This window comes from Saccoglossus kowalevskii, chromosome 12 (assembly GCF_978046115.1).
Source record: "Saccoglossus kowalevskii chromosome 12, keSacKowa6.1, whole genome shotgun sequence".
NCBI classification, from domain to species: Eukaryota; Metazoa; Hemichordata; class Enteropneusta; family Harrimaniidae; genus Saccoglossus; species Saccoglossus kowalevskii.
The window spans coordinates 4,524,608-4,649,848 of NC_140652.1; the positions used below are offsets into that span (position 1 = coordinate 4,524,608).

Below are 125,241 nucleotides of genomic sequence, written 5' to 3' on the forward strand. Positions count from 1 at the left end.
GAAGTGGTAAATAAGTCGTATGCGACAGATAGATTCAGATATTCTTACAGTCCCGACAATTCTTGAACTCGAAACCCTTTGTACCAGTATTCATTAATGATAAATATGTTAAAAAGTGGCAACAGAATTGAAATTTCATGGGAAAACTACATTATTGGACCCTTTAGCATATTGGCACTTCCGTCCGAATGGCACTCTTATCAAGATTAAATGTCACTTACTGTGCAGGTAGGCTGGTTGGTGATCTGGTTCGTTCAAAACAAAAAAAACAATAACAACATATTTGAAGGCGTTACCATAAGTGAGTTCATGAGTGACCAGTCTGTAAGACACACAAACAAGCTGGTTGTCTGATTTGATTTTGACTATTGTTTGCACGAGGTTATATCTTGTGCAAAGCTAGGACTAAACATTATGTTTCCGGGAGTTAACAGTATCAGTAGAACAGATGTATTGTTCAACTTTCTAGAGTTTGATCAAAAAGTAAAATAAAACCAGTTTCTGGCGAAAAGTTACCCAATTTCTCGGCAATGAGAAAAGATATCAAAACAAAACAATAGTAGTAGGATTTGTAGGAGATACATTTGATGCGAACTTATTCATAAATATTTTTTTTTCTAGGGCTTCAACACAAGTATCAGAACGCTGCTTCAACCAAATTTTCTGATCGCATGACAAAATGTCAACATTGATTGTTTTAAATGTGTTTATCCTTGATATGAAATATGGAAAAGTAACATTTCCAGGGACATTCGGGACTTATGATAATTATATAACATGTGTTTAGGCATATGCTTTGTTTATTGCTAAGTACAATTTTATTATTATTATTATCCACTTTTTAGCAATATGCGAAGTCTACATGGAGCGTCCAGAGACCAAGAACACGTACTGTTTAATGAACATGAAAATGAAACGGAAAGCTGCATCCACGTACTGTGGCGATAGAGGCGGACACTTACTTACCATAAACGGCGAGAAAGAACAGAGTTTCCTAATGGAACATTTCACAAACATTGAAGCGCCATATTGGATTAGTCTAAATGATTTAGATGTTAGTATATTTATTATGTAATCCATTAAAATACACTAACACACCTAGGTATATTGCATCTTTAAATAAGTAAATAAAACACAACAAACGAATATGATATGTAGAAATCCACACAGATGTATTCATATTTTTGAATCACGTATATCGTGATTGTCCTTATATTTCATAAAAAGTATATGGAAATTGTTGCATAAGAGCTAGATTTAAATCAGAATGTATCAACCAATCAGAACAGGCATGCTTTATTTTCCGTATATATGACACTCTACTTTCGTGCAATAATATTTCTTTTCTTCCCATAGGAGGAAGGTCAATTCGTGTGGCATGGATCTATAAAGTTGGGCAAATATAAAAACTGGAAAGCTAAACCAAAGAAGGATACAAGTACAAACTGTGTACGAATAAATATCGGCGGTAAATGGAAGAATTATGGTTGCAAAAATAAGTTAAATTTTATTTGTGAAAACGAAGCCTCCTAATTTAGGTCAGCTCTGCAAATCCGCTACAGGAAACCAATGAACCTACAAACAGGCGACCTTACTCTCCATCCACAATGATATATTGGTGATGTCTTTTAAAATCATAGTTTCTAAAAACAGGCCTTGCCTTGTGTATATTAGGCGGAAAATATACGTTGTGAGTGGAAATGTTAAATCTTTATTTTGCGTAAATTTCAAAATAATTTCTTTTTATTTGTGTGTGTTTTGTTACGTCATATCAGAATAGCTTGAGCGTATACTAAGCAATCTTTTACTGCTGTCTTGTTTACAGTGAATAGGTTAACGCATGCATCTATATAAATAATATTGATGTAAAGATATATATTTAATCTTCAAGTAAAGGTGATGGTTAATTCATTGTCACTCGTCCTTCGAGAGTAAACATTTAGGTTGTGGACGTCTACCGCGTGAAGGACATAGAACAGAAATATTCGTAAAACAGACACAGACTTAAAAACACTACACTAGTATTTTTACACAAACGTTTTATTGCATTTAAGAAGAAGGTGGACATTTTTTTGAACGTTTTCATTACAACCTTTTTTGCCCAGACTATATCTTATTTTGTAAACAACTGAAAATATTCATTGCTGAATTATATGAGTGATTTTTTTGCATGTTTGTTCGCATAGTGAAGTAAATTCGAAAGTTAGGTTATTGCAGTCGCTTGCTTTGCTTGGAATCCGAAACAACGGAATGAAATTCAGTATCTTATTGTAACAATGGAAAATAGCCCTATTTATTAACAGTCAGTAATTACGGATGGGTAATTAAGTAATTACTAATTGTATTGACATATTGACTGCCTTCTTTGTGTGTGATAAGAATCTCGGGAATGCGGAGAAGTGACAGCGCGGATATGATCTAATCTGGTTCGAAAGGGATCCCGCTTTGCATTGTGGAGTTTATAACAAAGTAAAGTATCGTTTTCGGTTTTACGATCACGTACATGATTAACAACGCAACGAGTCATTGAGTTGCTAGTAGTTACGGCATTAAAGATATTGGAATTGCGCTTTTAATGTTTAAACGTAGATTATATTTCGTTTTGTCAATTACCATTCATTGTTACGTATTCTTTTGACTTTCGTAATTGTTTTTGTAGTATTTAATTATGGCACAACAGTGTATATGTAAATCTCGTATTTGAATGTTGTTGTTTGTCTCTGAGATATACTTTTAGCCTAGTGGTTGACAATTGCTCGGCTGTTTCTATGGTTTCCACTTTCTCATTGTATCATGTGTTGAATGTTTTTAATTAAGTGCATCATGCAATTAAATCCCACTACTTAGTATTTATCTATTAAGATATCGATGTGTTATTTGCCTATTTATTCAAGTAAATAAGTATTGTAAGTTTCCATAACAAGTGTCACGCCAAATAGAGACCGTTATTTAATCTCACAATCATAAAACTGTGTATTCAGCGCTCGAGTCTGAAAAATAATCCGTATTAATCAACACAACTGTATATTTTTGTTTTCACATTTTCGGATATATTTATAGATTACCCGAGTTTATATAAAAGCACGTGGCTTAACAAGTAACTAAATTAAATACTCATTTTTAATGACAGCCCTGTATATATATATGATATTGTATTCAAGTTATATTAATTAAATAAATTATTAAGTGTGATAATTTTGTGTTGGTCTTTCATTCCCCCCCCCCGGAAATATCAGCCGAAAAGAATGTATCATATTCTAACCACAATTCTGAATATACATGGTTCATAGTGTCATATTTATAAATAATAAAGTACTATTATTGCGTATTATAAATCACCACTATTAGGAAAATAGGTTTTTTATCTATTCGCAAGTAAATACATTTTAGATTTTTTTTAATTATGATGGTGATTTCTAACCACATTAATAAATCCTCGGATTCGGAGAAAGGTCTAGATGCGACATTAGCCTCGTATACTATAATCGATATATCGATCATAATGTCGTGCACATGACTAGTATTATTGGTTTCTTGGTTAATATTAGGAGTAAAAACCGTGACATGACAGAGAACAATGCAATTACTGCATCAACTAAGTACAACACACAACGAACAATGCATTTTGTCAGGAAGTCAGATGATGTTTAACGTTATACGTAATTAGATGACAAAGATGGAACAACAAATTAGGAGTTAGGAAATTATTCACTTGGGACAATGAATATGACAATGATTTTAAAAATAGTATTGGTGCATCTCCACTACATTTTCTTTTCAAAAACAAGTTACTCGAGTTTATTCCCTGCGGTCTTAGTATAATCATTTTAGTGGGAGTCGGGTAATGGCACATATTATAGAAAAACTGATGCAATTACTTGTTGTTGCTTATTTTAAATAAATGGTTATGCAGACTGCTGACCACGTAGGTCTTCTCATTATGAAATGTGTTTGCTCACAATGAACAGCGATACGGCTTGTAACACAACATCCCCAAGACACAATATCTTCATATTGATTGGATATTTGAAAAATACATCTCTTATATACGACCAAGAACACGCTTCTCACGTTGGCAGTTTCCGTGTCATAATGCTATTGTACCTTAAGTTGTATTATCACATACGTGTTACAGTCGTTACAAACTTTTGTGTTATTATTTTTTATTTTGAGTTCAAAATTCATATACATAACTATTAAAATATTAATATTACATTCGCCAAATAATTTAGAATACAATCTTCTTTAATATAATGAATAAAATGTGTTAATGTGTCAATTCTAACAGAGCAATCAGACAATCCCCTTCTATTGCCAGATATCATTTGCATATCACAGTTCATTGCTTTATAAAATCTGTATGCTGTGTTTCGGGTTTGACATTATTATTCTAAAAATAATGTTATTGGCTACACGTGTATCGTTATACAACTGTTTAAATCGCAACCATAGAAGTGCCCCATACACACTGCCACACCGTCTAATACAAATAAAAAAATTGTCGTAAATTTAGCATTTAGAAAATGTACTTACATATCTGCCCTGCCAAACAGACTTGTAGATGTCATTATAATAAGATGTAAGTTGACGACGATGCACTTACTTGTCAACAATAGTCATAAATACATACAAATCGACTTTCTATAATTGAAAATTATGTCGTGCTCATTTGTGTATTGCTGGCAAACAGATTTACTTAAATCATTTACGTATAGTGGAAATGAACAACAAACCACCGTGTATTGCACCATTAGTTACTCTAAAGCAATCTGACTCAACATTACTAAGTTTGGCATGAAATGTTTTTTTCATTTATACAACAAGACTAGGAACCTTAACAATAAACAATGTTTACTTGCGTTAAAGTAATTTACAAAATAACTTCGAGCAGTTGCTATATGTATCTAACACCAACACAGACATGTTAAGACAAAGAACCCTAATCAAAACGTGATATAACTCAATCAAATTATTAAAAAACATAAAAACAAAAAATCTTATGGACGTGTTGTAATGTGTATTATGTTACATATCGAAAATAAACGATCTCTGTTCAAATGATACAATGGCAAATAGTGATGTATAGAGTTAAGTGAAAATATAGTTTATGTGTGCATATATATGTACACAGACAGTGAAAGACTTCACGCTTTTCAGATTCGACTGGCCTTAAAAAAGAAAAGTTGAACTGAGATAGGGAATATGTCCTGTTTACACCAGATGTTTTATTTTTACCTTAGCAGTGCACTTGCCGCATATCTGTATATTTTTACGTCAAATACAGAAACTCTGCAAAAAACCAAGCTGCCACTTGTAATTCATTTGTTTATACCCCCCCCCCCATTAAAAACAATGGAATGTCTCTACATATACTCAATTGCCTACAGGATATCTGTATCAGTAAACTGCATTTCGTATGAATCTAGTATATTATAGCATTAATCTATATATAGCAATTTGTTGAAAATCATATAATTGAATTTCCATTTCCCGAATTGATAACGTTTGCCCGTTCATCGTTTGTGCGCTTGCGCATATTGCGTGACCTGGGGTCACAAAACCAAAAGATAGGACACATTTCAAACGTTCCAAAAGCGCAGAGTCGCAGTACATCGAACACCAAAGTTTCCAACTCACAACGTAAATATTCCCCTGAAATGAGACTGCCATCATATTTCAACTAACTCGTAGCAGCCTGTGAAATTTGCGCACTATTCTGCCTAAGCAATAATAACGAACATGCAAATTATATTTGGCTATAGCGTAATAATTTTATATTTTTGCCGGTATTTAGAGAGTTGAAAAACTACGTCACAGTCATATTCACTCGCGAAACACACACATACCATCTGTATTTCAGACCATTTTTCGTCTGTTTTCAACTGGAAAAACACGTTTTCTCAGCTGTCTTAAATAGTTTGCACCCATCCACAGTCATTCCGCTATCATTGAAAAACTGTTTCAAATATGCATGTCTACCGATGTTCATTTAGCTATTATATATGTGTCCTACCCTCGTTCGTTGCTAGATACGCATTTACGCATGCGCAAATAAATTACATTGTAATTCGGGTATTGGGAATTAAATATAGCTTTATAATGAAATAATGCCAGCATCTCCACACACGTTTCAATTCATTGGTTTGTATATGTCGTCCTTTTCTTACACTGCTTTACAGAATAGCTATATTTTACAACTACATTACCATGTTTAATGCCTTTTTCTGTAAACAATCCGATTTAATATCAGTGTTTATATTTTAAAGTAAAAAAACATTAGCTAGCATGTGTCTATATATAGCATTTATTTCAGAAAGCCCTATTTAATCATGGATTTGTGCCACATGTAAATATGTTTTAGTTACAATATAGTGATACAGATGCTACACTGAGAGGTGGGTGAGGTTGACAGAACTGCCCTTCGCAAACGAGGTTTCACTAGAAAGTATTTGTGACCGATTGGTGAGTTACAAATTCATATTCAATTCATCACTTATGATATTCGACACTCTAAATTCACAATATACATTACAACACCACTCTCCCCTGTACAAACCTTTGATTTGTCTCCCATTCTCTGTTGTAAATTTTCATTTATCTCAAACTGGTTTATTCCGTTCTATTCTTTTCTGTTGCTTACAATTTAATTAGTTTTTTTTATTCCCTCTTTGTGTCCCCGTTTCTATTACGTTATAATTATTCAAATTGGTAGTATGTTCTCTGGCAGTGATCCCCGTCAGTGTAGAATACGAATTGTGACAGACATTATTATACGTCATATTTCCAGGTTGGAACCATTCCCTACTGCCCTCTAAATACGGTGAAAGCACATGTTTGAAAGACATAATAAATAAATAAATAAATAAATAAATAAATAAATAAATAAATAAATAAATAAATAAATAAATAAATAAATAAATAAATAAATAAATAAATAAATAAATAAATAAATAAATAAATAAATAAATAAATAAATAAATAAATAAATAAATAAATAAATAAATAAATAAATAAATAAATAAATAAATAAATAAATAAATAAATAAATAAATAAATAAATAAATTGTAATCATTCTGAACTGATCAGTCGGATGTGATCATAAGAAAGCTAAAATCAATATGTTTATATTCGTAACAACACTCTAATTGGTAAATAGCTTTGCTACCGCACAAAATGTGATCGACATGAAAACATACACGCTTTTGAGTAGACTTAATATACTGGGCGTGTAGACAATTTATTCAGTTGTGTATGTATGCTTCAATGGAACTTGGCATGTTGATGCAACATTACTAACAATGTAAAGACTGCCAGTGAACGTAGACTTCTCGAGTCGTTGCCACTTGTTTCACCACTTTGGCCACTGGTATTGCTTTTTAGTGGGTTATCTAATCTACTGGAGAATCGATTTGACGGAGCATGACGCCTAAATGTGTTTGATTCCCAGTACTAAATCCGTAGTTTCTAACAACAACTGTGACCTTTTATTGTATTTGAAGTAAGTGTAAGTAAGCAGAGTCCTGAATAATTCAAACAAAAATATTTTTCACCCTCCTGCATCGAAAAATGTTATCAGTGAGTCGGGGAATAGGAGATATTTAAAAATCGTATTTTTGATCTTGAAATGAGAGTGACTGTCATGTATTTTCGTGCATACATTACCCTGTTGTACAACAGGGCCAAAATACATTGTCTTGTGAAACAAAATACGTTTAAAGGCCTGGTTTACCTGGAGTTATCGTAGCAGGTTTGAACAAAACCTGCAAGATCGACACGGGGATGAATTTGCTTCACATTTAAATACAATAGCGTGATTCTCCACTCGCATTAATTATTTGGCTGATATAATAGTAATTTTAACATTCTTTTAAAATGTGTAATCTATTTAGAATGATAGTTGAGACGAATATACATTTTTAATTATTAACGTGCGAATAAGCCATTTAAAAAGTAAATTGCTTAAACCAATAAGACGATATTTTGTATTAAGGCTGCTTACATTAAAAATGTTTAGAGGCTGGAGAGATGGGTGTTTATTCCTAATTTTTTGGGGATACCCTCCAAAACCAGATGTAAAATTTTAAAGTCCCCCTTACATGTTTAGAATAAATTCAGGCCCCAAACACACACAGCTATCTTACAGTCGAAACGAAATATATGAGTTTATTACAACATGACAAAATGGATGACAAATGTTTTGTTCCCATGGCAACAAGATAACAGACTAACCAACACTGATTTTAACATTTTGACTACAGGCCAGTTCTTTAAATGTAATAAAAAAGAGAAAAATCTCTTACAACAGCCATGAAATGTGATTATTGGTAGACAGTCATGCCTCTGACAACATCACATACTGCCAACAATTTAAACATTAAAATATTTAATGTGTGAAAGAATAATTGACAGCATGAAATCATCGGTGGAGAGTGTACTAGGAACTTTATAAGATGGTTTGTCACAGAACATAAAAAGATATCAATCAATCAATTGCTCAAACTGTAGATGTCAGAAGGGCAGAAATAACGCATCTAGAACTGCAGAAAAGTGTTGAAAAAATCAGTGACACTGAAACCAAACTATATGTTAGAAGAGTGTAGCTTTTCACAAGTAACCACCAACTGTATTCATGGGCCCATAATGAGTGTTCGTTAATAGACAAAAACCTGCTGCAAGTATCAGAGATGAAAAACAGGCTTAATAGCCATGTGCAATGAACTCGATACAACCCAGTTATTGGCAAAGGGATTCTCCAGGCAACAACAACTACAATTACAATTAAAAATTAACAAAAATGTGTGCATTACAAAATAAAATTGACTGTTCACATACTATTTCCAAGTTTCAATGTTGTTGAATAATGTTGCGGCATAATGCTTGCAAACGAGTCTACTCCCCGACAATTTTGTTGCGGCTTTCTTTTCATGTTTACACTGAGATTTTTGAAATTGAATGTCAGACCTTCGAACAAGAATAAGTCCTATTTTTGGCAGTTGTTTCGGTTGTGTGGACCAGGCAGATTTTAGATCTGCTCTATTTCTAGTCAAACAAAATCAAAGTAATGATCCCGATGTGTTGTGTATGGGAGCATGTCTTTATAAATAAATAGACCTCCCAACTAAACTGTCAAAACCGCTTACCTTTTGGCTGATGAATATCAATCGAAAATCGCCATATTCCCGAGTGTGTGACACGTTTTCGGTGCGCAAAATAGTTACATACATTTTGTATAAAATTTATATAGTGAAAGTCAAGAGAAGGCGGAGTTTTAATAGTAGCAAGCTACATTACATGCCTTACACAGTAAACAATACGATTTCATTGCCACGTGTTGTGAACGTCACTAAATAGACAGTATAAAGGAAGAATGCTATTTACACAAATATAATATTTTTATTTATATTATTTTGTCACACAAAACAAAACCAATTTACTGTTATGAAAAAAGGCCAAAGATGAATAGAGCATTAATTGTTTTTGACACTTGCAATATGTTTCTTCTGATTAATATATTCGCATCAATATGGTGGGTGACAACATTCATAATGCATGTCACAAAGTATATAACTTTTGTTTTACTTTTCTTGCAGTATTCAACAATTCCCTTTCAGAGAATGAGAAAACATCCGCAATTACTCGCTTTTTTCTTAGTATTAATGCATGGTCTCAAAGAAGCTCTTTGCGCTGATATACTCTTCTTTGGAGAGCATACGTCTAAAAGCACCACCCGAAATTTAGCCTATGTAGGTGAAGCTCTAATCAAGCATGGTCACTCAGTTGATATACTAACAGTCTCGACAGACACGTATAATGACGAGTATAAAGACTTCGGTGTACCGACCTTAGAACCATTAATTATAAATTATGTCGAAACAGACATTCTCTCCCTATTGTATAACAATAATATTACCTATCGCGGTGTTCTGAAAGTGCTACACGAATCATATGCAACAAAATGTAATGAAGTACTCCAACAAAAGGAACATATTCGAGACACACTAAAGTCTTACGACATTGCAGTGACAGACTCTTTATGTTACTGTTGCCCGATATTACTGCAGTATTTGCGTATCCCGTATGTACTGTTGCACACCTGGATCGATGTGGGATACTCAGCCGATGTCACTGCACCTTTATCGTACTACCCTGCTCACGATACAAACATGATGCTTACAGATGAGATGACGTTTTTAGGCAGACTTCAAAACACTTTGTCATCAATGATACTGTCAATCGAAATAAATAATATGGCTTTCTCCAGACTGTACCCAAAACACAGCAGTATTACAGGAAAACTTCTCTTCGAACAATCAACCATGCACCTTGTAGTGACAGACTTCGCAATGGACTATGTTCACCCCACAGTACCTAACATCGTTCCAATTGGATTACTGACACCAAGACCACCTAACAGATTGTCTCCAGTAAGTACGACTGCATCATTCATATATAATAGTTCTGATCTGAATTTCTGAAATACACGAAAACAAAATTGATCAGTATGTCTTGTCAACATAGGCTTGTTAGTTGATTGTTTTGGCTGTAAACAAACAAATCCTAAACATTAACCAAAAGTATAGCATTTTGTCATTTGATGTTTGTATATGTGAACACATTTCTATGTCTGAAAATGTTTGTATCGTAAACAAAAATTGCTTATGTTTACGTGTAATAAAATTACAGGAATATTTGAAATATTGTTTTATAAATAGTTCGATTTCTACTCCCACGCCATATATATGACAAAAACATTGAGAAATATAAATAACACTCCAAATTATTTAGTTGTCAATTTAGGACCAGCAAATATACATACTATAACATTTAATTACATCAATGCATGATAAAACCCGGCAACGCTAAGCAGAGCTTACATTTGATAACAATATATCTGCTTTTCATGTTTTGACATTGTAGTCGATTGTGAGTATAATTATACATGCAAGTATATAACATTATTTGATGTTGGTCTGGGTAGAAACTCCGCGACTTAGAATTCTTTTGTCAAGTCTGCTACATTTAATTTATGTATTCGTATATATGTTTACTGTGCACAGGTCACTTCAATAAAATATTTGAAATGTGAATCATCTTATTAAAAAAAATATATTACTTGAATTCAAAATACATAACAATGCCTTATAATTGGATTTTAATTATATTTCAGGACTTGGAAGAATTCATTCATAATTCAGGCGATCATGGCGTCATAGTGGCGTCTCTTGGTACAGTTATAACATTTGTTCCAAACAAAACACTTGACATAATACTATCGACAATTGCCAGATTTCCCCTCAAAACAGTATTCAGTTACAGTGGATCAATCCCTCCAGTTGTCAGTGATAACATTAAGATTGTTAGATGGTTTAACCAAAATGATATTTTAGGTAAGTTGTGTATTTTGGTCACATTCATCAGAATAGTGAAGGAGAGATTTTATTATATAAATATTCGTTTTATTGATGTATTATTTGGTGAACCTACAATATGCTGCATAATATCAATATTATTTGTAGTCGTCTACTAGTGAGTGACAATATAACATGTCTATCCAACGTATGCTAAGCTGGCCATAATTGCTGTAAGCACAATATGTTGACTGTCTCTCGTTCAATAATGTATAAACAAGCCGTCTACGATTTATGGGAACTTAATATCACACCTACCAGTGACGTACAATAAACCGAGTGTCAAATTAAGTGTCAAATTGATGTATAATTATGAATTTTTCTTCACTAGCTCACCCGAAAACGCGTTTATTTTTAACTCATGGCGGAACAAGCAGTTATCGTGAAGCTATATATCATGGAGTCCCAATGGTATGCATTCCACTACTGTATGATCAATTCGATACGGCTGCTAAAATCAAATCTAAAAGAGTTGGTACATATGTTAAAATGCAGTCACTAAATAATGAGAACTTGTACGAAGCTATGGTAGATGTTTTATCAAATAAGAAGTAGGTAATATACATTCCATTGAACAAAATCATGTGCGATATCGTTGATAAACAAATTTTCACAAATTGCTTTGTGGTATAGTATTGTATGTAATGCGATTAAGTAGCTAACATATAACTTTTTATAATCATTTTGTGCAGATACAGTAACAAAATCAAGAAATTATCGGCAAAAGTCATGTGCGGTCAAATGGGATATATCTCCATTGATAAAAAAAATTGCCGTATATACATTTTTTTCGTTTCAACTATTTGTTGCAGATACAGTAACAAAATCAAGAAATTATCGGCAATTGTCAAAGATGTTCCAATGAATGCAACAGAAACTGCGGTCTTCTGGATTGAACACGTAATCAAACATGGTACCACTCACTTGACTGTTCAAGGAAAACACCTTTCAGTTGTGGAGTATTACTTGCTTGACGTAGTTGTTGTGGTTATTGTAACCATTTGTAGTGCTATCTGGTTATCACTCCGATTTATTACACTATTCACACGTGCTATCAGACGAGTTTGTTGTATACTTTGATTGAGTTGTGTATAAATATCCACAATGAATTAGATGTATATATATATTAAATGTTTTCATGAATGGAGGGCCAGCAATAGTCTGATTAGAATTAATTTAGTTCATGACTGGAACTTAATCAAAGTTACATGTCTGTGAATTCAATTGCAGTAGATGATATATAATGTTATATAGATATGAGGATTCTAACATAAGCACGCAAATCGTTTATGTGAACCCTTTTATGACACGCCGCATTCTAATTGGCTTTATAATGAAATATTGTCAGCATCTATACACACCTTCAATTCATTAGTTTGTATATTTCGTTTTTTCTTGCACTGTTTTACAGATTAGCTATATTTTACAACTACATTACCATGTTCAATGTCTTTTACTGTAAACAATCCGATTTAATATCAGTGTTTATATTTTAAAGTAAAAAAACATTCGCTAGCATGTGTCTATATATAGCATTTATTTCAGAAAGCCCTATTTAATCATGGATTTGTGCCACATGTAAATATGTTTTAGTTACAATATAGTGATACAGATGCTACACTGAGAGGTGGGTGAGGTTGGCAGAACTGTCCTTCGCAAACGAGGTTTCACTAGAAAGTATTTGTGACCGATTGGTGAGTTACAAATTCATATTCAATTGATCACTTATGATATTCGACACTCTAAATTCACAATATACATTACAAAACCACTCTTTCCTGTACAAACCTTTGATTTGTCTCCCATTCTCTGTTGTAAATTTTCATTTATCTCAAACTGGTTTACTCCGTTCTATTCTTTTCTGTTGCTTACAATTTAATTAGTTTTTTTATTCCCTTTTTCTGTCCCCGTGTCTATTATGTTATAATTATTCAAATTGCTAGTATGTTCTCTGGCAGTGATCCCCGTCAGTGTAGAATACGAATTGTGACAGACATTATTATACGTCATATTTCCAGGTTGGAACCATTCCCTACTGCCCTCTAAATACGGTGAAAGCACATGTTTGAAAGACATAATAAATAAATAAATAAATAAATAAATAAATAAATAAATAAATAAATAAATAAATAAATAAATAAATAAATAAATAAATAAATAAATAAATAAATAAATAAATAAATAAATAAATAAATAAATAAATAAATAAATAAATAAATAAATAAATAAATAAATAAATAAATAAATAAATAAATAAATATATAAATAAATAAATTGTAATCATTCTGAACTGATCAGTCGGAAATGATCATAAGAAAGCTAAAATCAATATGTTTATATTCATAACAACACTCTAATTGGTAGATAGCTTTGCTACCGCACAAAATGTGATCGACATCAAAACATACTCGCTTTTGATAATATACTGGGCGTGTAGACAATTTATTCAGTTGTGTATGTATGCTTCAATGGAACTTGGCATGTTGATGCAACATTACTAACAATGTAAAGAGTGCCAGTGAGCGTAGACTTCTCGTTGCCACTTGTTTCACCACTTTGGCCACTGGTATTGCTTTTTAGTGGGTTATCTAATCTACTGGAGAATCGATTTGACGGAGCATGACGCCTAAATGTGTTTGATTCCCAGTACTAAATCCGTATTTTCAAACAACAACTGTGACCTTTTATTGTATTTGAAGTAAGTGTAAGTAAGCAGAGTCCTGAATAATTCAAACAAAAATATTTTTCACCCTCCCTCATCGAAAAATGTTATCAGTGAGTCGGGGAATAGGAGATATTTAAAAATCGCATTTTTGATCTTGAAATGTGAGTGACTGTCATGTATTTTCGTGCATACAATACCCTGTTGTACAACAGGACCAAAATACATTGTCTTGTGAAACAAAATACGTTTAAAAGCCTGGTTTACCTGGAGTTATCGTAACAGGTTTGAACAAAACCTGCAAGATCGACACGGGGATGAGTTTGTTTCACATTTAAATACAATAGCGTGATTCTCCACTCGTATTAATTATTTGGCTGATATAATAGTAATTTTAACATTCTTTTAAAATTTGTAATCTATTTAGAATGATAGTTGAGACGAATATACATTTTTAAATATTAACGTGCGAATAAGCCATTTAAAAAGCAAATTGCTTAGGGCAATAAGACGATATTTTGTATTAAGGCTGCTTACATTAAAAATGTTTAGGGGCTGGAAAGATGGGTGTTTATTCCTAATTCTTTTGGGATACCCTCCAAAACCAGATGTAAAATTTTAAAGTCCCCCTTACATGTTTAGAATAAATTCAGGCCCTAACACAAACAGCTATCTTACAGTCGAAACGAAATATATGAGTTTATTACAACATGACAAAATGGATGACAAATGTTTTGTTCCCATGGCAACAAGATAACAGACTAACCAACACTGATTTTAACATTTTGACTACAGGCCAGTTCTTTAAATGTAATAAAAAAAAGAAAAATCCCTTACAACAGCCATGAAATGTGATTATTGGTAGACAGTCATGCCTCTGACAACATCACATACTGCCAACAATTTAAACATTAAAATATTTAATGTGTGAAAGAATAATTGACAGCATGAAAACATCGGTGGAGAGTGTACTAGGAACTTTATAACAGAACATAAAAAGATATCAATCTTTACCAACAATTGCTCAAACTGTAGATGTCAGAAGGGCAGAAATGACGCATCTAGAACTGCAGAAAAGTGTTGAAAAAATCAGTGAAACTGAAACCAAACTATTTGTTAGAAGAGAGTGCCTTTTTCACAAGTAACCACCAACTGTATTCATGGGCCCATAATGAGTGTTCGTTAATAGACAAAAACCTGCTGCAAGTATCAGAGATGAAAAACAGGCTTAATAGCACCATGTGCAATGAACTCGATACAACCCAGTTATTGGCAAAGGGATTCTCCAGGCATGTAGCAACAACTACAATTACAATTACAAATTACCAAAAATGTGTGCATTACAAAATCAAATTGACTGTTCACATACTATTTCCAAGTTTCAATGTTGTTGAATAATGTTGCGGCATAATGCTTGCAAACGAGTCTACTGTCATGAATTTGTTTTTGCGTATCTGTTGACCGACTTAATTAACTGACTATTAGCGAATCGCTGTGTTATGTCTGTCATCGTTTAGGCCTATTTGAAGTTTTGGACGGAACTTAGCTCAGTGATTTGGAACTAATTACGAGATATCCGTCGCGATTCTGACAGTTGGTATCCATAGTTATTAATGTAGTGAACGATTAATCAAAAGATATGACGTATTCAGTACTTAGTGTGATTGGCTTTATGATTGAAGGTTACGCCCTAGAGTCTTTTTACTGCTTTGTAATTGGTTAGAGTTTTGAAAATGAATAAAGAGAGTTTGAGTTGGTCTTGGGGAGCACAGCACGATAGACGCAGTGGAGAGTCTAGAACAGTCCTGGAGAGTCGCGAGCAGCCCTGGAGAGCCTTGGGGCGAGCCTTGACGCAGTCGTAGGCCAGTCCTGGAGAGCCTTGGGGCGAGTGTTGACGCAGTCTAAGAGAGTCTTGGTTCAGCCTTGCAATAATCTTGGGGACTTTTCCCCAGGGCGCTGTGTCTTATAGAGTGCTCGATTGACCGACTAAGACGAGAGCTGAAACGTATTTCGTTGTGTGTGTCTTATTTGACTGTAAAGTATAAGTGACATTCCCGATCCCGTACCTCAAGGGGACGAGATAGAGAGACGAGACGAGTTTCCCCCCTGACAAGTGTGGAGAACCCAGAGAGAAAGAATTACCCCCGTGATACTACTCCCCGACAATTTTGTGGCGGCTTTCTTTTCATGTTTACACTGAGATTTTTGAAATTGAATGTCAGACCTTCGAACAAGAATAAGTCCTATTTTTGGCAGTTGTTTCGGTTGTGCGGACCAGGGAGACGTTAGATCTGCTCTATTTCTAGTCAAACAAAATCAAGGTAATGATCCCGATGTGTTGTGTATGTGAGCGTGTCTTTATAAATAAATACACCTCCCCACTAGACTGTCAAAACCGCTTACCTTTTGGCTGATGAATATCAATCGAAAATCGCCATATTCCCGAGTGTGTGACACGTTTTCGGTGCGCAAAATAGTTACATACATTTTTTATGAATATAAATTTATATAGTGAAAGTCAAGAGAAGGCGGAGTTTTAATAGTAGCCAGCTACGTTACATGCCTTATACAGTAAACAATACGATTTCATTGCCACGTGTTGTGAACGTCACTATATAGACAGTATAAAGGAAGAATGCTATTTACACAAATATAATATTTTTATTTATATTATTTTGTCACACAAAACAAAACCAATTTACTGTTATGAAAAAAGGCCAAAGATGAATAGAGCATTAATTGTTTTTGACACTTGCAATATGTTTCTTCTGATTAATATATTCGCATCAACATGGTGGGTGACAACATTCATAATGCATGTCACAAAGTATATAACTTTTGTTTTACTTTTCTTGCAGTATTCAACAATTCCCTTTCAGAGAATGAGAAAACATCCGCAATTACTCGCTTTTTTCTTAGTATTAATGCATAGTTTCAAAGAAGCTCTTTGCGCTGATATACTCTTCTATGGAGAGCATACGTCTAAAAGCACCACCCGAAATTTAGCCTATGTAGGTGAAGCTCCAATCAAGCATGGTCACTCAATTGATGTACTAACAGTCTCGACAGACACGTATAATGACGAGTATAAAGACTTCGGTGTACCGACCTTAGAACCATTAATTATAAATTATGTCGAAACAGACATTCTCTCCCTATTGTATAACAATAATATTACCTATCGCGGTGTTCTGAAAGTGCTACACGAATCATATGCAACAAAATGTAATGAAGTACTCCAACAAAAGGAACATATTCGAGACACACTAAAGTCTTACGACATTGCAGTGTCAGACTCTTTATGTTACTGTTGCCCGATATTACTGCAGTATTTGCGTATCCCGTATGTACTGTTGCACACCTGGATCGACGTGGGATACTCAGCCGATGTCACTGCACCTTTATCGTACTACCCTGCTCACGATACAAACATGATGCTTACAGATGAGATGACGTTTTTAGGCAGACTTCAAAACACTTTGTCATCAATGATACTGTCAATCGAAATAAATAATATGGCTTTCTCGAGACTGTACTCAAAACTCAACAGTATTACAGGAAAACTTCTCTTCGAACAATCAACCATGCACCTTGTAGTGACAGACTTCGCAATGGACTATGTTCACCCCACAGTACCTAACATCGTTCCAATTGGACTACTGACACCAAGACCACCTAACAGATTGTCTCCAGTAAGTACGACTGCATCATTCATATATAATAGTTCTGATCTGAATTTCTGAAATACACAAAAACAAAATTGATCAGTATGTCCTGTCAACATAGGCTTGATAGTTGATTGTTTTGGCTGTAAACAAACAAATCCTAAACATTAACCAAAAGTATAGCATTTTGTCATTTGATGTTTGTATATGTGAACACATTTCTATGTCTGAAAATGTTTGTATCGTAAACAAAAAATGCTTATGTTTACGTGTAATAAAATTACAGGAATATTTGAAATATTGTTTTATAAATAGTTCGATTTCTACTCCCACGCCATATATATGACAAAAACATTGAGAAATATAAATAACACTCCAAATTATTTAGTTGTCAATTTAGGACCAGAACATATACATACTACAACAATTAATTACATCAATGCATGATAAAACCCAGCTTACATTTGATAAAAAATATATCTGTTTTTCATGTTTTGACATTGTAGTCGATTGTGAGTATAATTATACATGCAAGTATATAACATTATTTGATGTTGGTCTGGGTAGAAACTCCGCGACTTAGAATTCTTTTGTCAAGTCTGCTACATTTAATTTATGTATTCGTATATATGTTTACTGTGCACAGGTCACTTCAATAAAATAATTGAAATGTGAATCATCTTATTAAAAAATATATTATTCGAATTCAAAATACATAACAATGTCTTATAATTGGATTTTAATTATATTTCAGGACTTGGAAGAATTCATTCATAATTCAGGCGATCGTGGCGTCATAGTGGCGTCTCTCGGTACAGTTATAACATTTGTTCCAAACAAAACACTTGACATAATACTATCGACAATTGCCAGATTTCCCCTCAAAACAGTATTCAGTTACAGTGGATCAATCCCTCCAGTTGTCAGTGATAACATTAAGATTGTTAGATGGTTTAACCAAAATGATATTTTAGGTAAGTTGTGTATTTTGGTCACATTCATCAGAATAGTGAAGGGGAGATTTTATTATATAAATATTCGTTTTATTGATGTATTATTTGGTGAACCTACAATATGCGGCATAATATCAATATTATTTGTAGTCGTCTACTAGTGAGTGACAATATAACATGTCTATCCAACGTATGCTAAGCTGGCCATAATTGCTGTAAGCACAATATGTTGACTGTCTCTCGTTCAATAATGTATAAACAAGCCGTCTACGATTTATGGGAACTTAATATTACACCTACAAGTGATGTACAATAAACCGAGTGTCAATTTAAGTGTCAAATTGATTTATAATTATGATTTTTCTTCACCAGCTCACCTGAAAACGCGTTTATTTTTAACTCATAGCGGAACAAGCAGTTATCGTGAAGCTATATATCATGGAGTCCCAATGGTATGCATTCCACTGCTGTATGATCAATTTGATACGGCTGCTAAAATCAAATCTAAAAGAGTTGGTACATATGTTAAAATGAAGTCACTGAATAATGAGAACTTGTACGAAGCTATGGTAGATGTTTTATCAAATAAGAAGTAGGTAATATACATTCCATTGAACAAAATCATGTGCGATATCGTTGATAAACAAATTTTCACAAATTGCTTTGTGGTATAGTATTGTATGTAATGCGATTAAGTAGCTAACATATAACTTTTTTATAATCATTTTGTGCAGATACAGTAACAAAATCAAGAAATTATCGGCAAACGTCATGTGCGGTCAAATGGGATATATCTCCATTGATAAAAAAATTGCCGTATATACATTTTTTTCGTTTCTATTATTTGTTGCAGATACAGTAACAAAATCAAGAAGTTATCGGCAATTGTCAAAGATGTCCAAATGAATGCAACAGGAACTTCGGTCTTCTGGATTGAACACGTAACCAAACATGGTGTCAATCACTTGATTGTTCAAGGAAAACACCTTTCAGTTGTAGAGTATTACCTACTTGACGTAGTTCTTGTGATTATTGTAACCATTTGCAGTGCATTCTGGTTATCACGTCGATTTATTACATTATTCTCGCGTGCTATCAGACAATAGGCGAGTATGTTGTGCACTTTCATTGAGTTGCGTATAAATATCCACAATGAATTAGATGTAGACGGGATGGCGCAGCAATAGTCTGTTTAGAACTAATTTAGTCCATGCCTCGAACTAAATTAAAGTTATGTCTGTTGATCGTACCACGTATTGGCAAGTCAATACATTAATAAGCAAACATAGGTGTGGGAGCTCAGCAATATCAAATGTGACGACTGGGCTATACGCTTGGATAATGCGGACATTCCCGACCATTGCCGTCAATACACAATGTTCGTTTCTTAAGTAGCCTTACTAGATGTGATGTTTCCTCTGACGTATTTAAGCCTAGTAATGTATTCCGTAGTTTGCTAACAGTATACGAAATCGTTTACTGGTGAATAACATTAAGGCAATGTGAACGTTCTTACTATGTACACGGTGAGTTGGTAATTAAGATTAATGGGTTAAAATTATTATTAAAGATTTTCAAAAAAATGTATTGCTAATTATTTTCAAGTGACTGGGCAGGTAGACAACTGTCAAAGCTTATGAAATAGCGAAAATAAAACTGAGAGAAAATAATGCACGAATCATTAATGTCGCAATTTTAGTTAGTATAGTAATTTGCCCCTGATTCACTTTTAATAATCAAGCAATAAATGTGATGTTTTACTGCTATTGTCTCAATATAATAAATTAATAAAATATTTCTAATTTTAACAACGTTCTTTAGTGCATGATCAAGTTGAGCACGATCCACTTCATCATTATTTACAGTAGACCCTTAATCTGAATATAGTCATAGAATACGAACACATGTACGTGTATTTTATTCATTATTCGTTTAGGCTTTCCGAATGCACTTTATATGGTGCGAAATATTGACTCATTTTGAATGAAATCTATAATTTGTTTCTTTACTTGATTCCCCAAATAATTTTTAACCGATTTCAGTTGTTATTTACAAAGGTATGGCCATTTTCTGAATAATGCATGTAACTCAGTGACAACACTGCGTCCTTCATGTCTAGAATAGAAACATGGCATAAAATAAAGATACATAATCTATACAGAAACGTTACATGACGATAGAAAGAGTTCCGCTGTCCAATAAGAACACAACTATATTAGACACATTGGGCTGGAAGAAATAGAAACAATATCATCGCGAGAATGAGTTCCAGTCTTCCAAACAAGTATCAAACCTGTCAGGGCTTTGACTTCGCAAGAAATCGAAAATATAATTTTATTCAAAAAGAAAAAAATATTTAACAATGATTAATGGAAGAGTTAAAAAATATTCATGTGTGTCAACAAAATTGATGAAATCTTCACAAAATCAAAATTAAAGGTTACATTTCTGAGAATTCAATTGTGATGTCTGTGCTTCAGATACAATGGCAAATAGTGCAGTACATTAGCTCTGTGGAAATCAAGCTGCTATTTGGGATTTATTGGTTTATACTTGTCTGGTATAACCAATTTATTAATAGTTAACTCACCATTATGTTACATCCAGTATCTGTAAATCATTTATATTCATTCTTTAAAACGTATTCGCTATGCCTATCTCACACCTGGTAAACCCAACACCCCCCATTTCAGACAATGGACTACATCTATGTATGCTCAATTATCTATATGATATCTCTATGAGTAAGTTGCACTTCTTGTTGATCATTAAATGACTATACAGTTCATCATGTATACCTCTGACCTCCTTTTTCTGTTCATGAAGAACATACTTGCCAATAAATACTCTACCCTGTAACTTTCGAGCAACCACTGTCAGTTTTATTTTTGTGTCTGCCTATAAACATACATTTCTTCAGCCTAATATTCATTATTACCACCGGATTGCGGTAGTGCATTAGAAACTGGTTCAACACTACTAGCTTGCATGACAGCTAATCCAATCTGTTCTTTTAATGTCCATAACTGACACACTGGATTACTTAAAGTGACTCAGTTTCATGAACAGCCTTTTATTTTAATTGTTGCTATTAGACTACTTACCGCTCTACAAGTTCACATGCTAATGAAATGAAACATCTTCCGCTGAATTGGAACAAAAACTTGCGGTATTGAAACAGTGTGTTATGAACTACATTTCGAAAAAATAAAATAATGTGGAGTACTGACCTGTATTGGACAATCTGGATCTTTCTATTTCATTTCATTTCTGTTAATTCTTTTCTATTTCATTATTTTCCACTCAACTGCCTTTCGTGACATTCCATCAGCATTCTAGTGGAACGAGTAGCTCTAAGTTCAACCATCGAATCTAGTACCAAGGGACTTCAAACTAGTGGACAACCTGATCCATTAGTTGTTGTCACTTCAGTGCTGCCTGGTCTGTTCTAACATGAAAGTGAGTACCCCAAAAATACTTCAAAATTTCCTAACATCTGGCTACAACGATATACTAAAATTACAGTTATATTAAAACTCCGTCTCCATAGTAACTCATTGTGCGTAATATGAACTTATTACACTACTACACTTAATCGTCCAGACAGTCAATAACCCTGGCGACACCATACTAAATAACTGCATTTACAGTATACTGTATTCGTATGAGTCGAGTATATTATAGCATAAATCTATAAATAAAGCAATTTATTGAAAATCCCACAATTAAATTCCCTGTTCCCGAATTGATAACGTTTGCCCATTCATCGTGTGTGTGCTTACGCATATTGCGTGAACAAATCGGACGGTAGGACAGCTTGAAAGAGAGCTCAAAGTAAGCAAAGATATAGCTAAATATTTTTCCAAAATGTTGTCTGTGAGTTGGGACAAAGAAGATATTTTTAAAACTCTCTTTTCTGTCTTAAAAAGTAAGTGACTATCATGCATGTCCGTACGTATATCTATATATTGCTAACCCATATAAGTACCATGTTGTACCACATGGGGCAAGGTAGGTTGTCTTATGAAATAAAGGCGTTCAAAAGCCTGGTTGACCTGGAGTCACCGTAACAGGTGTGTATAAAACGAGCAACATCGATACGGGGATGAAATTGTTTCACATTTAAATACAGCAACATGATTCTCTACTCGTATTTATTATTTTGCTGATATACTTTTAATTCTAAGTTTTTGCTTTTGTTTTATGATAGTTCAGACGAATATACATCTTCGATTATTAACAAGTGCGAATAAGTCATTTAAAACATTGTTCAGGGCACTGGCATGATATTTTGTAATAATGCTTGCAAACAGGTCTACTCCCCGACGATTTTGAGGCGGCTTTCCTTTCATGTTTACACTAAGAAGTTCTTCAACAATAAGAACATTAACATGAATTTATTCGTCTGATTGTTGAGTAAATCGAGAATCGTACTTACGAATCCGAATAAGACTGTAAAACGAGCGGCCACACACATTGCCATTTTCCCAAATTTTCGCATCTCAAAAACACGGAAATCAGCATATTTTACGGCACTGTCTCGGCAACACCTTTAAACCTATCATAAAACCAAAACAAGATCTGAATAGACCAACATTTTGCTTTTTCAAAATTTTTGTGAAATTTCCAAAGACGTACATTTTAGTTCTTGGGCAGCCTGAAAACGATTAGATGTTTCAAGCTTCATTAAAAAAAAAAATTTTTGGCCCAACTTTGTAACGCTATGAGTGCCGCTCTGGTATTTTTTTTTGGCTTGAAACTTGTACCATATATAGATCATTATAATAACTATCAAATGCATTGTTGCAAAATTTGGTATATTGTTTGGTTGTCCCTTAAAGTAGGCCACTTTTTGTGTTTGGCGAAAATTGTGAACTTTAGCCATGCTCAAAGTACGCTACATGACGAAGTAAAATATATTTCTAATTCAACTTATTATCAAAGGTGAATCTATGTATTGTCTATCAAATGAATGCTTGCAGAGTTTCAGGTCATGACGTTCAGTCATGTGGTTGTCCCTGAAAGTAGGCCATTTTTTGCATTTGACAAAAATGGTGAATTTTATCTTTGTTCAACGTACGCTACGTAACGAAGTGAACAATAATTCTAATTCAACTCTCGGTCAAATGTACATCTATGTATTGTCTGTCAAGTAAATGCCTGTAGAGTTTCGGGTCATGACGTTCAGTCACTTGGTTGTCCCTGAAGCGGCTTTCCCAACACATTTGCAATTGTCTTTTATTTTTTTAACTGCGGGGTCGTAGCAACAATGACTTAGGTTAAATATATTAAAAAAAACCTACCAACTTTTCAAATGTTTTTCATATTTCTTAGGCTGTTTTAGAACATGTTGCGGTCAGCTCATATGGCACTCAACTAATATGCGGGACTTTCACTTGTATATTATTTACATTTTCTGCTTTATAACTTCACGGTTAGATATGACAACAGTTCAGTTCAAAGATACACAAAAATCGCCCAACTTTGCACTAACTTTGCACGCCGTTTCAAAAACTCGTTGTACAATGAAAATATGGGCAAATTTTAAAACTTTCTATAAACTTAAAATATCAAAATAATCATTACGAGTTTCTACTATAAATGTGTGACATTACAATAAATATACAACTTTATTCCTATTAGCGGCCATTTGATGTTTGGGAATGTTTCATAATTGCATTCGTTTGCGTTTGTTGCTTTCGTAAGTTGACCTATGAATTCCACGTTCTTCGCAGTCTGGTCGATAATAAACGGCCATTTACGACATATTTATTCACTTTTTCGAACTTTTAACGATGGGTCTCGATAATATAACAACATAGGTCACATTTTTATGTATTTTTTTTTAACTCTTCAATCACTTTTCACAACTTTGTAGTTTTTTATCATTTTATACTTTGATAGTGGTATAATCTGCTAATATAAGCGGCTTTCCCCATCACATTTGCAATTGTTTTCTATATTTCTAACTGCGGGGTCGTTGTAACAATGACTTAGGTTAAATATATAAAAAAAACTTTCCAACTTTTCAAATGCTTTTCATATCTTTTAGGCTGTTTTAGAACAGCTCAGTTGCGGTCAGCTCATATGACACTCAACTAATATTAAGGACTTTCATTTGTATTTTATTCACTTTTCCTGCTTTATAACTTCATGGTTAGATGTGACAACAATTCAGTTCAAATATACATGTACACACAAATCTACTAACTTTGCACTCACTTTGCACAACTTTGCACGCCGTTTTAATTGTTTACATCCATTATAACCTACCACAAAAAATCGTTGTACAATGGAAATATGGGCAAATGTTAAAGCTTTCTATCAATTTAACATATCAAAATAATCATTACGATTTTCTACTATACATGTATGATATATACAAAAAATGCTTTACGTCTTTTGCATGTTTGTAACTCAAGCAAAAAAAAAAATATTTCACCAGCTGGTTGGCTCAGGTCCCATGCAATTACTATCCCGCTCAATTCATCTTAGCTATTGTGAGAGGTCGATCACCTGACCACTCGGCTATTAGAACCATTTGAACTTTATTCGAATTGGCGGCCATTTAATGTTTGGAAATATTTCAAAATTGCATTCGTTTGCATTTGTGGCTTTCGTAAGTTGACTTATGACCGCCACGTTCTTCTGCTGTCTGGTCGATAATAAACGGCAATTTTGCCTTGAAGTAATAAAGTTTCGCCGCGATGAGTTAAATATATGTTGTCACTTGTGGGCACCGTTAGCTGCAGTTCTGTGGCTCGCTTGGTTTCGCTGTCGGTTATTTCTTTCGTCGTGGTGTTAACGCGAACCAGATAGCTAAAGTTCCATCCAACATTTGTATGCGAGTTACCCTATTTTACTGATTGATACTGATTTCAGGTCGGGCCGTAATAGCCGGTATTTTCACCTCCAGTATCTACCTTTCTACTGTCTATGGGTCCCGAAACTATTTCATCAATTATTTTGAGGGCGATGGTCCGAGATTGGTCGTTTCACGAAGAAAACCGCGTGAAATGGGAAAACTGTGACGCCTCATGACGTCACAATAATTTATTCAAGATGGCGGCAAACACGGGGATTTCACTGTATTTTTCTGCCGGACCCATCGACAGTAGAAACATAGAAACTTGAGGTGAAAATAATGAAAAAACGGCTGTTACGGCCCAACCTGATGTCGCGCGCAGTTATCTAACATGAACAAATTTTTACTTTCTTTATGATGTGTTCTATATTAGTTTGTAATTTCAGACATTATTTTGATAACCACGAGTTGGACCCTGAGAAACTATATCGGTTTCTGTAGAAACCGTGACGCTATATCCAAGCGTTTGCTACATTGTTTTCCATTGCGTTCTCGCGGTACCTGTCTGCTTACCGCCCAAAAATTCCCACCAAAGTTCTGCCTCGTGTTAGTCGCGTGTCACTCCTAATATGAAATGACAGTGTTACGTTTCGTTTGTATGCGCCAATCATTAGCGTTGTTTTATTTCGGAACGTTTTGGCATGATATATATTTTAAAGTACAAACACGTGTTTGTTATTTCTCCGATTAGCTGTCACCAAGACAAATGCCGCTCTAACGTTGACAATTATGTTAACCAGGCAAAGCGCTGTCGTGAGAAGTCCGATTCAGGCCGTCGCTGTAATTCCTCCTATGGTAGCTTCGCAACTTGATGCTGGTTATGCACACCCTCCTTTCTATGCTCTCTACGATGTCAACTCCTCATGGAACTATTATTTAGCGATCCATATTTTATATCAAGAAGTATTTGCCGTACAACGTATTGATGTTCATGTTGAATACAAATAAAACAAGTTTCAATTATACCTCACGTCTGTTCAACTCGAAAAAACACAACGCGATCGATGTCCGTTTCAATAACAATTCCGCATGTTTAGTCAGTTCGTTTTATATGACGAAAAGAACACCTCAACGCCTAGTTTTGCGATATAAACTTACCCACCACACCTGATTTCAGGTCGGTAAAATAGGGTAACTCGCACAGGATGGAACTATAGCTCCATGGTTTCGCGTTAACACCACGACGAACGAAATAACCGACTCGGACAGCAAAACCAAGTGAGCTACAGAACTGCAGCTCGGGCCACCGTATGTTTCCAAAGGTAGCATTACATAAATAAAATTATCGTTCAACCAGTTATGATACTGTATAATTTATGAATACAATTTCAACGAATACGGACAAATTTCAAACATTCATAATAAAAATGTATTGTATACCGTATACTGTGTATTTTATGTTTCAATTGTGTATTCATGACTGAAATTAGCTGCGGTTCCGTAGCTCTTTATTGCGACCTACAATCGAATTTCGCCCTATCAATTTCATTTGGACGTCTTTTTAATTTTGTTGTTGTACGTCGAACATAGATGTGCCGGCCAGAGTCAGTCACGTAAATAATGCCTGGTCGGCAACATAGGGCTATGATTCCACAGCTAGACTGAAATAATATCGGATAACTATCAATTGTATGTCCTTTTAATACACCAGCTTCATGCATAATTTTTGAATTATTCAATAAATATAAGTTTGTGTTTATATAAAGTGCACTGACGGTCAGAATTTATTACACAACTATGCCCAGTCACGTGATCAATATACGTTCACCAAAGTTACCCTGAACTCGGTCAAAGGTCAATCGTGTTGACTTAGTTTATTCATGACCAAGACATTGCTGATACACGAACTTATACAAGTTGTTGAATTAAAAAAGGTAGGTCAGAGAGCTCCAAATAACGCACATCATGAAAATATATTGGGCAGGACTCCAGAAGACGTACCTACACTTTATGCAATTTTTTTAATTATGCTAATTTATTCATGACGTAGCAGTTTCTGTGCTCATGAATATTCATTAATTTGTGGGTCAATACATTTTAAAAGGGGCGATATATTATTTTTGGGGGAAGAGTTAGAAAGGGGGATCAGTAATCATTAGGGGGTCAATACAAAAGAAGGGACCCATTTGGAGAGCAGCCATGCTCCTCGTGTCTGTTGTTGCACGTGACCTACAGCTGTCAACTGTGTTCGTTCTTCGTCGACTTCGACTGGCTTCCATGTGAGGTAGTATTCTTGTGTTCTGTTTTTCTGACTTGAGTTTTTGAATCCGCTGTTTATGTTTTCAACTGAGCTATGTGGGTAGTCATGCAAATTGAATAATTTGTTGTCATATTTAGCTCTATTGCCAAATAGTGTTTGCGAGAAAAAGATGGGCAGGCAAGGGAATTGAACCTGGCTCCTCCTGATCACTATGTAGAGAACTGACCCACAAGACCACGATGGATTGACTGGTTGTCTTTGCAATTGATAAGAGTATATAGTGTGTATATATATAGAAATACAACATATTTCTATTATTGAGTTACAATTGTCCAAAAAATTGGCAATTTTGTGTTTTTACTTGTGTAAACTATATACATGGCATAACCCGTTAGAGTACATTTTGCCAATTGGGTGTTTGCCATTTGCGTTGCCTATACCTGACCCGACCCTAACCCTAATGCCAAGACACGTTCCTGTTAATAATTCCGTTGCCCATACCTGACCCGACCCTAACCTTAATGCCAAGACATGTTCCTGTTAATAATTCCGTTGCCCATACCTGACCCGACCCTAACCCTAATGCCAAGACACGTTCCTGTTTATATTTGCGCAATAATGATACTCTGTTGTGCACTGTCTGCGGGTAAGTTGCATTGATGTCAACTGATTAAACAAGTCGCGTTTAAGTAATTTCCACTATTAACAAGTGGTTAAATTGTGACAATAAATGTGTGGACAAATATTTGAGATTAATTTTGATGTAGACAACTCGTTTAATTATTTTACACCATTACAAGTTGTTAAATTGAGACAATAAATTTCTCAACAAATATTTAATACTTATTTTGGTGTGAACAACTCGCGTTTGATTAATTCCCACAAATACAAGTTGTTAAATTGAGAGAATAAATGTGTGGACAAATATTTTAGACTTATTTTGGTGTAGACAGCTCTCATTTAATAATTTTACACCATTACAAGTTGTTAAATTGAGAGAATAAATGTGTGGACAAATATTTTAGACTTATTTTGGTGTAGACAGCTCTCGTTTAATTATTTTACACCATTACAAGTTGTTAAATTGAGAGAATAAATGTGCAGACAAATATTTTGGTATAGACAACTCTCATTTGATTAATTCCAACAATTACAAGTTCTTAAATTGACAGAATGAATGTATGGACAAATATTGACCATTATATTTGTGAGTAAATACCTGTTGTTTAAGTAATTTCCACCTCTACAAGGTTGTTAAATTGAGAGAATAAATGTGTGGATAAATATTTGATACATATTTGGGTGTAAGAACTCGTGTTTGACCAACTAACACCATTGCAAGTTGTTAAAATAATGAAATAAATATACTGGTATCATTGGATATTTGATTTAATTGTGAAACTTTCTAACAAAATGTTAACAGCTGGCTTCGAACCCTCAATCAACAATTCCGCAGACACAGTATAAATTCCACAACACCACAGAAGATATTCGTCTGTTGCCTGAATTGTTTTCGCAATATAGGGAACGCCATCGACACTTTAACAAAACTTACCTTGACTTGGGTCTTGTGACTCTTGTGACTGGAAACTGTTGAACAAATTGCTCGTCGTCCAGTTTAAGACGTAAGTAAGTTATTTTATTATTTATTCATTCAGTTTTGTACGGTGGAGTTTTGTGAGGTTTATTATTTATTCGCGACGTTCTTTGCTTACTTGTTTACGGTTTGAGAGATTTCAGTTTATTTGATTTACGTTTTTACGGTAGCTCTGAGCGGGACTCGAACCCACTGTCTTTTCAAGCTAATTTTGTTTTATTTTGATGGCACGCTTGTGTACCACGCCACGACGTTGGTCGTTAAGTGGTGTTCATTTTTCTAACTACTCCAGTGTTCCGATGAGTTGAACGGAAAAGCCAAAACGATTGCTCGTTTCTGATTGCTTCGGTTCTGGTGAGTGTGTATATCGTGTAATTCGAACCCATGTCGTTTGTAATGGGCGTTTTTTTTATTTCCCATGTTGGCTACGCCGTAATATGCAACCACTTCCCCGTTTTATTGTGATTTTGAGAGTGTTTAATGATGTCTTCCTCGCCCGTCACGCCATGACCCAGTTTCAACCACACGGCCATTTTGCAACAAGTGCGTGACCCTCGGCGTCACCCGACTGACTATATGATCGTTCTGTTCAACTGTTAAGCTAGGATTTATTACCGTTATTATCATTATATTGTCACATGATTTATTTTACCTTATGTGTAATGTCTTAAGTATCTTTATTGTAATTTGTATATACCAATTCGTATATACCGAGGAAACGACCCCGATTGAAGGTCATGTATTTTGTGACGTCACCAATTCGTGTGTAGGTACGGCTTCTAGATCCGTGCCCTGCGATGTGTACTGCGTGCACCAGGCATGGATGATGGACAACAACTGTATGTTATATGCATTAGCTATGTGTTGCCAAGGACAGTGTGACACGATGCCTGTCTCTGCCATAATTCTGTCACACTACTATTACTAACTGATTATACCAGATTGTGTGAATATAATGTCTAATGATTACGATTTCTATTCATTGTCTGTCATGAATTCCAAGAATCGTAACGTGTTACATGGAACATCTGGTGGCCATTTTGAGATGTGTATAGAGTTGCTGCAGTTTATGCAGCTCTCTTGGTCGTGGTATACCTTGCGAGCTGCAGTTCCCTTCCCTAAAGAAATGCACAGATTTTTAAATATGCCAGTTATGTATCATTAAAATTGTGATTGTAATAAAATTACCTCGACTTGCAGGAAAAAATAGACAAATATGTTCTCACAAATATATCTGTTACTGATTACAGCAAGCTTTAAGCAAATTTGCCCGTGTAAATGAGACTATTTCACGTTAAAACTGTGCCGAAGTGAAACCTCCGATTGAACGCCGCCATTTTGAAGCCGACCTCTATCACGTGACTTGGCTCTTTTAGTGACGAGTGTAATCACGTGACTACAGCAGACGGCCATCGGCGCCTGTCTGGGACAGCGCTTCATGTGACGAAACAACGGCAGACGGCTTTTTATAATTTTAATTTCATTTCACCATTAAGTGACTCATCTTTTTTTGAAAAAATCAAATCAAATAAAGTACATTATTAAAAATATTTTTTTCAAGCAGTTTTATTTATATATTGTGAAAAATCTAAAAATAATCTTGTAACTTGCCAAAGAGTGTTACAAGTGACAGGAGCAGACAGCAGACAGCATGGCATTCACAAAGGACAAAATTGTTGAGTCTTTTGACCAGAATCTGAAAGATATTTTTAAATTTGACCTAAAAGCTCAACAAGTAGAAGGTACTACTTGTATTTTAAATAATATACTGACATTGGCCATATTACCAACAGGGTATGGCAAAAGTATGATGTATATTTTACCACCAATGCTCCTCAATATTATGCGGAAAGAGACAACAAGCCAACGGAGTAATGGGTTTCAGCTTTAGAACATTCACTAATGCATTGTCAACAGTTTCTGAGGTTTTAAGTCTAGATGCAATGGATTGCCTGCGATACCCTTTAACTTTCTTCTGGAACTCATCTCCACAATGAATGCAAGAACCTGCCATTCTCAATTTTCAGTTAAAATGTCAACTGCGCATGATTCGTCATTGTCACGTCATCAGGTCACATGACAGAGGTCATCTTGAAATCCGTCGTTCAATCGATTAAATTACGTTCGGTCTAATTATACACAGAAATATATACTTTTCAAGAAGAAATAGTCCTTCATTTTCGGTCAGTAGATACCTAAGATGTTTGTGTTTGCAAGGATAACTTTTATTCGTTTTAAATTTCATTGAAATCGTTCGATAACATCAAAAATAGCGTGCGCCCCGGGATCCCGGGGCGGCGAACTGTGCGGTTCTCAATGGACGCGATCTGCAGCTATATGGCCGCAACGTAATATCAAAATAGCTTAAGCGGCCAATAAGAGCTGCTAAACTGCAGCAATGTATAGAGGTGTGTATGCGTTGGTCTATATGTTTAGTCTAAATTCACCTTTTCGTTTTAGTTGCCGTTAAAAATCATACGAACACCTGACAGCCAGTTTATTTTAAAACTGTGACTAAAAACTATGTATACCCATGGAAATAAGAGTGACGAAAACGCCAAACAAACATGTGCCTGCTCTGTAGACTGTAAACTACTTTGCGGCACAAAGGTCACAGGAGGCCTTTACGTTTCTATGTCAATATATTAACGGGCAGTAGTCGTGCCACATATGCCCGAGATATATGGGTCTAATATAAACAAAGATGGCGACTTTGACTGTAGAGCAATAATCTTCGTACATAGATGTCTAGGACACTGCACAGACCTGATAGTTTTCAGGGTAATATCAGTACATATTAATTACCTAATTAATTAATTTTCAGCTTTTGATATTTCAAGTTGTAAGCATTACATTCTAATGAAACTTGGTACATAGATACTCAAGGACCATGCAGAGACCTGATTAGTTTCAGGGTAAATAATTGTGCATATTAATTACCTAATTTGCATAATTAATTAATTAATTTTCAGCTTTTCCACTGATATCTCAAGTACTAATCATCACATTTCAATGAATCTAGAACTATGCAGGGACCCAATTAGTTTTCGGTAAATATTTATGTATATTAATTACCTAATTTGCTTAATTATCAATGTTCAACTTTCACACTGATATCTCAAGTACTGATCATCACATTTCAATAAAACTTTCTACATGGATGCTGTAGGACAATAGACAGACCTGATTAACTGTGGGTTAAAATCTGTAGATATTAATTACTTAATTTGCATAATTAATCAATTCTAAGTTATCACACTGATATCTAAAGTACTAATTATTCTATTTCAATGAAACTTAGTACAAAGATGCTCTAGGAAAATGTACAAACCTGATTAGTTTGGGGTTAAAATCTGTTCATATTAATTTCTAATTAGCATAATAATTCATAATTTTTTGGTTCTAATCGCATTTCAATAAAACTTGGTACATAGATGGACTGTTACTTTGCGCAGACCTCATTAGTTTTACGCTCAAATCTGTTCATAATGTGTGTCAGCATCCTTTATTTCATATTTTTGTCATATTACCTCAAACCCTGTAAATGGAAGTGTGCATGGAATCATGGGAAGAAACGGTGTGCATTGTGATAACTGTCATAAAGGTGATCAACAGGTCATACTTATTTTCAACTCTGGAAGGACAGTAGGTTCTAACAGGTGTGCTTGTAATTTACATAACAAAGGGTGTTTACAACTTTGGAAGGATAATTGGAATCTACCAGGTGTGCTGTTATTTGAATAACAAAGGATGTTTATGATCTACTGAGTTGCCGACATGATGCACCTGCTAGCAAGACTACATTCTGATTGGCCCATGTGGAAACCAAGGTGGTGTCACTGCCTATAAATTGGACAGACTGAGGACAGTTTGGGGTTGATCATTTCAACTTGGTGTCCGTCACTTCAACTTGCTTTCCTGTGTGTTCTGCTACGATACGATATTACAGGCTACAACCATCATTCTGTGAGACTTGTATGAACTGCTCTGCGATCTCCTGCTTCCAGTGGTGCCCTCCAGAATACCAGCGTTCCTCTGCAAGCAAGACTCCTGTATTTCTCCGTTGTTGTGTTGCAGAAGCCATTGACTGTCGTCCAATAATATGGAACTGTGAGTTATCACCAAGGCACACTTCCCCAAGCAATCCCCTATTTTAGTGACTTTATTCATTGTATCTTTCTGTGCTTTATTTCTTGTAATTATTTTGAGAGGTGTTAAAGCCAGGAGCTTTAACTTGATATTTTGGTGTATGTGTATTTCATTTCCAGTACTATTGTCTTGTCTACCCCATACTAGCAGTGAAAGAACCCCTGTCCAGTGTGAGTTCTGTGGGTGGCCCTCTCAATTGCGATAAGCAGGCCTTACACTGTGACAATGTGTCTCCAATACTCTCAGCACATGGGAGTTCTTTCTAAGCTTTTTTTCATTTTTAAGTTTATCATTATGCAAATGGGTACACTTGTCGCAATTTCAGTATGTAAATTGTATGAGAACAATGACTACACATTTCCCAATGTACTCATTTACACATTGCATAATGAATGTTCTAGGACATCTATAGCGTTTTCTATTTGGAAATTGGGGCATGTTCAACAGCAACCAAAGACATACACCACCAATCAATATAGTTTAAACTACCTAATATAGTTATTCAGTATGTAGGTTCAGTGTTCACATCTCAAAACACAGGTTTTCAATTTATTGGATATTAATAATTTATGCACACAATATTATTTCTAATTGTAAATTTGTATATTTCTATTTCAGATCCTGAACTAAAATTAATTAACCATGGCTGCTGCTGCTGCCTCCGACGTATTAATTACTGAGGATATTCTAACTGAGATTAGAGAAGAATTTTTGTGTTGTGCTATTTGTTTAGAGCGATATTCAGAACCAAAGATACTACCATGCCATCATACATTCTGCAAGAAATGCCTTGTACAACTCACTGAGAAGCAAGCACAGATGTTATTGATTTGCCCAACATGTAGCAAACCAATAAAAGAACCCATCAGCAACCTTCAGTCTAACTTTTTCATGAACTCACTTCTCGACAAAGTGTCCTCGAAGGTGGAGACTGTAACACCCACGGTGTGTGATCTCTGTGAAGAAAATGAAGTCTCTTTCACTTGCATTGAATGCAAAGAGTATCTCTGTAAATTCTGCTCTAAAGCCCATCAAAGGTCGAAATCAACAGCGTCTCATCATGTGTTACCAATTGATGAATATAAAACAGCTAAAGAGAAGCTGTTTTCTTTACAACCAGTAGAGTACTGCAGTGACCATAAAGAAAACCAGTTGAAATTCTACTGTGATACTTGCAAGACACCTATTTGTATGGAGTGTACAATCATAGATCATAGAGTTCCTGAACACCAACACAGATATATTAAAGATGCGGCACAAGAGTATGCTGAAGAATTGAAAGAGATGATCGAGAGGTTAAAAGTGAAAGCAGACGAAGTTGAGACAAGTAAAATATCAGCAAAGACAGCTTCTGAGAAGTTAAACACATGTTTTGCAGAAGAAGAAGCAAAAATAAACACGAAAACTGATGAAATCCTTGCTGATCTGAGGAAAAAGATGGACAAAACTGAGGTTGAAAAGTTGCGACTGATCGATGAGTTGAAGATGGAGTGCTCGGCTAGAGTGAAACATATGGAAATTAAGGTTGATGATCTGGAGATGAAACTTGGGAACATAGTCAGCACTTTGAGTTACTTAGACACACTGATGCATCATGGGAGTCCTGGTCAGCTCTTAAATGTTAAAACAAATTATCAAATCCAAATAGATGGACTGATGAATGTGGTAGCTGAGCCTCAAATTGTCCCTGATATTGTTATATTTAAACCTGATTCAGTGCATACTACGATAGGAATGTTGACAGCAAATCCATTTCATCAAAACTGTAGCATTGAGAATATCCCGCAACAACTGATCAAAGGTGACACTGCTAATTTAGTTGTAACAACAAGAGATTACCAAAGACAAAAAGTCGTTTCAAGCCAGGTGGTTGAAGCTAGCGTTACAAAGCCAGATGGTTCATGTGAAGATATCAAAGTACAGGATAACAATGATGGAACACACACAGTGATAGTACATGGAGAAATAGATGGGAAATATAAAGTGTCAGTAACAATAGACAATCAACCAATACCAGGAACACCTACAGAGTTCCACGTTATAAAGGGATTAGTGAATACCATTGGTAAAGAAGGCAGTGAGGTTGGGTGTTATTCACTTCCTCGTAACATAGCAATACATAAGAATGGCGATATTGTTACAGCTGATAAGGGCCATGCCAGACTAGTTGTCACAGACAGGTATGGAGGCTATAAGAATACTATAAACATTGAACAATATAATCCACGCAGTGTTTGCATATTTAATGACAAATACTTAGTTACAGACTTTATTAAAAAACAAGTTGTTATTAGTGATATGAATGGTAAAGTAATTAAAGTATTCAGTGAAAACATGAAGAATCCTGCGTACATTGCTGTCAGATCTATTGATGACATGATATTTGTATCTGACTGGGATTTAAAACCTCATCAAAATACAGATAAAGATGGTCACTGGATAAGAACATACACATCAGATGGATATCATGTCAAATCATTTGGAGGATATGGAACTAATCCAGGACAATTTAAAGGAATATATTCTATGGCGTTTGACAATCAAGGAATGTTGTTTGTATCTGACTATGGCAATAACCGCATACAAGTCTTCAATACAGATAATAAGTATATGTATTCATTCAATTGTCAAGGTCAAGGTGATGGTCAGATTTACAAACCACGTGGCATAGCTACTGATAAAAATGGATATGTGTATGTATGTAATAATAATAATAAGGTTCAGAAGTTTGATAGGAGTGGTCATTTCATCTGTCGTATTGATAAGGACACTGATGGATTGAATGTACCACACGATATAGCAGTCACTGATGACATGCCTTATAGAGTGGTTGTAGTGGATAAAAATAACAAATGTCTTCGGATCTTTGCACAATAATTGCATGTTGAAATAGTGAATTTAGCGGTAATGGTAGACGATGAGGTCCATCTACGAATATATATATATTAGATATACCGGTGTGTGTATATATATATATATATATACAAATAATGATCTGAATCCTGTTAACTAATCTGAAGTGATTTTGTATTTTCGTACTGTGTAAAGAGTGTTATTGTTATCTTTCATTATCATTTGCTGTTACTGTTGAACAATGATTTGTTGATTAACGTAACAAGGATTATCAAGATGTAGTTGAAAAAATGGTTAAACTAAGGAATAAATGCATGTACAGACAGCAATGGATATATTTACATGGCTAATAACAATTACTATTCAAGATCTGGCATTACAACAGTGAAGTAATCCGATGTTATTTAGGATAAATTTCTGTTCATGCCAAAATTTATGTTGCCCCCTTTAATTTTGATCAGTAGTTATTCAGCACCCAAATGTTAGCTTCTTTTTTTTACCCATAAAATTTTAATGTTATTTTTATCATCTAATTTTGTTAGATATATGAGGAAATGTCTGATGTAATCCCAGTCAATAAATATTCATTTGCTAAAAACTTGTATTCCAATTTCAAACTTAATAATTTTCAACCAAATCTTGATATTATTGAACCTAATTTCTTGCCCGCCATATCTTGTATATAAGATAAGATAAGATAATTCTTTATTACAACCTTATAGAATGAATTGCATATCTATTTTGGTTTATGAAATGCAATAAAGGTGTTAAAATAAACATAACAAGTTAGATATCTAAAATCTACTACAATACAGTTACATGAAATAATGTAAAAAAAAATATTAATGACCCATTAGTTGGTTTTCTCTAATGGTATTTGCTGTTTTTATAAATTTGATAAGCTCTGTTAGTAAATATTTGTTGTTTGTATTCAATATATGAATGAATTTTTCTTTGTTTGTACAGTGTTGAAAATTGTTAATTTTCTTTGAAAAATGTGAATATAACAACTCTCTTTCATCTGTGTAAAGTTCACATTTTGTGATGTAATGAATTTCATCCTCAAGTAGGTTGCATTTACTACATTTTCTGTCTTCTGTTTTTATTTTTGGTCTTTTGTGCCTTCCCATCTCGATGTTTAGTTTATGGGCACTTAGTCTCAATTTTGCTAATAGACCAATGTTTTCTTTATTATGCAGGATTTTAATGTATGGTTCAGTATTTATATTTTTCTTCAGTAATGTATAAGTTCTTAGTTTTGAATCTGGTCTTTGATTATCTTGGTTCCATTTATAATTGTAATATTCATTCACTTTTTGTTTAAACTGGTCTTTTTTAATTGTTTCTAAATTCTTAATATCATACAGCAGTTTTATTTTATGCAGATTCATTAACCATGTGTCATTATATTTGTTTTGTTGTTGATCTTTTATTGCATCATATACTAGACTGATTGGGCCATTCTTAATATTTTGGTAGTATATGATTGCATTCAGTTGTATTTTTGCTAGTAATGGTAGTCGTCCAATTTCCATTCTACTACCAATGTTACTTGTTCTGTTATTAACATTTAATAATCGTCTACAGAACATTAAATGGTGTTTTTCTGTACACGTTTTGTCCCAGTACTCTGGTCTGCTATTGATTCCCCAAATTTCTGAAGCATAAGTTAAAATTGGTGTCTGGATGCCCTCAAATAATTTCAATTGTAAAAGCATGTTTAACTTGTTTGATGTTAATACTGGTTTGGTTGCTGCATCAGCTTTTTTTGCTTTATCTACCAATCTTTCCATGGTCATGTTCATTGCCCCATTTGTATTAAATGTTACCCCTAGATATGTGAATTGGTTTGTTTTTTCAATCGTGTTTAGCCCATATGAGAATTCTGTATTTTTTGATTTATGACCATTTTTTGTGAAAATCATAATTTTTGTTTTTCTCATATTCAACTGTAGACCCCATTGTTTTGTATATTCATAAAGTGTGTCTAATGACCTTTGTAAGTCTTCTTTGTTAATAGCTGTTAGAACAATATCATCAGCGAATAGAAGTGAAGAGATGTTTTGACTACTTAGGTTTGGACTATTCATTGTACAGTTATCAATGTTGGCTACCAAGTCGTTTATAAAAATGTTAAATAATGTTGGGCTTAATGGACACCCTTGTTTGACACCTTCTTGCATTTTAAAGCTCTCGGTCACTTTGTCATCTAATTTAATTTTGAATTGCATATTCATATACATATGTTTTAGGACTCGATATGCACCACCACATATGTTGTTTTGTAATAATTTTATGAATAGTCCCTCTCTCCAAACTTTATCAAAACATTTTTTTAAGTCTATAAAGCAAGTGTAAAGCTTTTTGTGTTTTGATTGGTATTTTTTGCTTAGTGTATGTAATGTCAGTATATGATCAGTTGTTCTGTGATTGCGTCTAAAGCCGGCTTGGTTTTTATGGATTATGTTGCTGGTTTCAAGCTGTTGTGTTATACGTTTATTTAAAATTATTGCAAATAATTTTCCAATTGTGTTACTTGTTGATATGCCTCTGTAATTGGCCGGATCATATTTGTCTTCCTTTTTATGTACTGGTGTGATTATATTTGTGTTCCAACAATCTGGATATTCTCCCCTTTGTAAAATGATATTAAAAATCTTTTGTAATGCTTCTGCTATTAATGGATGACTATGCTTTAGCATTTCAGATGGGATGCCATCAATTCCAACTGATTTTCTTGTTTTTATCTTTTTCAAAGCTTCATTGATTTCTTTAAGTGATATTTCAGCATTCAACATATTATTTAGGAAATTCTTATTTTCTAATTGCCTTAATAGTTTCTGTATTTCTGATTGTCTCTTTTCTGAAGTACTATTATTTTGACTGATATTCTGGAAATGGTTTATCCAATCATTGTATGGTATTTCAGACACAATGCTGTCTTGTTTTCTCTTTGTGTATTGTCTTATTACCTCCCAAAATTTCACTGTATTTTCTTCATTATCTAGGTTGTCTAATTTTTGTTTCATCATTTGCCATCTATCCTTTTGAAGTGTTTTGACATATTTTCTGAATAGTTTTCTTTCTTCATGATATACTTTTCTCAAGTTTTCATCGTAAGGTCTCTGTTGTATGTGCTTAGCAAGAGTTTCTAGTTGTTTCTTCATTTTCATGCAGTTTGAGTCAGTGCATTTTACTTTACTTTTCTTAATGTTTTTTCTGTGTTTTGTCTTTTTTATGTTACATTTTTTGGCAATGTTTTCTAATAAATTTTGAAATTTTTGGGTTATCTCATTTACATGTTTTTTTGTAAAATCAGTTTCTGTAAATGACTTTATTAATTGTTCACCTTCTTTTGTTTTTAAAAATATCTTGTAAATATCTGTTGCTGACTTCGTCCATTTATAGCTTCCTGGGTGATTTTGCAGGTTTTTGTTTATGTTAAACTCTGTTTCTGTAAATGTTGGCATTTGTATTGTTGTTGATACTGGACAGTGGTCACTTCCTGGTACTAATGTTTTGACTTTAAAGTTCAAAATATATTTACTTAATCTATTGTCAGCTAGAAAGTAATCAACAGTGCTGGCACCTCCATTGTCTGCATGACAAGTAAAGTGACCAAGTATGTCACCATTATATCTACCATTCAATATATGTAGTTGATTACTTTTACATAGTTGTATAAGGTGATCTCCAAATGTCATATGACATTTACATGTATATGACAGGGAAAATGTGAAATTTGTGACATTATTGCATACTTGCTGTTACGGCACGCCTGATTGGCTGAAAATGAGTATGCACACTTGATTTACCCAGATCTCTGTGCGAATCCCCCTTGATTCTGGCTGCTGGCCATTTTCGTTCATGAAATCGTCGGATATCATCAGAAAACGCGGGATTTGTGCAGTTTTGAATAAAACCAAGTTAGCGATTATGAACAATGGTTATTAACGTAACACCTGATCCCCTCTAAAATTTTTGTTTCGCATTTTAAGGTAAGAAATCGACATTTGAAACCGACAGGGTGTCGATTTACTAGGTGCCGTGTTTCACAACTTGTTTATTTATATACGTATAGCGGATGATTTTTTTTGAAAATTAGTATTTATTGATTTTCAGCCCCCAAGTGACTGTGCTAGATACACACTCACCAGAACCGAAGCAATCAGAAACCAGCAATCGTTTTGGCTTTTCCGTTCAACTCATCGGAACACTGGAGTAACACCAGTTAACGACCGACGTCGTGGTGTGGTACACAAGCGTGCCATCAAAATAAAACAAATATTTGTCGACACATTTATTCTCTCAACCTTGTAGAGGTGGAAATTAATTAAACAACAGGTATTTACTCACAAATATAATGGTCAATATTTGTCCATACATTCATTCTGTCAATTTAAGAACTTGTAATTGTTGGAATTAATCAAATGAGAGTTGTCTACACCAAAATAAGTTTCAAATACTTGTCCATACATTTATTCTCTCAATTTAACAACTTGTAATGGTGTAAAATAATTAAACGAGAGCTGTCTACACCAAAATAAGTCTAAAATATTTGTCCGCACATTTATTCTCTCAATTTAACAATTTGTAATTGTGGGAATTAATCAAACGAGAGATGTCTACACCAAAATAAATCCAAAATATTTGTCCGCACACTTATTCTCTCAATTTAACAACTTGTAATTGTGGGAATTAATCAAACGAGAGCTGTCTACACCAAAATAAGTCTAAAATATTTGTCCGCACATTTATTCTCTCAATTTAACAACTTGTAATTGTGGGAATTAATCAAACGAGAGCTGTCTACACCAAAATAAGTCTAAAATATTTGTCCACACACTTATTCTCTCAATTTAACAACTTGTAATGGTGTAAAATAATCAAACGAGAGCTGTCTACACCAAAATAAGTCTAAAATATTTGTCCACACACTTATTCTCTCAATTTAACAACTTGTAATGGTGTAAAATAATTAAACGAGAGCTGTCTACACCAAAATAAGTCTCAAATATTTGTCCGCACATTTATTCTCTCAATTTAACAACTTGTAATTGTGGGAATTAATCAAACGAGCTGTCTACACCGAAATAAGTCTAAAATATTTGTCCGCACATTTATTCTTTCAATTTAACAACCTGTAATTGTGGGAATTAATCAAACGCGAGTTGTTTACACCAAACTAAGTATTAAATATTTGTTGAGAAATTTATTCTCTCAATTTAACAACTTGTAATGGTGTAAAATAATTAAACAAGAGTTGTCTACACCAAAATTAATCTCAAATATTTGTCCACTTGTTAATAGTGGAAATTACTTAAACGTGACTTGTTTAATCAGTTGACATCAATGCAACTTACCCGCAGATAGTGCACAACAGAGTATCATTATTGAGCAATTATAAACAGGAACGTGTCTTGGCATTAGGGTTAGGGTCGGGTCAGGTATGGGCAACGGAATTATTAACAGGAATGTGTCTCGGCATTAAGGTTAGGGTCGGGTCAGGTATGGGCAACGCAAATGGCAAACACCCAATTGGCAAGATGTACACTAACGGGTTATGGCATGCATATAGTTGACACAAGTAAAAACACAAAATTGGCAATTTTTTGGACAATTGTAACTCAATAGAAATATGTTGTATTTCTATATACCGGTATATACACACTATATAGTCTTATCAAATGCAAACACATCCAGTCAATCCATTGTGGTCTTGTGGGTCAGTTGTCTACACAGTGATCAGGAGTTATTGAAGAATTATTGAAGAAATTTACAGAGGATGTCTAACTTCTAGGCTATTAGGGAATAGGTTGATTCATCACAAAAAAACAAATTATTACTTCAATGGTATTGAACTATTCATGGGCAAGCCTTCAATAAATGCATGTCTTTATGCAAATCAAGTGCAGTCTGGTAGTGGGGTAGCGAGAGCCTGAATTTCACATTTTGTCTGGTTTCTTATGGTATAATTCAGTAATTGCATGGACTGTCATGTGTTTACAAATCAGATAAATGGCATTTGTCTACCCCCCTGCATAGCCGTATACATTTTCATAGAGTAGAGTGAGGGTATTTGCAAGTGATAAGTCACTCATACTCATGTAGGAAGTATCATTCCATATGTAACTGATACGACTGTCTGAAACCGACCATGATCAACGTGCATTGTAAGCATTTAGTTATCTGTGACTGCTTGCACATATTCATCTAGTTAATGTAGGTCTGTGTTCATTTCAAAACGTCTTTTTCAGGACGGTTAGAGTGCAATACAGTGAGCGTCTGTCTCCAGATGTGCTTTGACACGCGTTTTCCATGTTCAGAGAGTACCTGTACTTATAATTACTGTGTGCCAAGAAATTTAAAAACTTTAAGACAGCCTTTATGCAAAAATAAACATGAAACACAGATTAGTCTTGCAGATTTTAATCAGTCACAATCAGAATATAAAGAAAACTATGGCAGTCAATTTTTTATAATGTATACATCTATACAATTATGTACATATCAATAAACAACAAATGATACATGAAAAGATGTCAATGTTTGTTCTATTGTAAGAGTAAATGTGACAGGTTAGATGCACAAATATACATACGATAAGTATAAACACACTATTATTAAAATATGTTATTTTTCTTTTAATTTTCATTATTTTCCAGATATTTTATCAAGAAATGATCATGTAGGCAAGAATATTTCAGAAAAATTAATTATGCGCAACATAAGATTGGTGAATATCAGATAAGAGTAAATATTATCTGAATGGAAAATATCTCATTAAATATTTGAAAAATTCGAACAATATTTGGCTTTTTCTTGCAAATAAAAATTTATACCGAGACTGAAATGTAGAGTATGTGAGTAATATAAAAGTACAAAAAACTATACATCTAAATTTGATGTTAAGGCAACTTCAAATAGTTTCAGTCCTTCCCTCCCTTACTAAGAGAATACTTTGATGATCTTGGTTTTCCAGAAAGTTGTCTAGGTCTCTCCCTGGAAGTAGTTCTTTCAAATCTGTCTGCTCTTTCACGGGATGAGGACCTGTCAGTCAGGAAAGATGACGGTGGAGTGGTGGTTTTCTTGCTGCGTGGTGATCGCTCAGACATTGAAGACTTGGATGATCTATCACTACTGGATAGGGAGCTGCTTCCAGATGATACAGCAAATGCTGGAAGTAAAATACAAGAGTAAAGGACATTTAAGATGATACTGCTACTTTTTGGTATCAGTCTTTGCAATTAATCAAATTCCCTAAATTCAACATACATGTATTTGTGATGACTAAGAATAGAAGAGAAAAGGCGCTTTTTACAGATCAAGTTCTTAGGATACTGTATTACCATACATGTATTAGGGCATACACTTACAGAAATTACAGTGCTGTGTCTATGGTCACAATAAGTAATCTTTGAATGTTTCAGTATACAGCCAATGTGATTTTTTGGTTTGCATGCACTTCTAATAGAGCAAATATGAATGATACACACTAATTAATCTATTCAGTGAAGTGTCCTTTCTGTAATTTGTCATATGCATAAGGGAGTGTGTCTCATGAGATTATATTTCACTGAATGCTGCTAGGAGTACAACAAGTATAATTTTTTTTCGATAAACATATTGGTTACTACACTTTCTTCTACTAAAACTGTTTTAATTCAGTCAAATATTACCCCGTATCTTGAGAAATGAACTTGCTAGTAACACCAAAATTGAACTTGGTTGACATTTCATAGTGAATGATTAGATTCCTAAATTCAAAGATGTTTGAGTTATTATAACCACAAGAAAGAGACTGTTTTAAGTGAAATTTAATAAATATCATGAAAAATATACAAAGAACATGTACTATAATCAAATTTGGCCGATATTCCAAAGTAGGTAATATGAAAGAAATTGTATAAAAACTATAATACGTTATTCTAAACACAATAAAAGTTTTACAATGGAGTCAAAAACAACAATGGGACAAACATTTCCCCCTCACATACCATGCTTTTCATCACCAATGATACAGACATGGTAAAAACGTTAATCTTTCTTGTTTATTTTGTGCCATTTTTTCAGGTTTACAGTATTTTGGCAGAAACAAGAAACCCATTTTGAACTAATGCTGACCAGAAACAAACCATTTATTTTAGTTTATTTTTTGTCAAATTATGATTTAAGAATTAAGGACCAGACTACATTAGATAATGAATATACCAACCTGGTTCATAGGATTCCAACTGTTGCATTTCCAGCATGCTTCTCTCTGCAGCCAAGTGTTCCAACTGTTCCGTATAATACCCATTGAAATTCAATCGATAAATAATGTTCATCATATTGTGTTCAGATTCAGTGTGGCTGTAGACACTCAGTTTGTCCAATAAATCAATCAAATACTTGGAGAAATTGGTGTCAAATCCCTCTACTGTTCCACTGAAGTTTTCGTTGGTCAAGACTACATCTATGTGATCAGACACGACCTGGTGGTTAATTATAAAGACATTTTAGATTCTGACGCTGAAACCTAATACCCCTTTTATCAAATCCCTCCTTTAGTTTCCTACTTTTTGATGTGCCAGGGAACAAGCATAGCTATGTCACACCATTGTCTAACTATGTCACGCCATTGATGTGCCAGGGAACAAGCATAACTTTGTCACGCCATCGATGTGCCAGGGAACAAGCATAACTTTGTCATACCATTGATGTGCCAGGAAACAAGCATAACTTTGTCATGCCATTGATGTGCCAGGGAACAAGCATAACTATGTCACTTCATTGATGTGCCAGGAAACAAGCACAACTATGTCACACCATTGCATAACTCTATCACGCCATTGACATGCCAGGGAACAAGCATAGCTATGTCACTCCATTGACATGCCAGGGAACAAGCATAGCTATGTCACTCCATTGATGTGCCAGGGAACAAGCATAACTATGTCACTCCATTGATATGCCAGGGAACAAGCATAGCTATGTCACTCTATTGACATGCCAGGGAACAAGCATAGCTATGTCACTCCATTGACATGCCAGGGAACAAGCATAACTATGTCACTCCATTGATATGCCAGAGAACAAGTATAACAAGAAGCATTACAAAATATCTGTATGTTAGTGCCTCATATCATGTCATCCCTGTCATCATATTATCATTGTCATTGTCTGCACAAATCCCTGTTCCTATAATTGTTTAGGACAAGACACTTGGTGGTAATTTCCAATTACTCGGCATGATTCAGGTTTAAAGTGCCACTGTATCACACACATACAGATATAAGAATGAAATGCAATGAGTTTTGGATTTAAATTTTCAAACTCCACAAACCATTGAAATAATGCCGACTAGTAAATTGAACATACCTTTGCAGTAGCAAGTCTATCTGAAGTATCAAGAACTTCTTCACGTTTACTTCTACCCGTAAATCGGTTATATTCTGCATCAACGTTCATACTCTCAGTAACTCTCTACAGGAAGAAGAGAATTTATGTACAAATTCTAAATATGTGATGGATGAAGTACAAAAGGACAAAGATTTAGTAACTCTTTCAAGTCAAGCCATGAAATGGATATCGAAATCACTCTGAAAAAGCATTACGGTCTTGTTATATATACATGTATATACCGATATATATACATGTATATGTATGCATGTGTAACCCAAATCTGGGTCAGAAGCGACAGAATGCTTATTTATTTATATGCATTTTGAACATTAAAATGGCCACCATTTGGCAATGTTGAATCAGATCATGAAACAAAAAGATATGTATCCAAAGAGATTTGATATGTGTGAAATTGAAATGTGGTCAACTGAGGCCATGTCTGAGAGGTCTGGACAAACAGACTAATGGACGCAACCACAGAGGTGAGTCCATAAGTCCTTGTTTTTGAACTGTTTTTTAAACTTAAACTAAAATGATCTAATGTTTGGTATTTAAGAACTCGTACAGTTTTGAGGTTATTTTCTGAAAGCATGTTTTTTCCCTCATTACATTAAAATGAAATGCAAAATAGGAAGCAATCATCTCATCAGCCATATTGATTAATTGGAACTGTCAAAGGTTATATTATCACTATAGCAACAGTCATACAGCAAAATTCTAGTTTTTAGTAAGAAAGATGATAAAAAAGATTGACTGTACATATGTATTTAAATCATGAATGAATAATCTCATTGTTTTCAGACTTCAAAATTTAGTTTTTTTGTGTGAAAAATTCTACTTGAATTCACAATACAGTACAGTTCTCGCGGAAGCTTTGGCTTCACTTCAGCGTCGCATCATTATGGCATTGTTATGGCTTCAGCATCGCATCAATGTCGCGACATTAAAAAGTTAGGCGGTTATCGCTTCGCTTCATTGTGGCCTCATTATGGCGACAATGTGGCATTAGCATCGTTTCATCAAACAAAGAAGTACAGAACTCATTTCGCCCAACCTCTCGCCCGCTTCCGCTTTTCAATCGCTCGCTCGCTTGTTGAATTTCCGCTTTATTTTCGACTGTGCAAAATTTCCGACTACTAACAATTTTCTGGTTTTCATAGATCACGGTTACTAGTTTAGTAATCGTGCATAGATGTTGAACAACCGTCAAAAGTTCAAATACTTTTTGTTTTAACTATCTATAATTATATGCACGCAATCTGACCCTTTGACCTAGATTTGGCTGGGATTGACTATTTTATTTTAAACAATATTCTGACGTGACGCACTGCTACAAAATGTATTTCAACAGAAGTACGACATGGTTGTCCGGGTTTCTTTTCCTGACTGTGTTGAGTTTACGATTTGTATAATTATTGTTATTTCCCCCAAGGAGAACACAAGCCGAAGGACCATGAAGCTAAATAGAAGTCCCACGCATGGACTAAGTGAAAGAAAATATTTCTAAGGCTAAAATAAAACCTAATATCTCTTTGTGGATTTGTCAATTTTGCATATATTTGGTATGACAGTTCGTTCGTAAATATCTGGAAAAATCTCGTCTTTCGTTAATAATTTCATTTGTTTGAAATGTCTACCAACTGTGTCCCAATAATTTGTTTGGAATATCGATCCCCGTTGGTTTTTCCAAACGGTCCCGATGTCCATCATTCAACACAATCAGCATTTATTTATCGTAATTCATGGGGATCATGTCCCGTAATTTGCGGGCTGTATAACCAAATAATTAAACAAGTACTATTCATTATATTTTTTTTTTACCTCGCGAAACTACAACACAGCGTAGAGTTGTCACGGTGAGACAGTCGCCTTGAAATCGATGGAACTTCAATTATCCATTTCTCGCCTTGAAATAAAATTAAAAAAATCGAAGAGCATCGGGGGATATATTATTAATCAGTCTTGCCAATCGCTAGCTTTATTTTATTCAAATTCATTTGTTGGTAACTTCCGCGCTAAAAATGGTTGAAAATGTGGCTGTGGTTCTCTCGCAAAGTCCCGTTGATAATACGAACAAATATGGTTCTGTGACCCAGATCGTGCTTCGATCAGGTGACTCTCAGCCAATCAATGATGTTGTAACAAAGCATATTTGACGCTAATTTAATGGTCGTCGTACCATCCAATCTCCGGTGTCGATTCACTGTGCTGTGACAGGCTTCACAATCATTCACTGAAAAAACATCGGTATATTTTGACAAACGGCTGGGGTTTGACCTCAGTTCAAAAAAAAGACAAGCAGCCTCTCGGCTGAGATAGCTCCGCTGTTAGCAATGCACATTTCAATTAAAGAACAGAAGATATCATTAGAAAATGAACAATATGCATAGTATCAATGCAATGGGACTTGCTGTTTTCAACAAGAATTGAAAAATATCATTTTTCACCATAAATGATTGTGGTTTTTAACAAGAAGAAAATATCACTTTTTACCAAAAATGACAAAAATTTTAACCAAAATTAGAGAATTAAAGATATCATTACAAAATGAATAAATCTCAGAGAGGTCCACATGTAGTACCTATATATGTAATATCAAAGCAATTGGACTTGCGGTTATTAACAAGAAGTCGAAAATATCACTTTTTACCAAAAATTACAAAAATATTCACCAAAATTAGAGAATTGACGCTATCATTACAAAATGAATAAATCTGAGAGAGGTCCACATGTAGTACCTATATATGTAATATCAAAGAAATTGGACTTGCAGTTTTTAACAAGAAGTTGAAAATATCACTTTTTACCAAAAATTACAAAAATATTCACCAAAATTAGAGAATTGAAGATATCATTATGAAATGAACAAATCTGAGAGAGGTCCACATGTAGTACCTATATATGTAATATCAAAGCAATTGGACTTGCGGTTTTCAACAAGAAGTCGAAAATATCACTTTTTACCAAAAATGACAAAAATATTCACCAAAATTAGAGAATTGAAGATATGATCATGAAATGAACAAATCTGAAAGAGGTCTACCCAAGGTACATATACACCAAGTATCAAAGCATTCAGGCTTGTAGTTTTCAAGAAGAAGTCGAAAAAGTAAAACATTGACACAGACGACGGACAATCACTCATATGATAAGCTCCGCTCGACAAAGTCGACAGCTGAGCTAAAAAAAGAAAAACTGGGTTGAGATACAAATCAGTTTTGCAAGTTGGGAAATAAGGTTAACCAGATTGGGGTCGATGATATTCAGTATCTAAGGACTTCCGTGTGTATAATGAATTTCAAATTGTTCATCGACTGGCCACCAAATATTTACGGCTACAACTAAATGAACACTTTTTTACTGAAGCCCAATAAATTATTTCTGCATGTCAAAAGCTATTATATTTTTTACAAGGCCTGTGGTCACTGATCGTGACTTAATTTTGAAAATTGGATGTAAAATTTTACCAGACCGACGCCACCACAACCATCCAATCATGGTTGGAAATATACGCACTTGTTTTGGAACTTTGTATCAAGATGGCAGGCGACAACGCCGATGCACCAGGCGGCGTACGCGTGTTTTGCATGTATTAGTAGTCCGGGCATGGGATCGGACTCGGCTAAAACTAAACGAAACACAGAAAAATACCACCAAAATGAGGAATCTGAATCTGTTCTCTTACCAGCAAATAAAATGAACGATAATAAGGTAATTTTATAACAAGGACAGTTTCATTTCGTATAGCAAATTGTGTTGTATCCGAACGACGATTGCATCGTGTGATTTAAATTTATCACAATTTTCCTTGCAGTCAATATGACACTCGTCACCTTGCAGATTACAATGTAATTCACAAAGTTTTTAACAAGATATCTTTTTAAAATGTCATTTTACTCTTGGTCATATTATTTTATTCCCCTTACCGCTTTGAATTTCAAATCGATTACATATCGAACTTCTGTACATGTGTTTTTCTCTACTACCTTTCCATGTGAAAATAATGAGGTCATACTCATGTCACAATACTTTGAAGCTGATGCCATGTTGATGCCATGAGACTGCAAAGCCGAGGCCACGATGATGCCACAAAATAAGCAAGGCGAACACAGCTTCAATTTTCAATGACGCGAAGCTGATGCCACAATGATGCAATGCTGAGGCGACAATGATGCCACAAAAGCCAAAGCTTCCGTGAGAACTGTACTGTATGTACTCATTCAACCTAAAATCAAAGTTGCAATATTTTGATACAAACACCAGTAAGTACATGTAATCAGTGTTAGCAACTGATGATTTTCTTACCTGTATGAAGTTTGAAAATGTAACACAGACCATGAGAAGCTTACTGAGGATTTTCAACAGATCCATGTTAGTCAGCATACAGTCTCGTAAACATGTGTCTAGAAAGTCACTGTGGTGGGCAATCACATCATCTATGTTGGATATCTACAACAAAACAATATGTGTCTAGAAAGTCACTGTGGTGGGCAATCACGTCATCTATGTTGGATATCTACAACAAAACAATACGTGTCTAGAAAGTCACTGTGGTGGGCAATCACATCATCTATGTTGGATATCTACAACAAAACAATATGTGTCTAGAAAGTCACTGTGGTGGGCAATCACGTCATCTATGTTGAATATCTACAACAAAACAATACGTGTCTAGAAAGTCACTGTGGTGGGCAATCACATCATCTATGTTGGATATCTACAACAAAACAATATGTGTCTAGAAATTCACTGTGGTGGGCAATCACATCATCTATGTTGGATATCTACAACAAAACAATACGTGTCTAGAAAGTCACTGTGGTGGGCAATCATGTCATCTATGTTGGATATCTACAACAAAACAATATGTGTCTAGAAAGTCACTGTGGTGGGCAATCACATCATCTATGTTGGATATCTACAACAAAACAATACGTGTCTAGAAAGTCACTGTGGTGGGCAATCATGTCATCTATGTTGGATATCTACAACAAAACAATATGTGTCTAGAAAGTCACTGTGGTGGGCAATCACATCATCTATGTTGGATATCTACAACAAAACAATATGTGTCTAGAAAGTCACTGTGGTGGGCAATCATGTCATCTATGTTGGATATCTACAACAAAACAATATGTGTCTAGAAAGTCACTGTGGTGGGCAATCACATCATCTATGTTGGATATCTACAACAAAACAATATGTGTCTAGAAAGTCACTGTGGTGGGCAATCACATCATCTATGTTGGATATCTACAACAAAACAATACGTGTCTAGAAAGTCACTGTGGTGGGCAATCACGTCATCTATGTTGGATATCTACAACAAAACAATATGTGTCTAGAAAGTCACTGTGGTGGGCAATCACGTCATCTATGTTGGATATCTACAACAAAACAATATGTGTCTAGAAAATCACTGTGGTGGGCATTCATGTCATCTATGTTGGATATCTACAACAAAACAATATGTGTCTAGAAAGTCACTGTGGTGGGCAATCATGTCATCTATGTTGGATATCTACAACAAAACAATATGTGTCTAGAAATTCACTGTGGTGGGCAATCACATCATCTATGTTGGATATCTACAACAAAACAATATGTGTCTAGAAAGTCACTGTGGTGGGCAATCACATCATCTATGTTGGATATCTACAACAAAACAATATGTGTCTAGAAAGTCACTGTGGTGGGCAATCACGTCATCTATGTTGGATATCTACAACAAAACAATATGTGTCTAGAAAGTCACTGTGGTGGGCAATCACGTCATCTATGTTGGATATCTACAACAAAACAATATGTGTCTAGAAAGTCACTGTGGTGGGCAATCATGTCATCTATGTTGGATATCTACAACAAAACAATATGTGTCTAGAAAGTCACTGTGGTGGGCAATCCCATCATCTATGTTGGATATCTACAACAAAACAATATGTGTCTAGAAAGTCACTGTGGTGGGCAATCACGTCATCTATGTTGGATATCTACAACAAAACAATATGTGTCTAGAAAGTCACTGTGGTGGGCAATCACGTCATCTATGTTGGATATCTACAACAAAACAATATGTGTCTAGAAAATCACTGTGGTGGGCAATCACGTCATCTATGTTGGATATCTACAACAAAACAATACGTGTCTAGAAAGTCACTGTGGTGGGCATTCATGTCATCTATGTTGGATATCTACAACAAAACAATATGTGTCTAGAAAGTCACTGTGGTGGGCAATCACGTCATCTATGTTGGATATCTACAACAAACAAATATGTGTCTAGAAAGTCACTGTGGTGGGCAATCCCATCATCTATGTTGGATATCTACAACAAAACAATATGTGTCTAGAAAGTCACTGTGGTGGGCAATCACGTCATCTATGTTGGATATCTACAACAAAACAATATGTGTCCAGAAAGTCACTGTGGTGGGCAATCACGTCATCTATGTTGGATATCTACAACAAAACAATATGTGTCCAGAAAGTCACTGTGGTGGGCAATCACGTCATCTATGTTGGATATCTACAACAAAACAATATGTGTCTAGAAAGTCACTGTGGTGGGCAATCACGTCATCTATGTTGGATATCTACAACAAAACAATATGTGTCTAGAAAGTCACTGTGGTGGGCATTCATGTCATCTATGTTGGATATCTACAACAAAACAATATGTGTCTAGAAAGTCACTGTGGTGGGCAATCATGTCATCTATGTTGGATATCTACAACAAAACAATATGTGTCTAGAAAGTCACTGTGGTGGGCAATCACGTCATCTATGTTGGATATCTACAACAAAACAATATGTGTCTAGAAAGTCACTGTGGTGGGCAATCACGTCATCTATGTTGGATATCTACAACAAAACAATATGTGTCTAGAAAGTCACTGTGGTGGGCAATCACGTCATCTATGTTGGATTGTTCAGATTTCAACATACCTTCACATACAGACATGTGAATTCAAGATTCACCTGTGTTTGCACATGTTCTAAATTACAACAGGCAAAATTAATTCTGAACACAACCAAAGCTGGGTGAATTCACGCCTTTAATATTTCAATTATGACCACAAGGCCTCAATAAACTTGTCTGAATGATCAAAGTGTAATTCAAAGATTTTAATCAAACTGACGAAGTATTCACAAATTTCATGAGAAATCAAGAACTCAATTATGTGAGGTCATTGTACTTTTATTCATACTCACACTTTTCAGGTTGGTTTCCAAGAGATGCCAGTTGGGTTCAATGACCTCAAACATCATGTAATATTCAAAATTCTGAACAAAATGCAGCATTCGTTGTCGGAGAGCGAAAGCAGAAGCATACCATTGTGCAGTATGTACACTGTATTGCTTTGACATCTTGTTACCAACCCACACACTGGAAAAGAAGTAAAAACACAAAAAATTAGACAATCGTCTAATTAAATCTTATAATTAAGAATAAAATGCATCTTTTTAGGCACTTTATGATTAAAACTTTACGACTTTTTATTTTTAAGAAAGTACACATCGAAGCTTTTATGCAGTGAATATTTTTTTCAAACTTTTTAACATCTCTATATGGCAATTGTGGTACACATTACAGATTCAAAAAGATCTGTTATTTCTTGGCACTCAATAACAATATTTTTTTATTACTACGGTATGTGTGGTTTCTACATCTTTTGAAATGAAGAATGAGGAAGATGTTTTGAATAACACTAGTTATCGTAAAATACTTTATTATAGCTGGAATTAGTTTTCGTTGAAAAGACGTTTCGGGGGTTTTTTATAGAATTTATTTTCACTGATTTCTGACAAGTTGAATGTAAAATATAGGAAAAAAGGTATATTTGCTGGTTTTTATTTTCACTGAATCATTCTTTCAGCGAAAATAGCAAAAAACAATTCCAAGCGAAAATAAAGTATTTTACAGTAGTACAAAATCGAATAAAAAATGTTTGTTCTATTCAATTTCATGATTTTGACAAAAATATTGTTTTTTAAGCCTAAAATCAAGACTAATTTATGAATCACAAATAAGATCACTTCCATAGGGAAATAGTCTCACAATGCAATAATAGTGATTATTTAAATTCATTGATTTGAATTTTCCAGAGTAAGTTTAGAATACCACTGCGGTTGTTAGAATACATAATGCAAATATGTGATGCAATTTCAAGTACTAAATGCAGAGATAAAATACAATCAAATACAGACACGACAGAAAGTATTACGCACAACACTATGTGCAGTTACTACCTACGATATCATTCTTATTCAAAATGGCTGTTCCATCAATAAAAACACTTACTTGCATAGCAGTCTTTCAACATGCTTGGCATAAAATAAATGTCTGAATATTAACTGGTATGCTGTCAATGCCTACAAAAGATATGGTTACAAATTAAACATGTGTTTCACTATTTTCACATTTTGACTTTAAATATAGTTCAATTATACACAGCTATGGCAATTATCATATACCTCATAATGCCCGGTATCACTATTGAATGTTGCTCCATTTCAAACTGCGCATACACACACACACTGTGGTTTCTCAAATGCATACTAATTAGGTAACTTATCACTGACAAAAGTCACTGAAAACATTTTGAGCAATAGTACTAGAGTGAAATATAAACATGCCTCTGCATTCTCCATTAATTTTGTAACTTGCTATGATCAGGGTAAAGAGAAAACCTGTGCTTACTTTCAACAGTTTGCTGGAGTCTGATCAAAGAACACCTTTACATTAGTTTTCTGATATATTTTTTCAGCTCTTAACGATAGAATCAGTCAATTTAGAACTATCATGTATGCCATCGGTAAGCATTTTAACACAATTTTACTGAAAAGACAATTTTTTTCATTGCTCATTAATATTAATTTGTGCAAATGAGACTTTTATTTCCACCAATTGTGTCATGCAACTCCCCCTTGCTCTAAATTACGTAGTGTGTTTGAGATCACGCCATGGTAAAATTGTAATAATACCTATAAGGTATATGACAAAACCTGCACTGGATACAGCTTTTGCTGCCCTCGACCGTTAATAATATAATAGTTAGAGCTCAGTGTTTGAGGTTTGTTAAGGTGGTTACAAATTTTAGCCTTGTAATTCAAAAAGGTAAAAACACAAAAGCTTAAATAGACTATAATAAATAGACTATGGTTACCGATAGTACATCCATCTTAATCTAACATATATTTCAAATACAAAATAATTTTGGAATCACTTACCTTTCTGCTGAGGATAAGAGATTCAGGCCATCTAACCACATAATCGAAAGAGAAAGCTTCTAAACCAGAAATATGGATTTCTGATGGATCCATATCATGGATTCTACCAGCTGGAGAAAAAGGTCATTGATGTAAGAGGTGCGGCACATTTTGCACATTTTTCCTAATAAGCATTTTTTCTATAATTTCTTCATTAATTTTTTGGAAAAATCTGAGTTTATCATGAAGGGTGATAAAATTTGACCTTGGGGTTCTGAGAGTTAAAGGACATATAAACAAAGCTGGCAACTTTGACTCTTGCACAGACCGACAAGTACAAACTGAGACATTACCAAACTTTAACTGGATAATTCTTTTAGAGATTGGAAAGTACCTAAAGACTCACAGGCAATAATTAGTTCACAACACACCCAGGTCAAAACTCATACTTGTAATTTCCTTAGAATAGCACATTAGATTGTGGGACACAACACAAATGTTGCACATGCGCAGTGTGACAACCACTGCCCTTTAATGATGCACAATGGTAATATCTCATAGATGGCAAGTCTCCAATGTGTTGGAAGGACTAAACAGGCTGTGTTTTAATTCCGAATGTACAGTCCAGTACAGGAATCTGACTTCCCAGGTAAGAGACAAATACATGTATATTAACTGTTGTACTTTCCTACTTTGTTTGCTGCAACTACACCTTTATATTGTTACAAGATCATTTCAAACAATCAGATTATTCTATAAGAGAAGCAGTCTCTTAGCTGAAATAGCTCCACTGTTAGAAATGCATATCATCACAAAATTAACTCGTCAGCCATTCTGAATCTGATCTAAACAATAAAATAACGTGCATCAAGAACCCGTAATGTCTAATGTATGTATCAAGATTGAATAAAATCCATCCATAAATGCTTAATATTTGATGATTTTTTAGCACAAAAATGACCATCATTCGGCCATTTTTTATACGGATCGTCAAACCAATACATCTGCAATACGGCCTGCGTCTGAACAGGGACTAAAAAATCTGTGTGAGGTCCACCTGCAGTAACTTTATGTATAACATTAAATCAATGTGGTTTTTAAACAAGAAGTCGAAAATATCCCTTTATACCAAAATGTTTATCAAAATAAGAGAATATCACAAAAAGAACAAATCTAAAAGAAATCTACCCGAGGTATATATACACCAAGTATCAAGCAACCAGGCTTGTTGTTTTTAAGAAGCCCTAAAAATAAAAGTTCCCACAGGTGACAACGACAGACTATCAGTAATATGATTAGCTCTGCTTGACGAAGTCGACAACGGAGCTAACAAAACTCACCAGAAAAAATGTGTAACAATAAAATCTAATTTCTCGTAAGATTTTCAGATGTGTTTATTATCTGATGGTAACTTATCTGTTCCAACAGACATTTCTGATAAAATTAACCTGAATGTGTGAACTTGGCCTTCAAACTCATTTCATTTTCAAGAGTAAACCACATACGCATTGATGTTGGCAATCTCAAATTGATGGAATTTCTAATATTCAGAATGGGAGTAAATACTTACATTGTTCTTGTTTAGAATCAATAGCGAGGATTCGTAACAGCTGAGTAATCAAATCATATGGAGAGAGTTCAACCCTGTAAGATGTTATCATAACATTTGACAAATTTGAGAATTAAAAACTAAAATGATTAAGACACAAATATTAAAACTCTTCAGACTGATTTTCATGGAAAATCAAAACTTGTTGAAAAATAATCTTGTTTAAAATATAATATATATATTTGCATTCACTATTTAAAATGGCTTCTCCATTGACACTTCATTAATTTATTCAAAATGGCTGCTTCTTAGACCACCCCTTGACCCCTTCAAGCTGTAACCCCAAGTCAAATAGTTGCTTCCTTACTTGAGGTCATCCTTGAAAGGATCATTGTTAGCCAGACTGGTTCTCTGCGCTAATTCCAACAACGTTTCTAATCTTGATGGTATGATATCATCCATATATTTTTTGAGCTCGTCTTCTGCAATGTCCATGAAATGGACAAAGAAATCACCTTGGTCCATCAGGAAGTAGTGCTTGATTGATCTAAGAAATCAACAGAAAAATCAACATCCTTGAATGAGCTCAATAGATCTTAAAACAAGCAGCCTATCAGCTGAGATCGCTCCGCTGTTAGCAATGCACATTTCAATTAAAGAACTGAGGATATCATTAGAAAATGATATTCAAAAATATCACATTTTACCAAAAATTACAAAAATAATCATTAAAATTAGAGAATTGAAGATATCATTACAAAATGAACAAATCTGAGAGAGGTCCACATGTAGTACCTATATATGTAATATCAAAGCAATCAGACTTGCGGTTTTCAACAAGAAGTCGAAAATATCACTTTTTACCAAAAATTACAAAATTATTTACCAAAATTAGAGAATTGAAGATATCATCACGAAATGTACAAATCTGAGAGAGGTCCACATGTAGTACTTATATATGTAATATCAAAGCAATCTGACTTGCGTTTTTTAACAAGAAGTCGCAAATATCACTTTTTACCAAAAATGACAAAAATATTCACCAAAAATAGAGAATTTGAGATTTTGGCATGAAATGAACAAATCTGAGAAAGAACCATCGAAGGTACTTGCATATCATATTTCAAAACATTCTGACTTGTGGTTTTGAAGAAGTCGAAAATGTAAAGTTGGCGACAACGACTGACGACGTCGGACAATCAGTAATATGAACAGCTCCGTTGTGACGACTTTGTCGACAGCAGAGCTAAAAAGGAGTGTTCTTAATGCTGTTAAAAGTCACAATATTTTTGCACGATGGATAATAGACAGGACATTATTCCAAGTTGTAAAAGCAGTATAGGCAAAAGCTTGCTGGATAAAACACATGACCTTAGTACATGCTTGTCCAACAATGAGCTAAGTTATCTGGCTGAAGTATATAGCGGGAGAAGCTACATCCAATACAATATTGTGGTTATTTAGAGCATATACAAAAATGTAATGATCTGAATTATGTACATTTTGCTTGTATTTTTCACTTTCTTGGCAGAAACTTCAGTACCGTGAATTTGCTTTAATAAATTGTACTTTCAGGTTGCAATTCACGTCTCCTTGAACTAATTACAACACAATAATCAAGCCATTCAGGTGGGTCACCATGCAACAATTGTTTAATTGTGGCTTCCCTGAACTACAAACCTGAATAAATACTACCGTACTCGACCGCGTTAGCACCCAGGGGCCTCAACTCACGATTTTTTTAGGGATGGGCACTATGCAAATTAAAATTTTAATTCATCATGTGACAGTTTGAGGGGGATATTACGTCTTTGAGGGAAAATCAAATTACGTAATTATTTGCATCATTAATTATTTTTAAAATGAAGAAACAGAAATAACCACAAAAAATATGCACATTTTATTACAATATTAATTACGTACCACCAGGATTTACGAAATTAAAAACATTAGAGTCTGTTGGAACACAGTCGTAATCAAAATTCTCACTATCTCCACTGAATAAACAATGGTAATAAACATACATGTATGTACATGCTGCAAAAACAGGAAACATTTTAAGATATGGTGTCACCATCTTATGATTTTAATACAGCAAATAATTTATTAAGTATTTTGAATAATTTGTATCTGTATTTTTTTTATTTAAAGGGCGATGGGCGCCGCACAGCGTCTGTTCAAATGTCATGTAAACAAACAAGGCATTTTACACATATTCTGTACGTCGCTATGAGGAGTCCAATATCGAACAGGATGTGGCGCGATGCCCACCGCCCTTTGAAGCAGTTGTCAATGAGTAAATCAGAAAAGAGAAGACATATTGTTCTTATATCATAGTCTATTCTTACCTTAATCTTCCAATCAGCTCTCTTTCTTCTATAAGTAGATCTACTAACATTTTACTAGCATAGCTATGAGCTTTCTCAATTACATCAATATATTCTCTTTCTTTAAGTGTATATAGGATCTCTTCAGCAGACGGACACTTGGGATCCCGACCTGAAATAAATATAACATTGATATTGATAAATAACAAGGGCAAGAAGAAAAATTCTGAACTTTGATTTGGTAATTTTTGAGAAGACTGACAACTATCATAACTGTAAACCAAACAGAACAACAACATTTTTTTCAAGTACTGTAGAATACTTTATTTTAGCTGGAATTCATTTTTGCTGAAAAGACTTTTTGGGTGTTTTGTATGGAATTTATTTTCACTGAATCATTCCTTCAGCAAAAATAGCGAAAATGAATTCCAAGCGAAAATAGTCTTTGGGCATGGCATCATCAATATTATGGTCATGACGACCATCCCTTGGGCAGGCAACAAATCGTGATATTACCCTCACAAACATGTGGTTTTATTTAAATAGTGTATGTCATGGCAAGACACTAGATCTACCATAAACAAATGCAACACTAATACCTCCTTCATATGAAATGCCTTATTTTAGGTTAATTTAAATTAGTACCGGTATATTTAGTATAATCATTACTTCACAACTCAATATCAGAAAGGGTACATTATTTTTTTCTCAACAAACTTACGAACACTAAGTTATGCAGATTCAGGCCAGAAGAAAAGTAAGAATAATAATACATAGTAGTGACTTAACACAAGATTCAAATATTGACAATGGTACTACAGTATTAAAAGTGCATCTTCAATAAAAAGCATATGTAAACAGTTGCATGTATTGAATCATCAAAATACTACTTATTTTGATCTTTGACACATCTGTCATTTAAGATGCTGAATTGTTCGAGTTAGGGACATGCAGTTACAGAAACATCAAGTTACAAAAATGACCACGCCCATATTTTACAAACCACACCCACCTTTGTAAAACCACGCCCAAATAAGTAACTCTGTTAAATTATCAGTTAACTGAACTTTGAGTTACAGGCAATATACATTTTTGTTTTTGTTGTGAATATTCACATTTATTAACTCTAATTACCAGATGATCGAACTTTGAGTTATGAATTTTTTTGTTTTGAATTAAGTTACGGGCAACATACAAAGTTAAATATTTATGTTGCCTGTAACTCAAAGTAGAGTTATTATTTGGGTGTGGTTTTGCAAAAGTGGGCTTGATTTCAAAAAATATGGGAGTGGTCATTTTTGTAACTCTATGTTCGTAAATCAAACATTTCAGCATCTCCTGTCATCTACATACACACAAGCAACTACTAATAATAGGAGGTTAATACGAGGATACCTCAAAGTATGCATGAAGACAGTATTGACCGACACGCAGGGGAGGTCGATGTGACTGTACTGTCTGAGCGCATACTTCGCGGCACCCTCGTATAAAAAAACATTATTATTATACATCTTTTCCTTCCGGGGATACATCATGGGAATGCCGAAATACAAAAAGTTTAGAACAGAATCAGCAAACTTCTTTATTTTTATTATTAGAGGACGCTTACCCTCGTAATTGTTCCATATTTGGAATTCGCATTTCCTAATATGGTAGGATAAAAATACCCTATAAAATACTGCGAAATTACTGCATGCTGTGGCGTTATGGTGACAGATGTATAATAATAGCAAATACATTCAAAGATGCATGAAAAATGTCAGGTATTGAAAACCATGCAACAGCATTTAGCATGTTAGCATTCCTAATTACAGGATACTCATTACAAAGACCCTGGTCTTACCCAATTAATTGTATTTATTAACAGTTATTTTAGAAACCTGTTAAAACCAAGTTCAGTTATGACGGTTCTATGGAATGCTTAGTCTGAGTTGATGTATGGACTACAGTAATTGTGTAGGTTTAGTTACACACTGGGTGCTACATGCTGTCTACAGCATATGGAATAAAATGTTTGGTGTACAATGTGTTTAGTTATTTAGTATGAAACTTACGACACTGCCTGACAACATTTAAGTATTTCCCAGTGTTAAGTATTTTATCCACACATGGCTCCAGGAACTTGGGAATCCTATCCCGACATATGGTATACCGTTTGTTCCAGTACGAGTCATTGTATTCTTTCTGAATTTGTTCTTTTTGAACGGTATCATCCTCCTCTACAAGGAACTGAAAAACAAAAACATTGCGACAAATTACTATGAGTTCTCAACTACAGTATGCACAGAGTCGCAGTGCAACAAAGGTCAAGATCTGTACAGTTGCCTATATTTTATTTAAAGCCCAAACCATACATTTATGCTATATACATTTGTATATCGATCAGAAACTTCTTTGCCAACATACATGTAGACAGTAAATGTTAGATGAGTGTTTGATCAGAATAGCATGATAATTTTGCAACTTTCTTAATCCACTTACTTCATGGTATGGATCCCGTATGATTCCTTTATAAATCCACTTACCTCACAGTATGGATCTTGTATGATTCCTTTATAAATCCACTTACCTCACAGTATGGATCCTGTATAATTCCTTTATAGATCCACTTACCTCACAGTATGGATCTTGTATGATTCCTTTATAAATCCACTTACCTCACAGTATGGATCCTGTATAATTCCTTTATAGATCCACTTACCTCACAGTATGGATCTTGTATGATTCCTTTATAAATCCACTTACCTCACAGTATGGATCCTGTATAATTCCTTTATAGATCCACTTACCTCACAGAATGGATCCTGTATGATTCCTTTATAAATCCACTTACCTCACAGTATGGATCCTGTATAATTCCTTTATAGATCCACTTACCTCACAGTACGGATCCTGTATGATTCCTTTATAAATCCACTTACCTCACACTATAGATCCTGTATGATTCTTTTATAGATCCACTTACCTCACAGTATGGATCCTGTATGATTCCTTTATAAATCCACTTACCTCACAGTATGGATCATGTATGATTCCTTTATAGATCCACTTACCTCACACTATGGATCCTGTATGATTCCTTTATAGATCCACTTACCTCACAGTGCGGATCCTGTATAATTCCTTTATAAATCCACTTACCTCACAGTACGGATCCTGTATGATTCCTTTAGAAATCCACTTACCTCACAGTATGGATCATGTATGATTCTTTTATAGATCTACTTACTTCACAGTATGGATCCTGTATGATTCCTTTATAGATCCACTTACCTCACAGTATGGATCCTGTATGATTCCTTTATAGATCCACTTACCTCACAGTATGGATCCTGTATGATTCCTTTATAAATCCACTTACCTCACAGTATGGATCATGTATGATTCCTTTATAGATCTACTTACCTCACAGTATGGATCCTGTATGATTCCTTTATAGGTCCACTTATCTCACAGTATGGATCCTGTATAATTCCATTATAGATCGACTTACCTCACAGTACAGATCCCGTATAATTCCTTTATAGATCCACTTACCTCACAGTATGGATCTTGTATGATTCCTTTATAAATCCACTTACCTCACAGTATGGATCCTGTATAATTCCTTTATAGATCCACTTACCTCACAGTATGGATCCTGTATGATTCCTTTATAAATCCACTTACCTCACAGTATGGATCCTGTATAATTCCTTTATAGATCCACTTACCTCACAGTACGGATCCTGTATGATTCCTTTATAAATCCACTTACCTCACACTATAGATCCTGTATGATTCTTTTATAGATCCACTTACCTCACAGTATGGATCCTGTATGATTCCTTTATAAATCCACTTACCTCACAGTATTGATCATGTATGATTCCTTTATAGATCCACTTACCTCACACTATGGATCCTGTATGATTCCTTTATAGATCCACTTACCTCACAGTGCGGATCCTGTATAATTCCTTTATAAATCCACTTACCTCACAGTACTGATCCTGTATGATTCCTTTAGAAATCCACTTACCTCACAGTATGGATCATGTATGATTCTTTTATAGATCTACTTACTTCACAGTATGGATCCTGTATGATTCCTTTATAGATCCACTTACCTCACAGTATGGATCCTGTATGATTCCTTTATAGATCCACTTACCTCACAGTATGGATCCTGTATGATTCCTTTATAAATCCACTTACATCACAGTATGGATCATGTATGATTCCTTTATAGATCTACTTACCTCACAGTATGGATCCTGTATGATTCCTTTATAGATCCACTTACCTCACAGTATGGATCCTGTATGATTCCTTTATAGATCTACTTACCTCACAGTACAGATCCCGTATAATTCCTTTATAGATCCACTTACCTCACAGTATGGATCTTGTATGATTCTTTTATAGATCCACTTACCTCACAGTATGGATCCTGTATGATTCCTTTATAGATCCACTTACCTCACAGTGCGGATCCTGTATAATTCCTTTATAAATCCACTTACCTCACAGTACGGATCCTGTATGATTCCTTTAGAAATCCACTTACCTCACAGTATGGATCATGTATGATTCTTTTATAGATCTACTTACCTCACAGTATGGATCCTGTATGATTCCTTTATAGATCCACTTACCTCACAGTATAGATCCTGTATGATTCCTTTATAGATCCACTTACCTCACAGTATGGATCCTGTATGATTCCTTTATAAATCCACTTACCTCACAGTATGGATCATGTATGATTCTTTTATAGATCTACTTACCTCACAGTATGGATCCTGTATGATTCCTTTATAGATCCACTTACCTCACAGTATGGATCCTGTATAATTCCATTATAGATCGACTTACCTCACAGTACAGATCCCGTATAATTCCTTTATAGATCCACTTACCTCACAGTATGGATCTTGTATAATTCCTTTATAAATCCATTTCTCCAGCATTTCAAAATAAGGTGCACATGCTGACTGTGTCAGAAATAAACACAGATCTTGGGATTTAGCATCACTGCGAAGTAAAATACACACATCATTAAATTTAAATTTTGAAGATCTGATAAAGTGAAAATAAAATCCAGTGACTATACCATTTTCCTATGTTTTACATTCAACTTGTTAAAAATCAGTGAAAATAAATTTCATACAAAATACCAAAACAGTGTTTTCAGCAAAAATTAATTCTAGCACAATATATTACATACAATTAATTAAAATTATTATTCTCAATGAAATTATTCAGCTCAGTGTCAGCATAGACAATTGATATAGAGTAGTGGAATCTTTGATCAGATTAAGTTTATAACACAAATGTAAACAACTGTGATATCCACAGATGGACGATATTAGTACATGAATGTAATGAAAATCCCATTTCTTGCGAGTTTCATGCAATGGACAATTCTTGTAATGGTTTGACTGAGCTTTGAGCCATGTACTCACCCTATAACAGCTGATGTTTTCTCATGTAACAGACTAAGAACAGCTCCACCTGTGCAGGTTCCCCTGTCTATAGAGTTAGCAATGGAAGACAGGATTTGCATTGTGATCATACATGGTTGAATATAGAACCAAAACTTCTGTAGACTCAGATGTCCTTGTCTGTGTTGGTTTTCTAACTGTCCTACTAAGGTTAAGTATTGCTACAATACAAGAGTAAAACATATATATGCAAGTAAATTCAAGTGCTCTGCCACCACTAGTCTCCATACACTAAGGGTATGTCTGATTATAATTTCACCCAAAGATCACACCAACACCGCAAAAATTACTGGAATTATGACACATAGATGCATAACATGTTTTTCAGAGTTGCTCATTGTATTTAAAATTAAGTCTGAAAGATTAAATTTTTCAAATGATCCCCAAATACAAAGTTGAAGGTTGTCAGAATTTATTATGTTTTAAAAATAAATATTATATATATGAAATACACAGAAAAACAAATTATGTTGAAAGTCCAATATTTATTGCAAACATATATGTACATGATGAGAGTCATGTAAATTTATCATACAAGGTCCAATTAACTGCAATAAATATCTTGCACCAATTCAATTATGGACTCACTGGATATTCAATTATGGACTCACTGGACATTCAATTATGGACTCACTGGATATTCAATTATGGACTCACTGGACATTCAATTATGGACTCACTGGATATTCAATTATGGACTCACTGGACATTCAATTATGGACTCACTGGACATTCAATTATGGACTCACTGGACATTCAATTATGGACTCACTGGACATTCAATTATGGACTCACTGGACATTCAATTATGGACTCACTGGACATTCAATTATGGACTCACTGGACATTCAATTATGGACTCACTGGACATTCAATTATGGACTCACTGGACATTCAATTATGGACTCACTGGACATTCAATTATGGACTCACTGGACATTCAATTATGGACTCACTGGACATTCAATTATGGACTCACTGGACATTCAATTATGGACTCACTGGACATTCAATTATGGACTCACTGGACATTCAATTATGAACTCACTGGACATTCAATATATTCAATTCTAAATCATTCTTGCCAGCATTGTTGGAATCTGAGCTTTTTTTTACAATTTTTCATCCATGGAAACATTTTTGTTCAATGCACTCTAATTTTCTCCCATTCCTAGCATGATTGACAACACATATGTATTCTTATGAGTGGAAATCCAGGTATTTTCACCACCTGGAAATCATCACAGTGAAAACAGAAGCCACAAATTCTCAGAAAACGGTACTTTGGGAGAGTTGTTGAGGCTCTCCTGAACAGTGTAACAAGATAACTTCCATATGTGCAACATATATAAATTTGCTTGTTCAGGATTACTTCAAAGTTGAGTTTTTTCAACTTTAGTTGTAATCACTGGGTCTTCGACCGTTGTTCCAAAGCAGCTCGTTCTGTTCATTCTGTGACATAGATCCCCCCCCCAAGAATATATAGCAACAGATTCTCTGGCAGGTTTGATAATTTTTTTTTCAAGATATGATGTCTCTTGTAACACCACCGGGAAAAAATGGCCACTATTCACGAAACACAAATTGTGCATCAGTATTGATGCCAATAAAACATTTAAATAAAATCAGCATAATTATGACGGTGAAAAGAAAGATGACATGTTCAAATGTTGATTTCGGCATTTTTTTCAGAATAAAAAGTTGGTTAGGGGGCAATAAAATGAAAAACATATTGACATGGATACATGCATGTCTTCTATCATGATTTGTTTTTGTACAAATTTTGAACAAATTTGGTTCAGTCAGGTTCAATAACTGTACCGATGAACACAAAAATTCCAAAACACAAATCCTTGTTTCAGACTTTGTCTAACAAAAACTAGTAACTGTGACTTTAGTTCAGTAATAAAACATACAACATTAATCATATTTATGCAAAAATATAGCTAAATTCAAAATATGCTGTTATACATCAAGAAACAACATGGCTAACACAAAGTCAAGGTCAAAGTTCAATGTCTCACCTTCATGATGGTTCTCATGGCAGAGATTAACGCATGATTCACTGTACCATATTCAAACAGTGCCTTCTCCTCTATAAACCTCACAACTTTGGAATAATGTGTACAGACTGGCAGTGCGCGGTACACAAGGTCTCGAAATGAGACATCTAAGGACTGGTCTACAAGGAATGTTCTCTCTGAAAATTTATCATTCAGAGGCTGTGCTAAGATGTATCTGCCTTCAATTCCCTGCAATACAATGAGGAAACATTCATAACAGGATACTTAAAGTGCGGTGGTGGTCGTCGCACAGCGCGTGTTCGAATTTCATGTAAATAAACAATGTATTTTACACGCGTTGTGTACGTCGTGAGACCCATATCGAACAGGACGCGGCACATTCATTGGGAAAGCATGGTTAGGTTAATTAGAATGAAAAATAAAGAACAGACTAATTTTGGGGTTATCAATGTTTTTCTCAAAACGAGGGTGATGAGATGATTTCTTTACATCACAAATACATAAAATCGTTCGTTTATAGTCAGCACTTTTCTTCAGAAGATTGGAACAAAAATAGCCGAATTTTTTAAATACTGAAAATTTTGTCTGTTGGCTCAGAAATTCAGCTTTATTTCCAGAAATATTGAAGAATATAAAGAAAAAAGGTGCAGAAACGAGCGAGGAAATTTGGTGGTAAAAGGGTTAATAAATATATCAACAGAGGAAGAAGTGACAACAAAAGTGGAAAAAAATCAGCCCAACTTTTCATGGTGTAATGTGCATAATGACCAGAAAGTTTGAGTTGCACTAAAACTATGGGCAGGTAGAGTCAAGAGAAACTCAATCTTCTTTGTAGCTTTATGGACGTTGAATAGTCGTATTGTCAGACAGAAAAAAAATTACATACTCACCATCATCACAAACAACAAATCTTCAATAATAGCATGCTCCTGCAAAAGCTGGGGCAGTGTTCCTATGGCAACCATTGCCTCTCTGGTGTCATGGGTAATAACAAAGTCATTGCCAAGGAATGGTTTATCATTCACCCAGCTAGGCATTATGGGAAGGACCAGTGAAGCTGCAGAAATAGACATTGAATCAGTGACAGCTTATAACAGACAATTTAGCAATTTAGAATTTAGCAATCCCCTAGTGCAATAAATTTTGACTAAACTCTTAAACTTTTCACCACCATTTCCCTCTTTTCATCACAAACTCACAAAATAGTCCAGTTTATAGTCTGCACTTTTTTTTATTTTTGTTGCCTTACATTATTTAATAAAATTTATTTAAAATAAAATACGAGTAGCTTCGCATTAAGTGGGTTTCGTATCTGGTGGGTTTCGCGAGAGTAGGGCTTTGTCTCAGTAACGGGTCCTTTCATCCTTGTTGAGAATTAAAGTTTTATGTTTCTTTAACAACTGGCACTAATCTGGGAATACCATCCTGGCAGGAGTTCCAAAATAAGACCCATGCTCTGATAATGCCTAGTTTCAAAGACCAATAAACATTACCATTATGATCTTATTGGTGTTGCAAAGAATAGTTGAATAATGTTTATTGAAATTAATAATCCCATAATAGTTTTCCAATATAGATAAATTGTAGTACGTATAACCCAGTCTCAACAATGAAATAAAAAAATATATATATATATATATATTTATTTACATTATTATTAATGCATTGTAATACAACTAATTCAAATTGGAAGAAATTGCAATATAAAATACTCCATCAGTAATATGACTAATTCTAGTCTAGTACGTGGTCATGTTTATATGCTTTTCTACTTTTGAACACAACGAAATCCAAGCTCCATGCTTCCTTTCAGTTCTTATCGAAAAAGACACACTAGATACGAGTAACATTATGTAAATATCATTCTTACAATTTTTCTTAAGCTGTTTTTCTCTCATCATCTTACGCACAGTTTCCGACGGTTGTGTTGTTATTGTGCCACTGCTGGCAACACTCTTAAGTTGGTTCCGTAACTGTAATAACAAGATACGAGACAGTTGAGTAACAGTATTTAAACAGAGATAATATTGTGACAATACCACAGCATAATTAACACAAAGACAGTACATATTTTTTTTGACAGTCAAATATACATGTACCTACGTGTAAGGTCAATCAGAATACTGTCCCAAATATTTATGAAATAAATGTACTGTACATGTACATTGTATGTACCGGTACATGGCGTTTTTCATTCTATAACCTGCAGTCACAGGTGTGTTTATTCTGGACAACTTTTGTGTACGTATCACATGTCAATTACGTTAACTTCTCATGACAGATACTGTTAATGTATTTTCGGTGTTCATTTTGATATACATATGTAGTTACAGTGACTTTTGCTACAAACAGAATAAAATGAAGAAGTTTGTATTGCTCAAATCTATCTGTTAGTAATAGCATGGGCATGGAAACAACCCATTCGTGTTAAAGACGAATATACTAAAACTGTGAAACTGTTATATTCAAATGACTTTATGGGACAATCATTTGAAATGGATTTATATGAGTTTTTTTAGTATCACCTAGGAAAGTAAAAAGTTCTTATACCCATGGAATGTATAAAACAAAAATTTTTTCACGATAACAATGACAGTTAGTAGTTAGAAATGAGATTACACATTGCAAGATGACTTCACAGTTCACACTCATACAGACAAGTACTCTCACATTAAAGGACCCTCTCTATCGACAAAACACTGGTCATCAAGTCAATATTTTATTAAAGTCATCTTGCAGGTCCTCATAACAGTCTCAGTGCTCTAGCATAAGTCACTTTTCTCTCACTATTTAGTCTATTTTCATTCCAAACCTGATCCTAGATGACACTAATGATACAATAATTATGTATTCATGTTACCTTGGTTACACTAATGGTTCATTAATTATGTATTGATGTTACCTGGGTTACTCTCTCAATGTCTTCAAGTTTCCAAACTAACTGACTACTTGCTGCCTTGCTAACTGACTTTTTATCTGCTTCATGTCCCTGCACAGTGATTAATATAACACTTTTAATAGGCTACACTAATTTGCAAACATAGACAAACAATTAACATGATATATACATGTAGTAGATAATATTTGGTAATCGTTGTCCTAAGTAACTACCGGTATTAGAAATAGCTAGACGTTACGAGCAATGGCTCTTTATCGATAGCATAGAAGTAAATGTACAGGTAGAACATAAGAACGTAAGAACTCACATAACAACTATGAAATGTAATCACTAAATGGTTCCACAATAGGTACAGTAAGCTCAAAGAATGAGGAAAATAGTTTGTTAATTCAATGAGGTTCTTTAGTTTCCTCCTCCTCGACAATTATGCGAGCAAGCAAAAAATGGGTCTCATGAACACAGCAACACAAGTGATTTGAAAAGATGTGATATTAAAATCTCACACATTTGAACAAATTCTTAATTTGCAAGAGTGATAGGCGAATGGAGCGATCAGTCTTCTCAAATTGCATGCCCTGCTATGGTAAAGTACTGTCAGGGTGTGGAGGCTGGAGTGATCAGTCTCCTCAAATGGCGTGCCCTGCTATGGTACAGTACTGTCAGGGCATGGAGGCTGAAGTGATCAGTCTCCTCAAATGGCATGCCCTGCTATGGTACAATACTGTCAGGGCATGGAGGCTGGAGTGATCAGTCTCATCAAATGGCATGCCCTGCTATGGTACAGTACTGTCAGGGCATGGAGGTTGGAGTGATCAGTCTCCTCAAATGGCATACCCTGCAATGGTACAGTACTGTCAGGGCATGGAGGCTGGAGTAATCAGTCTCCTCAAATGGCATGCCCTGCTATGGTACAGTACGGTCAGGGCATGGAGGCTGGAGTAATCAGTCTCTTCAAATGGCATGCCCTGCTATGGTACAGTACTGTCAGGGCATGGAGGCTGGAGTGATCAGTCAAGTCAAATGGCATGCTCTGCAGTGGTACAATACTGCCAGGGCATGGAGGCTGGAGTGATCAGTCTCCTCAAATGACATGCTCTGCTATGGTACAATACTGTCAGGGCATGGAGGCTGGAGTGATCAGTCAACTCAAATGGCATGCTCTGCCGTGGTACAATACTGTCAGGGCATGGAGGCTGGAGTGATCAGTCTCCTCAAATGACATGCTCTGCTATGGTACAATACTGTCAGGGCATGGAGGTTGGAGTGATCAGTCAACTCAAATGGCATGCTCTGCCGTGGTACAATACTGTCAGGGCATGGAGGCTGGAGTGATCAATCAACTCAAATGGCATGCTCTGCCATGGTACAATACTGTCAGGGCATGGAGGCTGGAGTGATCAATCAACTCAAATGGCATGCTCTGCCATGGTACAATAATGTCAGGGCATGTACCTTTATTTCGTTTGATATTCTCCATACTATTGGTATAATGCCAAGGCAATTTTATCAATTTTCACCTTGAAAATGAGAATTCTCTAGACTCTTAGGTTCAAGTCCTGTATAACCAAATGTTTTGTTTCATTAGAACCGTTATGATGGCGTGTTGTATCTAATTTATTTCAGTGCCATACAAATTATAGAAATTATTAAAACTGGATTTTATCTTGTGATTTACTCTTCCATTGAAACTAAAAGCCACCTACAAGAATGCTATAAAGATATACGCTAATATTATGCTGATTATATGCAAATATCGGGATTTAAGGATTACCTCTGAGACTTCTTGGTGAGTCATTTTACTGCCAGATTGTGGTAAATTTATCTGGGATAGTGGATGAGGCTGGGGTCCTGGATTTTCTCTGGCATGGTTCTCAAGAGCTGTTTTTGTTTCCTTGTCATCCAATAGTTTTGACAGGAAGAAAACCATCGGATCAAGTTCTCTGACACTGCAGAAAAAAAAACAGAATATGATTAATTACGTTTTATTACTTTTATAAAATTTAAATCTATTGCAATTTCTCATCACATGGACAAAATTAACGGATTTTGTCATCACATTCATATCACATATTTTGAGGGATTCAGCTTCTATGAAATAAAAATGTTAAATGATAATTTTAACACTTTGAGTGCCATTGTCAACATTTGGAACCATCCACAAAATTATTTTATACAGTCTGCTTTTCTCCATATGAAATATTAATAAAAATTGACAAACCATTTGATCAAAAACTAAAAGCAATATCCAAACTTGTGTCTGGTCCAAAATTATGATGAAATTTAGTGAAAATTTTACAAAATGCAAAAATGTTTGACAGAAATTTTGGGCGGGAAAAATGTCTCACACTTGCATGTAAAGGGTTAGGTGAAAACAAGGTATTCTAAAAAAAATCTGTAAAAAAAATTAAGAAGACAGCACAAACTCCACAAAAAAAGACCTACTTTCTACTTTTCAGTTCATCATACTTTCTCAAAAATTCTTCAGGTGTTTTTGAATGCTCAGCAATTCTCCTTTTAGCGCTGTGAGCAGAAACCTGCGTGGTGACATATCCTGTTGTGTTCTTCAATAAAGTCTCAGCGTAGACATCAGCAGAATCTCCACTTGTCACACTGAATTCATAAATAAAAGAAATAGTCTAAGTACATTTATGTTACACAATAAATACATGTAGATATATACTCATTTAAAATTAACAGCACTGAGGTCACACTAACCTGAATGTAGCCGATACTGTAAAATACAGATATTTTCAATATTTTCGCTGAAGGAATAATTAAGTGATAATAAAATCCAGTGAATATACTATTATATATTTTGAATATATTTTTTTCCTATATTTTACATTCAACTTGTCAAGTCTCAGTGAAAATAAATTCCATACAAAACACCCAAAAAGTTTTTTCAGGGAAAATTAATTCCAGCATAAGCTAAAATAAAACATTTTACAGTAATATGTTCCAAAACAAAAACATGTGTTCATCTTCATTGTCAAGTTACAAAATAACAGAATTAAAAATATAATTATTATATCAACTGTCACCAAATGTTTTAAATCATAAAGCAATTCACTACCACACATGTACATTGTACAACATACTGTAAAAGGGTTAATTATTCACTGTGTTTTAATTTTGTTTATTTCGCTAAATTAAAAGGCAGTGAATATGTAAAATTTAGCATAGAAAACATCATCTAAATGATAAAACCGTGAATGAATATGCCTGAAATGGTAAATCAACGAAATTTAAACACAGTGAAAATTAGTCATTTTACAGTAGGTCAGAAACTAGGAATTTAATAGTTGCTTGTGTTACTTAACATGATACAAATGACAAATTAAATAATTTCTATGATTTTGATAACAACCCATTTGGGGGTGGGTTGTATTTATATTATGCAACTTTGCTCAAAATGATTTATCTTTATGCAAATTAGCAAAGGTCTTTCCACAAATGTTGGAATGACTAGCAGCAGTTGTATAAACCGTTTCATCACCAGACTTTATTCTGCAAATTTTTCAGCACTTTTTTCTTATATTTTTTCAAAATTTCTTTTTGGGGCCAACAAGCAAAATTTGAATCAATTTTCAGTTTTTAATCAAACAATTTGGCTACCAGTATTTTTGTTCCAATCTTCTGAAGGAAAGTGCAGACTATAAATGGGACTACTGCTACATGTACATGTACCTTGTGAATTTGTGATGAAAAGAGGGAACTGGTGATGCAAATGTTAAGTAAAGAGTTTTGAATGTTGTTTTTTAAATTAAAATTGTTCAATATATTTGCACAAAAACTTTGAGAATTTTCTTATTTTTAGGCCAGACTTTTTTTATTCCCTGTTTCGTGATGTTTTTATAAGGCAATTTTTTTGAAGAGGGCGGAAAAAAAATAAAATTAATTCTTTTTTTTCCATTAGATTTGTGTGATTCTCAAAGAATTGTAAGTGAGATCATTGATCGGAGAGAAGAAATGAAATAAAATTTTATTCCATGTATAACCTTGTTTCTCATGTGCGAGATTCGGTACTTTGATCATGACGGCGGGCGGTAAAAAAATGAAGATGAAAATATTTTTTAGCAATTTTTTGCGCTTACAAGTCGGCGGGCGTGAGAAATTACGCTGAAATAATAATTTTTTTTATTTCATTTTCGGCTCCTGTTCATTCAGCGGGCTCGTGAAACAAGGGATAATAAAAGTCTGGCCTTACTGAAAAAAAAAAAAAATCAATTGTAAGTCTGTGGTTACAGATTTGAGACTGCTATCTTTCATTTTGATAAATGTTTTTAGACAGGCACTTTGTATTTATTGTCTATAACTAATAGATCATCCATCAACAATGATTAGGTTCTCACAAAAATACATTGGAAAAATATGATATAATAAAAAAAATAAATAAAAAAAGCTCTCCAAAACTGTTTTCAAGTGTTGTGCAAGTTTAGTAGTTAAAGGCGACTGGGACACGATTTTCTAAGAACTGACTAACGGCCAGAAAAACCAAAATATGGACATATTCAAACTAAAATACAAATAAATATTATATAAAGAGTCGAAACAAAAACAAAAAAAGAATAAAAAAAAATGTTGGCGCCTCATACCTACATGTACATCAGATTTTAATCAGATTGCATGGGACCCACATTGAACACAATGCAAACTTTTTAGCATTTAACCTTTTGAGTACCATAGTCAACTTTAGCCACCATCCACAAAACAGTTTTATATAACGTCTGTGCATATTAATTAGGTAATTTGCATATAATTAACTATTTTAGCACCATAGTCAACTTTAGCCACCATCCACAAAATAGTTCTATATACTGTATGTGCATATTAACAGGTAATTTGCATATCATTAACTATTTTAGCACCATAGTCAACTTTAGCCACCATCCACAAAACAGTTTTATATACCGTCTGTGCATTTTAATTAGGTAATTTGCATATAATTAACCATTTTAGCACCATAGTCAACTTTAGCCACCATCCACAAAATAGTTCTATATACTGTATGTGCATATTAACTAGGTAATTAGCATATCATTAACCATTGAAATACCATAGTCAACTTTAGCTACCATCCACAAAATATTTTTATATACCGTCTGTGCATATTAATTAGGTAATTTGCATATTATTAACCATTTGAGCACCATAGTCACCTTTAGCCACCATCCATAAAATAGTTGTATATACCATCTGTGCATATTAATTAGGTAATTTGCATATCATTAACCATTTGAGGACCATAGTCAACTTTAGCCACCATCCACAAAATAGTTCTACATACCGTCTGTGCATTTTAATTAGGTAATTAGCATATCATTAACCATTGAAATACCATAGTCAACTTTAGCCACCATCCACAAAATAGTTCTATATACCGTCTGTGCATTTTAATTAGGTAATTTGCATATCATTAACCATTGAAATACCATAGTCAACTTTAGCCACCATCCACAAAATATTTTTATATACCGTCTGTGCATATTAATTAGGTAATTAGCATATCATTAACCATTGAAATACCATAGTCAACTTTAGCCACCATCCACAAAATAGTTTTATATACCATCTGTGCATATTAATTAGGTAATTAGCATATCATTAACCATTGAAATACCATAGACAACTTTAGCCACCATCCACAAAATATTTTTATATACCGTCTGTGCATATTAATTAGGTAATTAGCATATCATTAACCATTGAAATACCATAGTCAACTTTAGCCACCATCCACAAAATATTTTTATATACCGTCTGTGCATATTAATTAGGTAATTAGCATATCATTAACCATTGAAATACCATAGTCAACTTTAGCCACCATCCACAAAATAGTTTTATATACCATCTGTGCATATTAATTAGGTAATTAGCATATCATTAACCATATACCATAGTCAACTTTAGCCACCATCCACAAAATAGTTCTATATACCGTCTGTGCATTTTAATTAGGTAATTAGCATATCATTAACCATTGAAATACCATAGTCAACTTTAGCCACCATCCACAAAATATTTGTATATACAGTCTGTGCATATTAATTAGGTAATTAGCATATCATTAACCATTGAAATACCATAGTCAACTTTAGCCACCATCCACAAAATATTTTTATATACCGTCTGTGCATATTAATTAGGTAATTAGCATATCATTAACCATTGAAATACCATAGTCAACTTTAGCCACCATCCACAAAATAGTTTTATATACCATCTGTGCATATTAATTAGGTAATTAGCATATCATTAACCATTGAAATACCATAGTCAACTTTAGCCACCATCCACAAAATAGTTCTATATACCGTCTGTGCATTTTAATTAGGTAATTAGCATATCATTAACCATTGAAATACCATAGTCAACTTTAGCCACCATCCACAAAATATTTTTATATACCGTCTGTGCATATTAATTAGGTAATTAGCATATCATTAACCATTGAAATACCATAGTCAACTTTAGCCACCATCCACAAAATAGTTTTATATACCATCTGTGCATATTAATTAGGTAATTTGCATATCATTAACCATTGAAATACCATAGTCAACTTTAGCCACCATCCACAAAATATTTTTATATACCGTCTGTGCATATTAATTAGGTAATTAGCATATCATTAACCATTGAAATACCATAGTCAACTTTAGCCACCATCCACAAAATAGTTTTATATACCATCTGTGCATATTAATTAGGTAATTAGCATATAATTAACCATTGAAATACCACAGTCAACTTTAGCCACCATCCACAAAATAGTTCTATATACCGTCTGTGCATTTTAATTAGGTAATTAGCATATCATTAACCATTGAAATACCATAGTCAACTTTAGCCACCATCCACAAAATATTTTTATATACCGTCTGTGCATATTAATTAGGTAATTAGCATATCATTAACCATTGAAATACCATAGTCAACTTTAGCCACCATCCACAAAATATTTTTATATACCGTCTGTGCATATTAATTAGGTAATTAGCATATCATTAACCATTGAAATACCATAGTCAACTTTAGCCACCATCCACAAAATAGTTTTATATACCATCTGTGCATATTAATTAGGTAATTAGCATATCATTAACCATAGAAATACCATAGTCAACTTTAGCCACCATCCACAAAATAGTTCTATATACCGTCTGTGCATTTTAATTAGATAATTAGCATATCATTAACCATTGAAATACCATAGTCAACTTTAGCCACCATCCACAAAATATTTTTATATACCGTCTGTGCATATTAATTAGCATATCATTAACCATTGAAATACCATAGTCAACTTTAGCCACCATCCACAAAATAGTTTTATATACCATCTGTGCATATTAATTAGGTAATTTGCATATCATTAACCATTGAAATACCATAGTCAACTTTAGCCACCATCCACAAAATATTTTTATATACCGTCTGTGCATATTAATTAGGTAATTTGCATATCATTAACCATTGAAATACCATAGTCAACTTTAGCCACCATCCACAAAATATTTTTATATACCGTCTGTGCATATTAATTAGGTAATTAGCATATCATTAACCATTGAAATACCATAGTCAACTTTAGCCACCATCCACAAAATATTTTTATATACCGTCTGTGCATATTAATTAGGTAATTAGCATATCATTAACCATTGAAATACCATAGTCAACTTTAGCCACCATCCACAAAATTTTTTTATATACCGGGTACCGTCTGTGCATATTAATTAGGTAATTAGCATATCATTAACCATTGAAATACCATAGTTAACTTTAGCCACCATCCACAAAATAGTTTTATATACCATCTGTGCATATTAGGTAATTACCTAAATTTGAGAGAGAAAAGAATTTGGTGCTCAGAAGGTATTTTAGTTTGTTTTAAGAATTTATTTCCAGACATTTTTGAGGCTGCGTTGTATGTTATGAGAACTAAATATGTTGTTTCAACTACATAAATACAAGTTCTTTAAAAATGGACTACTACTGTTGAATACTGTCGAATACTTTATTTTCGCTGGAATTAATTTTCGCTGAAAAGGCTTTTTGGGCGTTTTGCTTGGAATTTATTTTCACTGATTTTTCATGAGTTTAATGTGAAATATAGGAAAAAAAGTATATTCGCTGGATTTTATTTTCACGGAATCATCTCTTCAGTGAAAATAGCGAAAATAAATTCCAAGCGAAAATAAAGTATTCTACAGTACTTTATTTTCACCTAGAGTTCACTTTTTTTAAATACTTTTAAAATAGTCAGTGAAAATAAATTAAACTTAAATTGTCATTTGCATTGACAATTGATTAGTATCTAAAATAAAGAATTCCACGAAATCTGAGAGAAAAGTCTATATACAAAAATCGTTTTCTCAAGTCAAAAATCACCTTGTTCACAACGCCTATTGTATAGAGACTGTGCCTTGTCGATTCGGACTATACTATACAGTACAGTACAGTCTATTCGCCAATATGTCAAACCTCACATTTAGCTAGCAATGCAATATCCAGTCGATTTTTTCTGTATACTGTAAAAGTTGTCAAGGTTACATATCAATTTAAATGACAGCCATGATGTCCTGATCAGGATGAAAATAAATATCACAATTAACACTGTGTTATCCCGATCGCGGCGATTCATGACACTGACAGACACCAATTTATACAGACTTGTCAAAGAGATAATTACCCACCCCAATTGGTGCATCAACTCATTGACGTAATGGTGAACTTTGAATTCGCTCATCTTTGCAGCCCCTCTGTATTCGCTCTATACCTGGAGATATTGGAATGTCAACGATTTGAAACTAACAACAGGAACATAAATATAACGCTCAGTTTGTACAGGCAGCCGTGTTCAAGTCAGTCGCGAGTTGACAAGTTGAAACGAAGACCCGGTGCGTTCAAATTATGCTTCGAAAACCGCTTATATCTATATCGATTCGCGAAGTCCGACTGTTGGAGCCTGTGAACTTTGCGATGTGTGAATTCTCACGCACGAAATTGATAATCAGCTGGGGATTATCAACTTTAATCACAACTGTCGTAATACTAGTCCTCGACTGGCGCCAGTTTTTCATTTCACTCCGCCATAATGACCAACTTTGAAAACGAGGCTAATTACACATGTGCAGTCCGAAATTAGCAACTCGTCGTTCGGAAAGTGCACGAAAATAACAGTGTAGAAAATGAAAAATTGCAATTATTAAAATTTGTTCGGTGGTCATCATTACTAGGATAAATAATTATTATTAAACTATTTATTCCTCTCTTTTTTCTCAATATTTTTATAACTAATTCTGTAGGAATTTGTGACTTGAGTTACGTGGATACTTTCCAATATTGCTTGAATGACCCGAGTGGTAATTATCAGTGGGGACTGAGTGTGAAAACAAGTCTACTAAATGACGAAAAACGTCGTAGTTTTCGCGCTAACACTCATCCGACAGTAAGTGATCATGTTTTCTATATTGATGGTATTATTACACATATCTATGTGTTTCATTTTTCACGTAATTTGACATAAAATCTCGTCAACGGCGTTCTCAAAAAGTGTTGCGTTTTAGAAGGAATGCTAGCTGGTCTATGTAGTGTGTTTCGCTCATTTTGTATGCGGTGTTGGAACCTGCGGTTCAACTTTGCATGAAATGCGTACTGCTCACCGGCTTCAACTGATATTTGTATCCCACTGTCGTGTAATTTTCTGAATGATAGACATAATTTGGCAATAATACCATAGCTGGCCTTGGGAACTATTTACTGCGATCTGCTGGCGACTTGGGTAGATATGTCTAAGTTGATTCTATGTCGCCGGAGACCCAGACAAGTTGACCTTGTTAGCAAGGCGACTGTATCTCTGAGTCATGGTCCTTATTCTACGAGATAAGTTATTTTTTATTTTTTGTTTATCAGCCACATCTATTGCCTGTGAATTTCCTTGTCTCCCAGAACAGTGAATTCACTATGTTTTGTCAATAAGTCAATGTTGTATCCCCGCCTCCCTCTATGCGTGATTAAAGAATGAATTCGGTATTAAAGCTAGGAATGTATTTTGATAACTTGTATGCATAAATTAATAAGTTCATTCTGCATTCATTATTTGAAATAAATTCTGTTATGTAAATCATTTTAATTTTGTGTGACAAATATAAAGCCAATGAAAACTATAAATGTTGTAGTGGTAAACATTTTTTAGATCCTGACATGGAGTGTTGGTGTCTTTCGCAAATTTTTGTATTTATGAATATCATCAAATAATGAAAACTCTTCTTTTTAACAGTAAATCAAAAGTTTATAGTTGTCATTTTTGGGGTTATTCATTAGCCTGAGAACGGGAAATTGTACCATTGCAATATTAATCTTTTTATTATTTATTTAAGAAATAATAAAGAGATGAATATTGCAACATCTTTTCTTTCAAATCTTGCCAGTCTTGTTTAGGGCTTGAAACAGAGTTGAAAGGCCACTCATTTCAAGGCCAAAATTTATAATTTGGCCTTTATAGCAAATAAGAACAATATCAAACTGAAAGGCACCACTCCCCAAGGCAAATTTCTTCAATGCCTCTGTTAAGTTTAAGCCCTGGTTGTCACACCAATTTTTGTTCAACGCAATGATGAACTAGAAAATTTTGCGAGAGAAAAAACTTTCAGAATCCAGATAGTCAGTAAAATCTCAACAGATTATCGATAGCATGTCTCTAGTTGTTTGGTCATAGCGGAAAAAACGAAGAAGAAAAACAAAGTCATGATAGTCTAGTCTGCAGTGTTAATATCCTGTTCCACAGTTTTTACAAATAACCTGTTCAATTCAGAAACCTGACTAGAACTGTGTTTTCAATAGTTGGAATGGTAAAAAAGCACATTAGTGATACTAACCCTGGGGTTTTTCTAGAAAAAATCTGCAAGATAGACCACTGCAATTCAGCGGCGCCACCAAGCGGGAAAGATCGGGTTCTCCCTACCAGGGTGTGGAGTTATTGATAGTTTAAAATGGAGCATTGTATGGCTTCCTTGGGGTCTAAATTACTATCAAACAGGTCATACATTGTAGTTGAAGACTGTGGCCACATGTGATACCTTAGCGATCAGAATTTTATGGTGGCCAGAAGATCTTCTCCCCAGGGTAAGGGAACGTATGGCCATGGCATGAGAGGGTGCTGCGCTCCTGTTTCCTTGTTAAAAATAATCCTTGCCAACCCAACAGGTAATCCCTTAGACAACCATTGGTATGACATACGAGGTGCCCTATTTGTCTATACCTGTATCTGAGCTTTCAGATTATGTAGAGGTTGTTAAGTAGCAAGCTCACTAAATTTTTGAGAATGTCTGAATCACAGTTCAATCTTTAACGCATTTTACCCCCATTACTACAGAAAAACAAAAGTTTTATTGGATGGAGGTCAATTTTGAGTCATTTTATTAATTTTTTCCCATGACTTCAATCTTGGTTGCTGGCATGAGGGAAAATGCCAATTTCAAACTAAAATTCCACTATGAAAAAATGCACATTAGGACTGATATTTGCTCTTTTGTGTGAATGTAATCATTGTGCTAGTGTGATACATGTACACGTGTATAATACCATGGTGAGAAAATCCAATCACAATCTTTCAGTCTTGTAAATCGTCAAATGTGAATCAAAGATGAATTTCGGATTTCAGCAGTCTTGGCGATTAAAAATGTGCATTTAAAAAAAAAAGTTTTTTGGAAATGTGCACCACTGGGCAGGATATTTGTACCATTGTTGATTTGCCATTGAAATTACCCTAGTATGGTTTTGAGGCACGACTAACTAGTCTAGAAAAAGTATATTTAAAAGTTCAACTCTCTGTGACAGCAGCTGTATACTGTACAGCCAGTCTGGGCATTTTTTTTTTTAAATAAAGGGTTCGTCTTTTATTTCCGATTAGGTGCAATTCATCATTATGTACTAGTACATGTCGAAAAATATTTCTCTTTCTAAGTTGATAGAACGTTGTATCAAAACCTAACCGATTTGGTCTCTCAAACTATTGAAACCCGCATGACTATTCCATGTGTTTACTTTTCACATCATGCCGGTATTAAATGGTCTCAGTTTCTTTCTGGGTCATAAATATTCATTGTTACATTTCTCCCTGTCAGTTTGTATCACCTTACCCATTATATCACTAAAATTCCATGCATTATATATAAGTGTGGTTGTTATCATTTTACACAGCAAGCCCACCATAGTCATAACTCAATAAGTTTTCCCACAATACATTGCCTTAATTCTCACATTAAACCAGTAGGGGAGCTCATAATAAGCCAATGATGGCGGGCAAGCATATGTGGTATGGCTAATATTGAAATTACAGTCTTCTAAAATTGTAGATATTTTAAAATTTGTTCAATAATTATTTTAATAAGTATACGTGACTGGTTTTACCAAGTAAGCCATAAATATTATGTGTTGACTCGTCCTTTAAATATGTGCAGTTAATTTCATTACTAGAATAATACTACTGTAAAAGGATTAATTATTTCCTGGGTTTAATTTTGCTTATTTCGCTGACTGGCAAATGTGCTAAATAAAAACCTAGTAAATATGTACAATTTTGCGTAGAACACATTATCTAAATGATAAAACGTAAATTTAAAACCCACTGATTATGCCTGAAATAGTGAATCAGCGAAATTTAAGCCCAGTGAAAATTAATAATTTTACAGTAAATACAATAAAGTCGGAGCATAACATAACATTTTGCTGCTTAGGGCTAGATTCACTTTCTTTTAAAACCACCAGATATCCAATTTATGCAGATTAATTTGCATATTTTTATCACATTTTAGTTACTTAGGTAAATACTGCAACGAATAAGTTGAGATTATTGATGACACTGATACACACTTTAAAGATTGTTAATTTCCATGACGATGCTAGCTGGAGAAACAATTTTACAAGCCAGTGGAAAACGTTAAGTTATTTACCAGTGAACATTTCATGGGATTTTTGAGACATGGATTGATAGTGACTATCGTAAAATAACATTACCTCAAAATTGATAGAGGCAAAAATTATTTCTATTACAGTGACTGTACCGACCTTTGATCATACTGTGGTCATACTGACCTCAGACCATATCATGACCACAGTGACAGTACCGACCTTAGATCATACTGTGGTCATACTGACCTCAGACCATATCATGACCACAGTGACAGTACCAACCTTAGATCATACTGTGGTCATGCTGACCTCAGACCATATCATGACCACAGTGACAGTACCGACCTTAGATCATACTGTGGTCATACTGATCTCAGACCATATCATGACCACAGTGACAGTACCAACCTTAGATCATACTGTGGTCATACTGACCTCAGACCATATCATGACCACAGTGACATTACCGACCTTAGATCATACTGTGGTCATACTGACCTCAGACCATATCATGACCACAGTGACATTACCGACCTTAGATCATACTGTGGTCTTACTGACCTCAGACCATATCATGACCACAGTGACAGTACCAACCTTAGATCATACTGTGGTCATACTGACCTCAGACCATATCATGACCACAATGACAGTACCAACCTTAGATCATACTGTGGTCATGCTGACCTCAGACCATATCATGACCACAGTGACAGTACCGACCTTTGATCATACTGTGGTCATACTGACCTCAGACCATATCATGACCACAGTGACAGTACCGACCTTAGATCATACTGTGGTCATGCTGACCTCAGACCATATCATGACCACAGTGACAGTACCGACCTTTGATCATACTGTGGTCATACTGACCTCAGACCATATCATGACCACAGTGACAGTACCAACCTTAGATCATACTGTGGTCATACTGACCTCAGACCATATCATGACCACAGTGACAGTACCGACCTTTGATCATACTGCGGTCATGCTGACCTCAGACCATATCATGACCACAGTGACAGTACCAACCTTAGATCATACTGTGGTCATACTGACCTCAGACCATATCATGACCACAGTTACAGTACCGACCTTAGATCATACTGTGGTCATACTGACCTCAGACCATATCATGACCACAGTGACAGTACCGACCTTAGATCATACTGTGGTCATACTGACCTCAGACCATATCATGACCACAGTGACAGTACCGACCTTAGATCTTACTGTGGTCATGCTGACCTCAGACCATATCATGACCACAGTGACAGTACCAACCTTAGATCATACTGTGGTCATGCTGACCTCAGACCATATCATGACCACAGTGACAGTATCGACCTTTGATCATACTGTGGTCATACTGACCTCAGACCATATCATGACCACAGTGACAGTACCGACCTTAGATCATACTGTGGTCATGCTGACCTCAGACCATATCATGACCACAGTGACAGTATCGACCTTTGATCATACTGTGGTCATACTGACCTCAGACCATATCATGACCACAGTGACAGTACCAACCTTAGATCATACTGTGGTCATACTGACCTCAGACCATATCATGACCACAGTGACAGTACCGACCTTAGATCATACTGTGGTCATACTGACCTCAGACCATATCATGACCACAGTGACAGTACCAACCTTAGATCATACTGTGGTCATATACTGACCTCAGACCATATCATGACCACAGTGACAGTACCAACCTTAGATCATACTGTGGTCATACTGACCTCAGACCATATCATGACCACAGTGACAGTACCGACCTTAGGTCATACTGTGGTCATACTGACCTCAGACCATATCATGACCACAGTGACAGTACCAACCTTAAATCATACTGTGGTGATACTGACCTCAGACCATATCATGACCACAGTGACAGTATCGACCTTTGATCATACTGTGGTCATGCTGACCTCAGACCATATCATGACCACAGTGACAGTATCGACCTTAGATCATACTGTGGTCATGCTGACCTCAGACCATATCATGACCACAGTGACAGTATCGACCTTTGATCATACTGTGGTCATACTGACCTCAGACCATATCATGACCACAGTGACAGTATCGACCTTTGATCATACTGTGGTCATACTGACCTCAGACCATATCATGACCACAGTGACAGTACCGACCTTAGATCATACTGTGGTCATGCTGACCTCAGACCATATGACCACAGTGACAGTATCGACCTTAGATCATACTGTGGTCATGCTGACCTCAGACCATATTATGACCACAGTGACAGTATTGACCTTTGATCATACTGTGGTCATACTGACCTCAGACCATATCATGACCATAGTGACAGTACCGACCTTAGATCATACCGTAGTCATGTTGACCTCAGACCATATCCATGACCACAGTGACAGTACCGACCTTAGATCATACTGTGGTCATATACTGACCTCAGACCATATCATGACCACAGTGACAGTACCGACCTTTGATCATACTGTGGTCATACTGACCTCAGACCATATCATGACCACAGTGACAGTACCAACCTTAGATCATACTGTGGTCATACTGACCTCAGACCATATCATGACCACAGTGACAGTACCGACCTTAGATCATACTGTGGTCATACTGACCTCAGACCATATCATGACCACAGTGACAGTACCAACCTTAGATCATACTGTGGTCATGCTGACCTCAGACCATATCATGACCACAGTGACAGTACCGACCTTAGATCATACTGTGGTCATACTGATCTCAGACCATATCATGACCACAGTGACAGTACCAACCTTAGATCATACTGTGGTCATACTGACCTCAGACCATATCATGACCACAGTGACATTACCGACCTTAGATCATACTGTGGTCATACTGACCTCAGACCATATCATGACCACAGTGACATTACCGACCTTAGATCATACTGTGGTCTTACTGACCTCAGACCATATCATGACCACAGTGACAGTACCAACCTTAGATCATACTGTGGTCATACTGACCTCAGACCATATCATGACCACAATGACAGTACCAACCTTAGATCATACTGTGGTCATGCTGACCTCAGACCATATCATGACCACAGTGACAGTACCGACCTTTGATCATACTGTGGTCATACTGACCTCAGACCATATCATGACCACAGTGACAGTACCGACCTTAGATCATACTGTGGTCATGCTGACCTCAGACCATATCATGACCACAGTGACAGTACCGACCTTTGATCATACTGTGGTCATACTGACCTCAGACCATATCATGACCACAGTGACAGTACCAACCTTAGATCATACTGTGGTCATACTGACCTCAGACCATATCATGACCACAGTGACAGTACCGACCTTTGATCATACTGCGGTCATGCTGACCTCAGACCATATCATGACCACAGTGACAGTACCAACCTTAGATCATACTGTGGTCATACTGACCTCAGACCATATCATGACCACAGTTACAGTACCGACCTTAGATCATACTGTGGTCATACTGACCTCAGACCATATCATGACCACAGTGACAGTACCGACCTTAGATCATACTGTGGTCATACTGACCTCAGACCATATCATGACCACAGTGACAGTACCGACCTTAGATCTTACTGTGGTCATGCTGACCTCAGACCATATCATGACCACAGTGACAGTACCAACCTTAGATCATACTGTGGTCATGCTGACCTCAGACCATATCATGACCACAGTGACAGTATCGACCTTTGATCATACTGTGGTCATACTGACCTCAGACCATATCATGACCACAGTGACAGTACCGACCTTAGATCATACTGTGGTCATGCTGACCTCAGACCATATCATGACCACAGTGACAGTATCGACCTTTGATCATACTGTGGTCATACTGACCTCAGACCATATCATGACCACAGTGACAGTACCAACCTTAGATCATACTGTGGTCATACTGACCTCAGACCATATCATGACCACAGTGACAGTACCGACCTTAGATCATACTGTGGTCATACTGACCTCAGACCATATCATGACCACAGTGACAGTACCAACCTTAGATCATACTGTGGTCATATACTGACCTCAGACCATATCATGACCACAGTGACAGTACCAACCTTAGATCATACTGTGGTCATACTGACCTCAGACCATATCATGACCACAGTGACAGTACCGACCTTAGGTCATACTGTGGTCATACTGACCTCAGACCATATCATGACCACAGTGACAGTACCAACCTTAAATCATACTGTGGTGATACTGACCTCAGACCATATCATGACCACAGTGACAGTATCGACCTTTGATCATACTGTGGTCATGCTGACCTCAGACCATATCATGACCACAGTGACAGTATCGACCTTAGATCATACTGTGGTCATGCTGACCTCAGACCATATCATGACCACAGTGACAGTATCGACCTTTGATCATACTGTGGTCATACTGACCTCAGACCATATCATGACCACAGTGACAGTATCGACCTTTGATCATACTGTGGTCATACTGACCTCAGACCATATCATGACCACAGTGACAGTACCGACCTTAGATCATACTGTGGTCATGCTGACCTCAGACCATATGACCACAGTGACAGTATCGACCTTAGATCATACTGTGGTCATGCTGACCTCAGACCATATTATGACCACAGTGACAGTATTGACCTTTGATCATACTGTGGTCATACTGACCTCAGACCATATCATGACCATAGTGACAGTACCGACCTTAGATCATACCGTAGTCATGTTGACCTCAGACCATATCCATGACCACAGTGACAGTACCGACCTTAGATCATACTGTGGTCATATACTGACCTCAGACCATATCATGACCACAGTGACAGTACCGACCTTTGATCATACTGTGGTCATACTGACCTCAGACCATATCATGACCACAGTGACAGTACCAACCTTAGATCATACTGTGGTCATACTGACCTCAGACCATATCATGACCACAGTGACAGTACCGACCTTTGATCATACTGTGGTCATACTGACCTCAGATCATATCATGACCACAGTGACAGTACCCGTTCGACTGTAGTCCGAAAACTGGGACTTTTACCCTTGTGTGTCCGTGCTTCCTTGTGTGCATCCAAACCTGTATCTTAGAAATGCCTGGACCAATCATAATCAAACTTCACACATACATGATACATGATACATGTATTATACATATGCTCATCAATTTGTTTCACGATCTGATTCAAGATGGCTGAATGGCGGCCATTTTTGTGCTAAAATCATCAAAATCAATTTATCGGCTGTTTACCGATGAATTTTGTTCAAACTTGGTATATACCTTAGATGTTGTGGGACCTTGATGCAAATAATTTTGTTTCTCAGATAAGATTCAAAATGGCCGACTGGTGCACGTTATTTTATTTTTCAGATCGGATTCAAAATGGCTGACTGGCAGCCATTTTGTTTTAATGAATGGGCTTTTAGACCCATATCTGTGACTTGCTTTGACTATGTTCAAATTATTAATATTCATTATACATCATGTCATAGATATACAGGTACATGTATATTGGTTTGACGACCCTATTCAAAGTAGCCGAATGGTGGCCATTTTTGTGCTAACAAAATCAACAAATATCAAGCATTTCTTGCATTTATGGATGGTTTTCGTTCAAACTTATAACATACATTAGACATTACAAGTTCCTGGTGCACGTCATTTTTTTTTTTTCAGATCGGATTCAAAATGGCTGACTGGTAGCCATTTGGTTTTAATGATTGGGCTTCTAGAGCCGTATCTCTGACATGCTTTGATTGATTATGTTCAAATTGTATATATTCATTATACATCATGTCATAGATATATACATGTATTCAAAATGACTGATTTTTTTTTTTTTAATTAATGCTGTTCCAGAGCAATATCTCTCAATATGAACAAGGACTTCTTTGATGATCAGATAAAAATGTCAATCATTTTAATGTTAAACAATCATCATAATCATGTTCCTGACATGGTTATATTCCAGCTATATTACTATAAACAAAACTATATATCTTAAATTTGATAACTTACAGGGAATGTGCCATGCATGGCTTGTTTCAACTAACATTAATTTTTACTGAACAGACTTTTGGGTGTTTTGTATTTTCACTGAATTTCACCAAGTTGAATGTAAAAAATAGGAAAAAAGAGATGTTTGCTAGACTTTATTTTACAACAAATAAAATAATGTTTTTGTTTCACATTTCCCATTAATGGTAATTAAATTTATATAAATGTAATAATTGTGTGCTGGAATATGTTGTAAACCATGCAAAACATGCATGATAATGACCTGTTAACTGTGAAAGATGGTAAATATTTCATTCCATATTCAGTTTCCATTTTCCACTACAAAAAATGGCTAATTACCCTATTTGTTTTTAAAAAATCATGCCATGTCTTTTGCCCAATATCAATTCTAACAGATCGTACTTTAGCATCAATAATAAATCCCACATTGCGTTACCATAATGCCTTCAAGAACTCCTGGAGAATTGCATGATACAACACTGTATTCTGATTAGTTAATAATTTTAATTCCACCAAAGAAAATGTATCATTCCCCCAAATCTGACACATGGTGAACGAATATCGTTTTTTGGCCAATTCTATGAGTGGGCTGCTTGAATAAATAAGTGTCTACCCCACTAAAAAAATTATGATTTTGTCAGCTGAGTTCCCTGGATGCTAAGTCAAACAAGTATGGTATTATATTGCATCTGTTTTCTTGCTTTAATGATAATTAATAGTCCAAAAATGTATTTTGGGCAGTGCGACCCGGTCCAGACCCTTAGCATGGGCTAATGAGGTGTGCATCAGTACTTAGCGCAGCATTTGCTTTGGTATTGTTTTATAATCGTACAACTATCATGTATACCTTCCTAGTTACTGCACATACTGGGTAAAACTAGTTAAAATGACTGACGGTTGTTGTATATTCTCAACATATTTGGGCGTTCCTTAGCCTGTGCTAATCACTGTTTCTTCTTGTGCATGAATGCATTTGGGCCTATCCGATATGCAAACATATAAGATTAGCATAAACAACCAATGACTTACTTACTACTAATTGTTTTCAGTGCTAGATGATTTTTATAATACATGTGTATTTACTCTGAGGCAATGACACATTATCATAATTACCATTTTTTTTAGCAAGCAGTCTGTTTAATTATTTAACCTGATTATCAGACCTCTTAACACCTTTGAAGTGCCCAGACACTTTTGAAATATTGAATCTATAAATACTAATGATGTATAAAGTATTTATTTATTGATGGAAGAGTGATATATGTTTACAGCTGTATTGGAACTGGTTCTGATTTTCAATGCAGACTAATAGATCATGGGTGCTTAGGCCAAGAAAAACTATTTCAATGTTTTGAGTAACACTAGTCCCTGCATATGTACATACACCTACCAAAATGATAGTAGTGTACAGCTGTATCAGAACTGTTTCTGATTTTCAATGCAGACTAATAGATCATGGGTGCTTAGGCCAAGAAACACTATTTAAATGTTTTGAGTAAAATTTTTAGTGTTTCTTGTAACCAAAGTTCTTGTAACCTATACTTGTACATTGTATGCACTAAAATGAGGTTTAAGTTGAATTTAAGATATCATGTTCTTCATACTTTGATCATTATGAATTTATGTCATCAGCATGGAAATGAGAAAAAAAATTGGATCTCCATACAATTTTTCAAGATACAAAAGATGAAATGTAATGGAAAATAGTCAAAATTGGCATTTTTCCCTTGTTTCTATGGCAACACTTTTTTGTTCAGTGACATGGAATAAAAATTGATGTATTTTATCATTAATAGAAATCCTAATTTTGTTAAAAATTCCATAAATTTTCAGGATGGTTACATGTCACTCCCACAATGCATTGCATATATGTGCCATGCTCAGTTGCTAAATTTGAATTTGGTTCAAACTGCCTGGATTATTTTTATTCCATGCAAAAATGCCATAAGGTCGAGGAAAGAGATAATGTTTAACTACTATACAATAAATGTTTTTGCTTGAAATTTATTTTCGCTGAAGCTGATTCAATGAAAATGAAATCTAGTGAATATACTATTTTTTCTATACTTTACATTTAAAAAATTTATTTGAAAATAAATTCCTTACAAAAACACCCAAAAAGTCTTTTCAGGGAAAATTCATTCCAACTAAAATAAAGTATTTTACAGTATTATATTTATTCATTTGTATTCAAAGTGTTGTACCTCAGGGAGAATGATATTTTCTTTTTTGGTTTAAAAAATAAAACCTATTATCTGAAGCGGTATTTGCAGTAAAACAGATCATCAGACTGTTATGGTCCTGATTATTTTAAGGCAGCAGACACACCAGAGATGAACATCTGTTTGTCTGAAAACAAAACAATTAATGCCTGACATTTAAACAGTCACTCAAATTGAATGAAATGAATTACAGTCCTGGTGTAACTACCAAGCTGACTGTCGGTGGCTTTGTCTTCCATAACAAAATAAGAGTATTCTTGTCATCAATAATTGCAATTTATTTTTACTGTTTACTCGCGTTACTGATACATGTACGAGATGTGTTTTGGCAGATTCCTCTACAAAATTTATACATACAGTGTATGTTACAGTTGTGAAATGAGCTTTAATCCAGCTCTAATCCAGCTCTAATTCAACTTTAATTCAGCTGAATGTTACTCTTGAACCACACTTATCCCAGCATAAGCTGTTAATCCCATATTCATTGATTCTTTCTTCCATTGACCAACATCCAGGATTCAAAATTCAGAGGCTTTGAAGGAAATTGCTTGGATGATCAAAAAGTTTGTCTTTGTGCCCGTTGATAAATACAGTTTTAGGCTAAGACCCGTTTATAAAATTTGGTCTTGAAAATGGGTGTTCTCTCAAATCAAGCCCTGTACATTTTATAGTCACAACTAAAAGCACTTTTAGAATCTGTAGTATATATAGCTAGTCTGGCGGAAAATTTTAATTGTGGTTGGCACTGATGAATATCTGATTCTCCAGCCATGTACATGTAATTGTGTTAATGTTCATCAGGAAGTATGGTGTAGCGAGATAAGTACTGTAAAAGTTTCAACTATTCTGGTTTTTATTTTCGCTGATATGTGAAAAATAGCTAAATTTAATCCATAACAATAGAACTAATTGTTTCTCTGCCAAATTTGTGAACTTTAAAATGAAGTAAAACTGTTCAAAGCATTGAAATTAAATGCCAGTGAAAATAAGTGGTTTTACAGTATGTATGATACAAAATCTAACTGCTTTATAAAATGTACAAGAGGTTATTATCATGATATAATTTTCAAGAATTCTAGGGCTTTCACCATATTTTTTCATTTGTTTAACTTGGATGTGGTGGGAATGGGAGAGGGTTGTTTAGTTATGGTTGATAATGTGTATATTTATCATAAATTCTCTAATTTACCCATCTTTTTCTTTAATCTTTCTCAACACCTGAATTTCAACAAAATACTACTGTTGACAAGATCTACAGAACAGTTAGTCGTATTCTACTGTTTGTTTGTCTGCATCAACTGTTTGGTACTTGCTACAAATGTACCTAGATTGGTTATTTCTTAGATTGTTTGTCTGCATAAACTGTTTGGTACTTGCTACAAATGTACCTAGATTGGTTATTTCTTACATTTGTTCATTGTATGGTGTTGCAATCAATTCTTAAATTTTTGTGTCCATTTTTGTGAAAAATGCTAGTTTCAACTGATTGATTGGGTTAATACTTATTATACATGTATGTCCCTCATTATTTATAACTGTGACAATGCTGCTGCTACAGGTCATGGCATAAACTTGGTTTCAATGAATGGTTTTACTGATATTGATTTTATTTATTTACGTCACATTGACAGTAAAAATATGGGTACGATAATATACATTTTTAGCCACTTGCAACTATTTTTTGTTCGGTGGTGTTTTGGCACCATGTTAAAACCCTCATGGAGAACACTGCCTCCCCATCTTATGCAGTGATCTTCCCATCTTATGCAGTGATCTTCCCATCTTGTGCAGTGATCTTCCCATCTTGTGCAGTGATCTTCCCATCTTATGCAGTGATCTTCCCATCTTATGCAGTGATCTTCCCATCTTATGCAGTGATCTTCCCATCTTGTGCAGTGATCTTCCCATCTTATGCAGTGATCTTCCCATCTTATGCAGTGATCTTCCCATCTTGTGCAGTGATCTCCCCATCTTATGCAGTGATCTTCCCATCTTATGCAGTGATCTTCCCATCTTATGTAGTGATCTTCCCATCTTGTGCAGTGATCTTCCCATCTTGTGCAGTGATCTTCCCATCTTATGCAGTGATCTTCCCATCTTATGCAGTGATCTCCCCATCTTGTGCAGTGATCTCCCCATCTTGTGCAGTGATCTTCCCATCTTATGCAGTGATCTTCCCATCTTATGCAGTGATCTTCCCATCTTATGCAGTGATCTTCCCATCTTGTGCAGTGATCTTCCCATCTTGTGCAGTGATCTTCCCATCTTGTGCAGTGATCTTCCCATCTTATGCAGTGATCTTCCCATCTTATGCAGTGATCTTCCCATCTTGTGCAGTGATCTTCCCATCTTGTGCAGTGATCTTCCCATCTTATGCAGTGATCTTCCCATCTTGTGCAGTGATCTTCCCATCTTGTGCAGTGATCTTCCCATCTTGTGCAGTGATCTTCCCATCTTGTGCAGTGATCTTCCCATCTTGTGCAGTGATCTTCCCATCTTGTGCAGTGATCTTCCCATCTTATGCAGTGATCTCCCCATCTTATGCAGTGATCTCCCCATCTTATGCAGTGATCTTCCCATCTTGTGCAGTGATCTTCCCATCTTGTGCAGTGATCTTCCCATCTTGTGCAGTGATCTTCCCATCTTGTGCAGTGATCTTCCCATCTTGTGCAGTGATCTTCCCATCTTGTGCAGTGATCTTCCCATCTTGTGCAGTGATCTTCCCATCTTGTGCAGTGATCTTCCCATCTTATGCAGTGATCTTCCCATCTTATGCAGTGATCTTCCCAACTTATGCAGTGATCTTCCCATCTTATGCAGTGATCTTCCCATCTTATGCAGTGATCTTCCCATCTTATGCAGTGATCTTCCCATCTTATGCAGTGATCTTCCCATCTTATGCAGTGATCTTCCCATCTTGTGCAGTGATCTTCCCATCTTATGCAGTGATCTTCCCATCTTGTGCAGTGATCTTCCCATCTTATGCAGTGATCTTCCCATCTTATGCAGTGATCTTCCCATCTTATGCAGTGATCTTCCCATCTTATGCAGTGATCTTCCCATCTTGTGCAGTGATCTTCCCATCTTGTGCAGTGATCTTCCCATCTTGTGCAGTGATCTTCCCATCTTGTGCAGTGATCTTCCCATCTTGTGCAGTGATATTCCCATCTTATGCAGTGATCTTCCCATCTTATGCAGTGATCTCCCCATCTTATGCAGTGATCTCCCCATCTTATGCAGTGATCTCCCCATCTTATGCAGTGATCTTCCCATCTTGTGCAGTGATCTTCCCATCTTGTGCAGTGATCTTCCCATCTTGTGCAGTGATCTTCCCATCTTATGCAGTGATCTTCCCATCTTATGCAGTGATCTTCCCATCTTATGCAGTGATCTTCCCATCTTATGCATAATCTTCCCATCTTATGCAGTGATCTTCCCATCTTGTGCAGTGATCTTCCCATCTTGTGCAGTGATCTCCCCATCTTGTGCAGTGATCTCCCCATCTTGTGCAGTGATCTCGCCATCTTGTGCAGTGATCTTGCCATCTTGTGCAGTGATCTTGCCATCTTGTGCAGTGATCTTGCCATCTTGTGCAGTGATCTCCCCATCTTGTGCAGTGATCTTGCCATCTTGTGCAGTGATCTTGCCATCTTGTGCAGTGATCTTGCCATCTTGTGCAGTGATCTTGCCATCTTGTGCAGTGATCTTGCCATCTTGTGCAGTGATCTTGCCATCTTGTGCAGTGATCTTCCCATCTTGTGCAGTGATCTTCCCATCTTGTGCAGTGATCTCTCCCACATACATGTATATAATGATATCCCCATCCTATGCTATGGTCTGCCCACCTTTACTCATGCAGAGCAAGGCATGTGTAGTTTAACTATGTTTTGTGAGTATTGCAAAACTAAGACAGCCATGTCTGACGTCTAAATAAACCATTTCCGACACCTTACAACATGTAGATCTCATTTTATATTCTGAGAAGGGTACATGTTTATTAGTCCCCGTTCGGACGAAGTCCGAAAACAGGGACTTATAATTTGGTCTCCGACCGTCCGTCTGTCCGTGCGTCAGTCTGTCAAACGTCATATTTCAGAATCCTGTGGACCGATTCCGTTCATTCTTTGCATGTGCCTAGTACCTTATGTGGGACATATGCACATGCAATGGTTTAGCGATTCGATTCAAAATGGCCGACTGGCAGCCATCTTGTTTTTTGAAAATGTTGTATTTTGGACATGTTTTGTCAATTGTCATTCAAACTTGGTACATAGATTATACATGTTAGGATACATGTCCATGACGATTTATTTCGCAATTGGATCAAAGATGGGTGACTGGCAGGCATCTTGTTTTTGTTTATTTATGCGGTATCTTGGACGTGCTCTGTCAGTTTTCATTCAAATTTGGCACATACATGTACTTTATACATGTTAGGATGCATGTCCATGACAATTTGTTTCAAAATCTGGTCAAGGATGGCCGATTGACAGCCATCTAACTTTTTGGCCTTACTACTATATTTCCACAATTTATGTACCATTTTCATTCGTATTTTGCATATACATCATACATATCAGTGTGTTTCATAATCAGATTAAAGATGGCCAAATAACGGCTGTTTATATTTTGGCCATATTACTACATGTATGACACGAAACACGTGTTTTGATGTAAATAAACAATCTGTTGTATACGCCACTTGGAACTCAAGTTTCAAGGACACACTCGCGACAATCCCTCCGCTTTAATATGATGAGCAAAAAGAGAACTTAATGGGGACTGTGTCATTTTCAATGACTTGTTTCTTCTTAATGTGATCATTTGTTTACCAACAAAATAATGAGTTTAAATTGGTACGTGCTTGCAAATAAAACAAAAACTACTACTGTAGAATATTTTATTTTCGCTTTGAATTTATTTTTGCCATTTTCGCTGAAGCAATGATTCTGTGAAAATAAAATCCAGCGAATATACTTTTTTTCCTATATTTCACATTAAACTCATCAAAAATCAATGAAAATAAATTCCATACAAAACACCCCAAAAACCTTTTCAGCGAAAATTAATTCTAGCGAAAATAAATATTCCACAGTATTTTATGTTTCTGTCCACTTTTCATCTCATCATCTAAGTATAGTATATGCCCTGTTAAAAAAAATTTTTCACTGAAAACTATTAAATTATTTATTTCACATATACAATGTAACTCCAAGAGAAAATGAAGTATTTTTCAGGATTGTAATTTTTCTGTTCATTTATCACAATATATTGTTGTTTTCTTTGCAGTGGAGAGACCCAGTGTAACAAACAGAGTATCCTGCAGGGTGAGTTCTATTTTTTTATTGCTGGTAGTTGTGGTATATTATTAAATTAATTCTCTAAGACTGTTTTTGTACTGTAAGTATTTATTATGTGCTGGCATGGGCAAACATATTTTTGTGCATGTGAGAGACGGTCTAAATTTGATTTCAAGTAACCCAACCTAAGATCCAACGTCTGAACAAGTTGGTAATTGTTTGAAAAAAAAGTGATGACAGCACTGTCGCATCAGTTGACCATAACTTAATGATTGTTGCCAGACAATGTATACTGAGTTCATATCCTAGCTTTGGTTTATAATAGTAAATGCATATTAATTAGCTAATTTGCATACAACATAACCTTGTTCATAATGTTTTGGTTCATCCTAGTAGTCAAGCATCCATCCCCACTTTTGCACTATTTTTGACTCCCGTGTGCAAAGCACACAATGGGAGTCTTTGTGGTTCCACTGATATCTCAAGAATCAATTATTAGATTTTATTGAAATTTGGTACATACAGTACATTGTAGATGCTCTGGGATAATGCTCAGACCCAAGGTTGAAATCCATGCATATTAATTACTTAATTTACATATTAACTAATTTTCAAGCATTTTTACTTGTTTCTCATTATAATTCAACTGATTTTAATGAGATTTGGTACATAGATGCTCTAGTTTAGTGCTCAGAACTAACTAGTTTTTGGTTAATATCTGTGCCTATTAATTACATAATTTGCATATTGATTACCCAAATTTAATGTTAAGCATTTTCAATTCTTTCTCATGTACTATTATACAGATTTCATTGAAATTTGGTGCATAGATGCTCTGGGACAATGCGCAGACCTGACTAGTTTTTGGTTGAAAATCCTGTACATAGTAATTACCTAATTTGTACATTAACTGATTTTAGGCATTTTCACGGTTAATACGTAGATATCTTAAGTAACAAGTACATGTACTGTTGCAGATAGGGACTTGCAACTGGTGCTATAATTATATTGTCTGACAAGATAAAGACCGTCCAGAGTCATATTTCAGAATCCTTTAGACCAATTCCGTTCATTCTTTGCGTGTGCCAAGTACTTTGTGTCGGGCATATACACATGCAGTGGTTTAACGATTAGATTCAAAATGGCTGACTGGCAGCCATCTTGTTTTTTGAAAATGAGATGTATGGTAATGTAATTTTAGTGCCTCATTCCCATACTCAGACTTGCATTTTCTCAAACAAACTTTAAACTTTAGGGGTTGTCACGCAACATGTGTTCGAATTTGATGTAAATAAACAATCTGTTGCATTTGCCACTTGGGACTCAAGTTTCAAGGACATGCTTGCGACAACCCCTCCCCTTAATATGACGAGCACAAAGAGAACTTTCAAAAATTTAACGGGGACTGTCATTTTCAATGACTTGTTAAATGCTGTATTTGCTCTATTATAAGCAGATGTGCTTACTGTGAATATAAATGACAAAGACAAGTCTATGGTCAAAATAATACATTTTCAATGATTTTGCTTTATGTGTATTGAAGATGTGTTTTTAATATAGTATTTGTACTTCATGCCTCCAATACCTTCAGCACATGGGAGTTCTTTCTAAGCTTTCTTTGATTATATTTGCCAAAGCGCCCACCCCTTCAAAATGCCACTAATTTAAAACTTGGTCTTTGATCATTGCTTATAGTAACGAATACTGGTAATTGTCTTTATATGATACAGTGTGTATATCGATCACCGTGAATTTGTTGTGAATGCGTAGACCATAGTAACCGTGCATAAACTACGCTTCGACAATAACCTGAAAAAGTCGTATTGATATGAGTTCTAAGTAAAATGTGGTAACTATTTCATGCCATACTCAGTTTACTAATCAAAAATTGCTAATAACCAGTTTTTTAAAAAAACCATGCTGTTTATTCACCGAAATCAATTCCAACAAATTGTAATTCGACATTGATAATTCACATTGCATTACCAGAAAGTCTTTGAAAATTTCTGAAGAATTGCGTTGGTACAACACAGGATTCTGTTTAGGTTAATAACAGACTTGACCAATTAGGTCAAAGGATGTTGTTGCAGGTCATGCAAATAACATCATCGCTTTTCATCAAGAGTTTGTTTGATCCAACACATTCATCAGTGGAGATAAGGATGAAGATCTAATATTATAACCTTGTTAATTCGGGTGGTATGTAATTAAGGTAGCGAGACTATTATTTGTGTTGAAAATTACGATTTTCACATTTATTTAATAATTGATGTAATGCACTAAAAACTTTCATGTGATAAAGTCAACATAACATAGAATGTCGTGTAAGTTGGTTAAAATGTAGATTTTCTGAAGGTAAGCAAGGCAGCCTCAGTAGTGTTTTCCAAAATCAACAACACAGGTTTAATCTGTGTGCCTATAAGTTTCAAAGATAAACTCAAGACAAAGTAATGTTAGGATCTGTTATCAATAGCTATCTGACACACAATGAGTGTTTCCAAACATTTGAGTGGTTTGTCCTCTGCCCCTGTTTGTTTCACAGATTAGTCATTTGCATATGAATGTTTCAGACACATGATCACACAGCCACTGAAAAAAATCATTGATTTTGGTGTTTTCATATGCCGAATTTATCCAAATATAGCTATCCCATTCCTTTATTTTTTTGGTTTCCAATAGCCTTACACATTTGGATGTCCCTACACATGTTAAAGCAGACCTTCATGGGAAAACAAATTGATTGTGCCGATAAACAAGCTTGAAAATCTTTGCTGTTACTTCATGGACGTTTTCTAGGAGTTTATGTTTTTCAAAATACAAGGTCTTTAACAAAAAATAACGTATACTTATTGTCGTCGGATTAACACCAAATTTTCACAGCTTTGAGGTGACAGTGAGAGGAACTTGAATGTGTCCAGACAAACTATTTCATCGATTATTTACCAACAAGTTGTGGTTTGACTTGGGGGCAATGCGACTAAAACAGTAATTGAAATTCAGCACACTGTTTTTTAAAACGTGTTGCTTGCATAAAACTGACCAGACACATTCAATTTACCAGACTATTGAACAACTAGAAAAAGTGAAAAAAATACTTCTTATCGCCAGCATAGATGCGTAATTATTTTTTTTACAGAAAAAGTAATTTTTCACCTTTGATTAAGTAACGGGTCATAGAATGCAGATACATGCATGGCAAACACACCTTTGTAAAGTTTGAAGTCTGGCAATTCTAAAAATATATACTTTCCTGGGTCTATTTGTAGTCATTTGGTCACAATTAGAAGATGAAAACAAGTATGCAAATAATAGTCCCGCTACCTTAATATTGTAATAAAATGTGCATATCGTTTGTGATTATTTCTGTTTCTTCATTATAAAAGTCAATGACGAAGGAACTAATTTTGTAAATTTGTTTTCTCTCAAAGACGTAATATCCCCCTCACTCTGTCAAATGATGAATTGAAGTTGTCATGTGCACTCTTTTCTGAAGGGGTGCTTGGGTAAGCGCCCACCCCTCAAAAATCATGATTTTTCGAGTTGAGAACACTGGGCACTAATGCAGTCCAATACGGTTTGTAATATGAAAACAACTTTTTCCCGAACATCATAAATAATGTTGATGCATGTACTAAGGGACAATTTTCGGAAAAGAAAATTTAGAAAAGAACAGACAGTACAGTTAAAAACTTGGTTGCCTAATGCTTTACTGTGTTATGACTATGCTAACTATATGTATGTGTTAAGACATGTTAGCCTTGTGATAAGGCAAGCAACTAAAGAACTTTGATACATGTTTGCATGCAAATGCAAACCAATATTTATTATATAAAACAAACAAAAGCAATATGATGAAGGCAGTTCCATTGCAACCTGTCTACCAAAAATTAATGGCCTTGATTGCATGTACTCAGACAAAAAAACACGACTACATGTATCTTGTTAGTTCATTCAGAGTACCGATATGGAGGTATAAACATGTTTATACCTCCATGATCAGAGGTACATTATTTGGGGTTTGCATGGAGGTCTGTTTATATCTCCATGGGGTTTGCAACGTGCATAGTACGTATGGTGACATCATGTCAAATCCCATTCAAGTATCATCTCGTAGATAGCGAGACCTTCTGACATGACATATACATGTACCAATGTTCAAGGTTTGTAATAAAACAACAAAACATGTCTTACCAGTATCATAATCAAAATATGTAATACATGTATGTACATCGAAAATGTACAGAAAATATAGTTCTCGTAATCCGTCATATTGTGAGCAGCTATTTTGATCCACCTGGACCTCACAGTATCCTAGTTACCTTGGGCATGCGCATTCACATTGTTCTGAGTTGGGAACGCTTATGCGAGAGCGAGATTAAAATGGGATCTTGGCATCATGTCATGCTACTTGCAAATCCCAAGTATTGTACCTTTGGTTCAATTCATTCCTTGTGCTAAAAAATAAATTACATCCCAGTCAAATCTAGGTCAAAAGGTCATGATGCATTTGTATACTCAAGCGCTATTCACTGGATGCATTAGAACTTAAGACAAGAATATTCATCATCCCAGGTCACATGATTTGTAGGTAGATAATTGTTTTCTTTTTATTTCACAAATAATGTCACCTGCTGTTGTACTTGTTTTCAGAAGAAGGTTCGATATTGCCTTTTTTAAAATTAATCTGATATTATCTTCTAAAAATGTTGAAGTTAGACATCTCTTTTAGGGTAACTATTGGGGCAGTTTGTTTTTCTCAGATATCATCGATAATATCGTCTAATAATATCTAAAAATGTCGAAGTTAGACATCTCTCTTTGGGTAACTATTGGGGCAGTTCGTTTTTCTCAGATATCATCGATATTGAATTTTGAGTGATGCCTTACAGTATAATCCAAGCGTAGCTTAGCATTTAGTTACAGCTGCTTTAAGCAAGCTTACCGGTAGTACGCTTTATAAACTACCACAAACTACGTGTATATCTATGTACATGTACATTTGTAAATGTGTCTCATATTAGTAAAAATAACATCCTATGGTATGGTATTTGCCCCAATTCAGAAAATAGATTAATCCATCAATTCAGAAAATAGATTAATCCATCAATTCAGGAATAAGATCAATGCACTATAAAAGTGGAATTTTTATTTGATCATGTTTATTTAGTTTAATCAAATGAAAAATATAAATTGAGTGAAGAAAAGTGGAAAAAATGAAATTGTGTTAATTAGATCATAGTTTGTCGAGATGGATTCTCTCTGGTCAAAGTTCTGAGTGTTATACAAAGACAATTTTGAATTGACCAGTGCATGCATATTGCATTTTCAATGCAATGATCATTGATCAAACTGCCAAGTACATGTAGGTGAACAAACAAACTGTTGACACAGTGGCTGTTATGGAATTGTTATTCATTGCGTTATTGACATACTCAGTAGCTTTGTGGCTTAGGGATACAAAACATGTGTGTAAAATCAGCGCTACTTACATGTACATGTATGTGCCAAAAAAACAACTGATGCAATCAACCTGATCATGGCTAAGGCTAAAGTGGTTTGTGACATGCATGTACTATGATGCACCTTGTGTTTGGCATCATTCTTGAGAATGTGTTTTGTCAAAAAAATTAACTCGTTAATTCAAGCCGTAAAGTACAGAATATACAGTATATTTTGTCATACTTTCATTTTTATGGGTTAAATGTACCAACAATTTGAGAAACAAGAGTCCAAAATTACACAAAAAATTGTCCAAATTTTTGCATTGATTTGTTTGGTGTAATTATTTCTTTCTTTCTTTAAATTTTGCTTGGGACACGGGATGAATAAGAGTATGATGGTACATTTTCCATTATATGCAATGGGAAGTTTTCTTCCATAATGAAAGTATATGCAGTACATGAAGCAAGTGTTTATCACTCATACATGTATAATGTACAGTGTAGCTGTGAAAAAATGTCTAGATCTGCATATTACCATAACTTTTACTTAACAATTTTACATGGAGAAAATCAATCGTATTTGTTGTCCTGTTCAGGGCAAGATGTAGCTGGCAAAATGCCTGTTGCGTCGTCTGTTGTGTCGTTTGTTGCGTCGTCTGTTGCGTTGTCTGTTGCGTCGTCTGTTGCGTCGCCTGTTGCGTCGCCTGTTGCGTCGCCTGTTGTGTCGCCTGTTGTGTCGCCTGTTGTGTCGCCTGTTGTGTCGCCTGTTGCGTCGCCTGTTGCGTCGCCTGTTGCGTCGCCTGTTGCGTCGCCTGTTGCGTCGTCTGTTGCGTCGTCTGTTGCGTCGTTTGTTGATATTCTGAGAAATTGGGATTTCCTCTCCTACATACTTACCGGTACTGGTCTAGTACATGTATGACCTATTTATTATAATTAGGCCAATGTAATAGATCAGAGAAGTTTTCTTTTTCTGTTGATTGTTTGATACTTAGTATATACTAACTGCAAAAATACTTCATTAACACTTGGAAATAATTTTCGCTGAAAGGATGATTCAGTGAAAATAAAATCCAGCAAATATACTTTTTTTTTTCTATATTTTACATTTTGAGTCAACTTTATTTAGATTTGTGATGTTATCTTCAAGAACATGTTTTGACTTTTTAGTCCCCGTTCGGACGCAGTCCGAAAACGGGGACTTATGTTTTGCCCTGTGTGCGTCCGTCCGTGCGTCCGTGATCACCTGTATCTCGAACATGCATGGACCGATTAAGTTCAAACTTCACTCATACATCACACATTATATGGGACATATGCACATGCATTTTTTTCATGATCCGATTAACGATAGCCGAATAGCGGCCATTTTAAGGCCGAAAATGCATCAAAATCGCACATTTTCACCATTCCGGACCCGGATCTCAGTTATGCATGGACGGATTTTGTTCAAATTTGGTACATACATTAAACATAATAGGACCTTGATGCACGTCATTTTTTTTTTGGATCGGGTTCGAAATGGCCGACTGGCGGCCATTTTGTTTTAAAGAATTCAGTTCTGGATCCGTATCTGAGACATGCTTGGATTGATCAAGTTCAAACTTCACACACACAAGGTACATCATGTCACAAATATGTATGTGCATTTGTTTCATGATCTCATTAACGATAGCCAAATGGGGGCCGCTTTAAGGTCGAAAATGCATTGAAATCGCACATTTTCACCATTCCGGACCCGTATCTCAGTTATGCATGGATGGATTTTGTTCAAATTTGGTACATACATTAAACATAATAGGACCTTGATGCATGTTTTTTTTTTTTTTCGGATCAAGTTCGAAATGGCCGACTGGCGGCCATTTTGTTAAAGAATTCAGTTCTGGATTGATCAAGTTCAAACTTCACACACACATGGTACATCATGTCACAAATAGATATGTGCATTTGTTTCATGATCTGCTTAACAATAGCGGAATGATGGCCATTTTAAGGCCGAAAATGCATCAAAATCACGTATTTTCACAATTCCAGAACCGGATCTCAGTCATGCATGGATGGATTTTGTTCAGATTTAGCACAATGTGTTGTACATATGCAGGTGCATTTCGGTCATGATCTGCTTTGAATGTATATGTCACTCAAATATGAACGGAATGGGGACGTGTCATTGACAATGACTTGTTTTTTGTCATTTTTGATGAAAAGTTTTTTTAAGGTGGTTATTTTAGCATTTGTTACAAAACCCCAATATTTGTATCTGTTCCTTGCTCATTTTTTTCTTGCATACACTGACCCCACGATGTGAATTAACTTTGCAACATTCCCAAATAGCAATTCAATATTTTCTCTGTGTTGTCAACTAACTTAGAAAACAAATTTATATAATAAAACGATCGAAAAACTTGTATGTGTATACTGAAAAAACTTGGCTGAATTGCTGGCTGCCTTTTGCATTGTGACTGACAAACGTTGCCAGCTTGTTTCTGATACATGTGCATTGTACAAGCAAGTATAAAATGTGATAACAATCTGCAGACATTCTAATATCATTGTATCTTACAAGCCAGCTACATGCATGTGTATGTGCAAGTCAGTTTGCTTAAAGTGCCTGTGCAATGCCCACCCACACGCTTCCTATTTTAGATCTGTGCCCCACTGAAATGGGCAATTATTGATTTTTTTGCTGAAAATGATTACTCGTATCCAAGTAAATTTGAGATATTTCCCGTGCTGTAGCCACGCCCACCTATCCTGAAACGGTCGACTGTTTCCGGATTTCCGACTCTCGCCGAAAGTGCGCCACCAAATGCAAAAATATGAGAGGAAGCCATACCCCTGGGCCGTACTTTTATATCACTGTGTCATTCAACGTACAACTGTACTTTTAAACGATATACATTTTTTAATCGGCGTTTCTTTTGTCTATTTTATTTTATTTTTGAGAGAGCGAATTTTAAGAAGTTGTTTTCACAACAAACTTTTATGATGGTTAAACGTTGTGTTGTGGGCAGTTGCAGTAATGCGTATAGTTATAGTGTAAGTATTTACACGTTTTTCGAATCGATCCGAAGGTGCGAAATCGGTGGACGAAAGCCGTGAAAATAACAAGAAAAGGTTGGGGTGGACTTCCTCCTAACAGCGTCATATGCAGTGTCCACTTCACCTCAGATTCTTTTTTTTTTTTTGAAAAACTGTCCTTGTCCATGACAAACCAACTAGGTTTTAACGAGAAACGCAGAAAATACAAAACGTTTTCGAAAAAATAGATTCCGGACCAGCCCACGATCACTGAGACGGATTTCAGAAGTGAGAGAGATGTCGAGTATGTGTTTCCAATGATTTGATTTTTTTTGCGATCCTGATTATCACTTTATAGAGACCACCCGTGTTATGTAAAAGGTAGCAGTAATTTTGATAATGACGCGATAACAAAGCGTCGGACAAACAGGAAATTACGCAGCCCCCCGGATGTTTTCATTTTCGCAGGCTAAAAGTGTCTGAATTGTTCGGTTATTGGTGTTGAATGTCGAATTCACACCTTTGTTGCCTTTACTTGCAGCTTGATCGGCGTAATAATTGACGGAATAAGAATCTGGGCTTGAGCTGTCAATGTATTTCTTTAATATGATGCCATAATCATGAAAATCACGCTAAATCCACTCTGAATTTGTCTGTATGTGAGTCGCTCTCAATTATTTTTTGTTATCCAATTAAACGCCGCCATTCACGCACTTGTCCCCCTCATGACCCGACGCGTTCAACCGTTACAACGCGGCAGTCATTTATTTAGTAACTGTGTTTTGTCGTTTTTTTTAATTATTTCTCTATTTTATAAATCAATAGTGTCTAGTAACCTGCTAAATAACAAGACCATTCAGCCGTCAAATTTGATTTTGTCCAATGCCGGAGTCCAGCGACAGTGTACAAACGTGCTGCGGTGACAGTGACGATCACAGTGACTAGCTACACCAGACCGGACATATTTCGCATCTGACTCAACCCCAAACAACAAACTTGATACTATGTGTTCATTATGGTCCACTCTTCCTCGACGAACAAATACATAAGTGGCAATTTAGTCAAAGACGAGAAAACAGCACAAGAAATTTGCCTTATTTACACGTATCGGCAATGCAAGCTGCCCAGCGACTTCCCCTTTTGACGTCACAAGGCAAATTTCTGTATGGAAACGAGAAGCTAATGAGGAGCCTCGTTTTAAAATACACAAAAAAAAATTTCTGTAGACTGTACTTAAAACACATTTTTTTTACTTATAAATAATTATTTATGCTTAGAAACATAAAAATTAATAATATTTATGTATCAATGGATAATTTTAGGCGTGAAAATAGCAGACATTTCACAGGCACTTTAATAGTGTGTATGTAGCCCATTTTATTTAAAGGGCGGTGGTCATCGCGCAGCACGTGTTCGAATTTCATGTAAATAAAAAATGTATTTTACACGCGTTGTAAAGTCAGCCTTCTATGTCTGTTAGGAAAAGCCGTTATTGACCTTGGTTATATTGAATCTTTTGATTGGGCAGTAAAGAGCTGGATCCATCAACCAGAGTTTCTATAACAATAATTTACATCATTTTCAAATTAAACCAATTAATTTTAGGCTCTTTTCACATGTATCATGTCGTAACGTAACTGACAAAATCACAACTTGTAGTTTGTTACATATGTAACCTATTTATAAAATTGCTCTGATGGTTAACTTTAGAGATTTATCTGCATTTCTATTTGATTTTGCTCTACACTACACTACATTATGAAATGCACATTAATTTTTAACTTGCGTAGTGTCAGATCTATCATTTGTACATGTACATTGTAGAAGTGCATATTCCCACAATTGCATTTATTAGTCCCCCTTTGGACGAAGTTCGAAAACGGGGACTTATAATTCGGTCTCCGTCCGTCTGTGCGTCCGTCCGTCCGGAGTCATATCTCAGAATCCCTTGGGCCGATTTTGTACATTCTTTGCATGTGCCTAGTATCTTATGTGGGACATATGCACATGCAGTGGTTTAGCGATTCAATTCAAAATGACCGACTGGCAGCCATCCTGTTTTTTGAAAATGTTGTATTTTTGACATGCTTTGTCAGTTTGCATTCAAATTTAGTACATAGATCATAGATGTTAGTATACATGTCCCGACCATCCGTGAGTTCCTGAGTCTGTCCGTCCGACCGTCCGTGCGTCAGTCTGTCCAACGTCATATTTCAGAATCCTGTGGACCGATTTCGTACATTCTTTGCATGTGCCTAGTATCTTATGTAGGACATATGCACATGCAGTGGTTTAGCGATTCGATTCAAAATGGCCGACTGGCAGCCATCTTGTTTTTTGAAAATGTTGTATTTTGGACATGCTTTGTCAGTTGTCATTCAAACTTGGTACAAATGTACATAGATTATACATGTTAGGATACATGTCCATGACGATTTATTTCGCAATTGGATCAAAGATGGTCGACTGGCAGGCATCTTGTTTGTTTGTTTTTTATGCGGTATCTTGTCAGTTTTTATTCAAATTTGGCACATACATGTACTTTATATATGTTCGGATGCTTGTCCATGACAATCTCTTTCAAAATCTGGTCAAGGATGGCCGATTGACAGCCATTTGACTTTTTGGCCTTACTACTATATTTCCACAATTTATGTACCATTTTCATTTGTATTTGGCACATACATTTTTTGTACATCATACATATCAGTGTGTTTCATAATCAGATCAAAGATGGCCGAATAACGGCTGTTTTTATTTTTGGCCATATTACTACTACACGGAACACATGTTTTGATGTAAATAAACAATCTGTTGTATACGCTACTTGGAACTCAAGTTTCAAGGACACGCTCGCGACAACCCCTCCGCTTTAATATGACGAGCACAAAGAGAACTTCCAAAAATTTAGCAGGGACTGTGTGATTTTGAATGACTTGTTGTACAGTGGATTCCTTCCCCCAAAATAGCATTACATGTTTGTATCTTTGCTGTACAGTGTAGCTACACTTTACTCCAGTGTAATAGCCATGTCCCAACCATAACAGATTTAGATTTATATGACCTTTCTAAAGCAGCCAATCATAAAATACTAAGCAGACAAGTGTGCTATTAGCTGAATAAATTTAATGACGATATTTGGAATGTAGTTGGTCAAAGGTCAACATTGCATTTTTTTTTGTGGGATGCCCATTAAGGTTTTGATACATGTACAATACCAATACCACATTGTTGTCAATAATTCAATATTTAAATTTTTAGCAGTAAAACATATGTTAAATTCTACAGTGTGTAGAGGGGGGTACCCCTGCTATATACCAGCTTTTGTCGTAAATTGGCACATCCAGTAAATCACCCGGGGTGATATCACTGCTGATGGGCTCTTATTTGGGGTTCAAAATTTCAAAAAATGATCATCAAATATTTTTTTGCGACTTCTATTTTTATTAAAAAAATTCATCTATGATGACTTTCAGCACCGGCAGTTGGACCACCCAAGACAAAATAAAACTATTGCAGAAGCTAATCTAAAATGTTATACATTTTTTTCTTGAATTAGAAAGTAGAACGCCTCAAATTTCATTACAATGTAACCCAGTGTCATCTTTTTCAACAACAAAAAATCACATTAAGGAACCTGGTACGCCAAATACAATTTTTTTTTTTTTATTAGTAATGTAAGTTAATTCTAAAAGAAGATTCAAATAAAAACTAACACAACTGCATTGCTTAGTAGCAAATGATCGCGGTGGCACAATCCGGTCATGCTGCGTTTCGCAATTGTTGATTTTTACCGGTACTTAGTATTGACTGTAATAACATACAGAAATAAATTTGTTCATTTCAACATAGTTTCATCGTAAGTGAATGATTCCAGTTGCCATATTAAATGCTCGATGCTAGAAAATACTAGTATCCGCCACGGGGTTCTTTGACCTGACAGGTCAAATCATGATGCCAACTTGTCCAAATTACCATAGCTCATTTAAATATATTAATGTTTTTGACGCAACGCGGAAGAGGTTTGTCGATGTTGTAGTACGATCTTTTGGCTTGGATTTTGATGAAAAAATTACGTAACTTTTTTTTTTTAATCAAAAAATTAGTTTGTTTTAAAAGATAAACTGAGCATTTGAAGAATAATTTAACATTGTTTACAGTGATAACAGCTCATTGTCGAAATAAATCCCATTTGTAGGTATCCTTATCTCAAACACAAGAATCGTCGCCCAACAACCCTACCATAGAATTGTGGTACAGACAGAACACACTGCCCAATATGACTATATTGATATCCTACAAATTATTAGTGGCAACAGTTCTCACCATGATTTTTTTTTTACTTTTACTGAATATAATGTTGGATTTTCTGGTAACATACATGAAGAGAACAAATAAGTAAAATGTTTAGCTTGTTAATTTGTTTCAAATAAATGTTTATTTCTGAAAACTAACATGGCTTGGTTAGGTTAAGAGCAATATTGTTATCATTAATACATGTACACTGTACGTGTAGCAGTGTATACCTGCTACGTTGAATTGGTTAAAATTGAACCCAGTAAATATTTCAACAGCATGTAGTATAATGATTTGTGCATGGTTTTCTTACAGGACAACAAGATATTCCGCTTTCGGAAGAAGGGTTGAAGCAAGCTGCTCTGCTTGGTAGAAGACTACAGAGTCAAAAGTACACGCATTGCTTTGTTAGTGATCTCACTAGAGCACTACAGGTAAATTCATCATATTGTTTCCTTCAATGTAGTTACTGTAAAATACTTTATTTTCGCTTAGAATTTATTTTTGCTATTTTTCCTGAAGGAATGATTCAGTAAAAATAAAATCCAGTGAATATACCTGTTTTTCTATATTTTACATTCAACTCACCAAACATCAGTGAAAATAAATTCCATACAAAACACCTAAAAAGTCTTTGAAGCGAGAATTAATTCCAGCTAATATAAAGTATTTTACAGTACACACATGTATCCTGCTTAGTCTGTCAAATATCAGCCTGATTCCAAAACTGTTGATTATTCATGTACCAAAAGAATTATGAAGCTTGCATCTGATAATATAAATGCAAGTTAGAATCATGTTGACAAAATACATGTAGTAGCATCTTTTTAATTTAGGGTAGGTGCATCTGCCAGTTCGCGTGTGCCATTTCCCAGACATGCTATGACTTAGCTTATTCAAACGTAACATAAAGATTATGTATGATGACTTTTTTATGACAATTTTATTGAATATGGCAGACTGGTGGTGATTTCTGATATTTAAATATATTTTGAACTATTTTTCAGAGATGGACAGGTCAATTTCATTCAATCTTTATATCATGATCATGCATATTGGGTTATAGGTGCACGTCAATTTTGTTTTTAAATTTGAACAAAAATGGCCATTATTTATAATTCATGTCTGTGCTGATTCCTTACCAATACATTGTCTGATTCAGATTAAAGTTTGCATACAAGTACTATCCTCACAGTTAGATTTGTTATTTTGTGATTCAATCAAATTTAATGAATTGAAAGCTATTTTAGTCAAAAATCAGTCTGTAAACGTGTACGAAACTATTCATCAGAAATGGACAGGTCGATTTTTATTCCTAACTAATATTGATGCAAGTTTTGCAAAACTTAAAGCGCATTCCCCAAGTGACGATAACAACACACACTAAAAATGCAAAGGCTCATGGTTAGATGCTTGTTTGTGAACAATGACACGCTATGGCCATCTGACGCATGCCTAAAACCTGTCTCGGACATGTTGGCCTTTTAATCTATATGTATGATTGTGTTTGCACAATCTACTGGCCACATGTATGCAACTTTGATTCTTTACAATGCAGTTGACTGCTTATACACTTGCTGAAGCAAGATACAAGTTAGTAGTCCAGTGCTTAAACTACATTCAGAACATCATTTCAGGATTTCATTTCATAGATGTTTTGTACAACATTAGTACGGGTGTCTAGTTTTTATAGGCCTACGTTCACACCGACAAGTCCACTGTGACTCTCATTTGGGGTTTCATGAATTTTCGTTTTTTGGTACTCTGTAAATAATCAACTTTGTGCTTCCAAGGGCACAAATGGTTTTTATTTCTACATGTAATAATGAATGATATGAATGATTCACTCACTCACGAACATATTCTTTTCATTTATACAGACAGCTAAGCAGATAGTATCTAAAAGTAAAACATGTCAAAGTGTTCCACTGACAAAGGATCCAAGATTGAGAGAACGGGTAAGAATGCATTCTAATATTTTTAAGACAATTGCTTGGTACTTTCCAGAGCATTAACAATCTGAAGAGAGGGATGGTCTCTTCATTGCCGCTCAGGGACACTCGTTTTCGGACATTTTTAACCTAATGCGTGTTACGTCAATTAGTTTCTATTTTGCATATGTATTTTTGCTAATTTGCATATGTATTTTTGCTAATTTGCATATGTATTTTTGCTAATTTGCATACATATTTCTTCAAATTTGCATATGTATTTTTGCTAATTTGCATATGTATTTTTGCTAATTTGCATATGTGTTTTTACTAATTTGCATATGCGTTACTGCAAATTTGTTGACTCTTATTTCTTATTATAATCAATATAATTGACATATTAAAAACATCTATAGTTTTCTTTAAAATTCAAGCAAGGTGGATCCACTGTTCTTGAAAGGCTCATGAAAGAATGCTGCCATTTGTTTTTCAAATACTCCTTGTCAAACTGGTTCATGTTTAAAACTTTGTCTTTACCCTTTTTACCACCAGTCTCCCCTTTTCATCACAATTTCCAAATTAGCCCTGTTTATAGCCTGCTCTTTCCTACAGGAGATTGGAACCAAAATAACCAAATTTTTTGAGAAAAAAATTGTAGCTGAATCAAACATTGCCTGTTGGCTCCAAAATTAGGGTTTATTTCCAAAAATATTGAAGAATATAAGAAAGTACAGAAATATTATGGCGAGAAAGTCTGGCGGTGAGGGAATGTCTCAGTGATTGCACATTGTCCATAACAACATTACTTTCTTTGTATTAGAAATATGGGGATATAGAAGGAAAACCAATTCAGGAACTACGCAAAGCTGCCAAAAGACAAAAAGTCTCTATACGAGACTATAATCCCCCTGGTGCTGAAACTATTCATCAGGTAAGTTTGTACAGTAACAATGAACACTTGAACTTTCTTCATACATAGTCTGTTGTATATGCTTCATGAGAAATGTAGGTACAGTTTTCAAAGATGACAAAGCGGAGCTTTTCCTGTAGGTAATTGTCAGTCGTTCATCAACAATTCTATTTTTGACTTCTTCTTGAAAACTATCAGGTCAATTGCTTTGATATTTGGTATGTAGGTACAAATGGACCTTGGGTTGACCTTTGTCAGATTTGTTTATTTCTTGATGATATCTTCAATTTTCTATTTTTAGCAAATATTTTTGTCTTCATTTACTTTCATACATGTACTTGATATTTGTATTTTTGTTTGACTCCTGTTAAAATAGTTTTTTCTGTAATATTAGAAGACAATAGAACTATTTCGACCATCAGGCTGCTTGTTCTCAATTAGAAGCGCACCTCTGAGAGAAGCACATAGAAGCTAATAATCGCTCTGGTTGTATATTAAAACATTACTTTATTTTGAGCATGGAAAAATCACTGTAATTCAAATACCCAAATATATACGCTACTAAATAAAGCTAATACAGTCATATTACTCAGCTAAACAGCGTTCTTTGAATAAATTTTGTTTTCAGTTTTTTTGCAATGTTGGAAATTCAATCTACACACATACAAGAAGTGATTACACTATTCTGTTCTCAGTTGTCACTTTTTCTATTCATTGTAACTGTTATTTTGATTTTGTAGGTAAGACAGAGAGCTGTAGTATTCTTCCAGGAACTGTGCCAACTTGTCGTCGGTAGAAAACTTGAAAACTTGTCTACACCAAGTAATGGCAATACAAATAGGACGCTTCAGCCGCCGGGTACTGCTGATGGGTGTAGCAATTTTCTCTATCATGTTGATCCAAATGGACGAGCAGATATGCACGCAGCTTCACAAGGGAATGCAGCTGCGACTGTACTTGTGCCAAGTGGGGGGAAACCTTTACAGGTGCATGTGAGATCTAATCACAATACTCAGGGAAATGATTCAGAATCTGATTTAGAAGATTCTACTCAAAACTTTAATCGTGAAAGAGACAATACTGAAAGTGTTGATGCTAGTCAGGTCACCTCAAAAACGACGCAAGTTGATGTGGATACCAGTCAAATCACTGCAAATGTTGCGCTGACAGACTCTGTGAAAATAAAAGATGGACAGGACAATGAGGATGTTGGTTTAGAGGGTTCATTAAAATTGAATAAACAGGAGAGTGTTAAAGGTGGCAGTGCCATCCCGATGAAAACCACGTGTTCATTTCTCGAAAGATCTGCAGGGAAACAAATCCCATGTGACAATACCAAGCCTGGCATATCAACTCCTACAAGTGTATATGTTCCTAGTAATACCTTTGGCAATGAGTTGGTCGACTCTGATTACAGACGTCATGGCATGTACAGACGAGAGCGAACATTGAGTGCGTCGTCTGAGGGTCGAAGCGACGGTGCTATCAAGAGGGCAAAGGTCACAAGTGATGATGAGGATAAGGATGATAATAGAACTAAATTTGTAATTGAAGATTCAGACGATGAAAATGTGGTGCTTGATAATGAAGTCTATAAAGACATCACACCCAATGTTGTCATCACTCCTAATTCAAATCAACCTGTGGTCATGAAACGATGCGATTCGGACCCAGTCTTAGATCTCGGCGATGACGTCTTGCTAACAGCTGATATCCTAGTTGTCAGCCATGGTGGATTTCTTCGTGAATTGATTCGTCATTTTATTTATGATCTGGAATGTAACATCCCTGGTGGAAATGGATTTGCCCTGTCTGTCATTCCAAACACTGCAGTGTCGAAATTCACTGTTTCTTTTGCCCAGAATGAAGAGCGGCCGCGTCTGACATGTCTGTTTATTCATGACAAGGAACATTTGCACTGTGCTAACTACAAGAATACCAGGCCTGTGTCTTAAACGTTGTAGGAAGATATAAATTCAGTATAATAATCTGTTTTCACTTGTATAAACAATCAAAATATAGATGCAAAAAGTTATAAATTATGTAGCACAATATATTATTGAAACCCTTGAGTTGGACTATTGAGCCTTTGGTACTAAATAGGTGTTTCTGTTCTCCCTGTTCTGACCATTTCCTATGAAATTATACGCACAATTACACCCCATCCCCGGGTAATAACTTGCATTTCATTCGTTCAGTTGGGCTTGACTTTTGAGAGGCCATCCAGTTTCAAAGCCAAATTTTATAAAACTGCCCTAGCATTGTAGTATTACACAGAAAAAATCTGTATTTCTCGAACAGCATCGACAACGCAAAAGTTGCCTGTCATTCACTTCTGTATGAATTTCAAAATCCTCATTTGAATATAATTCAGTTCTCCTGCCTTGAACAATGTAGTGAACTACAAGCCCAAGGTTTGGGTCTTGCAGGGAAACAATTGGATACAGTTATTTAGCATCAATTACGGCTCCTGCCAAATTCAGTCCAGCCCAACTCCCCTTTCAAATTATTACGTTTCCAGATTTTATATATTGTCAAAAAGTTGGTTTAATTATTACTCATGTCCAAGATTTTGTTGTCAGTGTGTGTGTGGGGAGGGGGGCATGTCTTCACATGTAGGTCTGTTTTAATCTTGTTAATGGGTCCGTGCGTTGACTTTTTTTCCCTAGCTCTGTTGTACACTGCAGTATGTTCAACTGGATATCTCCATACATTATTGCCTTTAGCTCGCCCACAAATATTAGAATCAATATGGACTGCAGCAAATGTCAACTATCAAAGTGGTGGAAAACGTTTTTAAGTGCATCGGATGATGGAGTTGTTTTTTTTAAAAGGCTTCATTGTGATTGAGTTAAAATAGCTCATTCCAGTTTTTGCTTTTTCAAGTGAATCCGCTTGACGTTAGCGGTTCATTGCTGAGCATTGGCTGGCTGATTCTGATTTAAAATTTGGGAAACACTCTTCATACTCGGGCAATGTGTCAGAAAAGGTGTGTTATGATTTGTGAAGTCCAAATTCATAAATCGATGCTAAATCAATGAAAACATCTCAGTTGCATGTCCATGTTATTTCTAGAATCTGTATAGTTCACTTCTCATGTGTGATAAAACCAGATTGCTATCAAACATAAACAACCTGTACCTCATATTTTGTACACAGATTCAGTAAATATCTGTATTTTTTTTTCTTCATTGAAGGAGACAGAATAGACCATGTAATTAATAATTTGCTTATATATATATTGAGCATTATACTGTTAATTTGGACTTCAATAGTTTATGATATATGTGAGTAGTGGATAGTCTTGACAATGTAAATGCTTAAATGAACAAGTTTTTGGTATCAGCAAATTTAAGAAGCATTTTCTTTAAGGGAAGGGAAAAGGTGGTTTTCATTTGACCACATGCAAACACAGTTTTGAAAGGCTTTGGTTTATTGACAAAAGGAACTTTGATGCACCAAATAAGTGAGTTTGAACTTTAGAGATATCTTAGGAGTTTGGTTTGGTGTCCTTCAAAAAAAAAAAATTTATTCTCCATACCATTACTGTAGGACAAAGACCATCTCGTCAAATTTGTTAATGAAAATGGCCGCTCTCTCAACAATGGCCGCCCTCAACAAAGTTTAAGCCCTAATACATGTACTTATAACAGAGTCTTGACTAATTTTCGAAAACTTATTTTTCTGAGAAAGTCTTATTTTTGTGTTTATGAACAGATACATGTATTATCAATTTAATTCTCCTTGGTAAGAAAAGTATTGTATTAATTTTGTGGAGAAATATAACAAAAAATTCATTAAGTTGTTGCTGAACACAACCAAGTTTTTTTATGCTGCCAAAGGTTTGCCTAAATTTGTGTTAATTTTTTCAGCAGCAAGTGAAAAAAATCCCCCTTCAAAAAAAAAAAACTTGCTGAGCATACTCTTTAACATCAGTAAATATTAAATTGATAATATAGGCTTGTATGAATCATATAAAAAAATATTTTTTTTTCTCTGAATAACAAAGATTTTCTGACATTATGGCAGACACTGTTATATGCTTATAATAGAAGAGCATTATTTTTCACTGGTATTCAATCTTGCTTAATACTGTAGGAGGATTGTTTCACTGGTATTTAATTTCACTATTTAGATATTTTGAGTATATTCACTGGTATTTTAAATTCAGACGAGTTCTATTGTACCTGCTGAAATGGATTTTACTCAACGATTGAAATAGCAAAATTAAAAACCAGCGAATAAATTACAGTATGCATAGATAAAATTGAATGCTTTGTTGTCGAGGACAATTAATCTGACATCCTACATTTCCTTGTGTATATTACGTCAGATCCACATTTAAATACTGCTTTCCGTGGATCAAATGCAACTATGATAATACAGTGTGCCATGTGGTTGCCAATGTTAACACACCTAGCCACCTAAATACGGGTTATATGGCTTAGACTAATATATCCTGCATGTTTATACATATTTGAAGTATATTTAGTTTCATTGTATATAAATTATAAGATTATCTATCATTTTACGAGTTTGGATGTCTTTTTGTGACATCACTTTAAACTAGCCATAACTATTATTGACGAGAAAAAACAGATTAGCTTAGTTCGTTCAGGAGTTGTTCCTGTATTAGTGCAAATGGTCAAACTGTCTTCAAATACCTTTCTTGTATACAACTCTGAATTGTGTTGGTAATCTTTGAAGGACTTAGCGTAGATAGCTTGAACTGCTTTTTATATTTGTACACATACTGGCCAGTATTTACTCTGGTGTCTGTTTTTTACTCAGATTATAACATTTTTTTCCAAGGACACTTTCTTAAAACTTGTAGTGTTTTGTATGTGAAGTTACTTTCAAAATGGACGACTCTGCATCAACATGATTTTCAAATTTCAGGTCTTGACAGTCTGACATTCTGGCATGCCTTGCTGTTTGAAGTTCATGTCCACTCTGTTTCAATGCCAATAAAAGCAGTCTTACAAATTCAAAAAAAAAGAGTCTAGGAGGGAACATTTTTTTTATTGTGAATCAACCATGTACAATACTTGGAAATATTTGGAATTAAAAATTGCCTGCAAAATTTGCACTGACTTGAGGACTCCCTAAGATGCTGTAAACTATCACAACAAAATTATCTGATTTCAATATTTATTGAACATGATTTGAGTAAACTGCTTTACTGGCATGTTACATCACTTGCATGTAATTACAGAAATCTGAAGTATGTATTTAGAGTATCATGAGAATACTAGTGTGCACTTAAAATGAGATGGCATCAAATAAGTATGCACACACTTGTGAACCACTTTTTGAAGCTGTTGGCAGGGCATTTGTGAATTCACGATTCCTTTGTTAAGTTATTGAAAATGTAATTTTGGTATGCTTCAGTAACTTGATAATGTGGAAGAGAATGTTGAAAAATGACTTTCCAAATCCAAGTTGCCCCAATGTATGGCTATCACAGATAATTAAAAAATGTTACTAGTACATTTTCACTTTGTACTATTTGTGGTAGAGTGGGATTGAGAGGTACAAGGTTTAGTTTTGTGTATAGTCACAAATTTATTTTCAGCCTGTGCCAATGAGATTTTGTTTTCTATAAATGCACACATTTAATTGTATGCCTTTCTGTTTTAACTTTCCTCTAATGTACGTGTCACTACGCAATGCTCTGCTTTAGATGTGCCCCGCGTGGGGTGGGGTATCTTTAGAGCTATGGATGGAGTAGCAATATCTCTGATCAAGTGTTTGATTTCTCTTTGAAGTGCAACTAGCATTTTATTCTGCAGACTGATGTAAATAGATTACCTTGACTTCCAATGCCAGTATGTTACTCTGTATATTCCTATAATGTATATTGTTTTTGATGTTCTGTAATCGTATTAATGCTAGAGGTTAATATCAATATGGCCTGTGGTGTATCCTTGTAATTTGATATGCTTACTTATTCTGGTTTAACAACCAAAATTATTTCTCGTTTTAGAGTAACCCAGAGTATTTTCGCAGTGACCAAGCTTTTTAATATAATTGGATTTCGCTAATTTGGAAATCACATGCCTACTGTAAAATACTTTATTTTCACTGCAGGAATGATTCAGTGAAAATAAAATCCAGCGAATATACGTTTTCTATATTTTACATTCAATTTGTCAAAAATCGGTGAAAATAAATTCTATACAAAACACCCAAATAGCCATTTCAGCAAAAATGAATTCTAGCTAAAATAAAGTATTTTACAGTATTAAGATGCAGTTTTCTTGGGAATTATATCACCGTAAATTCTATGTTAGAAGCCGCATCCATTCTTTTTTAACAATTTCACCATTTCTCGTACGTGTAGATGCTCTAATAAAAGCCGCATCCCCTCTGTTGCATTGTACTATTTTAATAGAAGCAACGGCTTCTAATACAGATTTTACAGTATTCGTATTGGAGAAGGATGCTATTGATATAACTGGGCATGGAATGACTTCTTTACAACGATGCATGTTACACCCAATTTTACATGGTTTATTTATGCAGGCGTGCAAAATACAATAATTTGACAAAACCGAAATATTTCTTGGTCGATCATAGTTACGATAATAATTACAATTCTGCATGAGATGGTGTTATACCATGCTATAATAGTTAAGTGAGCAGTGCATGTGTTAAAAGGTAAGCTCTGTAATGTGAGGAGGGTAGTGTTCACCTGAAAACGAGGCATCCTTGTCGTAAATAGTGATCAAAATTTCCCTATGTAACCTAACAATGAAAACCTATGTGGGGGTTGAACGAGATGGCTATCTTTTAAATTCAGTAAGTTCTTTCCAATTTCAAAATAACAATCTTTAATCTATTGCAAGGAAAATTTGATCAGTTTTAGGACTACGATTCCTTGTTGGATGTTAGGAGAAAATTGTGCCCTGCTTAATTTATATATCCACTTATCCAATGCCAAACCATGTTCAGTTGTAACCATAGTGTTAAGCAGACAGGATCTTAAGAACTTGCCCTAGTACTTCTGTCAGTTTGTAGAGCAGAAGTTCTGGCATAACTTAATAAAATAGGTAATTTTTTTTTTTTTTAAAGGTTTGTTTGCTTGGATGGCCTAATGCAAGTATGGGTGTACTGTTCTGAATGACACAAGCCTGTGTATTGGCCATGGTGGGGAGGTATGCTATCATGTACATGGCGTGTCACTTTTATTTTGAATCACTGCAGGGCTTTTTTAAGGTGAACAATTATTGCCATACGAATAAAGAATTGTGTAGAATGAGTTTTTGTTTTACTCTTTGTACAGTTGCATTTTTCTATATACAGACATGCCTTTGTCAGTCATTTTAGTATCTGCGTAGATGCCAACACTACAGCATGTGTGTCTAATACACAAAAGTAACTAAGCAAAAACTACCATTCATTCACCACTGATGTATTAAATCGGTAAACTTCCAATAAAAACTAAATTAAACAAAACCAGTTTCTGAGGCTATTTTTCAGTAAACTGATTGGTAGCAGAAAAAGGCTTAAATGATTCTGATTCTAATTCTCTTTCCCGTTCAACCAATGAGTGCACCCTAAACAGATTCGTGATGCAACCGCTATTCTCCACTGCCAGAACGTTTAGTTACTTTCATGAACAGAGGTACAGATGTCGGCTGACTCAAGGTTACTATTTTTTAGTAACTGTGGCTGACGGTTGTGCCAGATTTGTTGATAATAAACATTTCCCCTTTATCCAGTGCGCAGTTATATACTATGCAGTGCTTTACCTGATTTTACCGATGGTTTTCAAATTTGAGCTATTGGTTATGTTACAATACCTTTCATTTGTACTTAGCACATTCTAGTGCTTGCTATAGAAAGTTGCCTCAGAAAACGTAGCTCTAGTTTTGTTTTGTCGGGAAGATAAATGGGTGGGTGAACTCTAGCCATCCGCAAACCAACACCCCTCTTCCTACATGCTTGAAAGTAGGAATGTATTCAATTTTGGTATGTCCACATTTCTGTTTTACGGTATTAATACTAAAGATTTACCGAAATTAAATATTGTTATCACAGTAGGGTACAACAAAATTACACGAAGAACCTTGAACACTTTCTCTATTTTCTTTTAAATTGATTTAGTCATCCAACCCGTGAGCCGATCAGCGACAGTATTTCATATAAATGTACAATTTCTAGTTGATGTAAAGTCATTATAACCCGTGTCTGGGAGCCCAGAAGTAGACCTTTTATAACTTACTCTTCTGAATGCTTTGTCTGTCATTTTGTTAGAAAAGCTGCTTAGAAGGTAAATAGAGAATGATTTAAAGCGGGGGAGTCGTCACCTGCGCATGCGTTAGATGACCATAGCGTTTACAAACGAGCGTCTACTCATGAGCCTTTGCGTTTTTAACATGGTGTTATCATCGCTTGGGACTCAATTCCCGCGCGTGCGCAGGTGACTACCCTCTAGCTTTAACCAAAAGTTTAGCCGGTGTTTTAGCCACTTGGTTTCATTACATTATCGTTAGAACCGGTAAACACCGCCTTCAATCATAGACATAAGAGGCCTATGCTTCAATCAAGTCTATTTGTAAAGTGCGCCCTCAACAAAGCAATTTTATTTCCCTGTAAAATGATTACTTGCCGGTATACTGACCAGTTGCGGTCGGCGCCGCCCGTGTGCGCGCAAATTTCGTTTAAAACAATGAGTCTGAGTCCCAATTTAAGTTCATTTTATGGGAGTTGAGACGAATTCAAAATGTGTGACTACACGTATTTACATAACATCATTATCGCTTCGGAAACTCGCCGAATTGCAAGTAATTTGTTGATTGTTATCAATAGCAATATACAACTTTTTCAGCATATGTCATAATTTTGAGATGTGAAGAAGTAATTTCAGACTCTCGTCCCCAACAAATAGTCTAATTTTTGTTTTATTTTCGGTATCTTAATATCTTTAATCTGTTATAATGAAAGAAGATGATATATTACTTCAATTTGGCCCAAAACTCCTTTTAAAAAAGTCAGCTACGGTGTACTATATTTTCAATTATTACTAGTAAGAGACAAAATCTTTATTTACCTCATTCCCATTATAGGTCGGACACTAACTAAACTGTACGCATAACTTAGTAAAAAAAATCATGCCACGACAGATGTCAGGAAAATTACTGATAAATATTTTTCAAAACTTTATTTTAATATGAAACGTATAGCAACATGAATTCATTTATCACCAACGACTCGTGTCGCTGTGTCATGATCAGAGGTACATCACTTGGGGTTTGCATCGTGCACAGTTCTGTATGGTGACATCATGGCAAGATTCCATTCAAGTCTCACCTCCTAATTATCGAGACTGATGCTATCAGTGGGCAGCTATTTTGATTCACCTGGACCTCCCAGTTACCTTGAGCATGCGCATTCGCATTGTTCTGAGTTGGGAACGCTTATGAGAGCGAGATTGAAACGGGATCTTGGTATCATGTCACGCTGCTACTACAAAAATGAATACTGAGCATGTAACTAGCCCCAACAATAGGTGATTTTCCGTACAATTGCGAGATCTCGCGAGATGCATAAAGGACGCGCGTCGAACGCCTGCCGCAAAAATCGAACGATTTGATTTTGAACTGGAATTTCCTTATTTCGTAGCTCACACCGACCGGCCGATCTTCGACAGAGGAATATTGCTTCCGAATACCCTTACTTAATCGAAATTGCCTATCATCAAATGTGTACAGCACATTATTAAGCATGGAAATGTTCCCCAAAATACTTTCGCGTTTGTCGAATCCCACGCGATGTTTGACGCCACTACGACGCTATGACCTTTGTTTGTCCTGTTTTTACGTTCGATTTCACGCATAACGCGTGATTCTCGCAGTGTACGGAAAATGGTCTATTTCATGACACCCACACTTGAAATCCAGTGAATAGTTTTCCAATTTTTCTGTACATTGGACAACTATTTCAATTAAGAGTTTCAGCTTAGAATCAGCTTGAATATGTAAATATCGGCATGTGTATTACATGAATACAACACGAAAGTAAATACTGTAGAATACTTTATTGTAGCTGGAATTAATTTTCGCTGAAGACATTTTGAGTGTTTTCTATGGAAGTTATTTTCACTGATTTTGACAAAAAAAAGGTATACTCGCTGGATTGTATTTTCACTGAATCATTATTTTAGCGAAAATAAAGTATTTTACAGTATATTTCATCTCGTCGTCCGGGAATGTCCTATCAAAGTAGCATCATTGTCTTATCGGGGAAATCAATATCTGATGTATTTGGAAATATTAGTCAAACATGGCCTTGATATCAAAAACGAGCTTCTTTTCAAGCGTGTCTTGTTACAATTTCCATATAAAATACCGTTTATTTAAAATACAGCTCTCGTTAGGGAACTGTTTACGAGGCAAATGCATTCAAGTTGTCATAATGTTACTGCGCGTGTGCGTTGAACATCACCAACTTGAAAACAGTTAGAATATCGTTGAAAAACGGCCAAGAGATGAGTTACTTCTTTTATTTCAAGAAAACGTAAGTACATTATAGTGAAGAGCGAATACATTCCATTGTACGCTCAAGGTATTGATTTGTTACTGAGCACAGAATAGTGAAAATCCTTGAATGAGCGGAATGTTATACCCACAAGACGTCACACTTCCAGAAGTTTTCCTGAAATACGATTCCGGGTTGAATGGATACGGTAAATGTACACATTACAATATTATAATACCCTCTTGCATAAAAATATTGGAATGTAATGCTTGCCGTTTCTCCAGCAAAACAATGCGGATATTAATGCAAGAAATTGCTGAGTAAAAACTATACTGCACCCTTACATTGTGTACGGCGCTTCAATATTTACCTGATATTGGTGGGTTTTGGTACCATTTGCGCGTTGGAGATGCTACGCAAGGGGGAAAGTTCGACCTTAAAGGTGCGGAAGTCTCCTATAAGCTGATTTTGTTTGCCCGTACCTTACATAAAATATGAAATGTGGACACGGACACACGCAAAACAAATATGAATTTCAATAATAGTAAATACTAAAGATATTCACGAGCTTCCATGTAGGAGTATAAACGTTTGAGGGGGGTATTTTTAAATCATTGAATAAGCGACCACCCAAGCTAACCCTGGATAGTAACTCTAGTTTTATAATGTAACATGGCCATATCGTATATCTCTCCACCGAGGCACAGTCAGAAAATCAGAAAACCCCAAACTAAAGGGATAGCTTCACATTTTGATTTATGACAGTCATGTTGTAAACGGACCATTTGCCGGTTTCTGTGTCACGTGGAATTTTTGTCCGAATATGTTATTTCTTTATTCCGCACTATATGGCCACCGGTCTAAAGTACTGTTACATTTCAAAACTTAAATTACACACTTCGCTTTAAAATTACTAGATACATATACTTCAAATCATACTTCCATTTCAGTTTCTCTGTAATGAAAACTATTAAACAAATATTTACCCAAACTTAGTAAAATATATGAGTTAGTACTCTGTAGCAATGCAATGAATTTCATCTATGTTGGTGGTGAAAAATAATATTTTGGTAAGAATTTTTGTCTAAGTGCTTCATATTTTGGACAAACCATAGTAAAATGATATTCGTCCTCTGTGACCCTGCAACCAAATGGACATAATCTTTGGTCACGTGGAATACCCAATGTTCTACCATTTTCAATTTCTGGGGGATAACAGGAAATTCTAAGTCTAGTTATAGCACATGAATAGATAGGAGTAGCCAACGAAATAGCAGCAAGATATCTTTCATATATTAAATCTTGTTTAAACATGCAATATGTTTGAAGCTTTACATTTTTATTAATTTCTGCACACCAATTCTGTCTAGATACATCAAAACATCTTATTTTAACTTCACTGAAGAACATCTCGCTATTATCAATTCTTCATACCATACATGTCCATAACCAGATGTACATAAAATATTTTGTACCTCTAAAGCCCAACACCTAGACCCCCTTTCTGCTCTATGGTATAGATAATTATAACAGTCCTTTAAAATAGTTGAGTATGTGAAACGTATGTTGCCATTTTGTCGTCCTTGTTCATAGTTTGTTGTTATAAAACAACACAAAAAATTCCCCAAGAACCATTTAATATAGCACCATGTGTTTTTCAGGTAAATATACATAAGCTATCGTCAACTCCTGGAAATGGTAAGTCACTGTGGGCATCATGCACGAACTTGGAATCGTCTGTAGCGTCACTGACGTAATCGAACAACATATCACGCGCACTTAGAAAACTTGCAAATCAACGTTGTTAATATTATGGGGGTGGTCGTTGGGCCACGCATGCACGAGATATGGATCTCATTTAGAAGTTTTAACTAGGTAATTGGAAGGCATCGAACGAGTTATCGCAAGTCGCGCCCAGGTCAAAACTCGTACACGTGAATTCCATTAGAAGAACGCATCGGATTGTAGAAAAATTAAAGGGCGGCAGTCGTCGCGCTCTGCAAGTGCGACGTTTGTGTTGATAAACATTGATTTTCCCACAATCCAATGCGCTCTTCTAATGGAAATCAGAAGTAAGATGTTTGACCTGGGCGCGAATTGCACTAATTACCGCCGGTGACTTTTTCGATACCTTCCAATCACCTAAACAAAATACCTAATCAAGCTTGGTAACGTCTCAGTTTGTACTTGTTCACCGACTCGTTGATCTGCGCAGTCAAAGTCGCCATCATCTCTGTTTATATGAGACCCATATATCTCGCGCATGCGTGGCTCGACGACTACCTCCCTTTAAGTATGGTTAATTTAGCGTCGTTTAGTTAAACGTTACTCGGAGCCCATTATACAATTAATAAAATTATTATTATTATTATTATTATTATTATTATACTCTTTATCGTTTGATTTGAAAAACCACCACCAGCTGCAATTGATAAAATTAACCATATGCAAAAGAAGACCATTGAGGTTTAACTTTAATCTGCCCTTTGTTTTCTTGTTGTAATTACCATCCACAATTATACCGATAGTCAGCAATGATTACAAAGACAATGTTCAATCATTAAGTTGTGCTTTTTATTTCCACCTTTTTTTTTATTTCTACTGCCACGGACAAAATAACATGCGATTTGAATTACTGGTACGTACTTTTAATTAATAATCTTAGCAAAATTATGCAGTCACTTGAAAAGAACTATAATGTTTGGTGCGGCCCATGTGACAACTCATATTCATATGAAGGCAACATTAACCCACTAACAACGTTCGGAATTTGAATTCAAAAAAATCCCTGTCATATGAAATAGTCATTAGTATACCAATAGAGTGACCTTTTTTAAAAACAAACTGAAGCATGTGAATTTTATGCAGACTTTCACTGTGTGTGTATCCTACGATATCATTCTACGCGAACGGCCAACAATGAAAAATACCGTATATAAGTACGCCAGTTACGCATATATAAGTCGCAACATCCAGCAAATAGAATTAAACCGTTGTTAGATTTTGCCCATAGACCTTGAGATGCCCCGCGCCATGCTTGATCACGTGCTCAATCCAAAATACTGCGGTTTCCATGGCGTTCATGGAAGCATCTTTGAGAATTGCTGACATTTTCGTCACACGCTGGGTGTACCTATAGAAAGACACACAGAACATGAAGAAATGGCAACACACATCATGACCTGTGTCACCAATCTGGAGCGCATGTACGTATGACCTGACATTCAGTTGTGTATATCAGTACGTGTTAACTTGTCTATGCAATATTACTTTAATCTCCACATTCCAACACCTATATATAATTTTCTGATGTATTGTTTAAGCCTGGACCATTTTAACACTTTCATGCGCGCTATGTCAAATGTCACCCCGACTGTCTAGCACTCCTTATTTGGCATGTTATTAAGT

The 125,241-nt window shown here is 35.2% G+C and overlaps 4 protein-coding genes across 4 annotated transcripts; 3 read left to right on the forward strand and 1 right to left on the reverse strand.

The window, feature by feature from the left end:
• Positions 1 to 16,995: 16,995 nt before the first annotated feature.
• LOC146735440 (UDP-glucuronosyltransferase 2C1-like) lies at positions 16,996 to 19,795 on the forward strand. Its single transcript, XM_085506308.1, has 4 exons — positions 16,996 to 17,763; positions 18,491 to 18,710; positions 19,062 to 19,281; positions 19,543 to 19,795. The coding sequence occupies exons 1-4, from the start codon at positions 16,996 to 16,998 to the stop codon at positions 19,793 to 19,795; spliced, it is 1,461 nt and encodes a 486-aa protein (XP_085362434.1).
• Positions 19,796 to 34,142: 14,347 nt separating this feature from the next.
• LOC100370588 (E3 ubiquitin-protein ligase TRIM45-like) lies at positions 34,143 to 36,377 on the forward strand. Its single transcript, XM_085506309.1, has one exon. The coding sequence runs from the start codon at positions 34,143 to 34,145 to the stop codon at positions 36,375 to 36,377; it is 2,235 nt and encodes a 744-aa protein (XP_085362435.1).
• Positions 36,378 to 42,766: 6,389 nt separating this feature from the next.
• Positions 42,767 to 78,340, reverse strand: LOC100370743 (gamma-tubulin complex component 2-like). Its single transcript, XM_085506086.1, has 19 exons — positions 77,935 to 78,340; positions 71,675 to 71,842; positions 71,004 to 71,178; positions 68,204 to 68,306; positions 67,224 to 67,390; positions 66,334 to 66,561; positions 64,271 to 64,470; positions 63,725 to 63,839; positions 60,878 to 61,052; positions 58,845 to 58,995; positions 56,864 to 57,043; positions 56,518 to 56,591; positions 54,969 to 55,078; positions 54,040 to 54,110; positions 52,950 to 53,124; positions 50,043 to 50,186; positions 45,714 to 45,818; positions 44,569 to 44,827; positions 42,767 to 43,530 (listed from the first exon to the last, which is right to left on the reverse strand). Exons 1-19 carry the CDS (start codon positions 77,985 to 77,987, stop codon positions 43,283 to 43,285), a joined length of 2,901 nt encoding a protein of 966 aa, XP_085362212.1. The 5' UTR covers positions 77,988 to 78,340; the 3' UTR covers positions 42,767 to 43,282.
• A 239-nt stretch (positions 78,341 to 78,579) lies between these two features.
• LOC102800499 (uncharacterized) lies at positions 78,580 to 113,390 on the forward strand. Its single transcript, XM_085506359.1, has 6 exons — positions 78,580 to 78,689; positions 95,745 to 95,782; positions 108,826 to 108,944; positions 110,391 to 110,468; positions 111,262 to 111,372; positions 112,092 to 113,390. Exons 1-6 carry the CDS (start codon positions 78,646 to 78,648, stop codon positions 113,304 to 113,306), a joined length of 1,605 nt encoding a protein of 534 aa, XP_085362485.1. The 5' UTR covers positions 78,580 to 78,645; the 3' UTR covers positions 113,307 to 113,390.
• The last annotated feature ends 11,851 nt before the right edge of the window (positions 113,391 to 125,241 follow it).

Excerpts from the sequence above, each read along its gene's own strand:
- LOC146735440 (XM_085506308.1), top strand. The coding sequence starts at position 16,996 with ATGCATAGTTTCAAAGAAGCTCTTTGCGCTGATATACTCTTCTATGGA. Across the intron at positions 17,764-18,490 it reads CACCTAACAGATTGTCTCCA|GACTTGGAAGAATTCATTCA; the intron begins GTAAGTACGACT and ends ATTATATTTCAG. Across the intron at positions 18,711-19,061 it reads TAACCAAAATGATATTTTAG|CTCACCTGAAAACGCGTTTA; the intron begins GTAAGTTGTGTA and ends TTTCTTCACCAG.
- LOC100370588 (XM_085506309.1), top strand. The coding sequence starts at position 34,143 with ATGGCTGCTGCTGCTGCCTCCGACGTATTAATTACTGAGGATATTCTA.
- LOC100370743 (XM_085506086.1), bottom strand. The coding sequence starts at position 77,987 with ATGAGCGAATTCAAAGTTCACCATTACGTCAATGAGTTGATGCACCAA. Across the intron at positions 53,125-54,039 it reads GTTGAAAGACTGCTATGCAA|TGTGTGGGTTGGTAACAAGA; the intron begins GTAAGTGTTTTT and ends CTTCTTTTCCAG. Across the intron at positions 45,819-50,042 it reads CATTTTCAAACTTCATACAG|AGAGTTACTGAGAGTATGAA; the intron begins GTAAGAAAATCA and ends TTCTTCCTGTAG.
- LOC102800499 (XM_085506359.1), top strand. The coding sequence starts at position 78,646 with ATGACGAAAAACGTCGTAGTTTTCGCGCTAACACTCATCCGACA. Across the intron at positions 95,783-108,825 it reads CAAACAGAGTATCCTGCAGG|GACAACAAGATATTCCGCTT; the intron begins GTGAGTTCTATT and ends GTTTTCTTACAG. Across the intron at positions 111,373-112,091 it reads GTGCTGAAACTATTCATCAG|GTAAGACAGAGAGCTGTAGT; the intron begins GTAAGTTTGTAC and ends TTGATTTTGTAG.